At 38.5% G+C, this 135,928-nt stretch overlaps 2 long non-coding RNA genes across 4 annotated transcripts; both read left to right on the top strand.

Moving 5' to 3' along the window:
• Positions 1-279: 279 nt before the first annotated feature.
• On the top strand, positions 280-6,167 carry LOC104909546. Of its 2 annotated transcripts, XR_002111676.1 has the most exons (5): positions 280-361; positions 1,015-1,142; positions 2,489-2,570; positions 3,817-3,896; positions 3,985-6,167. It is a non-coding gene; the product is annotated as an uncharacterized LOC104909546 (long non-coding RNA). The 2 variants fall into 2 exon arrangements; XR_004159036.1 differs by having other exon boundaries at positions 3,817-6,167.
• A 9,651-nt stretch (positions 6,168-15,818) lies between these two features.
• On the top strand, positions 15,819-112,389 carry LOC116216292. 2 transcript variants are annotated; one of them, XR_004158773.1, is made up of 3 exons: positions 15,819-16,842; positions 111,711-111,830; positions 112,289-112,389. It is a non-coding gene; the product is annotated as an uncharacterized LOC116216292 (long non-coding RNA). The 2 variants fall into 2 exon arrangements; XR_004158772.1 differs by lacking the exon at positions 15,819-16,842 and adding an exon at positions 21,069-21,169.
• The last annotated feature ends 23,539 nt before the right edge of the window (positions 112,390-135,928 follow it).

Raw genomic sequence — 135,928 nt, 5'->3', positions numbered from 1 at the left:
AAAAAAGAAGTCAGCAATTACTAGATGCTTGTTGTTTTCAACAAGTTGAAGATTTTTCTCATTTGACTAAATAACGAGGAAAGTGGCAAAGTAGATTTCAAGGTATCTTCCAGCTACAGCTAGCGCAGCTTTATACAGTGTATGGAGCTGCTGAATCACAGCCTGAACCTCTGATTGATCACCTGAGGTGAGCAATGAATCAGCCATGAGAGCACAGGTGAAGGCAATTCACCTGTGCTGCCGGAAGGGGTGGAGCCTGGCTGCACCTCTCCTACACGCATTTAAGAGCTGATCACCAGTGGAGAAGGATCTCTTCTGGTGATCTGCTCCACTGGAGTCTATCATGCAAGCCCAGGATAGGGTGAGTGTCCTTTTTTCATGCTATAGTATAATAATTATATCAGCCAAACTCCTGGATATACTCTATCATCTGTATATTCATTGATTGTACACACTGCAGTCCCCAGCCTGATTCCTGTCAAGAAGATCAGCTATATTGCTGCTGCTGAACCTCATTCTCCCTTTGGTCAGGGACTCTGACAGACCTAGAGTACAGAGTCTTAGGATGTTTAATTTATTGCTCTCTTTGCTCTAAGGCCTTTCCTAAGATGTAATTCCATTGCCCTACAGTGAAAGTGATAATAAGGAAGTTTGTGATTCACAGTAAAGCACTGTGTCTTGTTTAAGTTAACAAGTACCTAAGTGCTCCACTGAATGGGGGCCAAGAGTGGATTACTGAGAGAATTGGGCAGTCTTCCCATCTCCAAACAGTTCACCAAGTAGTCCTAGGTTAATCTTGTTGTTGCTCTGTGCCTTGGTTTCCTGCGCATGTTTACCATAAGGTTTACATTTGGATAGTTAAAGACAGGGCAATAATGAGAGAACGTGAAAAATTATTTTAGAGCCTCATAGAAGGGAAATGTGTTAAAGAAAAAGAACTCTTCTGTTTTGAGTGTACACTGTGATATGAACTTCTTATGATATTTTCTCAGCATATTTTCTAATTTTTTTTAGGAAAATTGTTGGGTAGCTTATCTGCAGTGTCTGGTTGTACTTGAAATGGTTCAAGCGTATCCTGAGTCCTACAGAAACTGATGGAAGATCCAGTGTTGAATGAAGCTAGCAGTCCTAGCTGTCTCAGGGTGGGTTGCCTTTAAGCAATCTTGTCGTTCTCCTAGCACTGGACTGCTATAGGAGACAATTCCAGCAGATTTTGTCCAGGCTGTTGCCTTTGTGCCATACAGCAGCCTGAAAAGTTAATTCAGTCCACTCTGCAGTGGCTTGTTAAAAAGTAACTGGAGCAAAGCCTTTGGCAGTTTCTGCCTGGCCTGCACTGGGAGAATTTCCTTTGATCAGATAGGGAGCTTTTAAGGCTGTTTCACATTTCTCTGACTCTTACCTGGCAGAAAGTGGACAGAAAAAGGGCTGGAGTGTCACTGTGGAGACCTTCTTATCGATATGAGAGAGTCCAGGTTTCCTCATAAAAGTTTGCAAGAACAGCCTTTTTTTATGCTTTTTCTACTTTGAAATTGCTATTATGTTTTGCGAAGTTAGAGCAAAATAGCTTAGTGTATTAAATTGAAAGAGAGATATCCAGAATTCATTTAACTACTGTATCTTTCAATACAGAAAAAACTAGCAGTAAAAAATCTTAATTAAGACTAGATTTTACTGGAATAATAGTTGATAGCATGATAAGGAAGTAAGAAAATAAAAACATGATAATCCATTTTATGCAAGATAAAAGCTGAGGTAAGGTATTCTGATGGATGACTTATTGCCAGCACTGCTGTGGAAATCTTCCTATTACACAGTAATTCACAGGCATTGTTTATGAAGCTAGAAAATGCAAAATAGTACTTTTTCAGGGATTTTGAGTGACAGATCTGCAAGAGAATCAGCTTTATCTGAAGGGCCATATTTTGTTTATCCATAGATAAAGCAGCACTATGCCATACTTCTGTTTCTGTCACCTTCTCAAAAACTTTCTGCAGGCATTTCCTGGTTCCTGAGTTCTGCAGATTTAGAACCAAAAAAGACCAAAGAGCAGCAAATATCAGCAAGATTTCCTTTTTCTGTTGCACACTCACTGGTCAGTCCAGTAAGAATTAGCATCAAATTGAAATAACTGTTTGTGCTCCCCTTTGTGCAAGGAGCGGGATTCTGAGATTCAAGTCTCACCCCTGACACCAGCTCAATTCATGTGTATATAATGTGTGAGGTAGCTGGGGCCAGTGTGCAGGTAAAGGATTAACATTGATGGGGAATGAGCTGCTGCCAACTCCTCTGGCATAACTGTGGGTTCGAAGGCTTATTTCCTTACTACTTTTACAGCAAGTGAAAGTGAAAATCCAACTGACCAGTGGAAGAAATGGAAACAGTCAGTGGAAAGGGGTTTGTGGAAAGGAGCTTGTGAGTAGGCTATTATCTTGCTAATGCACTCCTCTCCTTATGTAGCTTTCAATGCCCATGCTTCCATCTTTGTTAGGAGTGCTTTGGAGAGAGCAAGAGATACCATTCTGTTCTGGTGATTTCCAACTGTGGGAAAGATCGCCTGAGCTGTTTGCCAGGTAGTATAATCTATCATCTCTACTTAACGTATGGCTGGAAGTAAAAAAAAAAAAAAAAAAAAAAAAACACTATCAGGAATTAAAAACTCACCTTTGTAATCTACAAGCATAATGTGTGGGAAGATCACTCTGACATACGACATGTCCAAGGCGGAATTTGCCAATCCTTAGTTGGAAACAAACTATTTAGAGAAGACATCATGCAGGGACAAATCTTATGACAGAAAGCAAATTCAAAAGATAAGCATGTTATTTAAGATGCAACAATGCAGTTGCAGGGAAAAAAAAGAAAAGCTGCAAGTGCTGTCAATGTCCATTCTGTGCATTGTTCAAGCCAGGCTGGAGGTTGGTCTGGAGCTAATGAAAAGGATGTGATTCATTCCTTACTGAAACTACACTAAAATTTCCATGAAACAATAAAAAACATGAATACGTGAGTTACATCAAAGTATATGTACATCAGCAATGTAATGTTGCTAAGAGATAGAGAGGAATACATAGTCTGTAATTACAATACCATAGAAGAATGCAGCTTATGTATTTAGGTATTTCAGCTGTCCAGCAGCACTTAAGAATCTTTCAGCATATCCATTCCATTTGCATATGATATATGTAAATTAATGACTCTAACTCATACCTATTTCTGCATGTGTAGATCTAGTATGCTTGTATATACATGTGCACATATATAGATATGATATAAGCTCATATTCATTCAGACCATTTTAATATAGTTTAAACACTGTGCCAAAAATGTACACCATCTGTTTCCAATCAAAATAGCCTATTTCAGAGGAAGGGAGTGTTGTCTGGTGATCAGAGCAGGGAACTAAAGAGTCAGGACTCATGGATTCCATTCCAAAATCTGCCAGGTCTTGGCCATGTGGTTTTGACAAGGTCTGTAAACTTCTGTATAGCCTGCTTTCCCCATTTAAAAATGAGGCAGTATCTACTCATAGGATGTTGCAATGGAAAACATAATTAACATATACTTGGAAAAATAGAGAAGTTCTTGTTCTATCATCATGGTATGTTTGAAGAGTGGAATTTAGTTTAGAAATACAGTATAGGATTTGTTGTAGAAGACGTACAACAGTGTGTAGCTATTACAGCTATTTTGTGCACATGTGGGTAGCCTAAATTTTGAATAATAAAACCTACAATAAAATTAATGGGAAAAGAAATAGTTCTCAGTACTCTGTGAATCCAGCCAATACTGTAAAAGTTTTCACACTCTGTTGAACAGGGTTTCCATGGTGACAGCTGCACACTACTGGATGAAATATGTGCTGTACCTAATTTTCATCCTGAAGCATAAAAATACCAGTGAGTATTGGAATTTTCTGGCAAGTTCCCTGTAACGAAAGCTTAATTCCACTGAAGATTATGACAATACTCCTGTTAACATAATTAGGACAAGATTTCGTCTTATCCGCTCCTTGTAGCTGCAACACATCTCTTTCAAGAAGATAGCAGGAACTCATCAGACCTTCCTGTCAATGCCTTCTTGGGCACTCTGGACACATTGTCACAATATGAAAGAACAATGTATTTTCCAGTACTCTTCAGACTGAGATGGACTGCCTGAACTGGGCTTTGGTGGAAGCGCTTCAGGAGTCATAGTACGAAAAGCAGGGAAGATGCTCTGTGCTTTGTCCTCCAGTGTGCTCACCTACCACTTCCCAAACACCTTTGGTTCTCCTAGAGAGTGCATACCTTCATGGTATTATACCATGCCTTTCCTCTGGAGATCTGAGGTACATGGGATGAGAAATCCTGTATAGGAAATTGCTTAAATGCAGCAGCTGTGAAGTGTTGGAAAGGAGAAGAGACAGTGTTTGCACTGGATTTGCCTGACTGCCAGTATAAAAAGTGGTAAGGAGAGAAATCGTGTGCTGAATGCTGTTTATGTATTCTGCAAAATGAAGACCTCCAGTACTTGACAAATATTTGATGTAAATATGAATATATTTCAACATCTATGTTTTTATCACCAAGAGATGGGCTGATTTTCTTTCATTTTGGTGTTTTTGACAAATCTTGTTCCCTAGATTTTACCTCCTGTCATGTGTGCTGTAGCTTAAGTTAAGGCTTCAAAGGTACACTTAGGATCTTATTATGTACATGCCTAAAATAAGCCAGTTGCTCATCCAAGAGGACTAGTATAGTTTAATACGTGCTAAAGTGACAAAGTAATCTGAGTCTTATAGTTATTGTTGAATTTTCATGTTTGTTGCTCAATAGAAAAGCTCTTAATCTAAGCGAGGACAACGTGTTTTGAACAGGTTTGTATCGAAGTGTTGAAGATAACAAGCTTACTAATCAGGATAAACTTTTCTTTAGTTCTTTAACTTTTGTAAAATCATGTTCCTCTTTAAAGAAGTTACATTTACCACTAAACACACATTGGCTTCTGATATCAGGTTATCAGTGGCACAAAGCAGCAGACAGCAACTGGACTAGGAGAGTAGGGTTTGTTGGAGGTGACCAAGCACCAGAACCCTGCTTTCTATATCAAATAATCAGGACCTAATAGTGAGAGGTGAAATACCTAAAGATGTATCTCCTGCATGTAGTAAATAAGTGCTGTTTATTCAATTGGTTCATGCAGTGTGGTTATACAAATGCACCAAAGAGCTCTTCTTATGTAGAGGCTTGACATTCTGGGAAGAGAGAAGCTCTTCTGTTATGGCACACTTGTCTTTCTATCTCTCTGTTGTGACTTCTGACAGACAGACATGAGACCAGGGAATATTGCCAAAGGAGTATAGCAGCTAGTCATGTGTCTGGGGTCAAGAGGTAGAGATAAGGAGTTGGTGAAGATTGCAGTGTCTCTACTTGTCCCACATGTCAGGAAATAGATTCCTGGGTCTGACCTTGAATGGTTGGAAAGAGGAAGAGGAGGCAGTGCCAATGAATTCAGCTGCCTATAAAGACAACAGGAATTGTCAGAGGTTGTCCTGAACAGCCACTTGTACTGACCCAGAGCAAAACATCTGGCACAGCCCAGCTTGGAAGGTGTATTGAGCTGTCCTGTTTTTGAGGATACTTGCCTGATCAAAATAGCTGGGGGCTCTGGCTGACAGTAAGTTGAATGTGAGCCAGCAGTGTGCCCTGGCACCAGGAGGGCCAACCACACCATGGGGGCACCAGGCCCAGTGCTGCCATCGGGTGAGGGGAGGGGCTGTACCCTCTGCTCTGCGCAGCCTCACCTCCTGCACTGGGTGCAGTCTGGGTGCCACAGTGTAAGGAGGACATAAAACTCTTAGAGAGTGGTCAGAGGAGAACTGTGGAGATGGTGAAGGTCCTGGTGGACAAGGTGTGTGAGGAGTGCAGAGGCGCTTGGGATTGCTCAGTGCAGAGCAGAGGAGCTGAGGGGAGGCCTCATGGCAACTGCAGCTTCTCACAGGGAGCGGAGGGCAGCGCTGAGCTCTGCTCTCTGGGGATGGCAACAAACGGTAAGGAGCTGTGTTAGGGAAGGACCAGGGGGTTTAGGGAAAGGGTCTGCCCCAGAGGGCAGCAGGCATAACGCCGGTGCATGAGCTTAGGGAGCATTTGGACACTGCTCTCAGACATCGGATTTGGGGTGGTGCTGTGTGTAGCTGGGGGTTGGACTCAGTGATCCTTGTGGGTCCCTTCCAACTCCAAATATTCTGTGATTCTAAAATTGTGTTGCCAAGCACATTGGATACGTCAACAAATGCATGAAAACATTTGCCACCAGTCTTAAAAAATAATCTGGAAGACAAAAACCTGCTGATAATTTTCCCATGGAATTTCCAGCGAGCATGACTTTTGGATTATGTATCACTCCCTAAGCCCAAAAATTGTTCTGCTCTCTCTGGCTGATGGCATTCTCAGTAATTTATAACTGAAATAGAATTTGTTCTGTTTTGTAATACCCTTTCATATATACAGGGATTACTCCTGATAGAGTCAAGGCCTCAAGGCTGGTTCATGAAAACTCCTGAGAAGTGGAGGAATGGAAGGAGACAGGAAAAGGAAGCATGCTTAAGCACTTTATTCAAGTCAGAGAGGTACAGTTTATCAATGACTCTTAACTGATGGAAACTGAGGTGTTTCTAGCTCAAAGGCAACATTACTGACAACAGAGTTAAGATGAATTACTGAAAGTGAGATGCTGTTTAATGTTTTATACATAAATACACTGCACTAGCTCACTAGCTTTGCTGTTCTTAGGCAGATGCTACCCAGAATGATGGTCTGACATAATTAATAGCTGTTGTTCCAGCATTGAAAACATGCTGAAGTTGTCACAATACTCTGTAACATATTTTGCCTGGGAGTTGAGTAGGGCAAGTGTATACTCTTTTTTTTTTTTCCAGCTTCTGCCACTATCTGTGTTGAATCCTTTCTCATACACAAAGTGCAAAAGCAAGGCTTGAGGCAAGCTATGCCTGATAGTAAGGCAAATCTTCAAAAATAGTGTGTGTGTAATTTGGATCTGAATTTGGGGTTGATATCCAGCCTCTACTTCTGCTTGCTTATAGTTCCCTGGTGTATCGATTGTTGTGCGAGAAACATCTCAGGTGTGACAAAGTAGCAGGGATTAGCTATGTCAGACGGCAAAGAAAACAGAACGCACAATGAGAGTGCCTGCACTCTTCAAACCACAGCCTTCCTAGACTACTACTTCCAGGTCTGATGGGGATCCAGATGGAAAGGAGCTCTTCCAAAAAAACAAACCTTGGGTCTCAATGCTTCATGCGGTTTCTGAAACTCTTCTTTGAGAATACTTGTTTTCCCGATGGTGTTACTTCATGGTCTGTATTTACTTTTTCCATTTTGTTCATTCTTACCAGTGTATATATATTCAGAGTCATGCTCTAGGAATAGAAGTTCCTTTCCCCCTTTCCACGCTAATCCTTGTAACCCGTACTCAAGGTAGGGGCAGAAGCCAATGTTTAACACTTAATTTGGATGTAATTCCTGCCCACCTTCTCCTCCTTCCCATGTCACTTGTCCCTTTATTAGATTAACTACAGAGAATGAAGTGCAAATGGGTTCTTTCTAACAGCTTTGAAACACATGGTAATGAAAGGAGCCAAGTGAGAAAACGGTGTTTGGCTCCAGGAGTGGAAAACAAAACTTCCACCTTCATGCACGGATTTGAATCTAACTCATCTCAGTAACAGCCTAGGACGTTATTATGAGCAGATTGTTAGTCTGAAATAGTTCAAGTTCACTACACCGGCTAATAAAACACAGAACCCCAGGGTCTATGTGTAGGACCCAGCTCAGTATTTGCTGTCAGGGCAGTGTGACTGCCTCCATAGGAACACTGCATGCTGTCAGTCACCTTTCTGGCAGCAGTATCTTCCCTAACGAAGAAATGGTCGTGTCATGCTGGCCCATCATGTTGGCCTTTCCTGTGGTGGGGAATACTGAAGAGACCATAGTTTGTAAGGAGACAAATTCCATCTTTTAGAGGCACATTGTGCACAACATGTAGGATCTAAGAGTCAGAGAGAAAACACAAACCTTTGTGGAGAAGAACAACACTTCCAGAAGATCCTGGCATTTGAAAGCTAGCTTCCTTGTTGTTGTAGTTTTTTTTGTCTTTTTTTCATGTGGAAGGTGCAAGAAGAACTTCTCAAAAACCCTTGTCTCCCAAAAGAAGCTAGCTTTCAGATACTGTTAGAAGTTGTTACTCAATAGTCTCTTACCTTCTTAGATGGCTAGACCTCATCTGGCTTGCTTGGAACTGACATCCTGCATAAATGTCAAGATTCAGGCATATGCATAGACACTAAGGAGTCACAGGTCAGGACTGAGAGTCAAGGGTCAAGCTTGATTTTTCACAGCACTTTAGGCTCTTCAAGGGAGGCCACCCAGCCCAAACAACAGAGGTGCTGAAGATACTCAAGACCTACAAAAAAAAAAATCCAAATAATGTTATTCAGAGTGTTATGTTCACTTAATACTGTGTTTCCAGCAAGAACTATCTGCCAATAATAGATATTCCTAGTCTAATGGAGATGTCACTGTGATACATCAGATCCGCACAGTTTAACTATTGCTTATCCATCTTGGTTGCCAACATAGCACAGGATTTTCCCAGAGAGTTTTGTTGGAGAAAGACTGCACACCAACATTTTTGCCTAATTGCAGCTGTTATGTCTTCAGATAGATACAGAATCATGGCATTATGAATGGATGGAAAATTAAAATGGCTTTCAAATATCATTGAACAAATGCATTTTAAACAGCCTTGAATATCTTCTCTTGCATAGAGATGTTCCTAAATGACCTGGAAGAATAGACCTGGTACCTTATTGATTTGGTCTCAGTCTTATGTAGATTCTGTGGTATCTGTTAAACTGTAAAACCACGTTATGTCTATTTCAAAGATGGGAGAGCCATAGTAAAGCCTTTGTTTTAGACTGTTCTGCCAAATCTTTTTCTCTGAATACTTTCAGTTTGATTGGAGGCATCTGCTGTATTAAAGAACAACAATCCAAGTAAAGCACCTACGCCGATCTGACTTTCCCTACTCGATTAACAAGAAAGGTTAAAACCAGGATAAGGCTCTAGTTTTTCTTCAAAAGGACAGAAACTTCTTTCAGCTTCTTGCAGCCTATAATGAATGTAGAGTTACTCAGGAACAACTCCAATTAAACAAACTGTTTCCTCTGCGTAATGATCCATTCACAAGAGTAATTTATCAGTATTAGCATTTAAAATTTATTTCCAGAACTGATGTTCTAAAGTCTGATTAATTTGTTACAAGATTGAAATAATGGCTTAAAACACCTTAACAGACCTTTCCAGGTAACAAGACATTTATGAATGTCAAATTACTATCAGTTTCAAAATGCACGCACTTACTGTTCCTCCAAGTGAAAAGCAATCTTACCTAATAAATGTAAAATGTCACTGCTACCATCTATCAGAATAGAAATCTTTTTAAAAAATGTATTTAGCTCTTTTCTTAAGTTTTTTTTTTTTTCCCCCCTTTTTCAGGAGATGTAGAAATAAAGTTCTTTATCATGCATAGAGTCTACATTTGTAAAAAGATATCTCACTACCGGAACCCTAAAAACAGATGTTTCTCTGGTATATTTGAGGGTTAGACTCTCTCAAAATTCAGTCTTTCCCAGTTCCACAAACTCTTGATTTTTACATTTTACCTTCAGTCTCACCTTGTATACTGAGTCTCTGAGAAAGTAGTTGTTATTCAACTGTCCCAAAGCAGGATGTTCACGTTGGACTGATTTGGGAGCCATATTTAGAAAATACTATCCTAATGCTACATCTATTGGCTTTCATGGCCATGAGATTGAAATACTTCTACATGTTAGTTCTTTGAAAGCATAAATTGCTAGGGGTCAGATCTTTCTAGTCCTGGATTCTTATCATTGGTGCAATTGAAATCTTCAAATCTTGTGCTATCAGTGAAGTGAGATTGTCCTTGGCACTCTTTGTAAGTAAAATCCCAGTCCTTTTCTACATCAAACCCTCACTTTTTCATACTCTGCAGGGGGCTTGCAGATCCTCCTTGCTTATTGTCATGGTTTCATGATTTTTCATTATCGGTATTCCACATCATAACATCATGCAATGTACTGGGGGTTTGACTGCTGATGCTCAAGTTCCGGGTGCCTGTCCAGCGGAGAAGAGCAGCTACGTTTCCCCAGGGGGCTTTGCGGTCAGCGAGGAGATATAACTCCCGGCAAGGTCACCTGATGCTCTCTTCTCTGCCTGCGCTGCTTCGCTTGCGCTTCTCTGCCTGCGCTGCTTCGCTTGCGCTTCTCTGCCTGCGCTTCTCGCCTGCGCTTCTCTGCCTGCGCTTCTCATCTCAGCGTTGTGGTAAGGCCGATCCACCATCAATTTCACATTCTCTCTCCTTATAAAATTCTGTTGATACCATATTTAGTAAATTACTTTGTTTTACCTCAGATTGTTGCCACTGTTTTCAATTATTTCGGGGTCCCTTATTTTCTTTCTTTTCCGGGGGCGCGGATCCGCGGATCCCTCCGCCCTTCTAGTCACGGAACCGGGCCGAACCAGCCCGTAAACCGTTGACACTTATCTATGGCTTCACTGAGTCAGCACAATCTACTGCATCTGCTGCTCCATCTTGGGCAGGACTTTGGTCAGCATTTGCAGAGAGTGCTGAATTTCAGCTTGACATCTTGATGATTTCTGTTGGACTTCCAAAACAGAGTACGAGTCACAAACTATTCCATGTAAAGTAAACCTCACTGGTTTGTAAGCAGTAAAGGAAGCCTGTGTTATTTTTAAAGGAGAGAATTCTTCTTTCATTCTCTCCTCCTTTCCAGACACTGTCCCTGTTTATTTTTCATTCTGCCCCAAATCTTCTTTGTTTATAACCCACATTTTGGAAAGTTCTTCTTCATGTAACTGCTATTTTATTCAACACAGTTTCTCTGAAGAAGCTAGCAAGATCTGGAAAGAATCAGACATTTACATTGATAATGTTCCAGTTGGATTAGCAAATGTTTGGAAAAGACCTCATGGTTTGGGCACCAACTTCTCTCTGATTGGGGTAAAACACTTCATTGATTGAGGTTATTACTCCACAGAGGCTTTTTTCCTTTAGATATCTGGTGCTAGTTATTATCAAAGACAGATTGCTGGAGTATGTGGACTGATGCTAGTCTAGTCCAGTCTGGCAATTCTCATCTCTCTATGAATTTGAATCCAGACACATTTCAGTCTAATCTGGGCACTGGGTAATAACAGGACGAATAATGGGTATACTCAGTAAAATAACTGTTTGCTGCAAGAAGTAACTTGTGACTTTTGTACGTATCAGTCTGTATCCTTGCTGAACTGAATCCGACTTCCATTGGAAGAGACAGAACCACAGAGCTTTCCACATATTTTAAAATATATGTAATCACAAACAACAAAAACTCGGCAGAATGCTTCAGTCATCTGGGTTTAGACATAAGGAAAGGTTAAATTTAAATCCCAGACAGTACACTTGCTGCTAACTTTTTGACCTCATTCTATGTGCAGATTTTCATTTCGGAGTCTGTCATGAGGCTGAGATGCTAATATGATTTTCAGACAGGGGTGGGTGTGGATATGTTTGATCCCTTAGGCACTTATCTAGCTGAACTGGAATAATTGCTTCCTTTTGTCCTGTATTTCTTCAAGGCATTTTTATGTGCTGTAGTCTTAGAGTTTCTGTCGACCAGAGCAGGAAGCCGTACAGCAAATTGTAGTGCTGCAGCCAGATTTCAGGGACAAAGCTGATTAACTCTGGTGATGCTGTAGTGCAAATCCCATCCCATTTAATTCCCTAGCTCACTGCCACACTGCATTGTATTCGCTCCACAGACACAGCCTTACGTTACCAGGTGACGTGACACTACCAGCAGCCTCACATAAATCTTGCAGAGCTCTGGGCTGCCAGCTCACACTGCCAAGTTTTGAGGTGGAATTCCCTTCTTGGTTCAAGCACTAAACAAATACGTGATATGTATGACACATATATGACACATGATATTCAGATCACTCAGAGCTACACAAAGCATAGAGGGCTCATACTTTGCAAAAGGAGACTTACAGCAAGAGATTTGTGTGATGTGTAGAGGTGTGCTTGCTTATCTATTTGATTGCTTGGATAATAAATTGCTATATACTGTGTATTTTTGTTTAAATATATACCCACAACCACAGAAATATGCCCCATCTAAAAAATCTTCTCTGATAACAGATTAGAATGAAATTAAACTGCTGCAAAACTAGAAGTCATAGGGTTGCCTTGTCCTTGGTCAATTTCACTACTATTCTCAGCGATTAAAATATTTTTCCTGCAAAGACATTTTATGATAGCAAACAGGTAGTTATGAATGAAGGAAAATAACATGAAACTAAAAATAATCCCTGCTGACATCTATACATCAAATGAGAATTTAACTTCAAATTGCCAAAAGATTATTAGGCCCATGTTTAATCAGGCAGATATTGCAATCTGATCTTGACTAGGTTCAGGTTAGCACCAGCTAGCTACATTCCCCAGTCACTTCCACACCTCTGCTTAGTCACAGAGAGATACAGTTTGACCTCTTCCAGTTTATACATTTGATCTAATACACTGAAGATCTAAAAATAAAGATCTGGAGAGGCACACAGACCAGCAAAAGCAGTTAGCTTCCCTTCTGTGTCTTTTGCTGTCTGTGCTAGTCTTCAGTCCAAGGTTCCCTGTAGTAAGAAAATGGCTTTTATCACAGATCCCTCAGAATAGATATCTTTGTGCTTAATAAGACCAAAAGATTTGTCAACCCTTCGTGAATAACCAGATGTTGGGAAAAGGACAGTGTGTCTTTCCCTGAAGTTCTTGGCATTTATGCATTTCCTCCCACATCTCCTTAAAAATAATCGTAGGTAGATTTTGAGCTGAAAACCTGAGGACTTGGGAGGAAATGGGTTACTCACTCATTTGGCAGTTACAGTTGGTCAATATACAGATTTCTTGATTTCTGGGGCATATTATTTTTATTCTGATTCGGAATACTCAGAACAGAAACATTCCCATAAAGCAAAAACCCAATATACCATTATTTCAGACCTTTTTTATTTATGTATTTTTTAAATTTTCCTTTCAGAATATTTTTAATTTTCATTACATGATGTGGCAACTTGTTTTTAAATCCTTGGATGCCCTCCCTGCTTACTGGACTAGAAAAGGTGAGAAGTTTCATTTAGTAATAAAGAGCAGCTGGCAGTATTAATTTAAAAATCCGTCAAGTAGCATGTTTTGGTTATCCTCTGCATTATGAATCCTTCAGTTGTATGACAGGATCAGTAAGGATTTATTTGCTCCAGTACTGCTAGTGAAATTAGATACTTTATTTTTTGTTTTTTAAAATAAAATTTTAAAAAACTGCCAAAATCAAACCATATAAATTTCAACATCTCTCTGAAAATACTTTGTAATCACTATTACTTCATATTTAACAGGATAGTGGACCAAAGATGCTATTACAGCTAGAAAAATGTTACTTGAAATATCTGTGTTGATCAGTGTTGGTCAGGCAGTTGCTCATCTCTGTATTTCCAAACTTATGTCCCTGTCCAGTTAGCATGCCAGTTGTTCAGCTGTTTATGTGGATTTACATGTATTTAGCATTCTTGTTCCCACTCTTCCCGCAGTCAGCTCCAAGTACTTCTTTCATTATTGGTATTCTATTGATAATTTCCATGGAGACATCAAATGATTGAGTGGCATAGGTGGTGAAATGCTGTTAAACAAAAGTAAAGGAAAACCCAGTTTTCTCGCTCTATGTCTTTGAAATGGAACAAAGATATTAAAACACTGTCTAGGAAATGAGGGTTTCTGTGATTCACTTACACTGCAAAACATTTAACAGAAGAAATGACTCCCTGTGAAACTAACACACTACTCCTCTCTTTTCAATGGCATTTTTCCTCTATGATTTTAAAAGCGGGCAGCGCAGCAAATCCAGGATGGCTCTGCAGTCTTAGTTACAAGCTGGCAGAATCCATCAACTCTAACATTAATTTCTCTTCACTGAAGTAAGCGTAAAAGTGGCAGAAAGGAAGCAGAGACAAGGTTCCAACTAATAGGTGTACTATTTTTTTTCTGTGAATTTTCTGCCGTGTGATTTTATACAGTGCTTGGCTTTGAAGTTATTTCACCGAGAAAGTATACCTAAAGCAGTTCATTAATCCACAATTGCCTCTGATAACTACTAGCAGAGAAGATAAATACAAGTTAACACACCCAAAGTTCTCCTATTTGAAGATGGTGTACTACAGTTTCCAGTGTTGTAACCAAAGCTACTGTATCTTTGCTAAAGTTTATGAAGTTCTCATATTTGTGTAACCAAATAAACTGAATTCAAGCAATGCACTAGAGCAGGGCATTAATTTTTCATCTGAAGCAGAATCAGCAACGATAGTCAGCCAGGTGCACCTTGGAAATTCATGTGCCATTAAAACAGTGCTCTACACACCTGCAAAGGACACGCTTGATGTGGTCCAATGGTTAGTCTTTGAGCACAGCAATACAGGCCCTTCCTGATGCCATGGCACACTGGGCAGGGTACTTTCTACCCATTCTTCTGTGCCTTTAAAAAAGTTCTCTTATCTTGAAAATGTATAATGATCTTTGAATGATATACAATGTGACTGAATGAGCTGCTGTAAGTCTCTGCCATTATGCTCGTGCTACTTAATGCAGTGCTCTTCATGCCTCTTCAGCAATTGAGCAGAAAAGCACCACTAAAATATTACATTCTGTCTCCTCTCGTTTTTAAAATCTTTTCGTTCTTCTCCTATTATGATATTTCTTCCAGCGAGGTGCCTGCCAGCAAACTCCCTTCGTCAGTATATTGCCCGGTAACCCATAACGAGCTGTTTGTCGGTAGTAGTTTCCCCAAACGCTGAAAATCAGCTCTTAACATATATTTAAGGCCATGCTGCCCTCTCCTGGTAGCTCTTGACCTGACCGATCGGCTCCTAAGCAATGTAGGATCGTCCATGCAACAGTGTTCAGTACCTCACATTAAATCGAAGCCAGGGGAAACGCTCCACGTTTTCCCCTTACTTTCCTCAATCTTTTATGGACAGCATAAATAGTAAACCGTGGAAATCTCCTGGTGGCGGCTACTAATCCTTGCAAATTATTTTCCTTGAATTGTTTTCCTTGCTTTTCTCTACCAACATGCATTCTCTTTCCCCATTCCTTGTATTCCTTGCTTACAACTTTCCTCTTCTCTTATCCATCTGCTTTTTACCAGTCTGTGTTTTTTCATCTGAGAGCTTTCCGAACGCATCCTCCAAAAGACTCAGTTAAAAAAACCAAAACATGAATGCTAAATACAATAAGCTATTCACGATCAGAGGTGACAATCAAAGACTGGTTCCACCATTCAGCCTGTGAGGTAACAGTTTGACATTATATTTATGTTAGTTTCCCAGAGGAATCCATCAGGGTGGCTAACCTTGCTACAGGGGAAAGGACAAACATCACAGTAGAGAGATATAGAAAAGACAAAATAACAGTTTCGTTCTTCTGCTGATCTTGTTACCACTTCTCCTATTCAATAATTTATAGCATTCACACTGCTTTTTTTAGAAACAGTGCTTCTCACCCAGATCCAAGCAGTAATTAAGTGCACCTCTAGTTCACTCATTCTGGAATAGTTTTCCAAACCATGGACTGCAGGGTAAATTCAAACTGGAGGGAAAAGAAATATCCTAACATCGATGTAATTGTTTAAGTTGTAATTGATTTAATATCAAAGGAAGCATTTTGGAAGCCTCAGTATTGTCACATAGTCAACGCAATCCTATCTCAGTTCTCAGATTGTGACAGATTCCTCATGAAGTCTTCACAAAGCCATCACGAGCTTATGAAGGAGTTGTGCTGGAATCAGCACCAAGAATTCATGGATCTGTTGTTATATCATTATGGAGTCATCACCAAGTGATCTCAGAGTTGCCATGGAGCTGTCATCAAGACACTGAGTCATCACTGAGACATGGAATCAAGAGGGGATTATCACAGAGTAGTCACGGTATCACCTCAGTTGTCACAGAATGATTTAAGAATCATGACATTGTCATACACATTTTGTCTGCAGTTCACCAACAAGCCATCACAAGATGATCCTCAAGACATCTTAGAGTCCTAGAGTCATTGGGGAGTCCTTAGGGAGATAGCACATGCTGTTAGCTGATCTTCAGGAAGATCTTGCACTTACTGAGGATCTGTATTAGCAAGGCATCTTGATATCAAGATGTAAGGGATATCAATGCAGATATAGTCTCAAGAGCTGTCACTACTGAGGGAAAGGTCCTGCCATGCAGCTCACTGCAGTACTGGAGATCCTGAAGGGTCTTTTGGGCTGCTCACTATTTATGGGATGACAGATGGTTTTCTTGGCACATACTCAACTGGCCCTCAGCTGTTGAACCAGGTGTCTGCTATCAGTTATTTCAGCCCCCACTTTGAGACAGATTTGTAGTTGTTAATCTGTTTTATTGAAAGTTATCAACCCTGTATAAAGTCTTGTTTGCAAGACCAGGTTGAAGGAGGGAGTTGGGGTAAGGAAAGAGGGCAATGAGAGGGGTGGGGGAGCATGCTGTCACAATGAGCCAATTGTGTGAGTGCATGCTAGAATGCTAGGTGATAATGGAATGATGTGGAAGGGAAGGTGCAGTTCAGGGCCAATCCTGCCTCTTGTACCTGCCACATGCAGTCAGTTCACAACCTGTATGTGTTACACATGCCGTGTGCCTGTGCTGTTTGGTGAGTAAAACAAATGTATTTATAATATTTCCTTAGAAGTATGAAGGCTGATTACAAGGATGCCATTTTCTGAGGTAAGATGGCTAAGTTTGGGCAAAATGTAGCAAGATTTCATGATCTGTGAAATGAAATCCAGTGGTTAATAGAATCAAAAGAAAAAAGTTGTGCCAGAACTTAAAGACTGTAAAAATAATTCACCGATTTAGCACCTTCTGATGAGTTTAACCACTCATTTGAATGAGTTAAACATACATATTCAAGGAAACAAAACAAAACAAAACAAAAAACCAACAACCTCTGTGTTATATTTCAAGTGATACCAGCATTTGAAATGAAACTTCAGTTATAACAAACTCAAGTTACGGCAACTAATCTTATTCATTTTGATATGTTGGCTAAACCCAGTGCTTTGAACAGTGAAAACTATGCAGCTGTGCTTTCCGTTTTTATACGGGAATTTGAGAATAGGCTTCAAGATTTCTGAAAATATCTTTTTTTGCTGTGTTTGCAACTCAATTTTTAGTCAACGTAAATACAATACTTGCAAGTTTTCAAATGTAAGGTATAGAGTTACAGTCACACATTCAACACAAAGAGAAACTTGATCATGTCTCTTTATTAGACTTCCTTAAGCCCTTTCTTACTAGAGAAAAGCCTCCCTTGCTTCACAACCACACCTTATTCATAATTGCTTTTTGGCAGATGTGCACTGGTGAACTGATGAAAAATGGGAAAAAAGGCAAATCAAACTTCACTAAAATAAGAAAACAAATAGCAGGAATACACTGCAGGCAGACTAAACTGTGACAACACTAATGCCAGCTATCCTGCAACAAGATAATCGGTACTCACTTGAAATTCTGGATCTCTACTGGAAAAATCCAGGTAGCTCTGGAGCGTGTAGCATCATGCAATCAATTGAGATCCGCAGTTTGCACCTGCAGATGTGTTGTGTGCATTCAAGTTTAAGGGCAGAGATATATCATTAAGACCAGTATCTGTATTGGTACTTTGATTACAGACATTATTAAGTTTAGAGGGTTTTCTTTAGGAGTCCTCCTCTATTTGCTGCAGGTGCCCATGAGCACAGCATACTTGGTTTGTTTGGCATGAGGTAGGTGGGAGGTCAGTACCTCATGAGAAGGAGCAAAAGTTTTAGAGGAGAGTTCCTTCTACAAAAGTAGAATTGGAATGTGAGCTGGGTCATTACAAGCAAAGAAAGAACATATCCTCCTTATGTTTCAGATAGATGTGGATGATGACCTGTCTTGAGTTAAGGAGTCATTGTTGTAGATTCAAAACAAGAATAGACGTTTCCCTCCTATCCAGAGATACACGCCTCTTTTGTCTGTCTCATTGACCAGTTCAGATTTACTCATTCATCAGGGTTTGTGGATCCTAGATACAACTAGTTCTCCGTGTGCTGAGGAATTAAAATAATAAATAGCAATTCTGAATTACAGGAGACCTTGTAGAAATTAAAGTTTAAAATTGCAATTCCCCACTGGCAACTGAGCTGCAGCAAGTAAAGATTTACTCAAATACAACGGATGAGGGCACAGAAATAAAGGAAAAAGCTGCTTATCTTCAGAAGGCCTCAAGTACACAGGGTTCTCCAGCAAAAGCCCCTTGCCTCCACTGCCAACCCTTAAATGAAGGATCCTGGCTCCAGCTCTTCCAGTCACTCAGGCACACTGCATGCAACTGAGCTCCCCTGGGTTGGCCCTGCCTCCCCACCAGATGCTCAATCACTGCTTCAAGCAGTGACTTAGCATTTCCACTGCAACTATTTAAATACAAAGCTCCAAACATACAGTGGAAATCTAAAGATTTTCTGGCATTCGATTTTCTTCTGAAGAGTGACTTGGAGAGAGACAGTTCTTTCAAGTGCTATAGACTGGACCATAGAGTAATAATATTATTGATAAGCATGGAGCAATCTCAAATCTCAGTTCTGTGCAGCATCTCTCACTTGCTCAAAGTCTACTGGCCCTAAATCCCAATCTGTTCCAAAGCCCCCATATGCATCCTTGCCTGCAAAAATATTCAAGCAGTTGGATGAATCAGATGAAGAGATAACATTTACAGATTTCAAGTGTCAGGTGAGGATAGTTTAGCATGTTCCCCAAAACCATGACAGGTAGGAAATCAACAGGCTTGGTATGTCAAGAGAAAGAATGATTATGAATCAGCAGAGAAGGGCAGTTTGAATAAAAATACGATTTAATAAGTATGCGTATCTTGCATCATGCTTGAATTAAGTTGGGAGCAGAGCAACTTGCTTATCTGGTCAAAGCACACGTAAGATGCAGAGATGCGCACCTTTCCTAAAGCTGGCTGATTGTGTCTAAATGGGCACAGCCCAGCGTTGTTTCAGTGATGTTATCGTTTCAGTAGAGGCAAAGCAACCATGCCTCTGTGACAAGCATTGGCCTCAACTCCCTAAACTGATAACACAACAAGCCTTTTTAAGATGATTGTCAGTGCATTTGACTCAATTCTACCTCATTAAGAGTATAAATCTGTCTCTCCCTGTGTACATTGTTGAGAGAATGCATTTCACTAACTTCGGTAGGTTTATGGGGTTGGCTTATTCTCCTTCTTCTGTTAATAAGACAACTTATATAGTAAGACATTGTGTCTCTAATATTTTGTAGATGACACCTGGAGAAATAGTTAACAAATTACTGACTCAGTATCTCAGTATTTAGTGCTTATGCACCCAGTACATTTATTAATAGCAATCCTGAATCTGTTAACTGTTACCTCAATTAAAAAAAACAAAAAAACAAAAAAAACCTGTTTTTGACAGTACGAACCCATTTCAGTACAAAATGCTGGAGTAGGTGGAGAGCAGGTAAGTGATTGTGAATCTATTTCAGTGGGTTTCTTAAGGGCACTCTGAGAGGCAAATGTTGATTCTGATAAGTTACTATGCATATAAATCTGTTGATGAGGTCTGGGACTAAGACTTGACCTGGACAGACCTGGGCTTCTCTGAGAAAGAGTTTAGAAAGCAAAGGGCTCATTTCTGAATGAGTGACTCAGCAGGAGGGCTTCTCCCAACAAGCTGCTTGTTAGACTTGGGCTCTTACAAAAACACAGGCTGTGAGTAGTACTGCTCTGACTCTGTTCATACAGCATCCTTATGTTTCTTAATTGGTATCAGAGCAGCTGGAACTAAGAATATTTACATAGCAAACAGGTAAAAATGGAACTTTCCAACTACACAACACTTAGCAAAGTTCAGATAGCACTTAAATAGAGTAAGAGTCTACTTAGGTGAACCACGTACTTCTGAGCCTTAAGAACAGAAAGTAATAATGAATGGGAAGGTATGCAATACAGGATGTGCTATGCACAGGGCTGCAGACTTGTGTTCATCTAACTGAACATACTGTGGCAAGTAAAGAGTGGTAATGTACTGCAGACAGTACCTGGGCAGCTGCTGTACAATTAACAAGTGTAGAGTTAGAAGAGCAGCATGGTTAGGATGATATTTTACAGGTTCATAGTTAGAAAGGTTAGTCTGGTAGAAAAGGCAATCAAAAAAGAAATGTTCACCTATGTCCTACACTCACGGTAGAAAGTTCCAGAAGAAGGAATCTCCAGAAAGAGATCCTTCCCCAGTGGCAGCTAGGCCTTAAACGATGTCTAGGAGAGGTGCAGGCAGGCTCCTCCCCTTCCGCACACACAGCTGAATTGCCTCCAACTGTGCTCCCAGGGCTGACCGGGTCCTTTCCCCAGGTGCTCAATCAGTGGTTCAGGCAGGACTCAGCAGTTCTCATACAGCTGCAATACCTAGATTCTGTTTGATGAACATCTTCATGCAAAAAGTATAAGACAAAACAATTACTGTCTGTTAGCAAGTGCAGCTGTGTCCTATATACTATCCAGGGTTATGCTTGCTTTTTCCAGTATTCATACTTTCTTATTTATTAATAGATATTATCCATTTTATTTGATTAGTACAATCTTCATATACTATTGCAAATTTGGTATACTTAACAGACCATTTAAAATTCTCCCTTCTTGTTACAAGTCTCCTAGTTGTAAAACGTGATTTTAGCACTTTTGCAACTATTGCAGATAGGGTTTTTGAGAGAACTGTTGAGTCATGGCCTGAACCACTGATTGATCAGCTGGGGAAAGGACCCGGTCAGCCCTGGGAGCACAGGTGAAGGCAATTCAGCTGTGTGACTGGAAGGGGTGAAGCCTGGCTGCACCTCTCTTAGACCTCTTTTAAGGGCTGACCCCCACTGGGGTTGGTTCTCTGGTTAGAGTTCCCTTCTCTGTGGGATTTCTGTGGTGAGCCTAGGCCTCAGAGGTGGGTGAATACTTCTTTCTTTAGTAATGTATTCTTATTGCACTGGTCCTTTTGCCACTATAATTTTTTTAACATTTTCTCATTATGTTGGTCTGTCTTCTGTTACAGTGTTCTATGGTGCTTAAAGGAATGTAATGCTTTCAGGTGTTTAAATCACACTGAACTCAAATATAGTAATTATAATACAGAAAACAAGTTATGATCAACCTGAAGATTGTTCTGACTGATCGCTTATTCTGGGGTGTGGTTTGCACTACTTCACCTAGTATAGTCTGTTTTTGACTGAAATATATAAGCTATGGGCTTCTTGCTTGTCTTATGGGCTTTCGTCTTGTTGTATTACTAGCTAATCTGGTGATGTGGAAGCGCAATGTGTCCTAACAGAGTCAAAAGCAGGGAGGGACAATATCTGGGGAGCTATTTTGTCCTTAGTTGGAGTGCATCTATCAGCATGACCAGTCCTGCTGAATAGGAAGGAGGACATCAGGGCCTAGAAAATACTGCTGGGGGAACGTGGCTGATGTTCTGGAAAATTTGACTTAGGCTGATGGTTCAACCTGTGTTATCCAAAGAAATTATAGTTAATCTCCAGCACAGTGTATGTGTGCAGCTGAGACATGTTATTGCTTATATAGCGTGTTGGTTGCTCTATCTTCAACTTAGTCATGCTAGAGGTCGTGAGTTCTGTTTCTTTTGATAACTTCTTCTCTAAGCTATATTTTTGTATCCATTGTATGCAAACAGCATTCTATTAGAGAATGTTTATTTTCTAAAGTCAATGTACTTTAAATTTTGACTGATCATTGTCTGTTGGAAACTTCAGAGAGTTCTTGTTACGATAACTGGGCAAGGTAAATAAGGTTATATGTTTGGAAGGAGTACAGCTTCAATAAACTTAATTGCGTCTCTAACTAAATGACATTAGACATAAGGTAATGACATACAGTTCAGAATAATAAAGATGACGTGGCTAAGTTTGTGGCTGTTGCATGTGTATGTAACATCCTGCTGATTAAAACAAAAGTTTTAATTTCATTTTCAAGTGGAATATTATTTAGTGGTAAGAATATTAGCTGTTATCTGTAAAGCATAGCTTCCCTGAAGATGATTGCAGAAAACATGTTTGAGTAGGGTTCAGCTCCACGTAAGTTAAAAAATACTCTATTAAGACACTTCCTTAGGAGGAAGTGGTGTTATTTATGCACAGGTTGCTCTGAAAGGAATGCCTCCTATTTATTTCCATGGAAAGAAGAACAGATATGAAAAGCACATTAACACTATTTGATAGAGCAAGTTCCTAGCTACAAAACACTCTTTTTCAACATAGTCATACCACTAGCTATGCATTTTCACCAGCAATGAACAAGGGCCTGGAGCTGTGCTCATACAAATCAGCATAGGGGATGTGACCCACCACTGCTGCGCACCGTATGACTGTGCTTGCTTCCACTGTTTGGTCTCCATAAACATTCAGCAAGCATCATTAAAAGTCAGTGGGGGCCATTTTTTCCTCCTGAAAGGTTTTAATTATACACTTTGACTTCATATGCACTTCCATGTTAGATGTTGTTATGCCAGACTGCCCTCCCTGCTGCCATCTGTTACATGGGCAACAAAATTCAATGGAATAATGGTGGGAAGATTCAATGATGGGATGGTGTCATCTCACCAACATCCATTTCTAATGTTGTAGGCCAACATAGTAAAATAGGAGGCATTACTTTTGGAGCAGACCTCATAACTACTCTGAAAATAAAGGTATGTAAGTTTACATAGTGTGAGAGAGTTTTATGTTCTCTAATCACTGTCATTTATTTCTGCTGAGCACCAAACAGTTTTAATTAGATTATTAAAATAATATTATACAATAATACTGAAATTCTTGCTTTGTAGCAACCTTTTAATCTACCGTTAATTAAGCTCTGAGTCTGATTGTGTCCCCCTGGGGTCTGACTTCTGCTTTGATCTCGTAATAGTAAAACCATGCAGGGTGCCTTGTTGGTGGTCAGTCTCGCAAAGGAGTGAGTAACCTTGAATTACGAGGGAACGGAGAACTAGGCTTTGAATCGTTCCTGCAGTCTGTCCCCACGCAATTAAAACCACGTTTAGAAACGAGATGGGACGCTGCATACGCTAGGTGGTGCTTTCAGCCCAGCAGTGAGATCCTCGGCAGGCAGCAAAGCGCTGAGGAGCTGCAGAAGCAGCTCCCACCAGTCCCCGTTCTGCGGAGCGGAGGTAGGAGGGTTAACGGCGCTTGCGGGCTTTCTTTCTCCCCGAAAATCCGTGCTTGGTCTTACGGACCTAAGAGGCACAGTTTTTTTTTTTTTCTTCCTGTATTTCCTACCATATCAAGGTGTACCGGGTTGCTGCTCCTGTTGGGAGTAAGAATGGAGACTAAAATACTCTCTGTGAAGGTGATCCTTGCGTTTTCTCTTGGAGTCCTGTGAGCGTTGTTTATCCGCAGCTGCCACCTGCTTTCTACTGCTGATCTGTTCCTCTCCTTAGACCACATTGGCCTTCTAGACAACTGGATGCAAACTGATTTGTTTTAAAATGCTTTTTGCATCTTCAAACTGAAAATTAACGTAACCCAGGCAAATTACAAATTGTGGGCTTGAGTTCCTCCATGAGATCTACTGCCCAGAGAACATAGGATTGGTTTTGCTTGATGCAGTATCTGCTGTATGTAATTAAATACTTGTGGGGGGAGGGAAGTCTGGGAAGCATATATACTTCTACAGAAGGAAGCAAAATTGTTCAGCTGGTAGGTGGGCTTGTAGTCTGAGTACAGCTGTCTCCAGCTGCAAGTCTTAGAGGTGACAGTGCAGTGTTTGCTTTGGAACAGTGTCAGCAAATCAGGAACACAGATACCTGGGCTCTCTTTACTCTTGTTGTAAGGCTGACAGCTTTCACTTTGGTAGTCATATTGCGGTTCATTTTCACCTCTTACTTTAAAAGGACTTGTGATGTGTATTTGAGATCATGGTATAACTTTAAAACAACTAAGCCAAGAATGTAAAACATGGTTTCAAGCTCCAGTATGCAGTGGCAAGCTTATGTGTAGCTTTGGGGGACACAGAGACTGCTGTTCATGCCAAGGTTGTTTAGTACTGACTTTCCAGTGCTGTTTTGAAGTTCTAAGCTAGGAGTACACTCCAGAAAAGACTGATTTTTTTTTTTCTGGAAGCTGATTGGCACTAAGTTGCTGAAACTCAGTCCTCTCAAATTAGTTGAAATTATGTATTAATATTACTTTACATCTCAGATATATTTTTTTCTAATGCATTTCTAAACAATCACAAATTCTATGTCTCCCAGTTTCTAAAGCTTGTTTGTGTCTATCTTGGACTGTTTTGAAAGTGCTCTGGACCTTTTCAGAGCAGATGTCAGCTGTTTGCAAAGCACCTGCTTGTGTCCTAAGTTTGAAATTCAGACCAATGAGCTCTGACTTCTGTTTTTGGAGAATGGAAGAGTTTTGCTCATTGAATGAATTCAGGTGCTGACTGTGTGAGCTGTGAACTTTGCAACCAGCAACAAAATGGTCTTTTGGTAAATACCTGAGCTTGAAAATGAATTGCTAAAGGTATTCAGTCTTAGTGCAACAGTAAACGAAAAAAATCTTAGTTATGTAAGAGAATAGAAACTGTGCTTCTGGACATGGAGAGGTAGTCCATGTGTGCCACTTTGCTTAGCTCTAAGTACATCTGAAAGACTTTGAAACTTATTTTTCTTATTATCTTGACTATAAATACAACAAGTAAAAGAGAGCATGAGGAGATGAGTGCCCTGTTAACTAGCAGTTATGTAGACAAGCTGCTGCAAGAACTGTGTAGGTTTACACCAGTCAGCAACCTTTGCCTGGGAGGATTGCCCAGTTTGTTTGTGAGGCTGGGTCTGTGACAGTGAAGCACAGCTCAGGATGTATCATGAGGGTATTAGGTTGGTCCCATGGCTTCTGCCATGGGAAAACACTTCTCAATCTTTTATTAGCAATTGAAAAAGGAATAACAAATTGAAGTGCTTGGAAGTGGAAGTATTAAGTAATGTTTTCAGGACTGTCTTTTGGCTTTAATCAATTCTTATAAGAAGTAGGTAGAGAAATATCTGTCACTTTTGAAGCCTGGATATTAGGGATGGCTATGGATAACCTTTGTGGAGGAACTGAGGAATGGATTGTTTAAAATCTCATCTCTGTTTGTAGACAAATAAGAAACAGGTGAGAAAAGAGGGAGTGAAAGGATAAACTAAAGGCAGAAGGGATTTTTGTGGTATCCTGGCTGCTGGAGGAAGGCCAGCCCAGCTGGTGCTCTGGCACAGCTTCCTCAAGACCCTGTGGCAGCAGTGCTGTGCTGGGCTCCCTGCTGATCACAGGCTTTCCCAGCCAGAGGAAGAAGGGCAATCTGGTCCAGTTAAGCTGGTCTTCTGTAAAGCTCAACAGAGAAGAGAGGGGGAAAAACCTAAAAATTCAGAAGGATGAAACCAACCACCACCACAAAAACAAAAACACACAAGGAATGAAGTAAGGAAGAAAATTTCCCCTGGAAGGTTGGTATGACAGCATGAATCTGTCTCCTATCCTATGTTTTGTTGTAGTTCTGTACTTCTGTAGTGGAAATAGGATGGTTTTTCTGTCACCGTATCTGGCCTGGTTGCACTAGGATGTCTTTAATGACTGGGATGAGAAGATATTGTAGTAAATCTTTAATTTCACTGAGTAATGGAGAGACAAACAATGATCTGAAAACTGCTCCTCTGATTCTAGTTGATCTCACAAACACCTTAGCCTTCTATTCTTCCAGGCTTATTCCATTTTGAGCCCTTCAAAAGTGGGATGATAGGCACATAAGTTCTTCTCAGTTAGCTATGAGGTCTGATGTCTAATTGGCAAACTAATCTCTGAATTTTCACTCTACTATATTTCATGTTTCCAGGGGCTGTGGTAGTGTAAGGTAGCAGTAAACCTTTTGTGTGCTTACTTAATCATCTAATTGTCTTTATGTAACTTCTACAGTGCTCACTTGTTAAAATTACTTGCAGTACTCTGAAATAACTTTTGCTTTCTGTACTGCAACTGCTACATCTCAGTTTTACAAGGGAAGGAATGTATTTTGTTTGATAACTGCTGGTCATGTCATTTACTCTTCCCTTCCATCAGTTTCTCCCTGTTGCACCTGGAACTCAGTAACTTAATTTAGCTAGAACCTGTCATTCAGAAAGTGCACTGCTTTCAGGTGCAACCTTTAATTTGGAACATTCCTTGATCAATTTTTTCCAGTGGGCCGTTACTTTCACTGTGGAAAAATGCCTTGTTTGTAATCTGAATAATCTGACTTAAATTTTTGCTTGTTGTTCTTTGTTGTAACTTTCTCTTTAATACCTAATATTCTTTGAGAAGTGGACTGCTCTGAAACTTGGGGGCTAAGAATTGGTCTGATAAGTAGGGGTGCAATTGACATGTAGGTCAGAATGGGGGTGGTGAGGTTCTCATTTAATGCTGTGCTCCACCTGTTCCCAGGGAAAGAATGTGCAGTGTTGCCTACAATGAAATGCCAACTCAATTCTGCTATTTATTACTGCTTATTTTAATTAGCTGTGTCACGTATGTTGCTGTATCCCAGCTATCACTGAACTAGTGCTTGTACAAATATTGTCTGCTTTTTAACAGACCAGTCCTCATCTTAAGATTTGTATATTCACTGCATAGAAAATGGAGGGACAGAGTCCTGTCGTTGATGTCTCACCTAGTCACCACTTAAATAATTTTCAGTGGGTCACTTTTTCCATTTGTGTCTGAAAGAAGGTTTCTTGCTAACAGCTGTGCCTCATTAGCTTTCCTTCTGACTTTTCCTAATGATATATGTAAAAATCATGGTTAAGCTTAGATAACCACTGAAAACTAAGGTAAAGACCATTTTTCATTAGGGTACAGATACTGCTGTGCTTGTACTGAACAAGGCAGGGGATGCCAGGGTCCATCTCAGCAGCAGGCAAGGCCAGAAACCGCAGTGGTGTATGGGAAGGGGAAATCAATGTAATACCAGATGTGGATGTATGACTGTGTATGGGCATGGTTAGGTCATGGCCTGAACCAGTGATTGAGCACCTAGAGAAAAGGTGGAGGCAGCCATGGGAGCACAGGTGAAAGCAGTTGAGGCCACCCCTCTCTAACCTCATTTAAGGGTTGGAAGCCACAAGGGAAGCATCTCTACTTACAGATGGCCTCCTTTAGAGTGTTCAGAGAGCCTTGCAAACCCTAATCCTCAGAAGGGGGTAAGAAATATCTTCTTTATTTCTGGATTATGACCATTACCTTTATTTTGTTTAAAGCAACTATACCTGCTGCTGCCTGTCCTTATGAACTACAACGCAGGTCTAAGGAGATGGAGCTAGATGACCTGAACTTAACTAGAGCTTCTGGAGCACCTCTTCTATGAAGATGGTCTGGGGAAGCTGGGGCTGTTCGGCCTGGAGAAGGCTCTGAGGAGACCTGATAATGGCAGTTTTGATATCTGAAATGGGGCTATAAGAAAGAACGGGACTGACTCTTTAGCAGGGTCTGTAATGATAGGATAAAGGGAAATGGTTTTAAACCAAAATGGCAAGGTTTAGATTGGATAATAGAGGAAACTCTTTACTGAGTGGGTGGGGAGGCATGGACATGGGCTGCACAGAGAATTGGTGGTTGCCCTATCCCTGATAGTGCCCAGGCCAGGTTGGATGGGGGCCTGGGCAGCCTGATCTGGCAAGAGGCAGCCCTGCCCATGGCAGGGGGATTTGAACTGGGTTGGAAGGGACACTGTCCCACCCAAGCCACTCTCTGATCCTGTGCCTGTGGACAAAGGTTTGATTGTCAGCCTCACCCAAAGTGAGGCTATTTGGGGTGGTTAAGGGTCTACCATTCCACACGGGGCTCTAGCACTTACTTACACTGTCTATTTACATGTAGATGTGTAGAGAAATATTGTCACTTGATTATTTGTTACTGATTTTGTGATTCCATTTAAGGAAAGATTTATTTTAAAATGAGCTAAATAAATGCTAATTTTTATTTTGTGAACAGAGGATGTGTAGTTTAGCTGCCTGTTTCTCAGGCACTGCCCTAACCACCTCCTCTGGGGCCCAATGCTACTGTCCCTGACTAGAACCATACCAGCAGTATCAGTGCTGGGGCCAGGCAGAATGGTTCAGCATGACTATGGGTGAAAGAACTGAGTCAGTGAAATATGAAGTGTAGGGTGAAAGAAATGAGTGAAATATGAAGTGTAGGGGAACACTGAATCTATGGATGTGGGTAGGACAGGAAATAATACTTGGAAAGAAGAGGGTGTATTCAGTGCAGAAGTGTTAATTTAGCTTGTAATTATAGTGGGTATGTTTTGTACTGATTCTTGCTCTTTGATTTATTATTTGCAGTTAGAATGTGGAGTTAACAATTCTAGGTTATTCTGCATGAATAATTTGAACCAGAGCAATGAGGTCTCCTTTGTGGAGCATGATGAAATAGGTAATTACATAGGTCATCTATACTACAAAGAACAATGTACAAACAAGAAAGGAACAAAGCCATTATTGTTACCACTAGTATAATGTAATCCTTCCAACAAATAATTTTTAGCTTTCACCTACCTCTCTTGGGGCTTAAGCTAATTGCTGTATTAACAGTCTGAAGAGTGAGTTCAAAGGCTAGTTCTTATACAGCTGGTTCTACAGGGAAGGAGTAGCAAGAAAACTCAAAGCCAAGGAAAGGAAGAAATTCAGGGATTACATTGCTGTGAGCTCTTGACAATAAGAGGTTTTGGTCAATTCTCAAATTAGTTACTCTTGTGGATTACTGTTTGCTTCCTTTTTGATTTGTCAACCATTTTCAGCAATCCATAAGTTTGCTGTCCTCTTGCATAGTCACATGCAGCCAGGTTACTGCTTATTTTCAGCCCTCCAATAAGTATCTGCTGAGCTTTAGCACCCTACAATTTAACAGGAGTCATGTCAATTTATGAAGCAAGAAATCCACATAGGGACAATATATGCTGCGTAAATAAGGAAGCAAAGAAAATCTTCAGCAGCAGTAGTAATGACCCAAAGAATACTGTTTGGTAAACTGTATCCTTAAAGTAGCCGATGTTGTGGTGATGTTCTCAGCACCATGGTACTTTTGAGGGTTTCAGGATGCAGGGAATAGATATATGTACGTGTGGCACTGAGATTCAGTGTTCTCATCCACTTGACATACAGAAAAAGCATTCCCCAGAAACCCAGCACCATCTTCCTGGTAATAAAAGATTTTGTTTGGAAATGGTAATACACCACTGACATGGATCAGCAGTTGTATGTGCTTCAATTTAAATTAATTTGGAAAAATGTAAAGGCTGTGGTAACTTGGGAGCTATGTTGGATTCTTGGATAAACATCATTTAGAATTTGTAGGAGTTACTTTGATTAAAAAAAAAAAAAACTATTTACACAGGTTAACATGTGCTTTATTTTGGTGCCTACTCTATCTAAAGACTGTTTACTTGGTAACTCTCTAATGATTTCAAGACATTCTAGGCTACAAAACATAGTATATCTTCACTTGATCTCTGACTCGGATTTAAGACAGATGATGGTGATAATGGATTTAAATAATCTAACTTCTTAGAGTCAGAAGATTTATGCAAAAGATTCCTAAGAGTTGAATCTGTTGCATTTCTGCCTTTCTTTTGAGGGAGATAAGTAAATGTGCATGCAGTAGTAGTTTTCTTCTTTGAAAAAATTACTTTTTTCCACAGGACTGTTGGCATTGTAATTAAAGCTGTAATTCAAAGCGATCTATGTAAGGTAGGTGAGGGGGAAGTCTTGCTCATAACTTCTGCTTTCTCTTTGGTGCCTTATAGAATGAGGATGGAGCAGTTCTAGGGCTGTTGGCATGATGTCTAACAATGAATTTTCTCAGCATGGATCCAGGTATTCAAGAAGATCCAGATGACAGGAATGTATCTTTTGTTGGAATGGCAAGGAAAGGAATTGAGATGTGAGGGTGCAAAGTTTAGGAGTGGAAGGTGAACTATTGAGAGAAATATCTAAGATTAGAAACCTGAAAGAAAGAATTAAACTGTGGAAAAGATGATTTCTAATGATGCTGAAACTAATCTAAACCAAGAATTTTTTCATGTCTTTGAACTGTCCATGCACAGCATATTAGGCTCCTATTTGGATAGGTACTTGTGGTAATGCTCTTTGTACATCATAGAAGCTTGTGCCAATATTTCTGATGGGTGCCAGTCCTTTGCTGTGAACCTCCATTTTTCTGGTGGCACACTTCACAATCGTGGTTCTTAGAGTCCTGTGACACAGCTCAGGAGTAGGCTGTTTATTATCTGATAAGCATCTTTGACAGTACAAACTTAGTGAAGTCATTTGTCCTGAAAGACAATCTTGAAGGCATCTATGAATATGACTTATTAGATAACTAATTAAAGGTCAGACGGAGGGAGGAAGTAATGGAGAAGTACAAGTTTCTTTTTTTGTACACGTTTTTTCTCTTGCGTGCAGGAAGGAAGGTGTACATGTTGGGTTGTTACCGTGTTGAAGGAAATTGTTTATTATGGAAAACCAATTGGCCTTCATTGTCTGTTGGTATATCTTATGTGCCTTAATGCTTTCTTTCGCATTGCCTCTAGTGTGAAATGCAGACTGTGCAAGATAGCTGGAAAGCCAGAATGCATCCTCATTTGAATTTTTAGACTTTGCTTTGCCCATGTGCTTGTGAAAACATTCAGTAATGACCAAGGTAGAGCTGATCAAATGTAAGAGGGCTAGTTAACTCTTCAATGAAAACAGAAACCAAAACTCCTTTCACAGCTAAATCTGATAAATTTCTTCTGACAGAAGTTAGCAAGAGTATTCATACATTGTGGTTTGCCTCTGTAAAGAAGTTGACTTTTTTCTTTTTTGTATGTGTGTGGGCACCAATGATTCAATGGAAGGAGGACACTGCAGTGGTTGGTAGGATAGATTGAAAATCTAGACTACTCCTAATTATGCACTCCATTTATCTGTAGAAAAGAGTAACCTTTTTTCCTTCCAGATAACTTTGGATAGTTTCACTTTTACCCTGGTTATGCAAAAATGCCTAGCAATTTTTGGTATTTCCATTCAGCCCAACCTCCTTCAGAGTTTGACCTCATTCAGGTTTGATTTCATAACTGCCTTGTTCCCCTCAGCCAGTGACATTTGGTTGTTTTTCTGCTTACTGCTCTTCTCATTGACCAAACTCATTTTGGACTAATTGTGATGGCACAAAATGAAGGCCTATTAAGGGACTCCATAGACAATTCTTCCTTTAAATGACTGTGTTATGTAATTGGTGTTGTGTATGTGGAAGATGCAAGGAAAACATTCTTCGTGCTATTTAAATGCTCAGTTAGTGAAGGAAAGAACTCCTTCCAAAAGGGGGGAAAAAAAATAGACAACCTATCACAAAAGCCTCCTTTACTAGCAGGTGATATGTAAGGAATCAACAAATATTTATCTACCATAATTAGCAGGTACTAATTTCTATCATTTTAAGCAGTCATTACTTTGCTTATTCCCTCTATCAAGATGTTCAGACAAATCCCAGCAGCTCTTGCTGTTCCTTCTTAAGGCTGTGTCAACATCCAGTGATGAGACTCCAAAGGTGCAGTCTCTTCCAGGATGCAATTATATTAAAAATAACCCACTCAGTTTCCTCTTAATGAGCGGTGCTGTTGTTGACACAGCGGCTGGAACTCTTTTCAGTGCATAGCACTGAGAGAAGTTTTCTTGCAAGAGGTGTGATACCAGACTTTTGCCAACTGGAACATCCTGAGCTGCCTCGCACCACGCTGAAATCTCAGAATGCACTTATTGATGATTGTCTGATGATCGGTATGGCTTCATGCTTGCTGCTGACACTAGCAGTGGGATTTGCAACCCCCGTAACAGAGAAGATATAAGAGATGCCAAATGAGAAAAGACTGAAGCTTAAGCCAGCATCAGTTAAACAAAAGGACAAATCTCACCCTGACAGCTTTTTTGCTGTGAGAAAACAGAGCCGTTGCTTAACTGTGTGGCTGTCAAGTGATGTACTGTATAGCTACCAAAATAGTTCTGTAGCTTTCTGAGCCTCACCAGAGAGGATGACATGTCATAGCATGTGCTGAAGCAGTAAGGCACTTGTTGCACTGAACTCTGCTCTTAGGCACTGAACTGTGAAACTGGTGAATGCATCTGATGCCTCATGCTGGCTGATGAGAGTAAGAGCACAGAAGGAATGTGGAGGCTGTGATGCCCCTTGCTGTGGGCTGTTAGTCACATGCCATAGTTGTGTTTCTGTGGCATCAATGTGGCTGCAGATGTGCCAGCCCCTTCCGAAGCCCAGCTTTGTCACAGAGGTGGATGGTGGAATTTCTTTTATTTCTCAGTTTGAAACACCACATGGCTTGGTCAAGGCTCCTCATGTTATATGACTCTCATTGCTTGCCATGCTCCTGGATTTGAGGTTTTTATTTAAAAAAAAAATTACCTCCAGCTTTTCAGACTGAAATAAATTTGAAACAAGGCACTATGCATTTCAGCCTGCCTGAAGTTCTTGAAATTGTATCTGAAGTCCTGTTTATTTTAACTCTGACTCAGTGTTGCTTGAGGTGTCTGCATTAACCATAAAATCTATAACCTTTCCAGGAGAGGCATCAGATTGCCTTTACTGGCTTTAGAGCAAGATCAGTGTGGTACTTAATATCGCTTTTCCTTGAATGAAGCCTTTCCTTGTGTAGATTTAATTACTTTAGTCTGCACCTGGGGTTTGCCCTTCGTTATCCTTTTTAAGTTAAGGTTTCTCTACTCTGCTTTCTCCACAATATTTGCCATGTTTCCCATGCATTCAAATCCTCTCCTGCAACTTTTGAAGGTGCAGAATTCGCATCCTCCCTCCTGAGAAATGGTAATAAGGATCATAGCCTGTTTCCTTTGAATGGAAGATTTAGATGTGCTGAGCACAGAGGGGTGAGGCAGGGTAGGAGAGGACTGCTGTAGCTGGACTGAGGCATGATGGTATAGGAAGGGGCTGCCTCATGGTTTGGGAGGGCAAGGGTTGCATCTACCTGGTAGCACTCCTGGTACCTCTTCTGCATCCTCTTCCTCAGCTGAGCCCTTTCTCTGCTCAGAGATGCTCACTGTAGATGAGGAAATGTAGAGAAGCTGAGTGTTACTTTGCCAGGACTATGCTGGATTTAAACCTGTGTGCAGGGAAGAGAACTCTGGCATCATGAATGCAGTTGATGGTGTTTCCTTGAATTGTGTTATGAGTGTGTTTTTCAACCCTAGTGTCAGGTTCTTTTGGAACTTCTTTAATGGGAAAACTTGGTTATCACTGCATTCTCTCTGGAAGCTTAACAGCAATGTATGTACATCTGTGTATCTATATACACTTCAACGTTATCTATTGGTGGGGCAACATTGCTTTTGGTACTATGTAATCTTACTGTTTCATATTGCAGTGTGTACACAGCAGAGCTGTATGGTGACTGTAAGGCCACACAGCATCTTGTAAATCAGATTATGGAGAACAAAACATGGAAGTGGAAACATCCTGAATCTCAGGCTCAAGCTTATAAATCTGTTCTTGTTAATGACATTGATATTGACAGCTCTGTATTTTAATTTAGAATAATTAATCTACGTGCATGGCTGAGACAATCAAACCCTCAAACAGAGCTAAATGTCTGTCTGCCATGTGTGAAATTTGCAACTTATTTAATTACGGGTTTTTTTTTAAGCTTGGGCTCTAACCTCAGTTTTATTCATTCTTATTTGAGCTCTGATTAGTGACTCAGCTTGTCATCAGTATAATACTGCCAATTACAATTTACTCTCAAAAGAATTCAGGTAGTATGTCAGGTTTCTTCAAAAAATAGATTGACTACAGGTTTCTGTAGCATAAAAGCTCTGTTATAACAGTGTACATATAATGCCTTTGGTCTACCTCAGCCTTGCCTTATTGTCCCCAGTAAAAGCTAACTGAAACCATTGTGAATCAGGCTTCCAAAACAAGTGTATTTGTTTAGGGAGAGTGGTGGGAGCAGTGTGCTGAGAAACATTATGGCTGTTATAATGTTTTAATATGCCCTTGAATGCATGTAATAATTGCAGTAATTGAGGTTATTTCCAGGATCAGATAGTCTAATCCCTCAAAAATTTTTTGGGGAAAGGGAGGTGGAGGTAGGTGAGAGGGACAATGCTGATATGAATGACAATTGCTAGAGATCTAAGTGTTGGATTTAAAATTATCTAAGGAGATAAACTGTTATATCTATTCTTATTATTAGGTAAATTGCATTATAGGTGCCAGTCTGTCTTTCTGGTGACAGCATGATAGAAGATGTTGTTTTTCAGCTGTTGTGAAGTGCACAGAACAGCACATCACACTGCTGTGGTTCTTTGTTTTCTTCTTCCTGTGTACTAACATCGTATTTCTTGTCCCACTGCTACCAGGACTCTGCCTGGGAGGCTGGGGGAGACCTTACAGAAAGGGGAATGTGTTCTGAATTGCAGGTGTACAGACTTATTGATGAATTGATGGGGCAAGTGGGAGGTCAGGCTTGTGATTGCTTGTTTGGGAATTGAGTCATGGCCTGAACCACTGGTTGAGACTCTGGAAAAAGGACCTGGTCAGCTATGGGAGCACAGGTGAAGGAAATTCAGCTGTTTGACTGGAAGGGATGGAGCCTGGCTGCACCTCTCTTAGATGCCATTTAAGGGTTGACTGCCACTGAGGAAGGATCTCTGGTTGGGGATCCCTTCTCTGTGGAGTCTTTCTCCAAGCTTAGATCTTCAGAAGTGGGTGAGCATTCTTTTTTGTAACATCTCACTGTGCTGGTTCTGCTGCTGTTGCACAGCTGCTAGTTGGGCTTTGTTCTGGTCAAAAGTTTTGGTGGTGTCAGCTGAGGGCGAATGGTGGGAGATGGCTGTAAGTTCTGAAGCATGATAGGAAGTAGGAGGTAGTAACTATTCTGGGTGTGGGGTCTGAGTCTCACAAGAATGTGGAAGTGAGAGACTGACAGTAGGACAGAATTGATCAGTCAGAAGGAAGAAGACTGCAAAGACAAAGCAGATCAGGTTTGTAAGGTCAACTGTTTAGTAAGGGTACTCTATAAGGAGATACTGGTTCCAAAGATAAGAGCAGACCCATGCATGTGAACAGGCCCTGCCTAGCTCCTTGCTTTTCTAGCCTCTTTCTTTCTGTGACCCCTATTGGTAGCTAGGGATGCAGGTTCATCCTGGGCATCCTCCTGCAGTAGGTCTTTTTAATTCCAGCCCATCTAGCAGAGGCTTGTGATGATGGTGAATAAGATGACACATCTGTCACAGCTGAATCAATATTTGACTTGCTTTTAGCTCTGCCAGTCACAGAAGAGCAGGTAGATAAGTGGCATGAATTTCTAAGGAATATTCACAATAGCAGCTGCCAAGAATGTCACTTCTAACCACAGCATCTGTCTCCAGTGTGATGCCTCCCTTGAAGACTTATGGGAGTGTGGAATGTGTGCCTGGGTTACCAGGATACAAGGTGCATGTGTCAAGTGAATGACTGACACCTTTAGGGCATTGTAGAACAGGTGGAGATGTAGGTATGTGTGTATATATATAAACTTCATTTTTTTTCCTTTCATCTGGGAACCTTGGCTGCATATATTATTATATATATATATATATATATATATATATATATATACACATATACACACACACATATATATATATAATGCATATATATATATATAAAGCCTGCTATGGCCATGTCTAATCTTGTGGATAGTTTGCAAGTTACTAAGGACCTTGGCCTTCTGTGAAAACTCAGTCTTTAAAGTCTCTGACATCTTGTCCCCACTGTGGTCCTGTGTTGAACTAAACCAAGGGCATTTTGGCTTGAGAATGCCCAAAACATGCAACTACGTTTAGTCTCCCTGTTTACCAAATGTGGGCCAATTTCAATATGAAATTGGAGAAGACTCATCTGCATTTACCCTGACAGGTGACATATGCTGTTGCTGGAAAAAGACTTTATGATGAATAAAATGTGTTTATGAAAGAGTGGATCACCATCTGGTTTGAATTTTTGGTCTCTGATGCATATTCCAAGTGGGAAGTGGATGCATCAGGTTGGATGCCTTGGTTATATCTGTATGGTGAGGTGAGCTGTGAATTTCTGGTCTGAACTGGTCTCTCTGACCTTCATCTGCACTAGCAAATAAGTATGGGAGAGAAGAAATGTTCATATACAAGAGTAGAAACTGAAACAGCTGCAGGGGAAGGAATTTTAAATGATGCTACAGCCACTGAATTTGTAGTTGGGCAGTAATGGCTTAGTGCAAACCTATTTAACTCAGAAATGTTCTCCCTTCATATCAAACTCTTCTGCTCTTATGATGTTTGTGGTGGCCTGGCCACCTGTAGGGCACCAAAACAGAATTGTTGAGGAGGGAGCTAAATCCTGCAGAAGCGAGATGTTTTCTGAGGTTAAGCTGGTGTTTAATCATTCTACTCTTTGCAGTGTTCTTTCCTAAAGTAGAAGTGTTAAGCACTTATAAAAAGATATCCAAGTGGGCTTTAATTGTCCTACTGAGTAATCCTTGTGAGATGTAAGTGCCATGTGCCTCTGGATCAAAACTGGTCTGGCATGTACATTAGTTGTGTGTGCAATGAAAGGTGATGGATGTGTAGAGGAGAAGTGAGTCTCTCTGGATGGTTACACATCAGCTTGTTAATTGGTAAAGTGTTCAGCCTTTCTGTTTTCTCTCAGATTAAGCCCTATGACAAAGGACAATTACCTGTTCTATCTGTAGTCAACTTGGTAAGTAATACTGCTCTGACAGTTTGCAGCACAATAATATCAGTTTTTTGCTTCGCCTGGATAAACATTAGGCCTATTATCATTTTAGTAGTGTATTTTGCACTACTAGTGTATCCATCAGGGAAAAAAAAAGCATGATGTAGTGTAGGCATTTCAATACGCCAGCTGTTTACTAGTTTAAAAGACCACTTCAGAATTATGTAGGCATTTGTGGTATTTGCTTTGAAATTAAAAGTGGATTATAATCAGCATCCTTTCACAGAGTGAAGCGTTGAAGATATTTGGTATTGACTATCCTGAAAGAGAATACATCACCCATATCTCCAAGGTAGAGAGGCTACACAAATAGGTTGTGAAGCTCAGGCTGTCAGAAGGTAATTTATTAGAGAACAAGTGAAGAAGTGAAACAACAAAAGTCACAGGAACACTTTTTTTTTTTTACAGAAAATGCACAATGTCTGAAAGATAAATGCAGACCAAAGAGATTATTTTCTGTTGTGTTAATGGAGACTGTAGGATAATCTAGAAATGTCTTGATAAGAATAAAAACATCTTACCTCCTATCTAATTTTTTTAAGTAAAGGTTTATTTTATCCTTCTCTGAGTTACTACTTTACTGCATCAAGATTTACATGGTATTGTATAGAATGCCTGTAAGGAAAAACAAATAAGGGAGGCAAAGAGTGATGTGAGTGCAACTGCTGTCTCCAGCCCAGGATATGCACCTCACACACCTCATCAGGTTGAGGAAGGTACAGGCACATGGGCTGTAACCTGCGGCCTTGCTCCAGCTCTGCCTAATCAGACTTGGTTCCAATCACTGTCTCCCTCTCCTTATCCCTTTTTGCCTTGGAAAAGATCATTGGCTATGTATCCTTATGGGAGCAGGCATTTTCCTACAAACCCTAACAGATTTTTGTTTCCACAGCACTGGATCATAAGGATGCACAAGGAATGATGTTTGGCTAAAGTAAGTCAAACACTTGTTGAAAATTACTGGTAACTTTCTTTGATACCATATATGACAATCATATAATGAGTGTGCCAAGACTATATTTAGGGGTGAAATCTTCTGGAGAGGTCAGAAGACCAACAGAGTAAGTAGAAATTGTAAACTCCAGAACTATGGTTGTCACTGGTGATCCAGGGGCTGGAATTTGTCAGGTAGGAGTTGGAACAAAAGCCAATCCAGAGCTTGAGACTGAGGGCAGCTTTGCATATCCCTTGGTCTGAACTTTAAGTCCATGGTAGGACTGAGCTGGTGTTGAATCAACACCTTTGTGCCTTGCAGATATATTATAAATATGCTATATGCATGTTTTGACAGATTAGACTGGGATTATGTGGGTGCTGTGCCTTTATTCCTTGGAAATGCCCTCCTATTGCCTGGAGCAAGAACCTGCTCCATTTCTGCATCATGGTTAGCTTAATAGCATCTTTATTTCTTATCCCTTGCACTCTTAGCAAGGTAACAGTCAATGGACCATGTATGTATCAAGAAGTATAGAGAATTTCCCAGATAAAATAAAAGACAGGGAGTGATTGTGGTCCTCTGTGCTTTGGTAGCTGCCTGGGCAAGGGGCAAGGAGGAGTACCAGCAGGGCTGGAAGCTCAGTTTGTTTGTGACAATCTTTAATATCCAGGGCTATCAAACAAGACTTTGTCCTTTTGCCCACTCTTCGTTTTCAGCTCAGCTTAGAGTTTTTAGAGCCCCAGTGTTATAAATGGTGCAACTTCTCAGCCATTTTGCAGCTATTGTGTTTTTTTTTTTTCCAAAATGCGGATCCATTGGGAAGTAACATCCCTCTCTGCACCTAGCAGTTTATGTAGCTTGCTCAGGATTCCTGGCAGATCTGTCCTGTGTGAAGTACACTGTTTCTGTTATTTCATTTTCACTAGTACTAACCTCATTTTTGCTGGAGCCTATCTTAAATTGCTCTTGTTAACAAACTGATTTGCTTTTCAGTGTTGCAGACCTAAGATGACAGTTAAAACTAAGCTTTTTTTTATTTCCATTCCTGATGTCTTTCTGTTAGCAAGGGCTGTATCCCATTCCCCATATGCCATCTGATGCAAGAGCATTCAGGTAGGTTCAGAAACACAGGCTTATGCTTTTTCAGTCTGTCATGTCTGAAAAGATTGATGGGATATGGTGATGAATAAGCATATGGTCCTTGCACGTAGCCTCCTTTGAATATAAAGTGAGGAAGGGATTCCTTAAATAGAAAAGAAGTGTGGGAGGGGGAAGACAGGAGAGTCAAATTCTGGCCCAGAGGAGTTCATTGCTTCGGAAGGGAGCCAGTCAGAATATGAAAAAGGCAGAGGCAAGCAATGAAACAGAAATGGATGCTTAAATCCAGCTTCTTTGGTGTTTTTGCAGCCGTCAGTGGGGGTGGCTTTGGTGGCTAGGGATGTTACCCTGCTTCCTGTATGTACCTTGTGGTCCAAGTAGTAAGAACTTAATAACTTATCCAAAGACAGTGAAAATACATACTTTTATTTGCTTTTCACTTAATGGTAGAAGCAGTGGTAGATACTCTCCTGTGTTTCAGCTTGCAGTGGTGGTTTCCATAGAATACACAGATTAATACATAGATATTCTTACAGAAATTACACAAAGGTTAACACAAGAGGCTGCTGAGTGCACAGGTGCACAGATAAGATTCCTAAAATAACATGGGCAAACCTCAGTGTACACATTCTGACCTTTCTATACAGATCTGTTCTTTTTAAAATTTTTCCAGTGTTTGCAGGCAGACTGACATTTTGTGAGTTGAGATCACAGTTGTTTGGGAGGACATCATTGGTGAAGGCAAAATGCTTTCTTTGGTGGGTATGTCATAATCATGGAATCACAGAATGGTTTGGGTTGAAAGGGACACTGGAGACCATCTTGTTCCAAAGACTTCCTTTTTAACTTAAGAACTAGATTCAAACTGAACTTTCTGTTCAGCTCTGAAGTTCTCCGAGACTTAATGATTTTTCACAGTTTAAATATTTAGGGGTTTGGCTTGAGCTATTTTCTGTTGATTTTTTATATAATGAGATCTTCAGAACAGAACTCCAGTGTAGGATTCCAACTGCACAGCCGCACTGTGTTCTACAAATCCTCCCCTATTTACTTTATAGGAACTGCATAGTTTTGGTGATATGTTTGTTTTTAGGGGAGGAGGAGTTTTCTAAATTTATATCTTGAACTCATCACTCACTACTCTCTAGGATCATCGCCTTTTTGGTGTCAAGAATCTTTTTCATAGTTTGTACGAAAATGTTTTTGCTTTTTAGGAATCCACACTTCTTATTTTTAGTATTGCAGCTGATACTTTCCAGAAATTTTCTAATACTCTCATGTTGTGTGTAGGAATTATCCATGCTTTTTAGGATTCGTCTATTATATTTCTGGAGAACTCTACTGCTACTTTACCAGAATTCCTCAGCTGCTTGTGATTAAACATTCCTGCATGGCTATTTAGGAAATGTTCTGTGCAGCCTTGTGTTAATCCCTTCCTTAATGCTCTCTAAGATTTCTCGTGTATAGTAAGAAAAACATTGCAAGGAAAGGGTATTCTTTCTGTATATAGGATGTATGGTACCTTTATATCGAAGCTAATTTACCTGTGTATTTTCTAAACGTGGCGAGAGGCTCTTCTGTCTCTATAGAAAATGTATGCTTTCTTTATCTTGAACATGCATGGAAAAATTCAGACATTGAATTTTTTGTTGTAGGTACATGGAATTTATGAACAATCTGTAAAAGACACAACATGTGGACAACAGTTGTGTTGCATCAGTCTGTTCTTGTTGTCTTGGTGTCTTTTGTTATTTTTGAAATGTGACATTTGTTATTGCTATATAGATATTGCTATAAAGTTATTAGTCTAATGCTAATAAATTAAAACAAAGTTATCTTGATATGTTAGTATGTACCCCTCTCCTACACCCTTCTTTTTTTTTTTTTTTTTACTTCCTCCCCAGGAGCTTGATCCAAGGTCTGCAGGAGCTGGTGAAAATTTCCCAGCTGATGTTATGTTGCACTAACCTAGACACTTAGTTCTCTGTGGTGTACTTGTTGCGAGTTCTGGCCTGGTGGTTGTGGGAATTCAGTTACTATAGCCTCACTGTTGTGAGCTTAGCTTTCATACAGCTTATTTTTGAAGTGGTAGAGCATCTTTAAGTTAGAGAAGCAATATTAAAAGCAATTTTTACTCTAAATATTTAAGTTCTACTGCAATTTGTAATCAAGTTGCTTAAGAAATTGCTAAATGCATTTGTCCTTAAATGTACTGAAACAACGCAAACCCTTGAGACTTCCATATGTTGTTACTTTGCAGTCATTTGCATGAATTCCAATGGCAGCCACAAATGAATGCTGGGGAATGCCACAGGTTGGATGACTAGGCATTCTATGACGTACCATAGATGCTGGCTGTCACTATTGTCAAAGGCAGATAAACTCACCATGATTTAGACTGGAACTTCTGCATGCGTTCATTATTCTTTTTTTGTCAAACACCTCTGTCTTCAGACTGACTTGAACCATACTAAAAAGCATATTTTGATGATAATAGAGTTATGAGTATGGTATTTATTAAGGAAAAACTGGGATTGCTTCTTGGGAGCTGCCTCCCCGACATGTGCATTTTTCTGGTTGGTGATGCCAGCAGAATTGGTTTTGATAAAGAGGCAGCTCTCTATGTGGAGCCAAGCCTCAGCTGCTTAATGCTCACCCATGCTATTTTTAGGCTGCGTTAACTTTAGCAAGGTTTATCAAATTCAAGCAACACTGCTAATAAGACTATTAAAGACAAATGCTTTGAGGCAGCTTTGTAGCAAAGCGCAGTGTCTTTTCCCTTCCTTTTCCGATAAACAATAGTATGTTGTCTCGCTGTGGAGCGGGAGGTGTGTAGAAGTGGCTCAAACCCTGAAATAAGAGTGGAAGAGACTAAGGACTCTGCATTAACTCAAATGCTAAATCTACGGATTTTCAAAACCTGAAATTCTTAGTGCAAAGTCATAACAAATATCAGTGTTTTTTCCTTTTTCTTTCTTGGATTTTCTTAGCTGCAGGCTTTTCACTTGAAGTCACCAAATACCAACAAGAAAGGTCAAGGTAACTTTTGTTTGTTGTTTATTTGATGCAATTTTTGTTGTGTTGACATCATGCATTGTCTGTTGAAGATAAGTTTTGTCCACCATTTTCTGCTAAACATTCTCTTATCATTTTTCTCAGCTATTTGTTTGGTTATTTTTAAATTATCCAGGCTTGAGTTTGTTGAATCTTCCAGGTCATTGCTACCAAAAGAGATAAGGAAGTTTATTAAGTGTGCACATACAATGATGTTGGAGGAGAAAAAATAGATGTTGAGTGTTTGTCTAGCTTATCTTTATTCATGAAGCCCTTCAGGGTGATGGAAAAGGGTACCAGGAATCCATGCAGTCTGTCGACTCATCTAGCCATATTTAACTTTTGTTTGTTCTGGTTACCTTAGCTAATGCACACATGAGGCTGTGCCAAGCCTTGTACTTTGCCTACCTTGCATTATTAATGCTCCCAGAAATGCTTACATTTGAACGTGGTTGGCTGAGGTGAGACTGGCACAGCTGTATCTCCCTTGAACAGAGCATTCATTGCTGTGACATTGTGGCTCTATGAATGATACTAGGACTGAGTAGGCAGAGCTGAAGCAAAGCAGTACCTAGGGTTTTCCTGTGTTGCTGATAGCTGTAATCCATAAATGAAGGTCTCTTTAAATTCTGATATAATTATTTATGAGGATAGCATAATCATATGATAGATAACAATATTAGACATTTGTGCATGTGTCATTATGTGTTTTAATATTTGCCTTGTTTTTCTAGTTTCTCTCTCTTAAAGCTGAGATTAAAAAAAAGCTTGTATGAGCTTCCAGGCTTATCAGAGGATAACTTAAAAACAGAAGCAAGTACTGTGTAGAAATTCAAATGAGCATTCTTCATAATTAAAGCCAATCCATGGATTCCAAACTGGACAGTACAAGCATGGAGTCCATAATATTACAGATGGGAGTAGATTTGCATGTTATTTTGTGCTGCTGCTTTGTGCTTTTGTTGATTGCATCGGAGTACTGTGCCCACTTGAAGCGCAGATGTCTGCCTGTCTGGTGAGACCAGTTCTTTACCTTGTCTTGGCACGATGTGTCATGGCTGAGTGCTGATGGTGGTCATGTGCCTGTGTACACACAGGAGTTCTCCATCCCTTGTTTTCTGTTGCTTTGCTGATTTTCAGTTGTTGCTTTGGAAGCTTAAGTATTGGACATGCTTGAAGAAATATTTCCTTCTGATTGTCCTATGCTGTATATTATTTAAGAATAGATAACATCTGGCATGAGGCTTCCAAAGCCAAGTTATGCAATATAGGTAACATGTATGTAAACGGTTCTTCCTGCAATAAATTTTAAGCAAGTATATTATGCTTGATTTGTTTCTACTAAAGGCAGATGAGGGAAGCAGTAGGGTAAACTAGAACTGTTCCTTTTCTTTTAGAAGGAAAATGAGGCTATCAAAAATGCTACCTGTTCAGTAGGAATATTGTATCTGGACATGTACGCACACGTGAGAGGTTAATGCATGATCAAACTCCCGGTTTCCCTGTCTCCCTCAGAAGTGTACTACAGGAAATCAAATAGATTGCTTCTATGTCGGTACAGTAATTCCAGCATCAGGCATCCCCGAATCACAGGACTAGCTTAAAAATCCATAGACTTTGTCTTCATTCTTTTCCAAAGAACTATCTCATAGTGGGGGATTGGTTTAAATTCTTAATCTCTCCTCTACCAGAAGGCAGAAGGCCCAGAAAAAGTAAAAAAAAAAAAAAAAAAAAAAAGTAAGATTTTTCTGAAATAAGTCTCTAAGGAAGATACAAAATATGAGACTTGTGATATAATTGGGTAGCTAGTAATGCTCCTACTATTAGCTTTCCATATGCATTCCTTTGGGTTTAAAATACACTAAAACTTGTCAGGAATCCAATCACCTGGGCTATTGTGAATTTGAATTTAACCAGCACTCTCCTCCCCCATGGCTGATGCTGTCACTTTCTTGGCTATTGTGCTATGGAAGGCTGCTGGCAAGCACATGCACAGGATTATTTTGAGCTCATTTCTCTAAACTGCTGCAATATTAGATCTTCTAGGTACTAGAAGCAAATCTTTGTATATCCTTATTTCATCCCCATCTGTTACTAATGACTGAAAAAGTCAATTTTTAATTAAAAGTAGAAAAACAAAAGGATCAATATTTGTTAAGATGCACTAGATTTTGTTCACGCTTCATCCAGACATCAGTGCTTCATTCTGCATCCTCAGTGGTTGCTGTTCTTGAGTAGATCAGCATGTGTTAGCCTGTAGTTCCAGCTAATGAGGTGGGTAATTCAGATAATAGGTAAATGGTCAGACCAGGCAAATAACACAACATTTTTAATTGCCTTGAAGTATTTATGAATCACCAATGGGAGCTTTAAAAAGTTTGCTAAATAAACCAGGCCTGTGATCTCCTCAAAACACTTGTTAGTTAAAGTATGTATTTATTATAAAAATTTGAATAAAACTGCCTTTCAAACAGGTGCTAAAGAACATATGGTGGTTGGTCTGTGTTCTAATGCGTGAGAATTCTCATGCTGCAGGCAAATGGCTCTGAAAAAAACAAATGATAAAGATCTTTATGGAGGTGATGCAGCGTGTGTTTGGAAGTGTTAGCTATTACATATTAATGGCATAATTTGTCAATAGATGATTATTGCAGTACAACCCTGTAGTGACAACCTGCTGTTTGTCATATACCTTCTTGCAGATTCTTCCTTTAAGGGGACAGGGAGGAGGGCAGAGCAGTGAAAGTTTGTCATGCAGGGACAACAGCTATTAGGTATTAAGCAGTTGTGAATGTTTTGGTAGAAGAATACGTGCTTGTCTCCTAGTTCAGGCTGAGCATGCTTTAAAACCAACAGTATAATGTATATCCTTCACGTGTCTAATTCTGCATGTGAATTAAAAAGACAAGTAGTGCTACCATAGGCAAACTGATAAGAACTCGCACTAGTCTGTATGAATCTGAATCTTGTTTCCTGTTGAATTAGGCTCCTTGCTGTCCTTTTTCAGGCCAGATCTGAACAACTCTATTGTGGGTCAGTGTAATCATTTGGGATAAACAATTAATATGCTTGAGGCAGTAGGTGATCCCTTAATATCCCTTACTTGCCTCCTTAAGTGATGGCTGTGTCCTTTAATTGTCCTCTCTCCAGTAATTGCAGTCTGGCTCTGTAAGGCTGAGAGTTGAGGCTTTGGGGGTCAGAGAGCTCCTGCTGTTGTTGGTGATGCAAGCGATGGGTGTAGGAATGATGGCTGCTGCAATTGGTATTCAGAATATTTGTCCTCAAGCTGACTGATTCATTAACTACAGGCTATAAAATGCTACTTTTCTTCTCCTGCTCCTTCAGTCTAATGTGCAGACATTTAACTCGGCCTTCTACAGATAACATGTAAATGAAGACAATGAAGTAATGCTCAATAAAAATCACTATTTTAGCTCTGTAAATTGGTTTCATCACTGAAATGAACTCTTATGAGCACAGGTAAATATAAAGCAAAGCTGGAGTGAGTTGCCATGGACATGCAACTAAAACAAATATTTAGATTGGAAGGGACCTCTCAGGATCATCTGGTCAAACTCCCTTCCCAAGAGGAGCCAGCAAGAGCAAATTATTCAGAACCACGTGTGATTGAGTTGCATCTCCAAGAACAGAGATTCTGCAACCTCTGAGGACAGCCTGTGCTGGTGTTTGACTACTCTATTAGTAAAGAAGTGTTTTTGTGTATCTTGACGTCTTTTTAAGTGTTAACTTCTGCCCATTACCTCTTATCTGCCACTTTGATACCACTGAAAAAAGCCTGGGTCTGTCGTCTTTGCATCCTTCAGGTATCTTTTTATGTTGCGTAGATCCCCCAGTACTACTCCAAGCTCAGGATGCTGTTGGCCATCCTTGTCACAAAGGCACATTGCTAGCTCATGGGCAGTATTACTCTTGATAAACCTTCGTTGTCGTCTTACTCCCAGTTTATTTCTGTTGTGGATGGAATCCTGGTTATTAAATTCCACAGCCCTCACCCCACCATCCTTTTTTTTTTCTGTAAACTTTGCGCAGCTGGTGGTTCTGGCTGCCAGTGCTGGAGGCCTGTAAGACTTCAAGTCTATCTTACAAGAGACAAATCTAGATGGTAGAATAGAATAACTGTAGCAGGGAATTTGGGCAGTTAACTGTCACTAGGACAACAGAAGCAGACAGCTTCAGAGTGATTTTATGTAGTATGAAGTATTTTCTTTACTGTTTAATTTAATGGCAGTCTAAATTATATCATGAATGCCTAGAAATAAGTTTTAAAGAGTGGAAGATAGCAAAATTGTTTCAAAATAGTGTTGCTACTCAGAAACTTTGAATACTGAGATCTGTTCTCACAAAAATCTTAAGATGTGTGTGCTGTCTAATGTGAGAAGAGCTCACAGAGGCGTTCCAACGGTGAACTGAGAAAGTCTTGCCAGAGACTAATGCTGAGATAAAATATTGCCTTCAAATATTCTTTATGGAGTCTTAGAGGAACAAAAGGTACTAAAGTCAGCAAGCCTTTATTATCTCTGGTGTACTGTTGCATTAGCTGAGCACAAGAAAGGTTCATGCTGTTAAGCTTACAGATCCAGAGCCTCCATCCCTGCGGGGTTGCAGTGCTGTGCATTCGATAGATGTAATTCCTTAAGGTGAATATATATTTTTTTGAATTTCCATCCTATCAGGTAGATCAAAGTAAAAACAGCTACAGCTTTAGCCACTCTTTCTTTGAACTGAAAGAAACAAACTAGTTTCATTTACAGTATCTACTACTATTTGTCTCAGGTTATCAGTTGTATATATTAAAACAGTGTGTCACAGAGAGATAGTAGAAAATTCAAGATACAAAAGGGATGCAGAAACTTGAGTTCACCCAGCAAACGTTTCCCTTATCCCCTGAAAACCTCAAAATTCTGTGCTTGTTCATTTCAAATTTACAGAAATGTTTGTTAGAAGGGTCAGGTAGAGGTTGCCCAGGATTGTTGTCCAGTTTTGTTGTGAGCATCTCTATATGTGAAGATTTTAATTCTTCTTCAGACAACCTGTTTCCATGTTTGAGTTTAAAAAAAAATATAAAATATGATTCTTAAGGATAGGAAAGGGATCAAAGATTTTTCTCTTCCTAATGTGGTCATGTTTTCTTCTCTCCTAGTACAGGATGTTCAAGTAGATTCATTGATACCTATGAAAGTACGATTAAAGGATAACAATTTTCAAAACTAAGAAGTGTGTAGAAACTGTGTGAAAAGTATTAAAGATTTTTTTTCTGAGTAAGTATTCAGGGCTAGAATTGGGAGAAATGAACTGAGATCAGGCCCAATTGAACAGAGATAAACTGACAACAAATAAGCCATTCATGTCCTTGTAGTGTACCTGCTAATTCCTGAGTTATAGCCTTCCCAGTGCGATAGCAGCAGGTTCTCAGAGAGGCTTTTCCAATCTATTTATTCACTTTTCTGCTAATCTATCATTTAGTAACTGTACTTTAAAAAAAACTTAAAAAAAAAAAAAAAAGAGTACTAGAAACATGAAACTTCCTTCCGGCAAGAAAAGTCAATTGTAACTGAGAAATAGTCAGGTCTTTTAAGGAACAAGCATCTTTATCTTATGTGCGCATATGTCTTAACATAGATCAATCTATAGTTTTCATATCCTGTTTCCACTCAACGCCTACCTAGTCCCTCACACCCTCAAGTGAGACAGACACAAGTGTGGTTACCTTCCACATCTTTTGTTTCAGATCATTTTGTCACTGAATCACTGAGGTTGGAAAAGACCTTCAAGATCATCCAGTCCAACCATCTACCTATTACCAATAGTTCTCTCTAAACAATGTCTCTCAATATAACTTCAAAATGTTCCTTGAGCACCTCCAGGATCGGTGACTCCACCGCCTCTCTAGGCAGCTCATTTCAGTGCCTGACCACTCTTTCAGAAAAGTAGTATTTCCTAATGTCTAGCTTAAATCTCTCCTGGCGCAGCTTGAAACTGAGACTACCAGGTTAGAAAGTGGAGTACCCTGAGGATAACTGGTGTAACCTTTAAAGATAGATGTAAAGAAGGCATTCAAAACCTCTGCCTTTTCCTTATCCTCAGTGGTCACATTCCCAGCCTCATCCACTAAAGAATGAAGATTCTCCTTAGTCCTCTTCTGATGGCTGATGTATTTGTAGAAGGGTTTCTTGTTTCTTTTTACCCCAGTGGCCAGGTTGAGTTCAAGCTGGGCTTTTGCCTTTCTGATTTTCTTTCTACGCATCTTAACAACTTCTCTGTACTCTTTCTGAGTTGCTCGTCCCTTCTTCCATAGGAGGTAGATTCTCTCTTTCTCCCAGAGCCTCAAGAACAGCTCCCTATTCATCCACGGTGGTGGTCTTCCCTGCCACCTCATTTTGCAGCTCAGGGTGACAGCCAGCTCCAGTGCCTTTAAGACTTCCTTCTTGAAGAGCGACCAGCCATCTTGGACCTCTCTAAGAGTGAAACCCAGGGGATTCCCCCTCCTGGTCTTCTGAATAATTCAAAGTCCACCCTCAGGAACTCCAAGGTAGCAGTTTTGCTGTTCTCCCTCCTGGCTCCACCAAGAATCAAAAACTCTACCATTTCATGGTCACTCTGTCCAAGACAGCCCCTGACCTCCACATCTCCCATCAGACTCTGTTTTTGAACAGCAGGTCAAGTGGGACAGTTCCTCTTGTTGGCTCTCTCACCAGCTGCATCAGAAAGTTATCCTCCATACACTCCAGAAACCTCCTGGACTGCTGCTTCTGCTCTGTGTTGTATTTCCAGCATATGCTGGGGAAGTTGAAGTCCCCCATGAGGACAAGGGCTGGTGATCATGCAGCTTCCACCAGCTGCTTGTAGAACTCCTCAACTGTCTCTTCATCCTGGTTCAGTGGTCTATAACAGATGCCCACCAGGAAGCCTTGTCAGTCCTTCCCCTGATCTTTACCCATAGGGATTCAACCTTATCATCTCCAGCCTCAAGCTGAATAACAACAAAGCACTCTCTATATTAGAGAGTCACACTCCCACCCCTCCTTCCTTGCCTATCCTTCCTGAAGAGTTTGTAGCCAGTCGTTGCAGCACTCTAGTCATGGGAATGGTCCCACTGTGTTTCCGTAATGGCAACTAGGTTATAGTTAGCCAGCCACACAATGGCTTCCAACTCTTCTTGTTAGTTGCCCATGCTGTGTGCATTGGTGTACATGCATTTCAGCTGAGCCCCTTGCCTCAACCCTAATCCCATTACTGCTCCCCCAGGCTCATTTCTAGCGGGCCTGGTTTTATCTCCTTCTCCCTTCATATCTGGTTTAAAGCCCTCAACTAAAATGAGCTGCTCTAAGTTTTTTTTGAGGATGGTGGTGTTCTGATCCATTGTAAACTTATCAGGGCTTATGTGAACTGAAATCTGGACTTTGTCAACTTGATTGACATATCTCTTCACAATGATTATCAGAAATCTTATTCTTTGGAAAGCAAAATGTGTTCTCATTGGTATGACAATATTAGCTGCCGGCATTTCCAAACCTTCGGAAGTGTTCAGAACTGTCCCCTTTCAGTATGTGAAAGTCAAGCTGACTACTCCAACACTCCTTGTCTTGCAGAGTGAACTTGAGGTCCTGTACTGTGCTTCCTGTGCTAGAGGCATATCGCGTTCTGGAATGTGCACACATGGAAGGAAATTTTTATCCCAATGTTTTTGACCAGCAAATAAGTAGCATTAGACACATGGGTGGAGGAAGTACTGGGAGAGTTTTGAGTACAAATGTATAGCAAAATATGCTTTACTGGCTTTTATTGCTTTTCTTCCTATAGAAGAACAGGAAGAAGTTCCTCTCTTTACTGAGCAAGCACAAGCATGAGCAGTGCCACCAGGGTTTTTAATAGGATCAGAGATTCAAATGGGAAATACAGAAGTATTGTAAGTTTCACTATAAGGCAGGAGGAGTAGTATGATGTTTTCATAGTAGTTGTTGAAGCTGTGTGAAAGTCTTCCTTCCAGGCAGTAGTGGTAATTGAGTGAGGTAATGAATACTGCTAGATTTTCCTTTTTTGGTTTCATTTCTTCACATCCTGGTATTCAAATGTCATTGTGTTGATTCAGATTGATAGCGTAAGTCTTTGAAGTGTGTGTACGTAGTTATCTGATGGAAGAGATTTTCCAGCTAGGTATTTGTTTTTTGCTTTTTTTTTTTTATATCAAATGTCTTCCATTTTAGCCTTAGTTAAACTTCAGGTGAGAGTGGCTTAAGTAAGGTACGTTAGCTGATTGAGTCTAGTAATCTGTGACATTTTATTGAGATGACAAGACCTTAAATGGACTGCAGAGCTATTTCTGCCCTTCTCTGTGCTGACTGTTTTTCCGATAATCCCTAACATCCAAGTAGACAGCAAGCAGATTCTAGAAGCTGGAGCAGTCTGCAGTGGGGCAGGTGGGCTGGAAGAGCTGCTGCCTGCGGGGCACTATGTGGAGCAGGACCTGCAGGGTAGACCCTGTGGTATGGAGACATCTTGGAGCAGTGCTGGGAGAGCTGTGGTAAGGCAATGTGGGGTCAGTTTGAGAAGGACAGCACCCATGGGAGGGAGCTCATGCTAGGGAAGGGCTATTTTTGCTAGAACAATTTTTCCTGTAACGTATTCTTGTGGTTTTCGTCCTGTTGACTTGTGGTCTGTATGTCATACATATATATCATGAGTAACTAATACAGAAAAGGAGCAGAAGGGAGTGCTGCAATCCTTCAATCCTTTCAGCATCCTGAGAGCTGGAAACTTCCAGCATTTTTCAGAGACAAGTTAGCTCCATTTGGGGTCTGAAAGTTGGTACCTACCTGAGGACTGATGAACTCCCGGCTATGAAATAACAAAGTCATAAGCATACTACACTTGATTATTTTAGTCACTTGCCATTTGCAGCAGTGGTAACTCTGCTGAATACTGATAAAGACTACAGCTGGCTCTTGTGTATAAAGGGAGGCATCTTCTGAAGGGTTAATAGTGTGATGGGCAATTCACCCACTGCTAATAAATCATGTCACAGCTACAGAGAGATGTACATCAGTCTGTGTGTATGCTGTTTAAAGTCTGAAATTAAAAAATGTCACAAAGCCAAGTGTGTGTAGCATTAAGCATGGAGATTAAAGGTGTAGCTGTGGATATGTGAAAGTCATGTCATCTTCTGTCATTAGTTAATGTATAACAGTGCAATTTCACAAGTGCTCTTGGAGAAAAACATTGGAAGGTAAGGGAGCAGTCAGGGCACTTACTGCAGAGCGGACCTTAGAGTAATAACACTATCCAAATGAGCAACTAAAAGGCTTCTTTGTGATCCGCATCATATTTAGCAAACCATTTGTGTGACTTCGTATTGTGAATCTCTAGATTGCTGTGAGCAGTATTAATATTGGTGCAAAAAAAATGAAAGGCAGAGAACAAAGGCAGTGCTGGTAAGAAATGGATGAGAGAGAACAGCAGATAATGAAGAGGAATACAGCAGATAGGAAGCTTTAGATCCTTTAAGGGATAATAGATAAAAAAAGTTGGTTCACTGTAGATGTATGTGGAATGGTGACTTTGAATTCTTTTCACTTCAGACTGTTTCATAAAACAGGGCTTAAAAAAAAGCACCCAGAAAGTATGAGTCAAAAGGCACAGCTCTACGTGCTGTTAAAAAAGAATGAACAGGAGGAAGATGAATCTGCATGCAGCATTGTGATGAGCTTGATCTGGGATACTCAGGAATGTGGTGAAACACAAAAGGTGAAAAAGAAAAATGGAAGAGGAGAGAGAAATGAATGCCAAAGACAAAACAGAATGATTCAAGTTTTTAATAATAATAACAGAAGTAATGAAGAGTTTGGAATAGTGTACTTTGACTTCAGTTGTCAAGGTAATAGACAGGGATTAAGTGAATTGCTTAAACAAAGTTTTTTCATCTTAGTACTAGGAGATGCGTAAGGAAGCTGTGATGTGTTTTTACGGACACTAAGAAGGCAGGCTTTGATTACAGTTCTCTGATTTGTGTGTGAGGTGTGCATGATTCCATGAGACAGGAGGAGGAACGTGTAGAGCTAACACTGGGCCAGTTCTCCTTTTGCCAATAGTGAGAGTGCAGAGACTCCAGCTGTGTCTGGGGAAAGTCCATCTTGCTGATGCAAGCCAGGGTGACATATATAGAGAAATACATCTTGGGATTTTCATAGCTAATGCTGGCTCTAGAGATGAGGAATACAAGGCTGGAAAGATTTGATGCCCAATGTCCTTGAGTTCAGAGTTTAGGAAACTGCACAGAAGTGTTGACATTTGATCATCTTATGATTTCTTTTGGAGACTTAGACATCTATACATTATTTCTGTTGTGTTTTCTACAATAACACTTTAACCTCGGGGACTCCAGTGTGTTTATATATGTCTTGAAACAATAATTCATGATGGAATGATTTAAGATAAGCTGCGTTTGTTTCAGGAACATAGCTAGTTTTATGACGAAAGTTGTGAATCTCTTCCAAGCATGGGTACAACTCATTCTTAGCCAAACATTAATAAAATCTCCATTGTCATATTTTGCAAGTTGTGCTGAGGGTATTTTTAATATTTTTAACCTCCATATGTCTAAATTCATCATTTACTGTAAAACTGAGCTACTGAAGGAAAGCTAAGATTGTGCAAGCAAATAAGTATCAAAACTGCTGTGTGAAGAATCCAAAGGTTTTTCCTGATTTATATTAGCAATGCCTTTTTATTTAGCCCAGAAAAAGGGATCTCTCTGTAATCCTGCTGGAAATTTCCTATCTGTGGTTCATCTTGGCTCAGAAGCTTGTTAGAATGGCCCTCTGGCTGCTGTGCCCTATCAATAGTTGTATCCTGGTCTTATGGCAGCAGGGTGTTACTGAAAATAATTTGAAAGTAGCTGTGAAAGCAGAATGACTGACTCAGACAATCTGCACCAAATGCTTTTTTCAAGTGAAAACTTTGGATAAAATTGTTTAACTAAAAATTGTTTCTTCCACATATTTTACTCTGGTAAATGGATCAGTGTGTTTATTTACCTTAAGTAAACAACCTATTTACAGTCATTTTCCTTGTTTTCCTTTTTGGACCTTCTTTGAGGGTAACCTCCATTTACCTATAGAGACTTCCCTGATGTTGAAAAGGGAAATTATGCTCGTACTCCTCAGGTCAGAGTTTCTATGACACAGCTCAGCACAACTGTAGATGATCTCAATCTGGACCATTGAGTTGTTTCTTTCATTTTTCCAGAAATGATTTGTTTATATGTCTCTAATTGAACCATCTTTCTGTAAAAGTTATTAACAGTGATAATGTGTTGAAAATGATAGAAAAATTTAGTTTCCAGACAGTACTGGCAGAGAGAAAGCTTGATAAGCTGTAAAGATAAAGTACTTTTTTCTTCTCAGCACAGGAGTTGCAAATCATGTGATGATACAGTGTCTGTGTGGTTTGCTGGCTACTCTCCATTTGAACTGGACCCCATGCTGCTGTTACATACTGTGTAACTGTGAATCACTTAGCCTCTCTATTCTTTAGTCTTCCCAAGCATACAGATGCTGAGAGGCACCAGGAGGATTTATAGAATACTTTGGGATTTTAAGAAATAACAGAAAAATATTTGTGATGCTGGCTTATAATGTATGAAGCAAGTTTCTATATTATCAAATGAATTATTTAGACATATGCTTTTTGCTGTACACAAGATGATATTTTAACAAATTGTAGTTCAACCATGGCAGTTTGGTTCATGTATAAATTAAAATGTAAAAATAACAAACCTAAAGATGAAATGCTCCTTCACCTACTGCTGGTCTTGAAGCCACTTTGTTTGTTAATGATAACTACTGTTCACAAGTGTTCCTGGCATCTGAGTATTGGCATTCAAACTAAAAGATTTCAGTATGCATTTGTGCACCTGAACCGTGTGAAGAACTTCAAAAGGGGATTCTGTACAGCTAGTAATACCCATGTGTAAAGACACATTGCTTTGAAATGTTGTAAAGTACTGGAGAGTTCAGCAACAAAATAAGAAACAGTCCTGCATCCTGGAGAAGGCAGAACTTGGCTGTAATTGTACTAAAAATTCTGTTTTTGAAAAGCTTGAATAGTTGAAAGGTTTTGATGGTCAGCCATTGTACTGGAACAAGTAAAAAAGATAGCTATTTATGTTTGTATTTTCTTGCAGGAAGCAAAGACCCTGATGGGTCTACCTTTTAAAACAGGGTACTGTTGACACTAAGATATTGCATCCTCTTGGTAGGTGTAATATAAGTACAACACCTTTATTCTCTGTTTGTGTCAGCAAAAACGGTACAAAAAGCTGTGATCTCTATTGAAGATTTGCTGCTTTTTCAGTTAGGAATTCTGTTCCTTGCACAATGAAGACTATGCCAAAGTGCATATTTCATAGGAGATCTTTCCGTTGGTCTATTAGAATGTGTGCATCTTAGTAGAACTGCTTTATAGTATCTCAAAGGTCAGATTGCTTTCTGACGATTCTTGAGCTATCTCTGTGCTTCACTGAACAGTACATATAAGCTTATTTTTTATTGTTCTATTATATTGTTTTATTATACTATTATTAGCTGAATATCTTCAGGACAAAAAAAAGGGGTTTAGTATCCCAAACACAATCTTTGCAACATTCTATTTTATGTTGCTGAAAATGAAGCCACAATTACAATTGCCTTTAGACAATAATGATGCTCTAGTAGAGGTATCTTTCTAGCACAGGAAACGATCTCCTTTTTTTACAAATATTGCGACATGTTCCAGTGCCTTTCCAAGCCTAACACAAAGGTGCTACCTATCTGGAAAATCATCTGCACTGGAATGCCTTCAGCATTAACAACTGAGCCAACATGTATGGAAAAACAATAGAGATGATACAGAAGTATGACAATTTTGTTATGTAGAAGTATGTTACAATTTTGAACACCCAGTAGGCGTTCCCCTTAATTAATATCACTTGAAGAAATTGCTATTTGTTTTTCGTAACAGACAGAAATGATGGAAGACTGATTCATGTTATGAAATTTGTTTAAACTGTTCTGCTCTACTGTATTTTTCTGGTCTAGTTCTCTTCTGAACTGTAATTCCCTACGGTAATGCCCTCCACTGTTGATGAGGAATTTGATGTGTCAGGAAGTATGCAGAACTCTGCTCTTCACATGCTTCCGTAACCTTGCTTGTCTCATAGGACTAAAGCAATAAGAGGTTTTCAACAGAGATCGTCTCTTGCTATGTTTACATCTAATGAAGAGATATTCAGTCTTTAATCTGTGCTGGGGCTGGAGAGTAGTGGAAATTTCCTTTGGAAGTACTTAATGTTGAGTTGGGATGGGATGATCACTCCTGAATATTTCAATAGCTTCCAAAGAGCAAATAAAGCAACACATCTGGATCTTGCTAAGGGCTGTTCATTCAACTACACTCTGGAAGTGGCAAACAATGTCCATTCTTAAAACTATGAAGCATCTGAATTAGGAGTATGTCTGTTGTATGAATTGTGGAAATAGTATCTTCTCCTGGCTCCTTTCCATTTCTTTTCATTGGGTTATCGTTTCTTCTTCATGTAAATTTCAAGAAATTTAGCATCTACTTCTTTTAAGTTGGTGTTCTATCCTTATTTTCTTCTGCATCCTTTTTTTCCCAGATGTTAATCGTGTGGAATGCAACTGTTTTGCTGCCTATTGCTGATAACTCTGTTCCACACAAAGAATTTTCAACCTGATTAATCAGTTTCCTAGAGATACACCACACAAGCTTGGCTTAAAATCCAAACTGTCACACTTTCAAAGTGTCAACTAATCTCACACCAGTTAGTATCTTAAACTAGGAGTCATAAGGGTGCGAGTACAGAGGCACTTAGGATATTTTCCAGTGTCTTTGGTAAATAAGCACTGCCAATGGTGGCTGAGGTGTAAGACCCTGCTGTATACAGGCCACACTAAACTCTGCTTGGTTATGTTGGTAACTGAGATGATTATAAAGAATTTCTAGGAGGTAATCTTCTGCATTGTAGAGTGGGATTGTAGGGTGGCACTGTGGGCTAATAATTCAGACAATTTATCCACTTGGAATAAGGCTTCAGTGTCTTGTAGACCACAAGTTTTCATTATATGACTGAACTGAGAGCTTTATTCCAGACAGAACCAGGTTCTGTTAGGTTGTTATTTGCTGATGATGCAGCCACATGTTAATATTGAAATGTTTTGCAGTCAAAAGCCAGTTTTAACAGGTGGATACAGCACAGCCTGAAGGATGTACTTTTTAATGATAGAGACATAGGAGATACTTCCTGGCTTATGAATTGGCCACTATCTCTGAGGCTAAATTTCTGTTTCTTTCATGGATGAATGGGGAATAATCTTTGTAAGAGGATAGGTGATGTATGAATCAAATGTTTCTCTTCTTACTGACAGGACAATCTTTATAATTACAGATGGCTATGCTTCAGTTGCCTTACACATTCAGCAAAATGACACTGAATATTAACAATTCTGCTGGATCTGCAAGAAATGGTTTGAAGCTGCAATTTTGCAGAATGATTGCATATTCTGTAGTCTAACACTACTGAACTGAAGTCTTTCTGACTAAAAATTAGATCTCTAGCACAGCAAATGATGGCAGAGTGATTATTTGTACCATAGCAAAATATGAATAAATGCTATGTGGCTTCTTTGTTATATTGTCTGTGTTTGTAGACAGGACAGTTATGTAGTATGAGATATGGGGAAACTATTTTGTGGCTTTTAGAAAATGCTGATATATGAAAGGGAAAGGTTGGGGATTTTGAAAGAAAAACTTCCAAAGGTGGTGGTGTACTTGTGGGTGAGGCAAGCTAAATATCACCTTTTGAAGAGTTTTGAGTTCTCTTTAAGTCAGATTGTCTGAGGGAGGTGATGGGTTAAAAAAAAAAAGTTAATGTAGGCCACCTGTGTCAAAACATGATCTGTGAAGGGTCTCAGAAAAAAGGACAAAATGCAAGGCAGACAATTAAGGCCCCAAGGAATAAAAGAGAAAATGCATGGGGGCAGGCAATGGAAAGAATCTTGTAGTGATAGGACAAAGAGACCACCTCTTTCTCTACAACTACCTGAAGGGAGGTTGTGGCGAGGTGGAAATCAACTTCTCCTATTAACTAGTGATAGGACTAGAGGGAATGGCTTCAAGTTGAGCCAAGAGAGATTCAAGTTGGATGTTAGGAAATACTACTACTCTGAGAGAGTAGTTGGGTCTGGAACAGGAGAGGTGGTAGGGTCACCATCCCTGGACATGTTCAAGAAACATATGTTGTGCTGTGGAACATAGTTTAGTGGGAAATATTGGTGACGGGTGAAGAGCTGGACTGCATGATCAGAGGTCTTTTCCAACCTTGGTGATTCTATGATTTTATGACAAGGGGAAATGGTTTCAAACTAAAAGGTTTTGGTTAGATATAGGGAAAAAGTGAGAATAGTGAGGCACTGGCACAGGTTGCCCAAAGAGGTAGTGAATGCCCCATTCCTGGAGACACTCAAGATTAGGCTAGGTGTGTCTCTGAGCACTGTGATCTAGCAGTAGGCATCCATGTTCATTGCAGGGGTGTTAGATGAGATGGCCTTTAAGGCTTCTTTCCAACTCAAACGATTTTATGATGAGCAGAAGACTAATTGCTGGTGAGAGATGCTATTGAAGGAAGATTAGCATTGGGCTGGAGTCTATAAGGATCTTTAACCAGGATGCCAGATGCAGAGGCTGGGCAAAATCTAGCAATGTGAGTATTGTCTTCAAACTGTAGCTTTAAGATTTCAGTGGAACAAAGAGCAGTTAGCTTTCTGGTTATCTAAAAACCATTGACAACCTTTTATAACCTGTTCTTAAACTTTGAAAAATAACAAGGCTTTTTTTTTTATACTTTAAATTTCACAAATGCCAATCTTAGTCTTTTTCTAGTTGTCTTCATGTCTGAGCACTCTCCTGTGAGTAGACACTTATCAAAACCTCTCTTTTCCACCTGTTTGCTTCACTTCTGCTATTGGCTACACTGGGCTCTTCCCCAAGTTTCTTGCTGAGCCTTTCAGCAACTTGCTTCATGGTGGCTAATATCAGGACAAGAAGAATGAAGAAGCATGTAACAAAGCAACAATGTATGTAAAACAAGCAATAAGATCAGCCTTCCTCTAACCATTTGCCTCTGCTTCTGACACAAACTTTTTTTAACTAATCATTGTGGAATCTGATTTTTTTCCACTGATGGTGTTCTGTCCAGCCTCCTAATGAGCACAAGGTGGGGAAAAAAAAAAATCGCAAATGATGAGAACAACAGCAGCACATTCTGCATGTTAATGCAGTTCATGTGGAAGGACTTCAGGTTGACAGTTGCAGTCTGAGCTGCCCCCTGTTATTTGGGGACTGTGGATGGTGCTGTTCCTTAACCATTAGGGAATATAGAAAATGGTTATGATTTACATGCTCTGCACATTTCAGCAAATTGCTTAGGATGATTATTTGGAGGTGTGGCTGGATGAGGATGAAGACAAAAGAAAGCTGGGATGGGCAAGAAAAAGAGAACAAGTTAACTCAGCTTTGGTTCCTCTCCCCTGCACGTGCACTGATTGTTTGCATGCTGTTCACAAATACTTCCCCTTGGCAATAAAAAGAATATAACCACTTATCCTGGCACTTGCCACCTGTCTGACTTAGAAGTCCTTAGTTTTCACCATCTTTAGAAATGTAATTCTTGTATCTTGCTTTTTCTTCCTTGCTTTTCTAAAGAGTTATGCTGCTTTTGGAAGGATTGACTCTTTTGCTGCCTTCTGTCTCAGGTGACTCTAATTCTTAAAATATTTCTACAGTTATTTGGAACAGTCCTTGCAATTTGAAATTCAATATTTCTCTTGATACATCTTTTATTTGGTTTTTACTTTTGAATGTGCAATCCTACCTGTGAGACTTGGTTGTATTTTTAGCGGCTGTTTGCTTATCACTTTTGCATTCCCATTGAACTGCATCAGCCTCTACTGCCCTTTAACTTGTGAGAAAAGCTCAAAAATCAATAACTTCCAATCAGGCAAAGATCTTCGTGAAGCAGTGAAGTTTATTCATTATTGCAATATTTGGTGCACACCCCCTTGTGGCAAGGGAAAAATCGCACTGAAATCCATACTAAATACTCTTTCACTGATGCATGCGACATCTCTCCTGTTGCTCATTGACAGAGCATCCCAGGCTTGTAGTCTACTCAACATGCTTGCTAAGGTATGCTTCCATATACACTTAATCACCCACCTGTTGTTTTTCATTTTTCAAAAGGTGACAGGTGGCCAATATATACTAGGCCCTCTGGTTCCCCATTCATCAAGGGGACGAGAGGCAATGTACACTAGACCCACCTGCAGGTCCCCATTTTTCAAGGGGACAGGAGGATACGCATACTAGACTTTCTCTAACCTGTACTGAGCATTGCCTTAACAACTCATTGTGAATAGCAAACCCTACAGCCATTTTGTAAGAAAGTTTAGTGAAGGCTTATACCTTAGTGCTAGAAGTTTTCTACTGCACAAACACAATCTAACTCTCAAAAAATTAATTAGGATGGATTTCAATTATATATCACCTTTTTATTTCTCTTCTTTCTGTAGTGGGCTTCTCTATACCCTACTGAAGCAGAGTCGTAATTCCATAGTTGTTTCAAATTCCCTCATAATCAAACCTCCAAATGCCAAAATCCTTTGATCTTTCTTCAGTTCTTAGTTTCTTTGGGCACTGCATATTAGATAACATCTCTCTGCTCAGTATGATCTACCAGCATTGTCCTTCTTGTGCTGCTAGACTAGCAAAGCGTGTAAGAGAAGTCTGGTTACTTTGTTTATTGCAGATGTTGCTTTATTGTGTAAACAAACCAGTGAGTGTTGATAAAAACCTTTACCCAGTGCATATTTCATCTGTTTTAGTACATCAAGTGTCACTTACACAACCAAAGAAACACTTAAGCCTTATGTATTTTTACTGCATTTGATCTTCTATCTCTTATGCATATTTGGCTTCTTTTTGTAGCATACTACAGTAGGGTGCAAATATTCAGAATGTGGGGGTTGGGGAGGTACATGTGAATGAATGTTGTGTTGACTTTGATAGAACAGAATTCTACAGTCAACAGGCTCTAGTGCTTCAATTTAACATTCAGGAAGCCCTTTTAAACTGATAATGATGATTATTTTTGTACTCTGCAGATCTGTTCCTTTACTGTGTGCATCATGATGCATTACTCTGTTTCCAGTTCATTTTTTTTCCCCCAAGTTTAAACCCCTGGAAATATGTGATTACTCAGGCCTTTTTCAATCAACATGAGAACAAGGTATTGTCAGACATTTGTTTCAAATGGTTTACCAAAGGAGCAGAAATACAATGTGAACTTAGTTTCATTAAGATTACCCTGAACTGTGTGTGTGTATGACTATACAAGGGCTTATCAGGAAGTAATGCCTCTTATTTTACTGTGTTGGCCCACAGCATCGCAGACAAATGTTGGTGTTATGGCAGTAGAGCTTGAACCTTCCCATCAATACTCTTCTACGTGTTGTTGCTGTGTGACAGATGGCAGCAGGGGGATAGCCTGACAAAAGGGTGTCTGACCTAGAAGTATATATGGAACAAAGGGATGGTACTGAATTCCTCCATGCACAGAAAGTTGATGAAAGTCAGTGGATCAAACACTTGCTGAATGTTTTTGGAGACAAAATAATGGATGTGAGGACATCAAGGTGGTGGATGATGTGTTTCAGCAGTGGTAACAGTGACAGTGGTTCACCTCCTCTGCTGCAGATTTGTATGAGTGTGGCAGGTTCTTGTGCATCACTAACAAAAATGCTCAGCTAATGGTGGTGACTGTTGAAAAAGTGTTTTGTAGCTGAGAACTTCCCCTATCAAATAGTGTTATTTTGCTCTTTGCATCTGTTGTAATTTCCGTGGAAATTAATAGGTGGCATTACTTTCAGTGACCTACATATATTTCATTTTCTTGACTGCTGATTTTATGCTTCTCTCTAGAAGTGCTGACCATGTTCAGAACAACTGTTGTCCCAGTCTTTCATGAGACACAGCCTGTTATTTTCACTTGAAGTTAATTCGTCCTAGACCCTGCTTCATTAACTTCAAGCAAGCACCCAACTCTTGATTTCTAATCAGATTTTTATTTTGCTCAGACATCTCTAGCTGCTATAAAGCATAATATTACTCTTCAAACAGAAGTGAAATTAATCTCTTCTATTAGAGACCTCTTCTGAAGCTTGCTTGAAGTAGTTTTGGTTTTTGTGCCCCCCACTCTTCATAATCAACCTTCCATTAGCAGTAACTGTTTCCAGCAGTGCTAATCTATGACAGGCAAAGTCCTCTGAATTATTTCAAACAATCTGAGGAGTTTGGGGTGGTATCTTTGTGTTCTGTCTAATGTAAAGGAAGGGGATCTCACATGACTCTTTTCCCAAAGAAAGGTGCATGTGGCACCAGCATACCATTGGAAATAGTTGTGGTCAGGGTGTAGTCACTGGTGACACGTAGGCATCTTATCTTTCCTTTGCGTATAAAGGACTGTGGGATGGCTCAGCAGACATGGCCAAGGCTTGAGCTAACCTCAGGGAAGTGAGCGTGAGCTGAAGCAGTGTAATCCTCTTTGCATTCTCTCCAGCACACAAATTGCCTCAGAAAACCTGCAAGAAGCAAAGATGAGTTCCCTGCACCCATTCTTGATGAGGATTGGTGCAGATTGAGGAGAAGACATGATATTCCATAATATTTATACGCAATTTATGCAGGGCCCAGCACGGCTCCTTCTGCTCTCTCAGGAGCAATGCTGTTCCTCACCACTGCTGATTCATTGCTCCTCTCCCCAGGGACCCGGGCTGTTATGAAGAGCCTGAAGCCAGGTCTGGGCAGTCTATCTCATCTAACTGTCTTAGCCAGCTGCATTCAAGTATAGTGTATTAGTGCAGACTTGCTTTGGCTGTTAACTAAAGCTCAGTCACGTCTTAAATAAAAATACCCACATGGATCAAATTTTGAATAGAAATGCTTTTCTCAGGACTTTCCTTCTCAATCGTGAATTTTTTTTGCAGGTCATGTGATACAAGACTGGAGTTCTTGTGGAAAGAAGGCATTGCTTTCTGAGAAGGTCTTTCTAGCACTGCAGTTAGCCCTCAAACCTTGTTACTGACAAGTCTTAAGGATTTAGCTGCTGCTTCTGGCTTCTTTACCTCACTTATCCTGCCTGGATACACCCTTACACCCCCATGTACTGGACCTGGGGCTTCATTTCAGCTTATGCTTGGACACTTAGTACTTGTGTTATAGTTCTTCATAGAATCATAGAATGGCCTAGGTTGAAAAGGACGTCAAAGATCATCTAGTTTCAACCCCCTTCTACAGGCAGGGTTGTCAACCTCTGTCTGTTTCTGGATTGTTGTTTAAATTTGCTGAATTGAGCATAGATGGTCTCTGACCTTTCCTGCCTGGAATGACTTAATCTCTATGTTCCTGTTTCTTTATTTGTTGCCTTCCTAAATCTAATGTAAGAACAATGCACTGTGGGCTGTGGCACTTATTTCTGGCTCACCATCTCCTTAGAACAGACACCTGACAGTTACACAGTAATTATAAAAAGTATTTCAGGCATTATAATGTAGGATTTTGAAATAATTTGTATGAAGTATCATGGCTGTGTCTACTTCTGAGGCAAGCAGGTTGTCATCATGAAAGTGGGGAGGAGATGACATGCGGAAGTTTGGCACAAGATCTATGATGCTGACCATGTTCATTAGGCTGCGCTATGCAAGTCCTAGGTTCTCATAGGTGTTCACATCCTCATTTCCCCGTTAGTGCTTGTTTCCTTCTGGTGCAGGAGTGATAAGATACTACTAGGCTCTGACATTGCTATTTGCTGATATGCTGAAAGGTTATTCATGGGAGGGAGGCTGTCAGCTCTGTGACATGAGCCAAATCCAGTCACTGAGTTTTGGTGCTATGCTCCTTGCTGTTGTAATTTAGTAGGACTCTGTTGATTTGGCAATGAAGTTTTTTTGGGTTCTGAAAAATGACCATCTCAACCCAGGTGAGATTTCTAGGCTGCTGAGAGTAGGCTAATCACTAATCCCTAGAAATGAAGAAATTGTTGTAACTTTCAGTTCTAATAATGGCTAAAATGAAACATCTGCATGATGCATCTCTTTAATATAAAATGATTTATGAATAGATGAGTGAAAATAGATGCATTCAGTTCTTGATGGGATTCATTTGGGATCTTTCCTTAATTGAACTATATGGTTTTGGCCTAGGTTCTGAAGAAGGATTTGCTGACTCTGTAGGATGTGAAATGTCGAAAAATGTCATTGTGTGAGATGTGTGCCCTCTTTATAAAAAGCAGATGATGCATGAAGGAGGCAAGCCTAAGGAATAAATCTGTTAGTGCTTGCTGCATTGGATAGTGCCTTCCACTGACTCCATTAGTATACGAGGCTTCAGTTTATTCTGGTGGTGAAGACTGATATTTCTAAAAGTATTTTAGGGGTGCATCTTTCCTCATGAGGAGAAAACATCTGTCATAGGCTTGAACCTCAGGTTTTTAGAACCAAGTGGGAACTGGATTGTACTAAAGCAAAAAAAATTTGCACTTGTTCTGATGCTCTTTGTACATTCTCCACTGTCAGGATTTTCCTATTTTGTCCTATACCATTCTGAAGTGACAGCGATTATGCTTGTGTTTAATGTATCTGAAGGAGGTGAATTATGAAAAGCCTATTTATTAAGGTTTGAAATGTGAGGATGTGTAGAAAGAGTCTGTTCCTTTAAGGGTCCCAGATCAAGGAACTTCTCCAAGGCACCATACTATCTAGTAAAAAGGAAGTGTATCTCTCTTAGCTAAAACCAGGACGCTCTGGGACAGATACTCAGCTTAGCCACTGGCTGAACCTACAAAAAGGAAACCTGTCCTGCCCCAGCAGCAGGAGGAAGCTGCTGCACTCTTCAAACTTTCTCTTTTAACATCAAATGCTTCAAAGCTGTGGGCAGATGAGATCAGGAGAGATTGTTGGACTTTCATAACTTACAGAATAGAATTATTTAGGATATTTGGTAAGGAAAATATTTAGATACAGCACTGCCAAGTAAGTTAAAAGGGTTCTGTATCTGAGACTGCCATAAGATACTGAGGAGACAGAAGAGTTGAGCTAATTCTGTGGTGAAGGGTGGGGATCATTTCCTTAGAGTGAAAATTTTTGGTCAGATTTCAGTCTCATAAAAGGGTATTGTTAAATTAACCACATACTTTGCTCTGTGTTGAACGCTAAAATACAATTTTTAAAATTCTCCTTGATGGTGTCTTATGTATTAGTAATGTTGAAAGAAAAAAGTTGCTATTACAGGGCATTATAATTATCTACAGCAGCTGATGGAAAACAGGCTTAAAATCTGTGGTACTCAATGTTTTTGTCTCAGCCTTTACTGGCAATCATTCTTTCTACATCTCTATAAAGCCCCTGAACCTCAAGGCAGGGTCTGGAGACGTGAAATTCCTCACATCTGAGAAATCTGAAAATATGTAAGTCTATGGGGCTTGATAAAATGCATCCCAGGAACCCGACACAGTTTCCAAAGCACTCTTCATATTTGAGAAGTCATGGCAGTCTTGAATGAGGACACAAGCTATGGGGAAAAAGAGAAGCATACACCTGTTTTTAAAAAGGAAAACAAAGGAAGACTCTAGGAACTCTAGACTAGTTGATTTCATTTCTGCCTGGGAAGATCATGGAACAGATCCACACCAAAGCTCTATTAGGGCTATATGGAAGATGGAGTGGATTTGTGACAGTCAACATTGCTTCACCAAGAGCAACTCATAGCCTGACTGATCTGGTTGTCTTTTATGATGGGATGATTGCATCAGTGAACAAGAGAAAAGCAACTTATCTACTCAAACTTATGTAAGGCCTATGACAAATCCTGCGCAGTGTTATTGTCTCTAAGTTGGAGAGATGAATTTGAACAGCAGACTACCTATTGTATAGGGAATTGACTGGATGACTGCATCCAGAATGTTTGGGTCAATGACTCAATACCCAGGTGGAGGTCAATGATGAGCAGTATCCTTCAGAAGTTTGTATTTTAATAAAAGATATTGAATAGTATTTATTCATGACAGTAATGGGATCCAACTGAGCTGTTCTAAATCTGGAGTAACTCAGCAGGTTTTCAAGTAATATCAAGCTGAGTGGTGCAGTTGTTATAATTGAAGGAATGCTATCCAGAGGGACCTTGAGTCCATGTGAATTTCATGAAGTTCAACAAGGCCAAGTGCAACATGTGGTTTTGGGCAATCCTGAACACCCATACAGACTGGGGAATTAATGGATTGAGAGCAGCCATGTGTAGGAGGACTCGGAGGTACTGGTGGATGAAAAATAAGATTGGCTTTCACACATCTAATTCTGGGCTACATCAAAAGAAGTGTACCAAAAGTAAAAGGGAGGTGATTGTCCCCCTCCATTCTTGTGAGGCCCAACCTGCAGTACTGCATTCAGTTTTCGGACACCTAGCACAAGAAAGATGTGGGCCTGCTGAAGTCAACAGAGAAGGTCATTAGAATGATTAGAGGGCTGGAGTAACTCTTCTATCAAGAAAGAGTTGGGATTTAGTCTGTTGAAGAGAAGGCTCTGTGAAGACTTCATTGCAGCCTTTTAATACGTAAAGAGAGCTGCTGCTTTTGGTAAAGAGGAACTTTTTACAAGGAAGGTAGTGATAGGACAAAGGCTTTTAAAACCTTTTAAATGGAAAGAGTGTAGAGTTAGATTAGATATAAGGATGACATTCTTCACTGTGAAAATGATGAGACATTAGAACAGGTTGTCAGAGAAGAGGTGGATGCCTTAGAAATGATCAAGGCCAGGTTCCATAGCATCCTGGGCACTCTAAGCTGGTGGCACATGTCTGGAGAAGGACTGAATGATATTTAAGTTCCCCTCCAAACTAAACTATTCTATGACTAGCCCATTGAGAATGGCTACTGATGACACAGGATGGATAGGTTTGCTCATTAATGCATGGACTGTAATATTTTTGACACTTAACTGTAAAAAAAAAAAACAACAAATTTTCCAGCATTTGAAGTTTTATATCCAATGGATCAGTTTTGATCAGAACACTCACAGTGCTATGAATGTAATTTTGTTCATTCTTAGTAAAAATCCACATTCTCTGTAAAGCCTGGTATGGCAATGCAAGGGTCTCATCTAAGCTTGCCTCAGCTAAGCTGATGATAGCTGTGATTATCTAGAAGTCATTTGGCTTTAGTTTAGCTTTATTTTATTCCAATAGCAAGTAACCATCTCTAAAATACAATATTGTGCAGTGAAGTGAAAATGCAAGGTGATATTGGAGGTCTCTGTCAGTAAGAGGTTTCTACAGGAGACCTGCCTTGTCAGTCAGATAAAGCTAGTTTAGAGATACCAGAGAACAAATAAAGCCAACCAACTGTGAAACAAAAGAATGATTATAAGAGCAAGCTCTGTTAAGCAAACATAAGAGTGATCCTTAGTGAATCTGAGGGAGAAAGGACTGGCACCCTCAGCAATGAATTCCTCCTCATGAAGACCTCTGCTGCTGGTATAAGGCTGCTGCTTTTTAATCTGCCTGAGGAGACCGCTCTACTTTTAAGTGCCTGAACCCTGTGTGTTATGTAGGCTGGTATATCATTGGTGTTGATGTCCTTCCAAAAAAGAAAACTATTCTATAACTAAGATTAATGTCAACTGCAGAGCTGTATGTTACTAAAATATCTGAAAAAAATGAAAAACATGAAATCAACATGAAAGATTTGTGTGGCACAGGTCAGGGAATTCTTGTTGTCCCTACTGTCATTCTGTCTTAGAAGCTGAGTGATCTCACAGAACTGTAGGGGTTGGAAGGGACCTCTAGAGATCATCGAGACCAACCCCCCTGCCAAAGCAGGTTCTCTACACCAGGTCGCACAGGTAGGCGTCCAGGCGAGACTTGAATATCTCCAGAGAAGGAGACTCCACAACCTCCCTGGGCAGCCTGTTCCAGTGCTCCGTCACCTCACCGTGAAGAAGTTCTTATGCACATTTGTGCAAAACTTCCTGTGCTGCAGCTGATGTCCGTTTCCCCTCGTCCTGTCTCCACGTACCACTGAAAAGAGACTGAAAAGATATCTGATGTATGCTTTAATGCTATTTATAAGTTGTTGCTTTTTCCTTTGTTCTTGAGCTGTGGTGTAGTAAAGAGGAAAAGTAAATCAAGATTGTAATTTTATTTCTGTTTTTTTTTTTTTTGAATACACATGAAGAGCAGATCTATTGTCCTTCACAATAATGCTATACTTAGTAAGGATTCTTAAACCTCATGACTTAATTACTAATTGAATCTTAAAAGTGTGCGGTGAATTCAGGGTATAGTGTGTCAGGGAATCCAGAGAACATCTTTAAGTTTCTTGTGGATACTGTGAATCTGGCAATAGCAGCATGAGCTTCTCCTGCCCCTCTGTGGTTTGTTTTGTGGCAGTCATTGCTGACAGTGCAGAGCAGCAGAATAAACCTGAAATAAGTCTCCGTTTTCAGCAGCTCCCATGATTCAGAATCTGACTCCTCTGTTCAAATCTTTTAATTTTTTTGTCTCTGATACAGAGTTGATTATGCTGTGACTTGTGCGATGGCTGCTTGAGCGTGGGTACTGTTGCATGCATCCCTCTCACTAAGGGGAAGAGCAGACTGCAGTGTATTAAATCATTGCAGCAAAGTTCCCCAGGTGGTCATGTGCTAAAGGCCAGACCTGTGCTGGATGCAGAAGCTTCTCAGGAGCTGCTCCACTGTTCAGGAAATCTAAAGGCATCTTCAGTGACTAGCCTTTTTTTATGTTAAGTAAAGAACTATAGTTAGAGTGGACATATCGCATTGGCTGCTTGGGATTTCAGCAAGGGAATCTGCCTTTTCTTTTTCTCATTAATGTGTGGATTACATAAATCAGGCATGTAGTGAAGTGCTCACAGAACTCTGTATTCTTTCCTTCCTTTCTGTGCATCCAGAAAAGATAAGCTGCTATGCATCTGTCATTAAAACGTGCCTCCTGGTAATAGCTCGAATGCTGTGAGCTATTTTAATGTACCTGAGTATTACTATGGAGGATTTGAAATACCTCTTTCAGGCATCTTTGGAGCTTCTTTACTCATTAATGTCAGCAGTATGGGGAAATTGGTTTGAAAAACCACTCCAAACAAATGTAAACCAGGGTAGGAAAAAACAGTAGGAAAGAAACACAGAATAGTAAAGTAGCACTTAACACATACAACATTGTAGGTTATTGTGGGTCTATCACTTAATCTCTGCGGAAAAATACAGAACAAGCTTTTACACAAAGGGCTTTTTGTCTGTTCTGAAATGTGGTTATCTGTGAAGTGGTGAATCCTACATTGTGAAAACTAACATGCTCCTTAGGTATGTCTGTGAGCTGTACTTAAGCTGAGTGAGCTGAGCCCTCTCTGAGGATTGTTTTCTCTGAACCCAGTGTCTCACAGTAGTAACCCTTGGAAACCATACAGCTCACTATTCAACGATAGGTTATCCTGAGGTGACACATGCACCAACACATTTAAAATACATTTGCCTTGTTAATTTGTATAAAGTCTTACTGCAAATAGAAAAACAAAAAACAAAAAAACAGGTCTTGCATTTACCAGTTATGGAGTAACAAAGCCTGCCTTAAGATTTTGTCTGGGATCATTGCTCCTGTTGTTCAGCAATTATAGAAAGATAATGATTATTTTTGTGGGCTCTCTTGGATGAGATTTTTTTTGCAGGTGTTCTCAAAGGTGATTCTATGTCTGGATTTAGAGAGTACATGAGGATGGCAATCAATACTTTTATGTGACAATGACCAGGAGAAGATATGGGACTAACCATGAAGGTCCTTTTGCTCTGGTGTCCATATCTGTCTGACAGTTATAGGCAGTACTACGTGTCTCAGTGAACACGTTAAAGAGTTGTCATGACCTCCTCCTTGAAGCTATCCTAATCCTTAACCTGTAGAGTTTGAATTCTGCTTTCCTTGTGGTTTTTGTTTGTTGTTTTTTCTTAACTGAATTAAATAACATAGTCAAATGTAAGATTGTAGCATATATACTTAAAAATCCTGGACTCCTTTTCTTCTGAAAAGGTACCAGGCGTGTGTGAGTTGTGACTAGTTCTCCTTCTATGAATTGTAATGTTTCTCATGCTCTCTAGAAAATGTAATCTTTCAGTTTGTGCGACCTAGATATGATACAAATGGAAAGCAATCTTTCCCCTATTGGCCTATTATCATGCAATAAAGTGGGAAAGGCTGATTTTAAACGCAGATTTTTTTTTGGAAAGGCTTGCCAAGCTGGAATGTGCTGAGTAGTGCTGCTCTCTTTCTGAATTTTCAGAATATGCTAGGTTTGGTAGAAGACTATAATTTTCTTCTGTAATGATACAGCTGTTGGGAATTATGTGGAAGCCACATGATGAAAATTTTCCAAGAATTAGAAACAGTCCTAATTATTCCCAGAGATAAAGACGAATAATGGGGTTAATGCTGGTTGATTTTTGAAAGGTTACTAGGAGGATATCAAAGATGTGAACACGAACCTGATTCCATAGTCCCAGATCTGGGCTGTCAGGAGAAGGCAGGAGAAGAAACACCTAAAAGCTAATTTAGTGAGAATAGTAGGTGAGTACTGATATGAAACAAGGAATGAAAAGTAGTGGAAAAATGCCAAAAATGCTTTTTGTGGTGGTACTTCTGGCTGTGGTACAGATCCCACTTACAGGAGAAAACAACCGTACCCAACTTTCCTTAGTCCATATGAATAATTTTACCCAGTAATTTCACTTTTCAAAGATGTGGAAAAGGTGGATATTTTATTTGTGTAACTTGGAAATTAAGGAAGTTTCAGCCAAAAACTGAACACTTTTTTTCATTTGTGCACCTGAGATGGGAAATGAAAGCCAACAAAAAAAATAAAACCAGCCAAAGCAAAATAATTTTCAGGAAATTATCTGCCGTATCCAAAATCAAGTTCTTTGAAATCCTGTTCTGAGAAATCCATTGGAGCCAATGGGACTATACCTATGCTAAGATAATGTGTAGTTACTTTAATATCTTGCTGGTTTTGTGGAGAGAAATTACGCAGCTTAAGAAAATAGAAGTAATGGAAGAATAAATAATATGGGATTGTGATGAGCATCAGAGAAAACAGAGCTGCAACCTGACATAATAAAAGATGGGAAAGTAATGCGGTAGGTGAGGTCACTTAGAATTAGGAAAAAAAATCCTTCACAGCATTCTGTACATCAATTAGCACTAAGGAAAAAAACATTTCCTTCAGCTTGAAACTGTGGCTAATTACAATTAAGTGTCCATTACAAGCTAACATAATTAGACCTTTGTTATGTTTTATAAATACATGACTTAAATTACACAAGGCAGGAGGAAGCTTTGTCTGTTGTAGAATATTCCTGTCTGTCTTCATCTCAGTTTCCTTCTACTACCTCAGCTGTTTCTTAGCCTTCTTACTCAGATGATTCTACTGTGTGTGCTAGACTTGACTACTGAAACTATGCATCCAGTGCATTTTAGTGTGTAAACTTGAATATGTGCTTTTTTTCAGGGAAAATTGTCAAAAGCAGTGCTGAAGTTGAGGTAAATGATATAAATTGCTCTCTCCCTGTTCACAAATCCAGTAAATCCATTCATTCTACTCTAGAAGGCATTCTTGTTACTCTTGTGTGATTTATCCTGGGAAATTACAACAAGGCTAGTCAAAACAAGCAAAGAAATAGAAGTTGGCTCTATTTCTTGTGCAAAAAACTAATCTTTTTTTCTCTTTCTGGACAAGAGTAGTTTTCTTTTCTGTTTTGTTTCAAATAAACAGTTGTATTGCTGCTTGCTCCTTTAGATTTTTGGAAATTCCTGTGAACCTAAGCCAGGCCACATGCACAAGAAAAGAAAAAAAAATAAAAGAAACAAAAGCGTGGGGGAGAATTTGAGTTCTGTGTTCTCTGCCCTTGTAAAAAATATGGTGGTTTCCTTTGTTTATTCTATCTCTGTTCTTGTTGGCTTGGCTTCACACGGCTGCCTGTGAACTACAATGCAAAATTCCCATTTGTCTAGCTGGTTCAGTCTCCATCAGTCAATACTCAAGAACACTGTCTTAAGAACAAAGCCATTCCCCCAGCCTGACACCCTTGTGAGGTTTTGTGTGATTTCAACCTGGCGTTCTGCTGAGTGATGAATCCTAGAGCCAGTTTTAATGCGATGTGGTTCAAGTCCCATAACTCCTGTGAATTTAGAGCAGAGCAGTGATTAGTTGTCTTTGGGAGACTGACCTCTGGTGTTTCACCTGGCAAGCTGAGTAGGAGGAGACCAGTAAAGCTTGATGGAATGATACCCCAAATCCCTCTACAGAGAGTGATGCCTTAGAAGCCTGCAAGATAATTAATATATTTAATAATAAAAAGGAAGTGTTGCTATGGTAGTGTGAGGTGTATTTATACTGCTATGGCCACCAAAGGATTGCATGATATTTTTAATCTTTATTTTAATTATGGAGTTCAGTATTTTTCGAAATTGCAGAGGCCTCTTACATTTTTTGATTATGCAGTGCTCTGAGAAATTGAAATATTAATTGAAACAAGAGCTGTCTCACTCCTTTCTGAGAAGAAATCAAATAATCTCTGAAGCACCGGCAATATGCTAGTCTTGATTAAATGTCTCACGGAGGTCACTGGAACAGCAGTGCTGAAACACTGCTGCTGTTCTTTATAGACGAAAATCGTGAGTTTAGCTCTGAGAAGCATGACAGAAATGTCTGTTATTCATCGTGGGTTTGTTTGTGCATCCATGCAAAAATCCAAAACACAGGCAGGTTCTTAATGCTTCAGGTGAGACCCCACAGCAAGCTATATTTTAGCTGTGAGATATTAAGCACTTTTGATTCCTATTGAGTTAGCATCTTCCGGTGTCTAATCCCAGCTGATGCCTGCAATAGTGGAAAAGGTGTTTGATTGTTTTGCTGATGCAAACATATTTCTGAAGCAGATGTTTATAGAGCAAAATGTGCAGTGCTTCATTTCTTGCTATGGTACTCCAGGGGAGGCTGTTTGTTCCCTCATCTGATCAATTTCATGTGCATTTTATAACGTATGAAGCTTATTATAGATTTTTTTTATTGTATAAAAATAAAAAATGTCATTTGTGGACAAGGAACATTGCTTCCTGAAATAGAAATGATAGCCTTTCCAGGACTTATTTAAAAAGCAGCACAAACCCTTTTTCACAATAAAGCAATCTTAACAGTTCTGAAATTTCTGCTGTAAAGACTACTTTTTTTTCCCACAGAAGTTGAATGCTGGTGGAAGGAAGAGTCAAAGCCAAAGCAATCATGTCCTGAGTGCAGCACAACTAAAACAAGACATGTCGATGCGTGAGGAGAGCAGTAGATACAGTTTAGATTTGGGTCATTAATTTTTCTGTTCTTTAATCTGTTGAACAGGTGTCATGATATCTGAATTTAGGCTTTCATTCTGATACCCTCAATTTCCTGCTACTCTGTCCTGAAGATGTTTGTGAGCTGGTTTTGCACACAAGAGCTAACTGTCAACAACTGTACTGTTCTGTCTATGGTATGTTCTTATGTTCTCTACTCTGCAAAACCCCAGTTCATCTAAGGTCTGCAGGCAAACAAGACATATTAATACAAACCAGATGTTGCTGCTATTGCAATGTTCTTATGGAAGGTTTCTGTCTTTTCGAGTGCATTATTCTCACCAGCTCAAATAGACAAAGTGTTCACCTTCTGGCAATAATGCTAAACTTTTATTTTTTAAAGGAAAGATGTTGGAAAAGTGCTTCTTGCCTGAAGGTCTTTGTACTGAGAGCAAATCTTGAAATATCTGCCTTATTTTTTGCTGCAGAGCAGTTTGGTGGCCAGTGTTTCTGAGACGTCATTTTGACTTGTTTGTTCTCTTTTCACTAGGCGTCAGAGTGAGAGCTTAAACATTTACAAACGTAGTTTTCACTTAGAAAATGTGAGGATTCATTTGTACTCTAATACAGATCTCTGTAAGAGGAAAAACTACACATACCTACTTCTCTCTTTTATTTTTCTAGTATGATTCTATGTCTGTACTGTTAAAACTCTCTATGGCATCCTATTGGTGATTGTTTCCAAGGCAGCGGGCACTGAAAAGATGACCAGAAATAATTCTCTTTATGTCAAGATCTTTAATTAAACCATTCAGAAAATAGTAATGTATTGACAAAGATGGCTCCTTTACTTAATCACACCTCTTCTGTTAATCCTGCTATTGCTTCCCTGGTGACTAGGAGACAATGTTAGATATATCTCAGACATGAAGAAGAGTAAAACAATGCAACTAAAATGCAGGTTAAAACAATGCTCAGTTAAGTGTTAGAAGAATTAAGAAACAGCCATTGTCTCTGCCGGTGGTTTAAACCTAGGCCAGTCTACTATGGAAGGTAACAGGTTTGTGGATTCTGAAAAATCAGCTTCACAGATAGAATGAAGTTATGGTAATATTTAATTCTCTTATAGACTAAAAATACTGCCTTATTCTTCATAAGCATTGGAGAAGATGCTGTGTGGGTTCTCTTGTCTTGAATCTTTTCTTTAAAGCATCAAGTTTCTTCATGCTGTGCTGAGGCTACATCACTACAGGACTTCTGCAGAACCTTTGCCAAGTTTTGCAGGTTCTACGTGTTCCTGGCTTCCTTCAGGATGACCTTCTACAATCATATAAAGCTCCAAGCTCTTCTCTGGGCTTTTCTCTTTATGCATGCTACCTTTGGTGAGCACTTTATCTTTGCTCCATAATCCTCCACTTCTGATCTGTATATTTGGATCTGTCTTTTTTCTTTTAATTATAAACTTTTTTTTGGCTATATGGTTCTGCAGTTATCTAGAGGCTGGTTTTAATGATCAGCAAAGTGTTTTTGTCTGTGGAGTTGAATGGAGAAGGTGGGCCCTCATCATCGTTACTTATCAGAAATGAAAAATTATCATCGCAAATTTTTTCAACAGAACAACAAAAAAAAATGGGGCCCTATGTCAGAAAAAATATATGCCCACAAAACCAGAAGGATTTTAATATTTTGCTGGAGATGTCCTTTCTTCTACCAGAAAAAATATCCAGACTTGTTGCAAAATATTTTGCTTTCGAGAAGGAAAAAGTATTTTGTGTGCTGAAAATAAAAGATGAGTTAAATTTGGGTTGTGGTACATCAGTAAAAATTTCCCATATATTGTACTAAATGGCTGTTTACAGACAAAACTGAAAAGATATATATATTTCAACTGTTAAAACGTTTCGCCTTCTCCAAAATTTTTGATGGATGCTTTTCAGCTGGAAATAACTCTGCCAAGTTTGCATGCCTCTAGAACTGTAGGATTATAATGCACTGTGTACTCATAATGAGATGTTGCAGTTAATTTTAAGAGTTGGTGCTTTTTTTTTTTTGACTAAAGATGACTTTCTGGCATTGCTAATGTGGTTTGTAAAGATTATTAGGCTTTTTCATTAGGAAGAACAGAGTGCCATGGGACAAAAAAAAGGTGGCTTTGGAGATGCATGCTGGAGTTGTACATCTCCCTGAATGCATTTTTAGACAGAGGTGCATGTCCATCAGTTCATGGTCATTCTATAGCCAGAAAAAACACAGAGGAATTTTTGAATGCCTAAAGGAAAATTGTCTTTTGAACTCTAGAATCTTAATATTTGTTTTGAATACTAGATCTTTAAAATCCACCACAGTCTCAGTGATTTCAACATGAAAGCTATTTTATGAAAGATAAGAATTTCATTAATTTGGAGCAAAAAAATTTCTTTACAGCATTTTCACTCTTTGGTTATGGTGTGGAGTCCTTAGAAAAAGTGAGTTCATTGCTGAGAGAAAAATCATTAAATGGTTTGGGTTGGAAGGGACCTTTAAGACCTACTTCCAACACCCCTGCTATAGGCAGGGACACCTCCCTCTAGTCCAAGTTGCTCAAAGCCCCATCCAGTCTGGCCATGAATGCCACCAGGGAGGAGGCATCCGCAGCCCCTCTGGGCAACTTGTTCCAGTGTCCCAATGCCCTCACAGCAAAGAATTTCTTCCTAATATCTAGTCTAAATCTACTATCTTTCAGTTAAAAACTATGTCCTGTTGCTACATGTCCTTATTAAAAGTCCCTTCCTATCCATCCTTTAGTACCCTTCAGGTACTGCAAGGCTGCTGTAAGGTCCCCCCAGATCCTTCTCCAGGCTGAAGAGCCCCAGCTCTCTCAGCCTGTTCTCCTAGGGGAGGTGCTCCAGCTTTCTGATCATCTTTATGGCCCTCCTCTGGACCTGCTCCAACAGCTCTACGTCCTCCTTGTGTTGGAGCCTCAGAACTGGAAGCAGTACTTCAAGTGGGAGCAGGGTAGAGGGGGAGAGTCACCTCCCTTGGTCATGCTTTTCTTGTTGCAACTCAAGGTACTGTTGGTCTTCAGGGCTGCTCATGTTGAATCTTCCATCAACAGACAATGATCAAATGATCAAGTGCTGCTGTAAGCACAGAGTTCTGCCATACTGTGGATTAGACGTTGAACCATCTCTTGCTACATAAAGGTGGTACATTTTTAGTCTACAGAGGTTTTGTACCAAATCTAAATCTAGCCTGACTACTTTGTTTTTGTACGGTGGGCGATATATATTCTTTGTTTGCTATCTCAGAGCTCTCTGGGGAAAAAGACAAAACTAATATTTTTGTGCCCTTTATTTCTCTGTCGAGCTGTTTCATCATCTTGCGTTTTATGTTCCAGGCTGTGTGTGAACAGTTGTTGAATGTCTAATAGAACTTCAATTTGCCACGCTAATCTAGTAGTACTTAAAATTCAACTTCTCATGAAATCTTTGGCAGCAAAAGGCCTATGCTTGGTAGAACACATGATAGCTGACGAATACTTTGAATGCTAGACTGTAGTCAGAGAGCTTTAACTGCAGAGAAATTAAATCACAGATTTCATCATCATGGTATTTTAGGAGAGAAATTAATCATAGAATGTTCCTTTTAAAAAAAAATATATATATATATATAGATCACATTGACAAGATCTGAGTGTTCATGCTAACCAGACTACTTAACCAGACTACAGTGAAAACTGTAGAGGTTATGACTTGAATATAAAGTGAGATATAGAAGCAACAGTTTGTCTTAATATTGTTGACTTGCTGAGAGGTTCTGGTTGCTGGCAGTGTAGAGTCTTTGTTAGATTTCAATCTAATAAGTGTTGGTTGAAATCTTTTCCAGAGCCTGGATATTGTGTAAGACTTCTATAGCTTAGAGGCTAGGAGTATGTACCTTACTGCTGCAACATGTTTTCTCTTGGGAGGAAAAAACATCTACTGTGTGGTCAGATTGCATGTAGTATATTGTAAAGAGCCACTTTCAACAGTCCACCCTAATTTGGTGGCATCTCCACTTCATACAGTGAATGGTGCTCTCTTGGCACAGGTGTGATAACTCATGTCACTCTTAATTTAGTCACAAAATACATGTCCAATTAACATCTTCACCCCTGGCCCTACAGGTTTTGTTCCACAAGATATCAGGTAGTGATGATGGCAGTGATGTTTTTTCAAATGTCATTCAAGATTTGAAGGCATTCCTTTTAGGCTCATGCCTTGAAATATTGGTGTTGTTATTTTTCTTGAGTCTGTATTCTGGTTATCTTATTTTGCCAAACTTAACACTTTAGTCCTGGAGCAGTTTCCAGTCATGGCTAGGATAAACACAATGCCATCTGTCACACCTCACCTGTGTATTTATTACAGGGAATTGAGCCAGGAGCAGTACGGCTCTTACTTTTGAAAAGTGTCATATCCAAACCAATGTTAAGGGAGATTTGACAAAGGAAGCTGAAGTAGAGAAGAAGTCAGAGATTGTCTTTAAGATGACTTCCTTGAGGCCATTGTGAAGCTTGTGCCGAAGTCTGGGTCTTCAGCCACTGTTAGACCTGCCCTTCTTCCAAGGAGTCTGGCCTGAGGGATGTGTTTGGGTGGGCTCAACTTATTTGGGATCTGTGAAGTGCTGTGACTGTGCCAGTCTTAGAGCTTGGAGATCTGGTGGAGCTTCCCAGCAGGCAGCACGGTGGGTCTGCAGGGCCAATTAAAAGACTTTGCCATGCACATTAGAGCTAAAACAAGAAAAAATCCAATTTTCCAGAAGATTTTTATTCTGACTATAGTAGCAAGAAATAGCCGAGGGACCTCAGAGCTGTTAGCAGCTTCAAATGTTGGTCAAGTTACACACCAGAAGGAATGGGGCACAAATTCCCTTCAGCTTCTCTGAATTCTGAATGCTTGGATAATTTGGGGAATTCTTCTGAGTGTTTTTAAGGCTTGGGATTTCTCAATCTGATCTGTGAGTTTTTTTCAAATTGAATTTTTATGGCTCCCATTGGAAGTGAATTAGTAAGGTAACAAATTTAGTGCAGAATAATTTCCCTAATTGAAAGTTTGAATCCTACTCTTTTACCAGTGTGGACCAGGTACAGCACTACATTTTATGGCAGATGCCAATGTGAAACCATCCTTGTGTTTAACAAAGTGCAACCAAAATGCAGCACATTAGACTTGGGAGAAGCAGGGTGCCTGCCTTTGCTTTGTGACAGCTTTACCGACGTAACCCAACAGGCAGCACACTGCTGCTCTCAGCAGGGTGGCAGTGCTGCTTGGCTGTTTTGTTCGACAGTGTCTCTGCTTCAGATGCGAACGTAATGCCCAAGATTTAGAGTGTACTCTATTGGTACAGAGGCAAGGAGAGGAGTAGCTCATTAGCTTTGATTTTTATTTACTTCTAGTTTTCTCTAGAAAGTTTTTTTTTATGCAAGGGCTGCCTTACACAAATGGGATTCGAGTTCATTCTAGAATGAGAATTTTGTTAAATTTCAGAATTTGTAGGTGTGCAAGTAGGTCTTTTAATTGTTGTGCAATTGTGTGAGAAGTAAACACATCAGTGCCTGCAATTAAAGACTTAGTAAGCTGTTGAAAATGTTTTTATATCATTTCAGGTGCATTCCCAATTCACAGATCTGCCTATTATAGCATATTCTTATGACTCTGGAGTGTACAGAGGGAACCTGACATTAGCATGCTTGGCTAAGTTGAATATTTTAGTCCCATAGGCAGCAGCAAGCATGCATATTTTATGTTTAGCACAAATTAGCCATGCAGGATATCAGATGAATGCCTGAGGGGAGGTGTGGCATGTTGAAATTAAGAGTGCAAATGAAATCTGTTTAGTGTTAAAACAGTCAAATCTTGAGTTAGCTTCTGCTGCTATCAGCCAGTCCAGCTCCATTAAGTTCAGTGGAGCCATGTCTGTCATCTACTGAGGAAAAGATCTGTTCTGAACATCACAGCCTAGTTCTGTTAATTGAAAAATGCCTTTGTGCAATTTCTGAAACATATTATTTTTCTCTCATAATTTATATATTAGCTAATGAGCTCTGTCTGAAAGCAGCTCTGCTGAGGCACCGTCTTTCACCGTGCTGGGCTTATGGAGAGGGGCCCATGTCTGCATGTAGGATTTGGTGAGATGCTGACCATCTATACTGCCAGTGGGCATGGGAATTGCACATCCTTAGCAAAGGATTGACCTCCCCTTAGAATCTATTAGCTTTCTTGTGTTTGACTGGCTATGAATTGCAACTTTGCTCTCAGGCTGGCGTTTTCAAAAAAATAATGCCAGATTACTTTGAAGTTGGAGACTTATTCCTTGTCAGTAGGACTCAAGGTTCTAAATAAATCTGACTTTTAATAATTGTTTCTTAAAGCCCTGACTCCTGAAGATATGTTGAAAAAATATGAAAGTGATAGGTACTTCAAAATGTCATGGTTTAATTAGCTGACCCTGATAAGAGAATGTCAAACTTGAGCATTCTTTCTGTCTGTCAGTTTTAATTATTGCATTGCAGAAGGAGGGAACATGACTCAAACTCATTTGCCCTGTTCATATCTCTCAAAACAGAGACAGTCAAACTTCCTGGGAGGGGACAGAAGGTGACCCCATGACAATATGAGTCTAACCCTCTCTAATTAGAACAGGAGGGATTTTGATTATTTGTTTGCTTGTGATTTGAGTTAGCATTGGGAAAGAATTGAAGAGCAATTGTGTTAGGAACTAGGACTGAGAGAAGAAGTATTTGTAAAGTAACAATAAATGCCTCCTGTGCGTACAACTACAGACACCGCAGTTGCAGTATTTATACTGTAACTCATTTCAGAGTAAAGTGAGAAGTGCTTATTTTCTTCAGTACTTATATTTAATACTTCTGAATGCTACCCAGACTGTTTTGGTATTCCAATGCATGTATTATCCAGGTAAGCTCAAAGCCTTGTTTGATTTGGCGACTAATAGTCAGTATTACATTTTTACCTCCCATACTGGATGACTGTTTAAAATCAAGGGAGACCTTTGTATGACAGGACAGAAACTTTCATTGGGGTCCACTAATCACTCGTGTCAAACGCTGCATGCTCCAGTAGCCCCTAAGAAATAGCAAACAGCAGTACCTCCTTAATTGTTTACATAACGTTTCTGTAGTTGTATGTCATAAATACTCCCTCTTTTTTAAGGCAGGTAATAAATTATTATCTATAGTGTCTCTTTTCCACCTTGAGTTATGTTTATTCTTAAAGTACACAAAAGAAAAAATGTGAATAGAGTAGAAATATCTTCCAAAGGGACTCAGTACAGGGGTGTCTGCTCATTAGTTATATCTATTATTAATATTGTCAGAAGATAATTCTGACAATACCTGGGACAAGATTTCCAAAAAGTGGAGCATCTGCGTGGTGTTTCACTCTGCGTGCAGCTAGCTGGGCTTTGTGTGAAATGTAGATTCTCTAGATTTGCTGGGCTTAGACTGTGCCAGTGAGGTCTGGGTGCTGCTGCCAGGCGGAACTCCATCATCAGGCACTAGGATAAGGGAAAATAGGATCTGGTAGTTGTTGATGCAGCTGAGACAACAGCTGGTATCGCAGTTCACCGCTCTCATTATTGTCACACTATGAAGGGATCCTTTTTGCTGTAGAGAGAGAGGAGGCGAGGAGCCCCAAACCAGCTCCTAATTACTACAGTACAATAAATGCTGTGATTTATGGCACTGCACACACACTATATGCCATATATGCTTGCACTTTATGAAACTATATGAAGTAAAATCTGCATATAAGATTGTTTATGTTGCATCACAAAGACTGCAAATTCTTCTGTATGGCACACTACATCCTCTTGCTATCAATAACAGATTTAGGCAAATAAATTTTGAATATGATAGTACATGACATAATACAAGAAACTCAATAGAAAATGAAGTTACTTCATGTGCCAGTGAAATTAACTGAGGAATTTTGTCCTTAACAATCTGATCTGAGTTCTTTGCTTTGTATAGGAACACCAGCATGGCCCACTGGCAGATGGGGATGAGAGTGCTATTTGAAATATGAGAAGAATACCCTTTGGCAGATGGGGAAATGGTGTGGTATTTGAAGAATTATAATAATAATGAAATTAAATTAACCTTTTTAGCTTCATATTTGCAGATAATTAATATTGCGCACACAACTAGTTGCCACATCTCTGATAAAGGGTGGGAACTCATAAGAAAGTCTAATTGGGTTTCTTGCAGTTTGCGTTCTATGATAGGATAGGAGAAACATCTGATACACCCTGAAATTTTATCTGTGACTAGCGTATTGAATTTGACTGGAGTCAGAAAAAGTATTCTTCTAGTCTGTAGTGAAATCTTGCTATGCTGAATAGCAGCTTAGGCTTCAGTTTTGGTATCTCTCAGGTCTTCAGGTGAAATACATACAAATATTCTTAGCTATTATATTTCATGCATTATTTATGCAACTAGTTGGGTCTTTTCTAGTATCCATTTGTCATTGCCTTTTCTGGATAAAGGTGTCAGTGTAAATATGTATAATCAGTCTAAAGTGAGAGTGAATAACTGTGGAAGAGTAGTTATTAATTACTGAAACTACCCATTGGAGGGAGGGATATATATATATATTTTTAAAACAATCCCCAAATTCAATGAGCTTTACAGATTTATTGCTGTGATCCTTATGCAAAGTTATGGCAATATGAACTAAGTAGGAAGTATAGCTCTGTAGGGAATCTGAATTCTGTCGTCTTTAGAAAGTAAAGAAGATTTAAAATGTGGGAATTGTTTTGGGCTTTATTGATTTCATTGCCTATATGCAATTTTAATTGCATAAGAAATACTTCTGTTGTTGTAACTAGTATTGCACCTCAGGCAATTTAATCGGATAGCAATCATCTTTAGACCTTTTACAAGTATCCTATAAATAAAACTGATAATTCTCGAGATGAGAACAGACTCCTGTTCAGTAAGAGTGGGCTCTGCTTCCTCCCTGTTGTGGGATAAATGATTCCACAGGTTCCTGAATTTCATTCTGTCACTCTCCATAGGTGTAAACATATGCAAAAGTGTAGATGTCTGTGATTATTTGAGGATGTGCTTTGCTTCTCTATACTAGGATGTTCTTGAGAACACAAGTCTCTTCTTGATCACTCTGTTTTTAATATCAGTTGTTTCAAATGGTGCTGTCTCTTGTTTCTGAGGAAATATTCTTTCTGATGCTTCTAGTAGGAAACCTACTGTCAGTCATTCAACTGGCTAAAAATCCTCTATTTGAGCAGGTACTCATAAGGATTTGTTCGTTCTCTAATGTCCATGATCAGATAAAGCCCTTACTGATAACTAATTCCATATTCGTAGAAGCATTTGATAATATATTTAATTTTAGTAACTAGAAAGCAGTTTTATATCATCACATTTCTCAAATACAAGAGCTATTACTGTTTTTTTGAGTTTGAGATCTCATCTACATCAGCTGTTCTGGGTAATACAGGTGTATCAGTTCATAGTTTTTATGAAAACAGTCAAGCTGCTTGTCTAATTTAATTTTATGTGTAGTCCATCTTTTTTAGATGAATTTTACTTAGCTGTGGTAGGGCTTTCATGATATTCAGGGTATGGCAGGAAAAAATGTTGATTTTTAATAGCTGAGCTAATAATCCTATCCCTGTTTCGTTCATTCCTCCCTACCCAGCCCAACATCAGCCCTCTCCCAAAGCTGTAATTAGAAGAGCCTTTCATAAATCCCTAAACACAAGACAAATTAATAACAAACTGCTCATCCCCTCCCCCCCAAGAAGTTTAAAAGATAAATGTGCATTTTAAGAGGGCTTATTTTTTTAAAAAAATAAGTCTGCTTGTTATCAGTAACAAAAATGAAGTTTGATTCTTAAGAGAAAATAATTTTGATTCATATGACCATTTTTCTTCCTTGACAGAACCCTAGTCAGTACAAAGTAGTATGTGGCAATAACACTTTTAAGTTTAAGCCCTCATTCAGCACCCTTCATCTGATGGAAGCAGGTTCTGATTTTCTTAGATTAGCTGTGAGAATATGGAACCTTAAGTGGATGCCAAAGAGGCAGGAAAGTAAAGCACATCAGCTCTCTGTGGCTGCCTAACAGTGGGAAGACAGAAATATGTGCTGCTGTATAAAATAAACAGCACTTCGACAACAAAGCCCCGGTGATCAGAAAGTCTTGCTGCCTTTGGAGAGCAGGATTCAGGTGATCGGCCCCAGGTTGAAGCATGTGGCACTGGAAGATACTTATGATGCCATAAAGAAAAGCAACAAGCCTGAAAATAATGAGTACAAAAGCTCCTGTACAAAAACCTTGTGATATAAAAGCAAGATTGTGAATGCATCCTTCTGAGGAAAATAAAACTGATTTCAGTGTCGTATTTGAGAACATGATCTAGTCAGGATATACTGATATTATTCCACAGCCTTTTTATTCTTTTTATTTCTCCTCCTGTTATACTATTTTTGTCTTGTTTGACTGCTATCTATAGAGGTTGCTTTTAATTGTCACTTTAATATGAATATTTTTATTGCGAATTAGTGGTCCTTAATTTTCTTCTCACTGGTTTTGAGGTATTAGAAGATGAAGTGCCTTGCTTGATGAGAAATTCTATGCAGAGTGCTTTTGTGTAACAGCTGGGAGTCAGGATGTAGGTTTGTTTCTGAGCAATACAGAAGTGTTGTTTTCCACTCTTTGAGGGCTATTGCAGCAAAAAGGCAACAGGTGCAAAGAAAGGAAAATGAGGGGAGAGGCTGCAACAAAGACAGTATTATAAAATGACACAAATAATCTGAGAACAGCGTAGCTTTAATGTGAGAGTAAGGCTGATAGAAAGAAACTGGTTAAGATCTTGAAACTCAGAATGCCTTAAGAAATGTTACTTTAATTTATTCATGTGTGCGCACAGGTGTACACATATACACAACAGTAACAAAACTGGACTGGCCCTTGGTTAGGTGCATCATTTCATCTAGTTCCTGGATGTCAGGGGAGCCAAGAATGAAACCATTTTTTGGCTTTCAGAACCAAGACAGCACTGTTTTGTGCTATCAACAAGAAAATCCAACCAAAAAAACAACAGCAACTTTATATAAATGACTACTCCCCTAAAGCCATTCTTTGGAGCTAGAAGAAAAGAAAAAATATCTTGTTGATAGCAATTAGTTCTCTTGAACCCTTTTCGGTCTGCTCCACTTGAGGAGGATGGAGGCTCCTTGGCACTTCCTACACTCACTCTTGAAATTCAATTCAATAATAGAAATATTGTGCTAACTTCAATGGTAGGAAAGAAGTGATGCAATTTTGAGACATATTCTAAGACATCTCTTACTGAAAAACTGTATCAAATTAATGAGAAAAGTGAGATGGGGATAAACTTTTTGAAAAAATTGCAAAACGCAACCTGGTTTAGACAATTTTTTTTTGTTAATGTGGAGTTTAGAAATTGGAGAATAGACAGATCAGATACTGTATTGTTGTCCATCTTTGGGAGGTTATCTGTGAAGATGCTGAGCTGTCAAACTAAGGCATCCTTGCATTGTAACCATTGAATTGATATATTGTAAAGTATATGAAGTATATTCTTCAAAACAAAAAATTATGGAAATCTTTGGACAAAACTCTGTTAAGAAGGTCATGAGTGCCCTTTCCTTTTACTTTAAGAACTTTCTCCCATTCAAACGACAGGTATGATGATACAATAGGTCTATGAATATTAAAATCTGTCTATAGTACCTAATCTTTCTGTTCCTATATCCTTAAGTTCATATAAATTATAATAAAACCATTATTATGTTTTGTATCTGGATGTATCTGGAGCACACTTAAGACTATGCTTTTTTTGAGAGCTTCCTACTAATATTTGAAATTGCTTCACTGTTTAGAAACTGGTTGTCTGGTGTTTTCACGTTGAGTATTTATAAATGTGTAATCAGGGTAGAAGTCCTAGTATTCAGAATGAGGCAAAATGATGTTCAGATTGGGGTTAAAACAGGTATAAAGTTGGTATGGCAAGCTTATTAATCATGTAAGACTGTCAAAAATTGAACTTATTTTGGAATATATTGAGTTTAACTTTGTTTTCTAAAGTTTTACTATATTGTAGGTTCACTAAGCCTAAAATACTATCCTGAGTTAACAACCCAGAGACTAATGCATATATGGCTTGCAAAGGATCATAAACTCCTCAGCTAATTTAGTAGGAGGATCTATCCTCCAACTTTATTAATGAAAAAATATTTTCAATAGACTCTATTAAAATGATGGCAGGTTTTCTCCTGTTAATCCTTATGGCTGTTGTCGCGCTGCAACTATTAAAGTAATGTCATTTTAATGGTAATGTATGTACACACATACTAGTCAGATGCTTTATTGTACAAGCACTATTATACATGCCTTCTGGTACAGAGGTCACAGTTACTGAGGCAGCATTTGCCAACTGTTTTACTATAGCATTGTCTGTGAAACTGCATGTTTGCCTAGCAATCAAAGCTGGCTAAAATCCAAAAGTAGAGGTACTTGTACATAAGGTGAAAACATCCATTGTGAGCACCTACAACGGTGTTGTTGCGGTGGCAGTGTTACTAATAGGCAGAAGAAGGATAGATGCCAGCTGTTTTCTATGAGCTACTGGCTGCCAGAGAAGTGGCAGTGCTTCTGTGGTGATTGAATGTGAACTTATTAAATCCAATAAGAATGGCAGGAACTTACAGGTATCTTACTGCCTGTAGATAACAAGCTTAGAATGCAAGCTTGACTTCTATGTAGCTATGTTTAACACCTGTGATAACTATAAGAATCACACAGGGATGTAATCCTGGATCTACTGAGTTTCAGAGTACCTGAAAAATTACTCGTTCCAGTGGAAAGACAGGTATTTTTAAATTTATTTACTCTCTCTGATCAGACTCAGAACTGTATTACTGAACACAGCTGAATTATAGCATAGGTACACCTCAGGTGGGAAAGGGACCTCAAGAGGTTTCTAATCCAATCTCTAGATGAAAGGAACTTCAACTGTAAGATCAAACCAAGTTGCTCAGAGCTTTATGCAGTTAAGTCTTTAAAACACTCAAGGGTGGAGACCATATGACCTCTCTAGGCATATCCTGGCACCACTGAATAAAATGCAGTTGAAATTTAAGCCCATTGACTCTCATCCTCCTGCTCTGCGGGGCTTGCAAAGATCTTGATTCAATGTTTTCTGCAATATCTTCATAGCTAGTGGTAGGCTGCAGGTAGATCTCTTTCCAAAACCATCTATTTTCCATGCTGAACAAGCCCAGCTCCTTTGGCCTATTCTTAAATGGAAAGTGCTCCAACTTCTAGTTGTCTTGCTGACACTCTGCTGAACTTGATCCTATTCAGTCATGTCTGAGGTTTATTGGGAGTCTGAAAATTGGGTGCTGTTTTCTAGCTGGAGTATAACAAGCACTGGAAGTCCATACTGCTGATGAACTGGCTGTGCTGATGCTTGAATGTGCTTCAGAATTTTCATATATACTGTGGTGCTCACTTGCATGTTTATATTATGCATCAGATATACTGTATTTATGTGTAGTACATTCAGCAGCAAACTCATTTTGAACTTCTGAAATTCAAAGTAGAGATCCTAGCCTCCTTCTATGAGTAAGTCAGATGATTTCTGCTCCGTGTTGTGCATTAACTGGAATCGCATTAAAGAAGAACACTATGTCCAGGTTTCTGTTATTTTTTTAGATTTTGCAGACTTTGGGTGTTTTTGGATGTGTTCTGCATTATCAAAGTGTCCTATTGAACAAGATTCTTCCAGCAGACCAATAGTAATAATGCGAGTGTGATTTTGCAAACCTGTTATCCAAACTTGCACACTTACAGATTTTTTTGGAGTCTTCTGATTCCTCTCCCACTCTATACCCTTTTCTTAATTTGGGCTAAAACATGCAATTTATTTCCAAAATGTCTGCCCCATCAACCATTCCTTTAGTTTCCCATCTCTTTGTTGCCAGTAAGATGCTAAAGGCCTTGAACTGTCAGTGGCTGCTCACAGATACTTGAAGAATGTAGAAATTGGATCTTGATAATCTAGCATATTTGTGATTTTTTTTTTATGCATGAAGCTAAAGAGACAGGACTCCTGAGTTGCTTTAGTGCCTGTATAATTGTGCAGCTAGAGAAAATCAAACAAAACAGCGATTTTGGCTTTTACCTGTTAACTGCTTCTGGTCACTCCATTGCTACAGATCCATAAGCACTTGTAACAGATGTTTTGCATGTGTGATCAGGCATTTAATGCTGATTAACTTCTTGACTAATTATTTTGAAGCTTAATTTAGGACATATATGTCCTTAATAACTACTACTTATACAGTAAATGACAACAAGTGCCCGAGGAAGCAGATAGAAAGTAAATCTCTGTTATCACAGCCATTATCATAGGATGGCTGTACTGAATGTTTCCAGTGCAATGCAGAGACTTGTATGAAATCTCAATCATGAATATTTTTTGTGGTGATATGGAAAACAGATTTGTCCCCTTTCTAGTACTTAATCCAGTATCTATGTCAATTTGAGATGCTTGTTGGCAAAAAAGTCACCAAGTGGTGGTTATGTGATTTGCATAAAGTTATGATCTGCTTGTTTAGTCTGCACACTTGGTAAAGAGTTGACATATTTAATATGGATTCTGCTGCATTGCATCCACTTGTGTGCAATCAAAAATTGGAAAAAAAAAAAATGGAGGAAAATAGCCATGTATTTTCATAGAAATCTGGGAAGAACAATGCTTTGATTATTAAGATGGAAAATCCCTGGTCCAACGTTATTTTTTCACTGATTTAAATTTTTTAATACATTTTATTTTTTATTATAAATCTCATATAACTATCTCAGCAAAGTAGGTTATCTTCTTGAGTACAGACTATTCTGTCACAGTAGTGAATGCTTTGTTTAAAAGCTGAAAGGGAAAACAAAAAAAGGAAATTTAGGAGAAATTTACACACACTTGGAATTGTGCAATGTCTTGGGGTTTTTTTCTGGAGTCAGGCAAAGACTTTGGAAAGTACTGAAAATGTAAAGAAATACCATCAGTTGTCATCCTTGATTACTACTTGACTGTTAATATTGATGATTACACATTTTTGATTGACATTTTAGACCCTTTTTCTGTGGAGTGTTTAAAAGCTAAAAGTTAAAGGGCCTCTCTACTGATCTTCCTCAGAAAGTCAGAGGAAGGGGTAGTAGTTCTGTGTTGGAAGGAATTTATTAATAAATATGAGATGTGTGATACCCATAAGGCTAGCTTAACAGGTCTGAAGGCTGAAATTTTTGAGTAGGAGAAACATATGAGCAGAGTGTGCACATTTTAGAGTGATTAAAGCCATAAACTGAAACTAAGTAAATTCAGAGATTTTCTGACTGGTTTGGAGTCATGCTTAAACATGAAAAGGCACAGTTCAGAAAATGGATTCTCATTTGTATGTTCCTCTGTATCTATTAATGAATGAAGTTAAATTTTAATTTCAATTTTGAGAATGAGCTGTAACCTATTAGTGAATTTAACAGTGAAATCAACTTAGTTTGAGCGGGCAGTATATGAGGTAACGTTTTCAACAATGTGAGTTTATTTAAAGACAATTCTTGATTTTGAAACTGTGTTTCTCTTGCAAGCCTACTCATAAAGTCAGTTAAGCAGAAATTCAGGCTTACTTCTTTACCTAGTGTCTTCCATAAAACCTAAAATGATTTTAACTATTGCTTCTGTTCATCTGCTGTGTACTTAGTTGCTGTGTCAGCGTATATGTGTTCTTTTTCAGAATAGGAACTGTTCACACTTGAGTATCTATGACAGTGGTAGACACTTATGAGACTTCATGATGCTTCACTTTCATCATGTGATTGAATTTGCTAAATAGCTAAAACCTCAGTTTTGTCATCGTGATTTCCATGGGCTTTTTACAATTTATTTTGAAAGAGGCAATGATAGAACTCTTCTAACTCTTTCCCTCTTCCTTTTTGGCATGTAAAATACTTTATTTGCCAAAAGCACAGAGATGCCTGAAAAATCATCAGGAGCACTGGAGTCTAGAAGTTTCTATCTGGTGCCTTCTGTCAGTTGTTCTTTAATGATATACAAATTCATTCCAATCTCCTGTACAGGATAGCTCTCCTCATCAGCAGCAGGTGTGTTGTTCCTTGCACACTAAATATAAATAATATGAAGACTGTTGTAGATAAGAAATCTGGTGATTTGAAAGTCCATCTCCACTTACGAGATACTAAAGCAGAAATCTTCACCTCTTATTTTTTTATATGAATTTTCAATAATTTGTAACTCTATTTTGCACAAACAAAAAGTGGGCAAGGAAAGATGTAAGGGTTTTTTAGGGTACATGTGATTAGTTCAATACTTAGGTGCAAAAATATATGCATTACAGAGGTTGTTTAATATTAAAAGAACCAATATCTAGAAATAGTTTGTGTTAAGTATATGTAAAAACTGATTCATTGCAGCATAATTTCAGTTTCTAAAGTCAGTTGATTTCAATGTATTTTGGGATTAGAGTAATGGAGGAGTGATTCAGTTCCATAATTATTTTGGGAAAAAAATATTACTCTGTTAGTTCTGGAAAAATAAGTTTTTCTATGTGAGTCATTGCTGTTAGGGTAAAAAGAGCGTACCTTTCTTCATACTTCTACATGAATTCTATTTTATGTATGCAGAAATGTTTCATTTTAGGTTTCTTTAGGCAGATATTTCTTTCTATGTAAATAGCAGATGTCTCAGAAGTAACAGAGTTCTGACATGCTGCCATGTGACAGAAATCTAAAAAAAATATTTGATTATTGTGATAAATATAGCTGGACTGAAGGTTTTAAAAGCTTGCTTAGGTATTCTGAAATCAGCTCATTAAAAAACAAAATATTTGTTACCACCTCTAACAACTGAACCTATTGATCAGAGAGGATCAAGTTCTTAGAATTTCTCAGTGACAAAGATGACAAGGCAATACTGTGATGGGTGTAAGTCAATCAAACACATGACACAAGATGCTAGAGAGGAAGTTACATTTTCTGGAATAGAATCAGCAGCTTTTAGTACATCGTGTATGGGAGCTGGTCGAGGAATCTGAATATTTTAAGAACTTATTGCCAGACTTCATGAAGGTGCATAAAACTCATAAGTAGGTATGTTATGGGTAGTTCCTTTGTCAGTCCAAGAATACATATAAATAAAAGTGATAGCATGGGTCTCACAAATCTTAAAGGCCTGACATATTTTCTTTGTTTGTCTGTTTACATTGCCTGAGGTAGATAAGCATTAACCAAAATGTAAAAGTAGAGAAGAAAGCGTTGCAAATACAGTCATACAACACAGAAATAATGAAACACCGACGAGGGTGACCTCTATAGCTCTTGCCAGCTAAATATTCTTATTGAGCATCCATGCAGAAAAGTAGAATCTTCCTCTATATTTGTTGAAACTATAACTTAGTGAGAAAAGACATGTTTTGAGAAGAATGAGGAAAAATACATGATTTGACTAATTGCGACAAGAATATATTTGAAGTTAATGTAAATCTCTTAAGTACCAAAGAACTTTGTTCTGTTTCCCACAGAATTTTAAGGGTTTATCTCTGCTTGCAAGAAGTGCTCTGATGTGGTCAAAATTAGCATTTATGCTTGACATATTGCTGTCCAGATTTCAGCAGGTCATGTTATGCCTGTATTATCTGGTTCAGAGGAAGAAAGAACACTTTTCTGGAGTCCCAGGATGGAAAGGAAGATGTAGGAATTGATGCTTCTGGTGTACCCAGAATTCTGGTAGGAGGAGCACTGGAAAGGTGTGAGGTATAATGTTGAGGAGTAAAGAAAAATATCTTGCTCTAATGACAGAGGCACACAACAAAATGGAAAATGGAAGAAAAAGAGCACAGAAGGGCAGATGAGTAAGTTAGAGATCAGTAAGAGTGTCAGGGAAAGATTTCTGAACCTTTATCTGATGTGAAGAGACAGAGAAGGGTTGTTTTATTTTTTTTAAACAGTTATGATAAAAGCTTATTAAGAATTCAACTTAGTCTCTTTTAATATAAAGATTTACTCATTCATCAAACCTGCAGAATCATAGGATTGCTTGACCCAGTAGTTGCCAAAACAGTTATTTTAATATTGGTTAATAACCTAAAAAGAAGAATCAACAAATAAATAGATAATCTACCATTAATTAGATGGTGATAGACCTTTGTTGGATTTTAATCCTTTGCCATGCATGCTGCTTCTGTAAATGTTGTAGGTATGTTCATGACTGAAGCACAAAGAAATCTTACCATATTTGAACTGGGAGAAGTACAGCCTGATTCTTCTTTCTGATAACAATGCCAGACTGCATGCAGAAAGGAGATACTGATAGTTGAACCTTAGCTTCTATCATTAGGTCATCAATAGTCTTTCCTGCAGATTTCAGACAAGCTGCAAAGGGAGAAAAAAAAACTTCTTGTGGCTGTAGGAAAGGGAAAGCCTGCCTTTGGGCATTAAGCCTTTTTTAGTTGAAGGACAAATCAGTAAGGTTGTAGAAGATTCAGAGGGTTCTACTGTGGTTAAATTTCTGCTTTCAGACTTTCAGTAAATGCTGTGACACATCATGATATTTCATTGCACCTTGCCTGGTGACATCTCACATCTAGTGTTGTATTTCCGTATTTTGTACATGGGTAATGTACTCCTTTCATATATTGATAGGTACAGTTGCTGCCTATATTCCTAATAATTAATTTTTGAGTTTTATAACTGTTGATTTTCCATTAATTGCTTTCTCAAGAATTTGGTGTATGCTTTTTATTGTTGATAGATCACAGTCTACTGATGATTGTAGACGGCTCATATATTGACCTCTGGCACTTAAACCGAACAAAATGTTAAGGCATGTATTTATCTCTGCTTATAAGTACATAAAGCACTGAAAATAATATTTGAAAACCAAAGTCAACCACATCCAAAAATTAGTGATCACTGTTGATGATTTTGAAGTTTTTGTCAACTTCTGAAGGAGAATATGTTATGCTCTTGGACTATACTAGGTATATTTCATAGTGTTTTCACAGTTGAGAGAAACAGAGAACAGTCTTTTAGACTAAAATGCTTTCAAATAAATCAGTTCAGATGAGAATATTCAAATATGAGATGCATATGTAATTAACGAACATAGTGGTAATGATGTGGCTAGCATAGCTCATTTTAGCCTTTATTCTAGCTGGTATTTAGGTAATATATATAATACTCTGAATGCACTTGAGCACTCCCTTCTGAGTCTTTGAATTTTTGCTTGGTTTAAACAAAATTAATAATCTGTTCTGCCTCTACAACCTGAATGGGAAATTGCATCAGGGTCTTGCTTGTACAGCTGTCTTGACAGCGCTGCAGATGGACCATAACGGAGCTAGCTAAACAGTCATTTTCAGGGAAAGATCTGATGGTAAATATGGAAATGCTCCTAATCTGGTGAACAAGATTCATGTGCTTGCTGCACAGATTGTCCTTGGCTTAAACATATGATGATTTGCTGTAAGAACTGCCACACAACTTGTGCCTTGGGCAAGGAACAGAAGTGATGAGGCAGAGGTAGGGACATACTATAATTGCATCAAGTTGTCTGGATTCACAGTCAATTTACATGCATAACACTGCAGTATCTAAGGGCTGAGCGGAAGAGGTAGAGAGGACTCCGTGCTCCTGTACAGAGCTGTGCCTTTGGTGCCATCCTGGTGTCCATGTATCAGGAAGGGCAGAGTTGGGAGGCCATGGGGAGAGGCAGGCTATGCTGGGTGTTGGAGCTGTAACCAGTGTCACTGCACAATGCTGGCAGCTTCTGCTGGTGCTAGCAAATACTAGCACCAATGCTAGCAAAAAGTGTGATGTTTTAAACACCTTCATACCACTACTCAGCTGGTAAGAGGGCAAGCAGTGATGATGTGATGGGTTGAATTTTGGGTGGATGGTAAAATTTCACTTAATTCAAAATTTCTTAATGCCAAGGCAACTAGATCATGAAGGCTCTTATGTGAGGACTTATGCACCCGTAGCTTCTGCATAATTCATTTCCACTTTCTAAGTGTACACTTTGTGGATTTTGGCTTTAGAAATATAAATTATGAATGTACCTTTTAAGGAGAAAAAAAAAATTTACAAGATTTGCAAGTAATGGAAAAGCAAATAACTCAAGACCTCCCTTTCTTTCTATGCACCCTTGTGTCCCTGTCCCATCAATCTAGATTCAGGGCTTTATACTTGTTCTCATCTGCCCCTAAAGGCACTTTTATCACCTCAGGCAGTGCAGACTGATTCAAGTCCCCTCTGCAGTCCCTTGGCATTACTTCAGTTCACTCTTGTCTGCCTGTATGAGTGCAAGCTCCCCAGGACCCTGACAGATGTGGACCATACCTTTCTCCTAGCCTTGCAACACTAACATTACACTGAGACTGCCTTTCAGAAAGTTCCTCTAATATGAAACAAACCATCACAAATAGCAGCAGAATTACCAGCTGAAAGTCTTGTTGCTGTAGGAAATGAAATAACAAAAAAAAACTTGTCAATGCATCCACCACATCACAGCAGTAAATTGGTGTAGTAAATTCAGTAAGATAAAAGATTCAGTATTCTATTTTCATTCTAATGTGAAATCACTGCCAGATTTCTCTTTTTGCTTGAATCTCAGGCCTACATAGGACTTGATAGGTCTTGAATTTATCTTAAAGAGATTGTTGCATTCCAAAATAGAAGCAAGCAGGAAAGTATGGGAAGCAGAGTTGTTCCTGGTCACATAGCAGATGAGATATTCTAATGCCAACAGTTTGAATAATGCTGAAAAGAATTAACTTTTAGGGGCCTCTCCTGTTGCTGAATTTCTGTCTCTGTTCTGCTTTGTCATTATTTATTCAGGGTGCTACTCTGCTTCTTTCTTTGACACATTTTGAAAGCAGAGTTCAAGGGGAGTGGACTTTATTTTGCATGTGTTTTTTCTGTATGGTATTTGTTCAGACCGTCTTCGGGAGAAGTCACTCAGTTGAAGTGCATTACATCACACATTTTTCTTGAAAAAAAACATTATTTTCTAACAAGTATAAATTCACATTTAGAAAATCTGTCTTCTACCTGAACTTACCTGTTGGTATATATCAATACAGCAGATTGTTTCAAGGACATCTCGCTCATCAGCTGCACATTAATTCACAAAAATTGACTGTTGTTATAAAATCTATTACATTCATTTATTTTGCAGTAGCTCTTAGTCTTTTCTCTTGCTTTCTCAGTCATACATTGTTTATAGTTACCTGAATTGTGTTTAAGTATTAAACAAGGCCCTTGATTAAATACACTGAAGAAAGCGACTGAAATATCATGGCCTAATCTTTTAAATAATGTGTAGAGTTCAAAATCTGCATATTCATGCCTGTTACCAAGTTTGTTTGCACAGATGAAAAACGTACAGATACTTAATCTAGTAGTTATGTGAACCAAGAACAATTTCTTTTTATACTGTGAATACAAAAAGACTTCGCTCCAAAAAAAAGTCTGCCACTTATAGCCTAGGGTCCATTGTGCAAATTACAGATATTAGAAAATGCATCTCCCTCCGGACACAGCTATTACACTTTTAATGTGATATAGATATTTGTGGGCTCCATTAGGGTAGAGGGCAGCTAGAGCCAGTAAGAATGATAGAACTGCTGAAGCTGATTACAGAGGTTCTCTGTGGAAAAATAAGAGAAATGTGGGGGGGAATAAGGGAGAACTTCATTACACTACTGAAAACTTATCCACTGCATTAAGAGTGAGAGTCTTCAGAAGTTTGATTCAATCATTTGGTCATTTTGGCGAGATCTAAGCACATCTCAAATGCTTTACAGATTTGGGACCTGATACAAAGGATGGTACATGTTACAATGTTTGGTAAATTGTTAAGAATTGCTTTCAAGAGAGATTTCAATTATTTTTGTTTTGAATATATATGATTTTCTAAAGCAAGGCTCTTGTTACCCACTGAATGACCAAACATTTTGAATTGAGAGCTAGTTTGACCCTCAGAACTGTAAGATGATAGTGATGTTACCTAAACATTGATTTATATTGTATGTGCAGCCCAAGAAACTTAAGGGTCTCTGAGAAACTGTTTTTGAGTAAGTTTCCATGTAAAATTAACCATTAAAAAAATCAAGACAATGGAACTTCTAATATAAAATAAAGTAAATCAACTAACACACCGTATAAAAAGAGAATTATGCCTTTACTATGTCAGTTGCTATAAATTTTCTAGTAATTATCATGAAATTGTACTTTAATTGCTGTATAATTGTTTCCATATATGGTTTCAAAATGAATCTCCTTTATGTGTTTGACACATTAATTTTATTCATCAGGTGCTAAAACAGTGATTCAAATTGAAATCTATAAGAAATGATTGTAAGATGATTTATAATTATAGGGATAGTATTTGACATAATCAAATTATGGTATATCACTTTCAGAAAGAGAGTGATACGTATTTCTTTTAAGTTTTATATGCAGATACTCTGTATGTTATTTTCTTGTTAAGGAAAATGACAGAAGAGATTTTTCTAACAGTGGAAAGTGGAGGAGTCCACTGTCTTATAAACAGAGCAAATTCCACTAAAATTTTGATTTTATAAGAAAATCTGTTTGGTCTATATGCCATTGCATTTCTAACTCTCTTATTCTGAGCGTTATTGTTTCTCTGGAATTACTTTGAAGGTCTTGAGATTGACTCTAATTTCAGGAAACTAGGATCTTACCTGACTGTAATAACTCAAAGATATTTTATTGTTTCAGATTTTACATCATATGGAAAAAATTAATGAGGAAGGCAAAGATAGATAAAATTGGTCTTTATGACATAAAGTAGGATATTTGACTAGATGCAGATAGAGCTAAACAAAGTGGGACTTTTGTCCCTTCCTTTCCTGGGTAAATTATCATTAGTTCTCATTCTGTCATGCTTGATGGGGGTTCAAACCTTCGTGAAGTTTGTCATGGCCCTTCCCCCTCTCTTCCCCCCTCTTTCTGCTTCTAGGCTTCACAGGGATGCTCATGTGGTAATTGGTAGTTGTTGGAGCTCGTTAACCCACCTTAGCCTTTAGCCTTGACTGTTTTTGCCAGAACACCGTATGAAAAGCCTTATTCCTCTTAGCAGGTTTGAGAAGGTCTGACGTCACCTAAACCACATAATCTCTTGTGGCCACAAACCTGCAAAGCTTCACGCTTGACTGGGAGCTGCAGGAGTGTGTGACAGAGCTTTGCTTGCAAGAGCTGGCAATCAGACCAAGCAGCATTTCTAAAAAGCTCTGAAAGATGGGGAGTCAATGTGTAGTTCTGTTATTGGACAAGCAGTTTGAATGGTGGGGGGGGGAGGGGGGTCAGTATGCATGGCCAATTGTACTGCACTTGAGCAGGAAAATGATCATATTTAAGTATAAGAATTAAAGAAAAACCTAAACTTTTATTGTTGTGTAGAGTCCACCACTAAAGCTAGTTGATGACTGAGGGTCAGTCTTCATCAGGGAATAGCTAAGGAGAGCAGGAACTATAAGCCTCTATCTTATATAAGTATAGTACTTGATGTCAGGACTCTGACTAATTGATATTGCATTTCCCTTATTCGGTATATGCAGAAACGTACTGAGCGATTTTGTCATCTTCTAATTGGGGTGGCTTCAAGGGCCCATGATCTAGGAAATTATACCTAGAAATTGCAGTGAAGTACTAGTAAGTAAAGATGGTGTCAATCCCTTGAGAGGCTGCTAATACATTCCTGTCTTTTGTGAATTACTTAAATAAAATTCTGTAGGCAACACACCTTAACTTTATGTGAAAGGATAAATATTGCTTAGCATTCTGGAAACAAAGCCAGGAATATTATTTCTGTCTCTATTTACATGTTAAAATTGTCATACTGTCTACTAGCTGTGTTCCAAGTTTAAAAAAAAAAAGCTATCCTTAATGCCCAAGTGTCTGTATGGTTTTAGTGGTTTTTGTCATTTTGTTTTTGCCTTTTAATCGCAGATGGCTGTGGTGCTGCCTGAATTTATAACAGGTGTTTTGTTTTAAATAATAAATGCTGCAAGAGCCATATGTACCCTCCTAACCTTGTCCTTCAAAATTAGAAGTGAATTAGTAATCCAAGAGAGGAGTTGATAGGTTTAATGAAGTGCTTTGGTAGCAAATAATCTACTTAGAGGAAGTTTATAATTTAAAAGCACTGTGTCAGAGGTATTGATATTGCACATCAGCAGGAATAAAAATATTGGGTGTGACAGACCTGTCAAAGAAAGTGTTTGTTTCTTCCAAAAAAAAAAAACCCAACAAAACCAACAACAACAAAAACCCAGAAAAAATACGTTTATTATCTGAAGTGCTCTTACTAAATGTGATAATGCAGATTTCAGTGGATGGTAAGGGTAAAATATGAATACACTACAATACTAACATGTTCATTGAGAAGCTATGTACAAAACAAACAGCTTGCTCTTGTGGATATCTAACAGCAAGTATACTGAGAGGAATGAGAGTGATTAAAAAGCCATGTGGGGCTATTTGTGTGCAACAAAGGCCTTTGTGATCTATGATGCTGTAGTTGAGGAAAAACTTATCTATTAATTGGCTTGTCCATGCTCTGAAATGAGTGCTTCCACAGGTGAGAATCAGCTGAGTGAAGCCCTGTGTCTCCAGAAAGGGAGTTCAGAGGAAACGCTCTGTAAGTGATGTGGGGATTGTGGTATACTTCAAGCTTGGCTATACACTTTCCGTAATTTAACTTTACTTGTCAGGATCTGTTATACTCTTTAGTCTCCACTGGTACCACATGATACAAACATCTCAGTTATGCCCATGAATTTCACAGGAGAGCGGAGAGAGGAGGTTGAAAACCTCCTGAAAGCGTAGCTGAAAATTATTTCTGATTGACTTACGCAAGGTTTGGTCAAATCCTCTGAAAACTGGGATATCTAGTGGTAAATATATAGGAAAGATGTCTGGTTGAGTAACTTGCATATCATACTAAATATCTTTGTTATTGATCTTAAAGAGAAATAAAATGGAGATTCCGAGAAAGAGCTAAATAAAGAAAATCAGAAGAAGGCTGGAGAAGATGGACAAGCGTACATTTACTCAGGCACTTAAAAGCTGAAGATAGGGAGAGAAAATATATTAAGAAACTAAAGTTCAGGGAATTGAACGTAATATGTCTGGAAAATAATTCAGCTTATTCAGTGGGAGGGAAAAATCAGCAAGATATCAAGGAATTGAACAGCAATTTTCATTTTATTATGAAAGTCTGGAAGAACTTCACTGATTCGTAAGAGTAGAAAATTATACCTTTCTGACGCATGAATGTGATTCCTATTGATACAGCTGTATTAAGCTCTTTTCCTAAGAACAGGGACTGTTGTTGCAGAAGTACAGGTGTTCTGAAATCAGGGGATGGCTGTTTTGCAACCTTAACCTCTAGCCAATGCCTTAATTACATGCTTAGCTTTATGCTGGCTGAAGTCCATGACCTTAAATTTAGCTTTTTGGATGAGAGTCTCTGTGTGTGCTGTTCGTTGTGTAGGAAAAGCATGGTGTATTACCCTGATCAAATCTCCTAGCAGTATAACTTTCCTACCCACAGTACTTGGGGAAAAATATGAATTCCCTCTCCAAACCGGATTAATCTCAAGGAAATTGCATAGATTAATTTTCCAGCCAGACTTCATCTCTGACCCTGGGCAAGTCACTTAAACCATCTGCATATCCATCCCCACCACATACTTTTAAACTTATACCTCTTAACTTTTATGTGCTGTTTACTTCTGCTGGAAACTCAGCTATCTCTTATGTGTGCTGACTGCTACTCAGCACTCTGGATGTTGCCATAATTAAAATAACGTAAAACCAGAGGTGAGAAAGAAAAGCAATATTTTGTATTATGGGATATCACTCAAACAGAAGAGCTTCTGTGCCATGGCTTTGGAAGTAAGGAATTTGGCAGCAATCACTGCTGATGCGAAATTTTATTTATTGTAGTGTGTGCCATGAAGTGTCAGCAGATCATAGCACTGTATTCTTCCACCCCTCTGAAATGCCAACAGGCAGTTTGTATGCATCACATAGACTTGAGGGTCACTGGCAATGTGCTGCCTTTAACTGAGCTGCTGGTTAGATACTATCTTCTTTACAGTATGTTTTAAAAAGTATTGTATATATATGTACACAATACAGTGTATATATCACAATGTTACGGCTGCTCACTGTAATCATTTGATTTTTTTTTGTCAGGAGTGAAGAAAACAGTGCAATGCTCCCTGTAAACCCGAGGCTGACAGAAGCAAAATAACTGCCTGAGTTCTCTGTTACTGTCTCTGAATTATGATCTAAAATGCTGGAGTGTCTTTTCATTAACTTCCATCAGTCCTCTTTCCCTGTCTTGGTGATGGGGAAGCTATAAGTGCAGTGCATAATCACTGACTAAAGCCTCAGAAATCCAAGAGTAGCAGTACTTCAGGGAATGGGTGATAGGCTATGTGGTGAGAGATGATTACCTGGACTTGGCCAACTCCAGCTGTTTCCTAGGTGGGGGGAGGAAGAAGCACTTTATGGATGTGTCAATGGCATCTGATTCATAGTTGCCCAAAAAGTCCTTGAGAGGCTTATGTGTTTCATCAGGTGTAAATACAGTCCTGTGGTCTTCATATAGCAAACCAGAATCTTGATAGGATCTGTATGAATGTGCCACCTGTTGTTGGTGCCACTGTCTGTTGATGCCACTATGCATCTGAGGCCTTTGGCAGGCTGTTGGTGTCATAGCTTTATCATTTTTTGCTGATTCAATGGTATTCAACTAGTCTGGGGGTTGTCAGACCTTCTCAGACAGATTTCTCAGCATATACATTTCTGTATTTGACTTGTGGTGTTATGTTTCTTTGTGATGGAGTGAGTTTCTGTGGTTAAATGCACATAGTACAAGATTGCTGTTTTCTTTGTTTTAAAATGTGCTAATCTTTCATTTCTTCCTTGTTCGTACTTTTGTAATCATGGTTCAATAAAAGCATGGTTGCTTTTTGTGTGGTTTGCCAGGCAGATGAGCTCAAAGCAAGCTTAGTTCATTGCCTTCTCATGCAAAACGTCTCCTTTGCCAGGAACTCCCTGCCTGAGTAGGGACATGCATCCTTTACTTTCCTGCTGAATTTGCTCCTTGAACGTGTTCTGCCTAGAACATTTTTTCATTTAGGTATTTACAGACTAAAAGTTCAAGTTAATAGAATTATATTGAAAACAAAACAAAAACCTAGTGTGTTATCTCCAATTCATATTTATTAGTTTCCCAGGTGACCGCATAATCCTATTGTCCTTCTGTCTTATCCTTCTTTCTCCTTTGCTTTTTCTCTTAACTTAGTTTGTAAGTTCTTTTGTACAAGTAGATCCATCTTTATTGGCATTATGAAATCCATGTGCTGTTCTATTCTCTATTACTACTCAAAATTTTCTAGGTATAAGAGAATTTGTGTATTTCCTAAATAGCCTCCCCTGTTGCAACCCTGCATGACAGCTCTTTGTTATTTCATACAGCCCTGACTAAGCAAGGAAATACTGTGTCCTTCATATGTTTGTTGCTGCAGGACTTGATGATAGCTGTCAGTATGGTCTGGGAGAGTCTACTTGAAAATTGGTGAAATCAACAGATAGGTAGAAGATGGCCTCATTTCTGCAACTTTTTATTATCTGGTATCTTTTCTCCATTCAGGTCTAAAATTGTCTGCAGCTGATGTATAATGAACGTATCATTGTGCTAAGCTGACCCTCAAAATCTTTGCTTAGCCAGAAAAATAATTAAGGTATTTAGCCTGCTTTTTTCTATCCTCGAAATTCTGGTCTCACTGCTATGCTAAGCACCCAGCATCCAAGGTGATAAGTAATCAACAGAGAAATCTGTAATTTTGTACTTCTGATGTCAACATTTTGTTTTTCCCAGGCTGCTGCAGGACACCCTTGAAGTTTATTGTTCAAGATTGAAAGACCCTACTCCTCCAGAGTTATGAAAGAAAATAAAGCTACGGAGGTGGAGGGACTTAGCTCAGGATAACCCAGCAGATTAGTCGCTGGGACAGCAGTCAAAATCTACTGTATTCTAGATCAGTCTAATCTATTTGATTGTGCTGTCACGTTCAAAATGTGGGCAAGATGACAACATCTAGCTATCCAGATAACAAACGCTTTAAACCCCACACTGACATAGAAGTACTGGTGGTGCAGAATCTCTTCATTTCCTAAAGTGAAGAGTGTACTCTGCTATACTGCTTGTTTATCCTTGATCATGATTCTGAAAATGTAAAACATACTGATCTCAGGCTGCTGGAGAGGAGTTCTGCATGGTGCTGTTGTAATGATGGTTTTCCACAGTTTCACCTACAAAGCCACAGTCAAAGAGACTATGCTGCTTCTTTCTCCATGAGCCATATAAGCCATTTCCATGTTAACAATGACAAATGTACTTTTTGGTGTATGTCCCTAAAGATCTATTGTTCTAGTTTGTTGAAAGTTTGGTTTCACTTAGGAAGAAACTGCTTCTGGAATTATTTCTAAGGATATAGATACATTATTTCTAAGGATAGTTCATGCTCTGTTGTATTTTCATCATGAACTTTCATGGACTTTTTTTTGTTACCATATGATATAACTCAGCAAGTTTCTGTACTGTCTGCACTGCAAGCATGGAAATCACAGCTTCAGGATAGAAAGTATGCTAATTTTTTTCACCATTATAATGAAAGCAGAACTTTTAAAATAGTGAAGATGGTAACTATTTGAAAAGTTTGGAGATAAGTCCACTGTTAGTCTTAGTGGACAATATTCTGCATCCTGAGGCACAGATGAAAATTAATGAGAGAAACAGCGTATCTTGACTGTATTTATGGGTCAGCGAGTTGATGCATCCATTTGCTACTAGCCCCAGCCTTCTTCCATTACTGCTAGCTCCTTTCTGAAGACTTTAGGACAAAGCTGTTTGTACACATACCATGAAAAATCCCTTAAATACTGAGAACTTTCAGAGTAAGTGAGAAGTTGTAATACTCTCGTTGTAACACGAGAAGGAAGATCTTAAAGGGGAATACTAAACTATATACCAGTGGAGTGTTGAACAACATATTCAGTTTGATCATAGCAAATCAATAGATTAAAGAAGCAAACATCGTCTTAAGAGATTCAGGATTTGCACTCCACAAGTTGCAGTCTCAACAGAAGGCATGGATGGATGGTTCTTAGTTCTGGTGTCTTACTTCACAATACTTTAGTTCCATTGAAATGTCCAAGACAGCAAAACTTTATAGGTCATCTATCTGTGGTCTGTCAGTGTGAAAAGGCACCTCAAGAGCAGTTCAAGTGTGTGGTTTTAAAAATATTTATTTGACAAAGATGTATCATCTCAACTATGCTATACATCTTCTCAACTGCAGTGTAAGGAATACCTCTGAGACAGTAATTACCTTGCAATCCTCTATGGTGAGATCCACTGCAAATTAATAATTCACAGTTGCCAAACATAAGTGAACTCTTCATATTAATTTAGAACTTTTTGTGGATGGGCTTTCTTCTGGAAAGTATCACGAGGGAACAGATCAAGGGTAGCTTGAGCCTCAGAGAATTTCTGACTATGAAGAAAACAATTGAGTTTATTCTTCATCGTCTTCTCTTTTTTGAATGCATTATGAAACCTAATTTTCTGTTACTTGATTTTGAGCTTCTTGCCAGAGAGCTTTTTTTCCCCACTTGGGTTATTGCCAAAATATAGTATAAACAAATTAGCATGTTTTCAAATGCTTTAATCCTGTTGCTTTTGCCATACCAAATAGCATAGAAAAGACAAACCAGAGGCATGAAATCTTCTTAATTTTAAAGCTCCAACTAATTTAGTCTCCTTGATATTTTTAGCCTAGAAGCAAGTAGATTGCTGTTGAAACATTAAATTAGATGTTTAAATCTAACAATGTTATCTTTTTCTTTCACTTTATGTTCTACTGGGGGTGGAAGGTGTTTGGCAAAGTTAGTGTTGATTATATGCTTATTTATGGAAGGTATATGTATACATGTATATAAAATACTTACTCTCCAGAGACTCCTTAATGGGAAAGGTCAGGAATCATTGCTAAATTATATATTTGCTTTGGAAAAGCCTCTTTATTATCAACTATAATGCAGTATCATCTAGCAGAGTGCATTACATTTTCCAAATGATATATATAAGTATTTAAATTCTTATATCAGAAACTTCACAAATTACTGAATGTATGTATATTTTCCCATATCAGTCTGCTACTGGTGATATTTTATTTATCCTGCCCAATTTGTAGATAAACAAGCACAAGAATGAGTGAAAGGGATCATAGGGCGTGATGCACCTAAGGACCTCATTCCTGCAATATATGCTGTTCCTGATCTTTTGGTCAAGGATAATTTTAATAGCACAGGCACATTCCAAATATTATTATTTTATTTTCATTTCTGGAGGAAAAATTAAGTTTGCTGTCTGTGAAGTGACTTTCTCCCTTCCCTATGTTTGCTTGCCTACAAATGTTGGCAGGTTTTAATCACTTCTGTATTCTCTGAATCTGTTGTATCCTCAGTGCAAAAGTAACCAGTTGGGTATGTGTTCTGTTTGGCCTGTCATTTGAATGTTTAACACAACCACATTTGTTAGCTGACATACAAAGCTTCAAAATACCTATAGTCAATGCTGGGGAGAAGTACGGGGTATACTGGAGCTATTGTAGCTGCAGAGTAAGTAGACTAACGTAGCAATATGAGAGAGTACAAGTGGATATGAAGGTGAACTAGCAGCATTAGTGAATGGTGTTTTTGCTATCAGAGAGTGAAGGTTAATGTACAAACCATTGGGAAAGGTGGGACAATTCATTCTGCTCATCTTGGAACAACCTGTTTGTTGCCATTAAAAGCTTAGTACCGTTTTGTTTCACAGTGGAACAGAGCGTTCCTCCTTGTGAGCTGACCTTGCTGATGCAATCTGTACTAGCTTGCCTCAAAAGCTTGTAATCTGGAGGGTTCTTCAACTGTCCTAATTCCTGTTTCAGCTTCCCTGCTGAGATTGTTGCTTTTCTGCCAGGTCTGAAGGTAAGAAAAAGCTCACCACAGGCAAACTTTTGTTTGAAATGGAAACACAGAATTTTATCTCTACCACAAATGTGGAGAATAGGACTTAGCATCTGGAGCAGGTTACAATATACATTCTTCTCCTGCATATCTTATGTCACAAGGAGTGGCGCTAAAAAGACTCTAGTAGTTTCACAGTCTCTCTGTTGTGAATTATAAAGGAACTGCAGCACTTCCAATGTCTCTGTTATCTTCCCCAAATTCTATAGTTAACTGACATGGTACAGAAAAACCATTAGCTAGTGAAATAAGAGATTAATTTCAGGTCTAGCAACTTATGTGTCTTGAGGAATGGAGACTCCATTTAAAATATTTAGAATATTTCTGGAATTCTTGGACATTTCAGGACATTTGTGCTGAAGTAATGTTCCCCGCCATTACATAGGCCTCCTGGCCTCTTGCTTCACTCCGTGCTAACCTGATTGAGAACTGTATTTTCCTTAATCTCAAACATCATCAAGGCTGGTGTGGTGAGTTAGCATTGGCCAGCAGCAAAAGCTGTTCCCAGCAGCTTTCTCATCCCCCACTTAGTGGAATGAGGCAGAAATTAGGATAAGGGAATTCTTGGTTCAAGATAAAGACAGGAGATCATTTGCAAGTTACTGTTGCATGCAAAAGAGGCTTGACTTGTCAAAAGTTAATTTACAGCCAATTAAAATAAATTCGGCAGTGAGAAACCAAAAGTTAAACAGTGGAAGCATAATGTACAATAAAACGACTAATTTCTTCTTCCCTTTCCCAGGCTTAATTTCACTCATTTACTTTAGACTCCTCTACATTTCTAATCTGTAAGTGGCACAGAAAGACTGGACAATACAGGGATGGCATCTGTCCCTAACAGCTCCTCTCTGACGCTCCTTTCTCCTCTTTTTTTCCCCCTTGCTCTAGCATGGGCTTTTCACATGCTGCAGTCCTGTAGAATAAACCTGCTCCTGCATGGGCTTCCCATGGGCCTCAGTTTCCTTCAGGAATCATCCAACTGCTCCAACCTGGGTCTTCCACTGCCTGCAGGGCGTCTCTGCTTTGGTACTCTTTGATCTTTCTCACTTTTCCTTCCACCCGCCTCATTCTGTCTAACATTTACAAAGACACATTAGATACGAAATAATGCTTCTAAGTAGCCAAACTGGCACTGAAGTTCCAAGATCTGGGATTAGGAACTGCACCTACGGTTTGGACAACTCCCCTGAATTTTACTGGAGATAAATTCTACATGTGGGAATCACACCTATTTTGTAAAATAAGTGTTAGACCTCCTTTGTGTAAACAATTCTTGCAGAATTACTGTCAGTTAGCTAAAGTTTTATCTCTATAACTACAAAGTATGCATCTTTGAATAGGTCTCTATAGTCCTTGGTGTTTGTGAGGAGATGAGTGGAAATAGGGTGAGGCTAAGCAGTTGAATGTGGTAACAGGCCAAGGGGTTAAAATGGAATGCTAACCCTGAAAAAGGAAAGGTGTTTTTTTTCTTTCTGTTTAAAAGGAGTTAAAAGCTGTCTGAAGGGAAGAAGTTAGGAAATTAGATCCTTTGAATGAAGGCACTCAAAAAGCATCTTATTAGCATCACAGAAGGGACAGTATGCACACCTGAGAATATAAAAAGAAAATGGAGGAAGGTGAAAGTCCCTGTAATGTGTTCAAGGGATAAGATACAATAGCTTGTTGAAGCTAAAATCTATCCTTTAAAAATAGACTTGAAGTCAAAACCATTCTAATAAAAGGAAAGGAAATTTGGCAGATGAGAAAAGGCAAATAGATGTTTGAAGAAGTAGTACTCAGAGATACAAAGACAAGAAATAAGTGATTTAAGGTGGTCAGAAGTACCCTGCCTATACAGAAAAATGATTGATCTGCTAGACCACTGGAGTAGGAAGGGGGCAGCCAAAAATGTGGCCTCAAGCAGAACTGTATATGAGTTTTTCTTTACAAGCTGAGGGCCTTGCCTCCTCAGAACTCAGAATAGGCTAACTTCGAAGCTTGGCACTTATTGGGAACACTAATGTGTAATGCACTGTTACAGAGTATGAACTGTGGATTCTTTTGGGTAGAAATATTTTATGCCACATAAGCTTTATTTTGGGTATATCAAATATTTTACTTTAGGGAAATATATTCAGGGACAGCGCATAAAGATGAATGGATAACAATTCCATGGTTATCTAAGAGTACATATAGGATGATATGTTGGTGGAAGGTAGGATGAATTATTTTAACAGAGCATGCACCACCTCCTCACCTTCAACCTATAGATCTTTTTTGTTGACTTCCCTCTGTGTTGGAAATCCCTTTTTGAAGTTCTACTTTTTGGTCTGCAACAAGAATTAGCTGCTTTTTTTTTTTTCCTTCCATCTTCTTTTCCCCATTCTAACCACTCTGTAAGTCACTTAAAATCTCAGTGTCACATTTATTCCTACTAAAGAAATCTCAGCATTCTACCATTTTTCTTGAGCCTCCTGTGTGTAATGGTTTTAAAAATACAGTTACCATTTCAGCTGGACAGAATGACAGTATTGGTTCTATTGAAACCTATGGTATTTTCTCACAGATTTTGATGGAAAATTCGCACTCTAAATGCGTGGAGGAAAAAAGTGAATTTTCTGCAGTTTGGTGTTAGATAGTTTTGAAGTTACCTAAATTAAGTATGTGTCTCTTCAAGCTTTGTTCATAGCTCTATTTCATCAGTTTTGTTACTTGTGTTTAGTTACCAGAAATATATTTAGCATTTTTATCTCTTAGCTTTGTTGCAGCCTTTGTAGTTTTCTCAAACAGAATATGAAAGAAATATGAAAAGTTTTCTTGTGGGATAAGAAACAAGTAAGAGTTTTTCTACATTGCGTCCAGAACAAAACTTTTGATATTCTGCTCAAGTGCTCCAGCAGTGATATGAGTAGCCTACCAATTTGTATTTCTTATATTTTACTTAAAATAATTCTGTCACTTCTCTGTTCTTTGTGGTTATGTGTGGTTTTTGATAATTTCAAATTTCTTAGCTGTCAGGAACAATAATAATAATATCTGATAATAGGACTTGGTTCTCTATAACTGTCTAAATTGCTTTATTAATCTATTTCACTTTTACTGATCAAGGAAATTTTGCAGGTTTATCAGAGATGATCTGTCTTACTTCATTACAGGTTCAGAAAAAAATAGGCTGTTAACAAGTTCAAACACATATATTGTGACCCTGTAAGCCTCTTCTGTAAGGAATTAAATCATTTCACTTTTTATCTTATTGCTGTTGACAGAGTATTATTTAAATTTTATCATCTAAATAAAATACTGTTGATGCTGCTCATTAAATTCCAAAAGACATACGTCAAAAACTGTCATATTAAAAGACTTCTTTTTTTTTTTTAAACTTCCTTACTCCTTACTTTTTTAGCCCCCTCCAAGTTCTGACTACCTCGTCAAAAGTGTTCTGAACAGTTCTGGTTAATCAGCATCTGACAACTTTCTAGATATAATTGCACAGTGAGGCTGATTGAACTAAAGCTAATTTCCATTTGGCTTCTACCATCTAATTATTTAGCAGCTGAGCATCAAAAACCTTTTACCACAACATGCCTGCAGGGCCCTTAGTAGACAGTACATAGCTCAATAGAGTTTAGCAACCTCAAAAGAAATGTTACTGCTCAAGTGATTTTGAAATATCTGAAAGCTGAGAGATTTTGCTGCTTATGAGAGTATAATGAAAATTGTCAATTAAAATACAAATATACTAAATAATGTATTGAATAATTAAAACTCCAGTAAGTATATAAAAAAAAGTTAACAGCCAACCTGCTGATGAGCAAAATTAAGTCTATTCTGAATACTGCATTGGTGCAAGCATGAGTAACTGTCACAAATTAGAAAATACATGACGCTGTACTTGATGAAAAACGAGACCTTTGTAGGCTTGTGATTGTCTTTTTCTAAGATGCTGATGGCATATTACCTTCATTGCATGAAGTAGAGCTTTGATTTTAATTTTTTTTTGCAGAAACAAGTCTTTTAATGAGTATACATAATTCTCTTTTCTTGATTTAATGTTTTTCTCCTGACATTCATCCTAAAATGCATAAGCAGAGGATGCGATCATATTAACTGTAGCTATGTTCACTAGATATTGTTTATTGAAGCCAATAAATTTCCTTTTAATTTAACTGGCACACAAAATTCCCAAATCTTCCTACCAGGTTTTCTTTGAAATACTATTTCAATAGCAGTATTCAAAGGGTTCCTCTAATTTTTCATGAAGAAACCTTACTGGCAAGACTGTTCCACCCTTACAAGGGTTCATTTATGTTTGAAACTGTGCTACAGTACATTCTTGTAGATTTCTACCAGACAACTTGGGCATATGGATAAATAAAATGAGGTGTGGAAACCCATATTTGACTCAAAATAAAGGATAAATTAAACTCTCTAATGAATGCTTGGGATATCCAGAAACCTTTCTGATCAGATAGATTTTTTTTTTTTCATTGGTGTCAGTGGTACACACGAGAGAGGATTGTGAGGGGCTGAAGAGAAATCTTGGGGTTATTCGGATTTATCTGAAAAACATAATTATTTTAAAATATGAGTACAGTTCGTGTTTATTAGAGCATCAAAGCATAATAAATTTGGTATTGCTGTAAGAGAAAAATATTGTAGGTGTAACTTGAGATAGATGAAGATTACATTTTCTTGTAATTTGTGGTAGGAGTGTTTCTGTATGGTGTTTCAGTTTCAGACAATTTGTTGGCGTTAAGAAGAGTCGTATTGCTTTATAAATTCAGTGAGACTGTGAGGAAAATCACAAGTGATAGCACCTGTTTTGTAACCAGTGTTCCTTTATTCTGGCATAATTAAAAATACTCCTACCTTTCTTCTCCCTTTGTGCATACATGTGCAGATTGTGCCTCTAGGTGTACACACTGATAGGAATTTCTTTTAAGGTGCTGGAAAAAAAAACAAACAAATGCAAGAGAATATCTTTCAGATGTTATGTGAAGTTCATATTTCTGTGATTTATTATCTTTAAAACTCTTTCCTATTTTCTGAAGGAATTAATCATAATTTTGAGAAAAAATATCTAGTTTGGGTAATTGCATTCTTCCTACATGAAACTCCTCCTGTATCTTCATTTAGTTAAATATTCTGCTCTATTTATCTTGAATTGCTGTATGGCTCATCTATCTGCAAAAATGCAAAAGAAATGGCTTAATTTTAGGGAAAGAGAGAGTTTTAGGGGAATTATGATTGCCCTGACATTTTTTTCTCTACTAAGGAGAAATAGCTGAGTTTTCTAATTGAAGATTAATAAACAAGAGTAACTTCATATTTAAACATATTTTTCTAGGTTTCTATTTCAGTATAATTTGATCTCTTTCCAAATAGTTTTGGACCTGAAAATAAGGAAGGACTGGAGTACCTGAAATTCGAGGGAAGTTTTGTTTTACCGAAGTAGGAGACAAAAAAATACAAAATATTTCATATAATGGAAAAAAAAAATCAAATATATTCTTTAGCAGAAAGATTTTCATATGCTGTTAATATGTAAGATGGAAATGATATACATACTGCCTGTGTCAAAGTATCTTTGAGTTAGAGCCACAAAGAACATTAAATATCTGTGTGCTGCATTTCCTAACAGCTAGATGGCTTCCATGTTTTCTCCTGATTGGCATTCCTGTAAAATTCTTCTGATGACCTAAATTCAAACATAGTATTTTCTCTACATTTTTCTTTATGTGTTAGGAGACTGTTGAAACACACATGGTTGTGCTGCTGAGATTCATACTCAAGATAAATAGTCTACTTATATAAAGACAGGCTGAATACTCAAAAAGAAGTTGAGTAAATACAGAAGCCATGGTAGGTGTCAGAGGGGAAAGCAGTTTGGGAGACTTCTAAAAGGACAACAAGGAACCAAAATAATTTAATCCTTCTGCCCCTCTCATAGCAAGACTTCTGGTAGAGCAATGCTCTGTGAACTGGAAAGAAAACAATTCTGCATCTTTGTGAGAGACACAGAATAACTCTATTTCCCCTTACAGTAAAACCTGCAAAAATCCCTGATTTAACTAGGGAAAATCATCAAGGTTTCTGATCTCCAGAGATAGCTTCGATTGACTTCTGTACAGAAGAGAAGAAATAAGTCTTTCTTACCAATTGAGTTGAGGATAGGGATCATTCTCTTTGGCTGAGCTTACTTTAACAAACAGAGTTCTTCCTTCATGGGAGATCCTTTTTCTCTACATTAACATAACTTTCCATGTTTCGTATTCAAAAAAGAATACAACAGAAACAACAAGATAGCAACAACACTGCAACACTCTCTGGTTGCTTAACACATCTGGAGAAGCCAATGCTGGATGAGAGCAGACCCATGCCATTTTGTTGTTTTTTCTATCTCTGGATTAGGAAATAAAGATGCTCTGAGGCCTTTACTTCCTTTCAAGGGAAAAGGAAAAGTGTAAAAATTGTTTGAACATCAGGATAAGTTGAATTTATGAAAGTAGCTATAATTTTTTTCCTTGTTTAAAAAAGATTTTTTTATAATAACCCATCTCTTGTAACAGTTTTCCAAAAATTTTCTGGTGTCAGGGAATCTATATTTCTGGGTCTTGTTGGCATTTGACAGTATAAGGCATGCTACTTAGGTTGCTCTGAAAGTAACTTCTATTTATTTCCATGGAACCTGTAAGAGATACAAAGAGCACAAAAACATTTCAATAAAGCAAATTCTCAGCAATAAAACACCATTTCTCAGCATAGTCACCACCATTAGCTCTGCATTTTTGCTAACCATGAACAAGTGTCTGCATGCTGTGGCAGTAAAACTCCGCACCAGTTGAGGTGACCCACTGTTTCATAACTGCTATAATGGCATTGTTGCTAGGAAAATGTTGCTCACACAGTCTGTTTTTCATCAACCTTAACACATGGAAGTCAGAAGGTGCTAATTCTTGACTATGCTGTGGGTGTTGTAGGACAGTCCAGCTAAGATTGGCAATGTGCTCTGTAGTCTTCAAATTGGTGTGGGGTCTGGTGTCACTGTATTATAAGAGAGAAGTTCTCTTGTGCTCTGATCTGGAAGTTCATGCCTTCAGTTTAGTCAGCATTGAAATATAATGGTCAGCACTGATAGTTTCTCTGGGCTTCAGGGAGTCCAGAAGGACCACCACTTTCCAAAAAACAATGCAGAATGCTTTAACTGCTGAGGGCTGCATCTTGAACATTTTCTTTGATGGAAAATTCATATGTCACCACTCAATAGACTGTGCCTTTTTTTCTTTTCTTTTTTTTTTAACTCTTGCTCATAGTTGTGACATTCCATTTTGTTACTGCTAATGATATGATCCAAGAAACTGCCACCTTCAGCCTCCAATTTGTTCAATGGATCCACACAAACTTGTGTATCACGGAATTGCAGCATTTGGAAGGGAACTCAAGAGATCAGGTCCAACCTCCCTGCTAAAACAGGTTTCCTACAATAGGTCACACAGGTAGGCATCCAGGCAAGTCTTGAATATCTCCACAGAAGGAGATTCCATAACTTCTCTGGGTGACCTGTTCCAGTACTCCCTCACTCTTAGTGTAAAGTTTTGCATGTTTGCACTGAATTCTGATGTTCAAGTTTTAGGCTGTTTATCCCTGTCCTATCACTATGCATCACCAAGAAGAGCTTGGCCATATATTGTTCTTTCTGTTCTTATGTGAGCATTTGTGGAACTCACATGGCACAAAACCTTCTGATATTCCAGCACTGGCAGTATCATTTCCAATGTATTGAAGCCAGTATTCAGCTCTGTACACAATTCCCTGTTCATAATCTGTTGATTACACAGAAGAACTGATAGAGTCACTCCTCATTTCAGGGGGTGACACCTGTGCATGTCTGTCTGAAATGCAGTTTGTCTTTCACATCACCTTGCTGCTGCTGAAATGCACCACCCAGCACCTTTATGTGTTCACATATTCAACAATCATCGATGAAGGTCAGTAGGTGCCATTTTTTTCTTCCTGGAGAAATTCAGTTTCATACCTTTGCTTTATATGCACTTCCATGTCAGATGCAATTGTGTCAGAATGTATCCCTCCTGCCATCTGTAACATGGCAACAAAATCCAATGGGCAGAAAGGTTTAGCCTCTACTGCCATGCTATCAGCATCTGCCTCTGATGTCATGAGCTAACATCATAAAATAAGAAGCATTACTTTTGGAGTGGTCCTCATAGAATTTGAAGGTTAATTTTCAAATACTTTTTGTTTTCCAAGTAAGAGAAGCGTAAGTCTGAAGAGGTTTATTTTTGACATTTCTGAATTAGCAACTGAGTAGCCAATAGGCATTTCTAATTCTTTGGATAAGTTTTTTAAAATGCAGGAGGAATTGTTAATTGAAATTTAATTGTTTAGGAAAGGACTTCCCCTAAGGAATTCTCATTTCTTTTTATAGGTATTAATATGGAAACTCTCTTGACTGCCAGCTATGATTTGTATTTCTGCAGGTGTTGGCAAAGTCATGCACACCAACCTTGTAGTGGCATTTGTCTTTTAAGGTAAGCAATCCGCTACTGGAGAGCTGTGTCTAAAAATGAGATTTTTTTACAATACTCATTTGAAACCAACGAAAGAGCTGTAAATCCCTGCTTTTCTTCCATCAGAATGCAGTAACTCAGCTTGGATGGAGTCACTCGCATTCAATATTTGCTGCTGTTTGGAGTATTTCAGAGTACTCTCTTTGTTGTAGTTGGGAATACAGTCTTTTTTCCAGCTTCCTAGATTGAAATAGGAAACATGGTGGGACTGTTTGGACTGATTTTTCTTTTTCTATGTGATGGAGAGTTGTGTTTCAAAAGAACTTAGGTCAAACATGTAATGGAGTATGTCATGGTTGTTGTACTGCAGGGACCTTCTGTGGGGATGTGCATAATAAATCTACATATGGGTACCTATGGAGATTCTTCTATGTGATTAGATCTTTAAGATGTAAGAATAACATGAAAGCAAGAAAAAATAGCTGTTTAAAGAAAGTATACTTGAAATGTAATCTTTGCTTCCTAACGCAACTTTAAAACCACAAACATGGCAAAAACTACTGGGGGTTACTTAAAATGAAGTTTTTATTTGAGATGTGCGTTTGACACTGCAGTGAAATGCTTTAAAATCCAGATAGGCATTATTCTTAAAGCTAGAAGGCTGAATACTTTAATAGTGCAAATATGAAAGAACTTTCTTCTTTTGGGAAACATCTATTTGTTTTTTGAAAGTTCATTACATTTTGCAGATTATGCACTCAGATAACTTTTCTTCTCTGGATGCACATTTAATTTTAAGTAATACCAGGAAATCTTTAATCATCATGTCTTCAAGAGTCTTTAGTAACTCAAGAACTAACCAGTTTTCTCTAGGTTCCTTTCAATGCGAGCCTATGTTTTAGCTGTTTGAGGCAGGCTGAAGTACACTGTCACAGCTTGGAGGATTCATATAATACAGAAAGGCTAGGTAGGCCAGACACATCCACAAAACTTGTAGATTTTTACATTAACTGTGTACTCCCTTCTCACATGGTAGTTACTGACGAAAGTCCATCTTGAGAAATTAATAGCAGCCATATGTTGTAGTATGCCTTAACCGGTACCCAATCTTTTAATCTGCTTAGTGACACTACAGTTAAATTCTGTCTGGAAGAGCTCACAACAATAAGAGCAGCTATAACTTAAACATGTATCTTTCCTCTTATGGAAATTAAATTCTTATCATCTCAGTGCCTTATTCAGAAAGCCCTATATCTGTAACACTATTCATCTTCCCAAAAGGGATTGTATGAGACCCTGGAGATGAGTAATGGCTTTTCTTAATCAGCCTTTTGAAATGCTATTGTCTTGTCTGTCTTTGTTAGAACATCAGCACAGTGGTGGATGTTTTGTAGTATAATATGAAACAAGGTGCTTGCTGCTGAGAGCTTGTAATTTAAACAAAGAAGCAGCAATCAGAAAACGGGCTGGCATACACTTGCTCTTGAAATTCAAAGCTTGAATGCATTCTGCACTGAGGGAAAGAATGTGGGGAAGAATGAACAAACACCAAGCAGCTGAGAGTCCACTTGAGCATGCTGGAGTAATCTGCCAGGTCTATAGCAGACTATGTTGGCATTGATTTGCACATTCTAGGTTTATGTAGCTTGTTCTTGCCTGTTTAAATTTTGCTGTTACATTTTTTCTATGAGTATGTCAGTATTATGTAAAAATTAAGCCTACGTAAGTTTCTAGATGCTACATCCCCATTTTTGATTCTGCTCTAAATAAATGAATTTTTCAAAAGTTGAAAAAAATCCCAAAACAAAACGGCAATTTATGCAGTGTATTTTCAGCACGTGATAAGAAAAAGAGTAACATGCACTTTCCAGATTAGGCTTTAGGCAGGGCAGTAGGGCAACTTCAACCAAAGTAGGTCACCAGCTCATGTCTCAGATGTGCACGGACAAGTATACCTACACAGTCGCTAACATACCTTGTCCTTAAAAACTTCTAATTAAGGAGCTGCCTCAACAGCCCTACCCAGTCAATATCTATTTCACCAGTTTGATTATTAAATTCATCATAGTCTTTAAATTTGCTCCAAATAATCCACACCCTTCCTTCCTTCCATACAAGATCTTTATGTTTGCTACCAAGTCCCTCAGTCTTTTCTCACGGCTTTTTTTCTTTCCCTTCTCAATTCTCTCATTTAGATTTTGTCTAATTGGTCTGCTAGTTATTTTGAGCACCCTATGCAAAGCTGGCTACATACTGAGGCTGCACCTGAGTGAGGAAGAAATACATCGTGCAGTGTTTGACATTGCATTAATGTACCTAGAGTTGAGACTTGCCGTTTTGTCTGTACTGCTGTGTGTTGGCCTGTAATCTCTATGTGATAAACAGTTTCTTTTTTTTTCTCCTTTTTGGGTTGCACGGCTGCATCACTACTTACATCCCATTTTGTATTTGATTTTGATTTCTCTTCATCCTGTGTAACACTTGAAGCTTGCCTTTACTGAACTACATCCTGTTGATTTAAAACTTTCTTTCCAGTTTACCAGGCTCAGTTTGGATTTTGATCTTGACCTGCTTGAACCCAATTCTCCTCATGTGCTGATTTTTCAAGTACATCACCAAGTCACTAATGAGATATGGAATACAATGTGGTAGATGTAGGTTGATGAGTGGCCAGAGATGAGTATGTATTCGGGCCCCAGAAATGGGCCATGATTTTCAAATTAACATTGGGAGTCATTATTTTACTATTTCCTTTTCTTTTCTTTTACTTTTTTTTAAATATCAGGGAGTTGTATACACTGCAATTATTAGTAATGATGCAAATTGCAATGCTTTGATTCTATTCAGTGTTTTATATCTCAGATTACTTTAAAAGCCACTAACCATTTTTATTTCCACTGTATGGATACAGAGGGTGAGATAAAGGAGTGGGCCAGTGGCAAAGCTAGTGCTGGCAATGCACCTTTCCCTGAGTAGCACTGGGAGATTTTATGCTGGTCCTGCTTCTCCTGCTGACTGCCTTCCCTATGATTCCATTTACAACACAGAAATGTTGTTATGATAAAATGAACTAGCTACGTCAGAGCACCTCCCCTACAAAGGCTGAGGGAGCTAGGCTTATTCAGCCTGGAGAAAAGAAGGCTGCGGGGTGACCTCATTGCAGCATCTCAGTACCTAAAGGGAGCCTACAAACAGGAAGGGAATCAACTCTTTGAAAGGGTAGATAACAGCAGGACAAGGGGAAATGGTTTTAAGTTGAGGGAGGGAAGATTTAGGTTGCATGTCAGAGGGAAATTCTTTGCTGTGAGAGTGGGTGAGGTGCTGGAACAGGCTGCCCAGAGAGGTTATGGATGTCCCATTCCTGGAGGTGTTCAAAGCCAGATTGGATGGGGCCCTGGGCACCCTGGTCTAGTATTAAATGTGGAGATTGGTGGCCTTACATGTGGCAGGGGGGTTGGAGACTCATGATCCTGGAGGTCCCTTCTAATCTGGGCCATTCTGTGAAATAGGCATGCTGTCCACCTTGATTAATGTTGGTAAAATGACTGTGAGTTGATTAGTGATATTTATATTGCAAACAACACAAAGGGAAAGGTTAAAAAGGAAAATCATGTAGAATTATCAGTTTTACATATAACTCTTTAATTCTGTCTGTCCACTCTCCAGCCGTAAATGGGTGATGTATTGCATCCCTGTGGATGCAAACTGTGTGCCCAGCTCTTCCCTGCTATTTATTACACATAGGTGAGAGCTCTACACTGCTGATTTTGTGATTATTGATTCAGGATAAGTGAATATGTCACAGTATGTGGATTTATCTGTTGTCCTTAAGCTCCTCTACCTATTGTAACAGGAAATATATTACAGAATTGAGTTCTATGGTGAATGTAGGGATTTTAGGCATATGGCAGGGTAAAGTCTACTTTCAAAAAAAGTAAAATTAAAGACATTGCTGTCTCTTCTCTGCCTAAGGCTATTTTTGGAGTTCTGATGGTCTGCTCCTGTATAAGGTAAAAAGAAAAAAAAAAGAGAAAAGAAGCAAGCACAGCCTATCTAATGTTTGTTTTTGAGGAAGGTTATCACACTTTTTACCTGTATAAAAGTACTTTGAACCTCAAAGTAAAATGGTTCTCAGGATTGAGTTAGCTTGGCTGTTTGGTCAGAGTGGATGTTGTTATTGATCTTGTTGCTTTCACAGGCAAACATATATTGCAGTAGATACTAAGATACCTCATAACTCTTAAACTCCACTGAGACAAAAGCAGACTTAGTATGGAAAAGAAAAGAAAGTGGTATGGTATAAGTCTTCCAACATTTCTCATCTTAGGCTATGAAGAGTAAAGATTTAACCCTGACTCTAAAATGAATTCCAAGTATTAAAATCTGTGGCAGTTCACATTCACTGATGCAAGGAAAATCTCCATAATCCCTCCCAGAAAGGTTAGAACAGTGGAGAACTGCTTAGAAATACAGTTAAGAGATAGAAAAATGAGTTCCTATTCATGCAACCTCACTGCGTTAGCCCACAGTTGCTAAATTACAACTCTCATTTTTCAGCCAAATTTTATACGCAGAGCCATCATTCTGGTGTCCTCAGCCAAAAATCCTATGAAAGAACAACATTCAGGCATTTTACTCCATTGTGAAGCCAAGCAGAGTTGCTATGGAGCTCTGATCTGCAGTTTTAAGGTTGCACTTTTATTGTGGAGGGCCCAGAACACTGTGAAAAACTGCAACAGGATAACTAAAACGCTGACCCTCTCTTCTGTTTCATTGTGGTATGTTTATTGGAGGATTACTGTGAGTTTTTCCAGCCCTGTCAGAGGAGATTGCTGGCAGAGTTGACCTTAAAAGAGACATGGACCTATTTTTCAAAGTGTTCTGTATGTGTGCAGCTGTCAGTAAGTTCAACAGGGATTTTCAGACTTTCATTGTATTCTGAACTGCAATATTAAGGTCAGTGACAACCTTTCTTATTGCTATCTCTAATAAAAAGCAAGTGCTTTCTATGGGGAGAGGGATGCAATATCCTTATTCCCATTGAGATGGGATCTTCATAATTATTACAGCCATTTACTATAGGGAATGGGGGGAGCACAAAACAGTTTGTCTTCCTTGCTTGGAAGATATTTTCTCCTTAAAATATATTTCTCTTCTGGGAAATGATTTTGTGACAATGATATTGCAGGGCTGCAAGCAGACAGAAATTGTTTCTGTTACTAGAAAATAGTTGCAGAATTATTTTAGCCTAGAACTTGTTAATTTACTTTAGTTGATTTGAGTCTAAAGACGAACCACCTGATCTTTCCTATCTGCCCTAAGAACAACCTGGGACACAACAGCCAATCTTCTGACTTACACACTCTGGACAGAAGAAAAGACTTGGCAAGTCAAATGTTGTCCCAAAGGGAGGCTTTCATTTCACTTCTTCCATTCTACCTGAAAAACTGCTGGGGGAGATGAGACAACTGGGGACCCTGCTACTGAGCAAGCACATGCCAAAGGGAGGTGGAGTTTTCTGTTTGCTCCCCAGTTTGTAGCACTAAATAAGGTCCAACCAAATTGCTACTTTTTCCTCTCAGCAGAAAACAAAGCTGTTTGTTTCCATACTTCCTACTGCTTCTGTCTATGATTAACAGAGAGGCTGGTGAGCTCAGCACGCCCAAGGGCAGGCAGTGGCCTACCCCATTCTCTTGCTTTGGTCCTTTTTCTTTCTGAGCAGGGAAATGCCTACCCTAAAATTTGAGTGCTTTGGGTATCCATGTTGAATGAAAAGCAGCAGCATTTTCAGGGAAATTATCCATGACATTTTATTTGCCTTGTTATTATTTTTTGTTTTAGTTTTAGTAGAACTTCAGCTTTGAAGTAGCTCTTTTGCGCCTTTAGATACGAAAATTTGTTGGTTAAATATCCCAGAATTCATTCGTACTCTACTAAGATGAATTAGTACTTTGATTTTGAGCACTCTGCATTGAGGTGTACCTGGCTGGAAAGCAAAGGATGCCTGGAGCTTGGGTGAAACTAAATACTCGCTCTGACAATCAGCTCTTTTATTTTGGAAAACCAGCACTATTTTCTAAGCAATGTGCAGCAGTAAAAAAGAAATAACCTCCACTGTATCTGTGCTAACCTTGTCATAGTGCTGAAGTGAGTAGTATGTTATATGAATGACTCCTTTGCAACGTCTGAATATTGCTATCCAGTGGGTAACCATTGTTCTTTGTTCCCGGTTAATGCTGATGTGATGTGTGGAGATCAAATATGTGATCCTGTTCTGCGTTGTAGGAAGTACAGCCCTCGTGAGATCATAGCTCTTGGTAATGTGTTTGCAGTAAATAGAGGGTTAAATAGTAGTTTTTCACCTGAAGACAGATAGAAAATAATAAACCTTATGTAGAGCTTCAATTTACTAAGCCTTAAATAGGTTGCCAGAGTCTAGGTTAATACATTAATGGGACTGAAGGTGGCTGTATTAGGCTGTCCAGATGAATTAGGAGACAGACTGATGCCTTGCCTCAAAATATTCTGAAAAATTGACCACATGTGCAAGATTTAACTGTCCTTCACACAATTGTCTCTTGCCCATTTTGTAGCAATATGTCTTGCTCGCCACAACTGCGTTACAGGGGTCATTCAGGGAGTTCAGAGAGATGAACCACTTTCAGACTTTTTCTCCAGCCCATTAGGCACAGACTTTCTGTCTGCAGTGTCAATGTGACTGTCTTGTGTTGTTTGTTTTTTTTTCTGAAGATACACGTTTACGTGGGTACTACAAAGGGAATTACAGTCCCTACTAATGTTTAAAACCTATCTGATGGCATTACAAAATCATGACTGTTGTTCAGTACCTGCAATATGTCTTTTTCTTTGGAAAGTTCCTCTTCAAGAGACCTCAGGTGATAAAGGGAAGCTGATAGAGTTTTATTACTCTATCAAAAGTTTCCTTTCCTCTGTTCCTCTCTGTAGACATAGATTTCTTTTACTGTTACTGGTGAAGATTCAGGATGGCACAAACAGGCTTTTATTCTAACCATGTATGTCTCCCTCTTTTGGCTCAACAAACCTCTTTTGTAGAGACTGTGCAATGACACTAATGATTCTATCTGGTCTGTGTTTTAACTGCACCCTTTCTAATGTCTGAAACTACTGAGAGAGTATATCAGAACCTTACTGCTATAAAATGACTTACATTCTTTTTCTATGTTTTCTGTTGCTTATTAATACTTGCATTATGTTCAGTTTCTAGGATGAAATTACCTTGCCTCTCTGTGTAGGGAGTCTGGCATCTGAAGTGCTAGAAATATTTACACATGTAAATCCTCCTGATTCAGCAGGAAGATTAAAAGTTGGAATGAGTGTATTTCCATATTATTTGAAATGAGAATGTTTTTTGTACATAGGTTGCTCCGAAAGTAGTGCCTCCTATTTATTTCCATGGAACCTATAACAGCTACAAAGAGCACAGTAACACTGTTTATTAGTAATACTATGAATAACACTACAAAACACTATTTTTCAACATAGTCACTATCATTAGGTGTGCATTTTGGCCAGCAATGAACAATAGGCTGCATGTCATGCTCGTAGAACTCTGTACCAGATGTGACTCACTGGTGCTGTCACTGCTGTTGAAATGCACCACCCACCACCTCACTGTGCTCACATCCACTGTTTGGTCTCCATAAACATTCAGCAGATATTAACGAATGCCAGTGGGTGCCATTTTTTTACTGCATGGAGGTTGCTTCACATGCATTCCCATGTCAGATCCCATTCTGTCCAACTGCCCCTCCGCTGCCATCTGTCACATGGCAACAAAATGTAACCGAACATTGTTCAACCTCATCTGTAATGCCACCACCACCTGATTTTGATGTCATGGGCCAATATAATAAAGTAGGAAGATTTACTTTCAGAGAAGCCCTCACAGAATGAGGAAATGTGGTGATGATCTTGGGCAACATGGCTGCTGAAGGGTAGAAGTTGTTTGAAGAGATGGTCCTCCAGGAAATCCCATGAGCCCCCTCTTTGGCTTTTGATTCAGCCTGTTTTAAAACTTACAGAAGTCATCAATGTGTTGCATCTAAGAAATTTCTAAGCTTGGTAGCAGCTGAACACTGATGATTGAAGCAGGGAATACAGGGAAAATAAATAACAAGAATAATCTTTTAGAATAAGCACATTTTTGGTGCTGCTTTGTCTAACTCAGTTATAATTTTTTTTGTGCATGTGTGGCTCTGTCACAGTTGTAAGAATTAGTGCAGCACTGTGCCCTGTTGGATTTTGGGCAACATGCTATTCTCTGTTAATATATATATATTTTTTCCACTGTAGCTACTGCCTATGCTTTCTTGACATCATGAATGATATTCATGTGGTGTGTCTGGCATGGTCACTAGGTAGCTTTCCCAAGTTACCAATCTGCAATTTGATTTTAATCTGGGTCTCCTTAGTAAAAGAAATTTAAAAATAATAAAATGTAGGAGCTAGTGAAAGTTATTAGAAGCTCAATTCCTTAAATTCCAGTACTGTTCAGTCTCACTTTTGATTATTCCCTAAGTAGGAGATTACTTACATAAGAGGAAATGAGAATAAATCTCTCTTTAAAAAAAAAAAAATTAAAGAAGTTGAAAAAATGGTTGAGTACAGTATGGGAGCTCTTTTTTTCTTTATTACCAGTTTGGAGTTTTGTCTTTGTGCTTTTCTGGGGCAACAGTGTCTTTTATTCAAGCATTTCTCCTTGTTCTGGCTGACACTGATTTGAGGTGCTTAGAAATACAAAGATCTGTAGGCTATGCAGCTCTTCTATTTCTTCCAGGGCTGATAATATCCACTGCCAAATTACAGCATACTCTGTCTCGTTGCTGTTCTCATTCACCAGGACTCATCTATATCTTTGTGCTATTGTGTTTCCCCCAAATCTCCAGGATGTGGGTCTGTCTGCAGCTGAAGGTCTCTGAGGAGAGAGATTCCACTTCAGTCCAGTACTTCAGGCATGCTGCTTTGATAACGTGTTCTCCTCTTGATGTTATTGGTTTTAGTGGGGTGGAATATCTGGTCTCACAGTGGCAGACACTGGGTTTCCCTGGTATGAGGGTGACTCAAGCTGCTATTGTTCTAAATAAGCCCATGTGCCAATAAAAATCTAACGCTGAGTTAAGTTAGTACACTTAATTGAAAGGAAGCCTACATTTGTATAAAAGTGCCCTTCTGACTCAGAATTCTGCTTTTCAGTACATCTGTATATAAACACTAATTGTAACCTTTTCCTTTTCTCCACTTCCAATTTCATTTACAGTAACCCCCTATAGTGGATGACACTTCCGTAGCATTTAAAACAGCTGTTTAATTTTGCTATTTTATAAAAATAACATCAATACAGTACCAAAAAAAGTTTCAAATGAGAAGTAATATTGAAATGAGACATCTGAATGTTTCATTGTAAAAACCAGCCATTAAGGGATTTTTTTGTGGACCAGAGTCACCAGTAGGATACTGATGTTGAGTTTATCCCCATTTTAATCCCCAATTAAAGAAACAAACAACAAAACACAAGTATTCTTTTGAAAAGTCTCTGACTAATGTCTATTCAGCATCCCAAAACAGAAACATATCTTCCTTTTGTTCAGATTTTTGTACTGAAAGTTAGGTTTTAAGAAGGAAGAGAACCAATGGGATATATTTGGGCTTTCAGATTTCAGATAAGTTATCTTAAATCTGACTCTAATTTGTAGATGCTTAGAACTGTGGCTCTGAGCTAAGCTCCTTCAGGTTATAATTCTCCCTTCATCTTCTGTCACTTTACATAACAAAATATGCTCCTTTTTGATAAATTTCCATGTGATTTTCATTCATTTCAGAAGGAAAATTTAATAAGGTTCTCCAGATTTTTGCATATTTAAAATTTATTTTGGTTTTAAAACATTAGGTTATTTCATTTCTGAAGATTTCTATATATTAGATACTTCATATATAACCCAAGACTGAGTGCAGAAACATCATTGCAGTTCCTCATTTAATTGCCCTTGAAAGTTGCTGGATCTTTGTTCCAGAATTGTCACAGGCATCTTGCTCCCTGATAGTTATTTTTGTTCAGATAGGATTTTGTGTTATTGCAGTACATTCTGGAGTCATATGTAGCTAGTTTCAATTTCAAAATGATTTATCTAATGACAGTAGTCAGTAGAAGCTTTTCTGTTCTGCTTAATGGTGTGTGGATCTGGCTTAGTATCTTTATCTTGTGAATGTCCTGGTGGAGACTAGTGATGAGTGGTGTCTCTCAAGGGTCATATTGGGACTGGTATTGTTTAATATCTTTATTGGTGACATGGAACACCAACAAGTTTGTGGATGAACTCAGCTGAGTGCTGCAGTTAACACTTCAGAGGCCACCCAGAGAGACCTGAACAGGCTTGTGAGGTTGGCCTATGCAAACCTCGTGAAGTTCAACAAGGCCAAGTGTAAGATGCTGCACATGGGTCAGGGCAACCTCAAACATCCATGCAGACTGAGTGATGAATGGATTGAGAGCAGCCAAGTGAAGAAGGGCTTGGAGGTACTGATGTATGAAAAACTGTACATGCAGCAAAATTACAGCCCAGCATGCCGCTTGTATCTTTTTGGTTCCAGTCATGAAATCAAGCCTGTATGTGATGCAGAGAGAGAGAAGGGTTTTCTGCCCCAAAACATCCTGAATTGGACAGATGGATTTTCTGGGGATGCAAAAAATTAACCTAATAAGCTTCAGTTTTAAAGATAACAAATATTACAAAAACCTTTGCAAGGTAAAAGTACCAAATAGAAATTAAAATCCAAAAATGGTCACTTAATGTAGACATTTGTTAGTAAATTAAAGTTGATCTAATTTCCATTATAGTGAGCAACAATGATCCTTCTAAACTTGTAGCTGGAAATATGGAAGCATACTTTCAGTCAAGGAGATAGATCTGATGATGAATACCCTCCACTGATTTCGAGGAAGAAAAGCTCTTAGGATTTGAAGACTTGTGCTATGCATATTAAGGAAATAGATATTTTGGTCTTGGTGTGTTAACATTGCAAAGTAAAGTGTTTCCAGACTACAACAGAAAGTATACATGCTGCTTGAAATGTGCAGCTAGAGAACCCTTGTGATCCTTTAGTCTTTCATTTTCTATGAAAGAATCCACATGGAGAATCCTATTATTTGTAGTTAATGCAACATACTAATTGAGAGGAGAAAATAAATTGCCTTTCTTCAGTCCTGCTGTAGCCTAGCCATTTGCTTTCTTTGCTGTCAGGAGAAGCACGTACTCCTTTTTGAGATTTGAGCTGGGATTGATTCCATTTCAGAAGATGCCTTTGCAGGGCTCTCTGCCTGTCTGCTATTTCTATATGATAGTGTGTTTTGATACTTGTCTAAGATGTATGGTTGGTCATAGTTTAGGGGGAACATGGAAAGGATACTTCAATCAGGATGAGATATAGTTTGCTGCAAGGGAATTTTCATAAACATATTGCTCTAGGCTGTATGAGCATTGTGTCTGTCTTCCCATGGCCCTCCTGTCTCTCCCTCAGCTGCTCTTAAAACGGCCAACAGCCTTATGTATCTGGACACGATCAAGGGAACAGATCCTGGGTAAAGACAGAAAAGTTTCCATGGCAATATGTTCAGAGCGCAAGGACAAGGAGACGAGATTGGTCTTATTGTTACTTTCATATCACCTGCTATCAAGTCAGATTCAGTGTTTTGTATAGTACTTGACAAAGTCAATTAAACTGATGGAAACCTTTATTCACATGGCCAAGGCTACTCAGAAAGTTGCTATTTAAAGCATCTCTTAATGAATTCTTGCATCCTAGACCAATTCCTAGTTGATTTTATTGTCTAGGGGCTTTTTCAGGAATTCTTTGAAATTAAAAGTGTTTGATTGCTGCTATCCTATGGAGATGGTGCCCCACCCTGCCTCATCAGAAAGCAGTAAAAGATACTGCATTTCCTATTTGCAGAGGTTCTCGTGGTTTCACAAATAACTTAACAACTTGGAACAAACCATCTTGAATTCATTACTCACAGAACGAAAAGGCGCTGGTACTGCTGTCCAGAGAGCTGTGGGTGCCCCATCCGTGGAGATGTTCAAGGTCAGGTTGGATGGGGCCCTCGGCATCTTGATTCAGTGGAAAGTGTCTCTCACCCATAGCAGGGGATTGAAACTAGATTATCTTAAACGTCCCTTCCAAGCAGCATCCAGCAGTGACCATGTTAGAAACCTTCAGCATGTTTCAGTACCAAAAGTGAGTCAGTTCTTTTCTGCAATTCCAAGTGAAAAAAACTAGTCAGGAAATAAAGTGGAAAACAGCCTTTGATTAATAGAGGTCTTTTTCTTGATTTATATTTACGTGAGAAATATTGTTCAGGGATAATCCAGGAGTTATAGTTCATCTTAGTTCTTTTTCTGTTCTAGTTGCTAGCACTGGATGCTTATGACAATAACATAGGAAGTGACAAATGCAGAGTCATATTCTTTCTCAGTTTACACTTTCAGTCTGAAGTGTGGAAACTTCAGGAAAGTACATGTGTATTTTTAATAGCCCTTGATACACTTTCAATCATTTATTTGATTAGTATTTGAGCTTATGTATTTCTTACATAAATCCCTGCTTTCTAATTTATCCATTTATATTTCTATCATCTTGTGGTAATGAGTTCCACAATGCAGTTATGTCTTTTCAGGAAAAAATTCCACCTGCTTAAGTCAGCATTGGCATAAAAGCAACTGGATATGACGGTACTTAGTTTAGAAATTAGAAGAGCAGTCAGACTGTAAGGGTAAAAAATCAAACTGGTCCAAAGAAGGAACATGAGAAGTTCATCAGAAAATTATAATAGGTGAAGGAACTTAATCACCCAGGTATTCTTTTACTATAAGATATCCCTATTCTTTAATTTTTAAATCACTGATGGTATATCTATCTTTTTGCAAAACATGAAAAAATTAGGAAGCACAGCTCTTGTCAAACATTAATTTCAGTTGTTATGAAATCAGAAGGCTATTAGGAAAAAAGCTCTTAAAAAGAATTTGTAACTTGTAAAACAAGGACTGATCTATTGCTGCCGTTACGAGCCTCATATTTTGGAATGCACCATAAATCTTACAAATTGTGGAGACCTGTTATGTGTGAAACATCATTTTGGCACCCTGGAAAATCACCAATTGACTTTTAGTGCATTCCTTTCAGTCTTCAGTAGTGGACACCAGAACTGAGTCATAAATTATTCTTTTTTCTTGCCTCATCAGATTGACTCCTCTGCCTTGTTTAGTCTTTCGATTGCCTAATTTGTAAACTCTGCAATTAATTGGCAGGTAAGATTGCGTACTGGCTGGAAGTAATTGAAGATTGCTCTCAATTGTAAGAGCACACTTTTGGTGGATTGTTTAAAATACATATGCGGATTAGAGGCAAATGTAAGCAATATGCAAACTGAACAAACTGAACCCAAACAGTGTACAGGTTTGGAAGGTGTGCCATCAAAGTTAATCCAATTTTCCAAACCTCTATGCCTGCCTTCCTGTTACACCTGAGCAAATGTTCAGGGTATCAAGGAGGTGGAGATCAGTTGGACTTCGTGCTTTTTTGCTTAAACAGCAAGGTAACCCCCTGTTCCCCCCTCCCCCCCATGCTAAAGGCATGGCCCATCTGATAGCTATGCAGTCATACTACACAGCTCACAGACACACTCTGTCTCCTCTTGTTGCCTGCTGAAATAAATCAAGTGCTAGAATGAGTCAGCAGGGCTAAGTTAACATTTCCTAGTAGGATTGCATCAACAGTTGAGCCATCGAGGCCTGCAAAGGCACCCAGCCTTCTTGTCAGGAAGATGGATTATTAGGTAGATATAATGAGATTCTAACTTCAGCTAGTATAAATGAAATCAGAGTTGGTCCTTCTGAAGTTGACTGCTTGAAACTGCTGCCTTTAATGTTCTATTACTTTGCATGCTTTCCTGATGTGTTTCCTGTGTTAGGTAATTTTATGATACCAGGATTTTTACATCTTCTTAGACACCCAAGTCTGAAACTATAAATCTGACGTGCTGATGCTAATCAAACAATTGACTGGAAAAGGTAATTTTTCTGTACAAATATGTATACAGGTATCTCTGGAGATAGGTTTGTATGTTTGATTCCTGTTAGAACTCTTATTTTTTTAGCAGGTTGCAGATACTAGTGCTGAAGCAGTGTGATATTTGACATTTTGCCTATTAGTACTGATTATTTATTAGTTTCTGGAGTTGTCTGCACCCTCAACGAATTGCTTTGATTGAAAGTCCTAGATGACTTATTTAAAAATCTTAATAGGGCTAAAAATGATTTATACTATACATTAAATTCAGTATTTCTGCAAGCATGGACACAGTGCTGTAGTCACATATGCTGGTTATTTATTATTACTTTTTTTTTTAAAGTTTTTTCCTTTCTCAAATTGCTTAGAGAAATGACTGAAATCTGATCTAAGTAATCATGCTGTAAATATTTAAATGTTACCTTGCTTGAATTAAGTCATCATTTGTCAAATATATGGAAAGAAAACTCAGCAAAAAATGAATATTTGCTGCGATATTCTTGTTATGGGTGTGATATCTAATAGAGAAATTGGTGGCTCAGTTCTTTTTTTCAAAACTCCTTGTGTTTTCTCCAAAGTGCACACTTGGGCGCTAAGCTCATGTTTGAGTCAAAGCCTGTATTAATTTTGATGGTTTACTCGCCTTGTCTGTTAAGAGCGAGGAAACAAAATCAGATTTCTGGGAAAATTATATTACAAGAGTCTATTATACATTGGGTAAACTTTCACAACCTGCCCAACAAAAATGGAAGCTTTATTTTCAGATTCTTTCTATGAGATAATAGAAGCTATGTGAGAATAATTTATTTTCAAAACTCTACTAATTTTATATTCTGCTATGAGAAGAGTGATGAAGAATATTAATTGCTTCTGCAGCTTATTGAACAAGTATGTGTCTGACTAGAAAGGAATCCAGGACACACAAATGAAAGCAGGGAGCTATGCTTGATGCTCTGTATAAAGTGACTTGATAAATTTGCAATAATAAAATTACTTGAAGAGTTTTTGAAATAATTTTCTCTCCGCTATCAACACTGAAATTAATTATTGTTTCAAACAAGGGGACAGGAACAGAAGCTCTTCACTTCTAGTTCCTTGAAAATTATAGAAGTAAGTGACCAGAATTATTTGAACTCTTGCAGCACAACAGTATGTTTATTAGAGTCATTAAATCTAAAAATACATCTTTTTTTTTTGTTTGTTTATTTTCCTCTTACTCTTGTTCTCTTATGAAAATGTTAATGCCAGACAGAAGCACGTCTATTTTCCAGTGTATATTCTTACAATGGTGGGCTTGTATTAAAAACTGTTACAATTACAAAGAAAGTGTTCAGATTTTACTATATGGGTATAAAATCCTTGAAACAACTTTTATTTATTTTTATCAAAAAGATACATGTAGTGATTTCCACTTTTCTTCTCACTTGCATGATGTCTTGTATCCAAAATGGCTTTGTCTCCAGTCACCTTGTTGCAGTGGAGCCCTAGTGCCAAAGTGTATTTTTAGATGTGTATTCAGTTTTGGGCTGCTGTTATTAGATTATAACCAAAAGTTATGACTCATTCCATTAAACTTGGATTGCTGTCAACAAGGTGCCCAGTAAAAACTGTTTTGTTAAGGAATTTAATAAGAAAATCTTTGAAATGTCTATAATTATGTTTAGATAGAGAATGGGAAGATTGAGAGAGAAATTGCCTGGATTACATGCTCACTAGTCAAAATGTAGTAACTGACTATTTTTTAATTGGCTCTTGCCCTGTCTTTTGCTATGATATAAAGAGTTTGTTCTAATCACATTTATGGGTATTTTGCCAGTTATACTATAATTTTACAGCACCTGTCACATTGGAGAATCTATTAGAATGTATTTTACCCAGACATATTTCCTTTCAGGACTGGCTGTGAAGCACTGGTTGTGTATGTTCTTATGAGTAGGTGTTAAACAGAAAAGCAAAATTCATTTATCTTTAAATATAGTGGCATATAGATATATTTACTTATGATGTTCAATACTCAAAATACACGTGGTACTGAATGGATTTTGCAATGAAGATGTCATCATCTAAGTAAAGTCACATGAGCAAGACAAGGCCAGCACAGACTAGATTTGATTCCAGCTCTGTGACAGTTTTCAAGTAAGATGAACACTCATCAAAACAATACTTTAATTATCATGTCCATTCTCACCCCCTTATTCTGTAGGCTTGGGGGGAAAATCTGCATTGTAACAATCTATGTAAGTCAAATATTGTTCTACTCAAAGTGCTTTATTTGAGATATCCATTTTCTTATGTTTCGTGTGGAAGTGCCGTGACTCAGGTGGCTTTGTGTATTATGCTTATTGGCTGCAAAGTGGAAGAGGGCTGCTTTTCCTGCATAGGATGTGATACGTTGCACCATTTGCTGGATGTTCCTATTTATCGCTTGGTGATTTGCTTTCCAAATGCAGAAATAGCCTGTAGTCGCATGCATGTTTGGGTTAGAATGATATTCAGTAACTAGCAATATTATATGAATACTTCTGCAAGTTTGCTAAGCTGACGGTGTTGGGCATTAGTGTGCAAGTTAGGATGCCTGGGCTCTATTTGCAGTTCTGTCACTCACTGGCTTTGGGGAGTTGAGAATGTTACTTATTGCCAATTTTCTTTTTTTCCCCTCCTTTTCTCATTATATTGCTATCTAGCCAGAGATTGCTGTGTGTCACTTAGGCACTACAATTTTAGCTGTCTTTGGTCTTAAATTTTTTGGCCTATTATCCCCTCAGATGTGATGTAAGATTAATGGACCTTGCTCTTGTTTGCAGATGCTTTAACATACAGGATTAGCCAGAAACCTTTATAAGGAATGCTATTTGAGTTTTGCTTTTAGGATGCAAAATACATCTCTCTGCTTTATCACATTTACATTGAGAATTTTTGTAGAAATAGCTAAGACTCTACAAAACATTGGATTCCAAACCTACTTGTCTCCAGCAAATGAACAACCATCCTTACAGAGACCACTTGTGTCAATCAGAAATTACAGTTGATCAGCAGTGCAGCTGGCAAAAGTACCATCCCAGTTCCAAAAGGGTATCTGTGGTGTTCAAATGTTTTTAATAGAATAAAAAAGGAGTCTGATTCCTACACACACAATACACAGGCATATAATTTATTATATTCACTTCTCAGCAACCAAATACACATATATATATATATATATATATTTTTTCTATTTCATTCAGGGATTTTTTCGTCTTCTATAAAGGATAGTAAAGCAATATTACCTCCCACAGAATTACAAACGAATTCAAAAATTCATGTTTTCATTACTAGGAGAATTTTATCTTGTTATTTAACTTTAAAGGCTCTGTTTTTCTCTTGAGGTGGCACTAGCAGTGATAGTATTGTCAATTTGCACAGTCGTAAGAACAAATTAACATATTTTGACAGCCTTAGGGAGTCAGACTAATTATTTCTTGGACTGCCCAACACACCCTCACCTGCATACCATAGATGTCTTATTCTACTCTCATTTCAAAGTCAGAAGCAAAATTGATGGCATAGACATCATAGACTACGTGAAAATACTTCTGTATAAATTGTTTCACTGGTCATTGTCCATATGAAATAAAGCCAGAAAATACATAAGCCAAATTCAGAGGATTACATAACTTTAATGGAGTAGTTGGTTATTCATTCTCTACTTCACATTTGTTTTGTGTGTTTTTTTTTTTGTTGTTTGTTTTTTTTTCTCCCCTCTGACCAGAAGCTGCAAACAGCTTTTTCTTTGTCTTGCAGTTCAGAACAGTAGTTGCTACATAGTGTATGGATTGATAAACAGATGACATGGTAGTATAAAGAATAGAGACCTATCATTTCTGGAATTTTAGTTATTCCTCACTTCCATTTTCCTTCCCTATTTATTTTAAAAAGAAGAGGCTAAAATAGAATTCAGATCTTTTTACAAAGTCCATAAAATCAATGAGACTTTCTGGTGAGCTCTGGATTATACATCAAAATAGCAGCAAGTGGAAGTTGATTAAGGTCTATGCTACAGAATATATATATATATATATATATAATTAAATATAATAAAATAAAAAATATAAATTCCTGATTGGGCTTAGTAACAAAACTAGCAAGATCAGGAGAGCCAGGCTTTCAACACAGATTCATATCATGTTTAATCTATTCCTCATCCATCCTGTCAAAGAACCTCACTGTGTTAAATTCAAATTTTTGTTAAAATTTTAAGTTGTAATAAACTCCTGTTTATAAAGCTGTAATAAACAAAAAATGTATTTTTTGTTCTTGTTATGAGAAGGGAGAGAATTCAGTTCTTGATCACTAATCATTATTTCTGGGGCAACTCAAGACTTGTTTATTTAATTGCCAAACAGTAAGAGCCATGCCTGATACGAACGTACCACTAAAGAGTTTTTGTTATTCAAGAATTTGTGTTTCTCTTCTGCTGCTGGGAGATCTGTAGCTGATCACATTTTTCAGAAAGAAACTCACTGGTGGATTTCTCTACTCAGTAGTAACTGAAATTGAGCTGAAGATGGTGTTGGCTTGAGGCTGTTTGCTTTGTATCTCAAATATCCTTCTTGTCATGGGTATGTCCTTGTATTGAGCAATAACTTCAATACTGAAGTTTTCCTGGAAACAAGCTCCTCCTAGCAGTTTATAAAATAATTCAAAGACAGAAGATTTAAATTACTGTCAATGACTGTCAATTTACCATTCAGTATTTAGATAGTGTTTATGAGCATAAATGGTGTATCATATAACAGACATATAGGGACGATCACCTGTCTCTATAATAATTTTATTCTTAATATCCTGTTCTTGTGTGTTTGTGCGTCTGTTTCTATAGAATGATTTCCTTCTATTTATATCTTCTTTAAAGTTTGTATTAATTATAACTTCCTATTTTTACATGCTTCCTCATTTTTGTATTAACAGAAAGTAAAAGATTGCAGTTGAGTAGCATTTCTGAAGTTTCCCCCTTTATAATGTTATTAGAGCTGCCCATTTAATTGTCTTCTATTCATTTTCCTTTTCTGTATCTGCACACAACATATGGAGATTTTCATCACAATTCTCTCTTTCAGATTGATGATTTTTGGAAGCTATTTAGTCTTCTCATCTTTCAATATTAATCTATGTAGAAAATCAATTTGGCAGCAATCTTCTCAGTCTTTTTCACTCTTACTAAATATATAGAACAATGTATCATAACTATCTGATCTTTAATATTTGTTTGAAGTATTAGTTTTCCTCATCAAGCAATATGGCTGAAAATAAAGGTGTGAAAGATTGAACAGAGGCTTTTGGGAAGGACTTCAGATGTACATTTTCATTTCATTTGTCATTCATTGCAGATGACTAGTGAAATTAAGTTTTATTTGCTAGTGATATTGCTGACTTGAATTATGAGTGGATGTGATGAACTATGTAACTTGAACTGTAGGCATGGGCATTGGTAAAAGTACAAGGATAAATAGAAGATGTGGCAAAAGAACAGACTTGGCAATGAACAGGCACAGGGAGAGCTGATAGGATTTAAAATCTGTGGCAGAGGATGGCAAAAAGACTTATTTTCTCTGAATTCTCCTTAAATTGGAGGCAAGGCATACTTTTTGTCTGTGATACACACTGGCAGTGGGAAATAAATCATACTGGACCAAGAAGCTCTGCTGATGGACGAGAACATAGAGCTAATTATTTATATCCATGGAAACTGACCTTAGATGCTACAGATCTGACAGTTGCTGAGAATCTTTCCAAATAGAAGGAGAGGATGGGAGAAGAAAGGGTCTTCTGCTGCTACTGCTGCTAAGTATAAAAATTCAACCACCGACACTAGATTTAAAATTAGCTTTGGAATAGGCAAGTTGTGTGAAACAATTGAATTAGCGATGTGAATGAAAAATCCCTTATAATTCAGATTAGGGTAATTTGTGTGGTCTATTTTGTTTTTAACACAGTTGTAGTGCTCAAGATAGGAGAAAGAAGTAAAGTGAGGGGGAAAGGAGACTGTGAAAATTACACTGAGCTAATTTTAATTGATGAACAAAATTAATGACATTTGTCTTTCAGGCATGAAATGAAAAGCTTGTAGCAGCTAATATCTGGATATGTAATTTATCCTGTATCTTTAAAAGTGAGAGAAAGCACAGATGATCAAAACTAGTAGGTTTTGTTCTTATAATTACCTTGTGAAGATTTATTCCTGGTTTCAACTTAGTCATGACTGAGGGAAAAATGAAGGAAAGTGGTTTTTTCTGCGACTTTTGTCGCACTCAGAAATACCATCCTAAGGTGGTAGCAGTACAGTTGTATTGCTAAATGAAGGAAGGAGACACTAGTAGTTTTTGGAATATTCTTCTTGGATAGCAAACTGTAGAGAGCATTTTGTAACACATCTAAAACTGAACTAACAATGAGGCAATTTGAATAGGCAAAGGTCTGGACTTGAATTTGCTCTTCTGCTCTTGTATTTAGCAGTACTGGCATACCTTAAGAGTTCATGACTCCCTATTATATGATGTATGACCAGCACACCCTAAAGGAAATGCTTTGCTTTTACAATAGCATAACCTAAGCATCAGGAACAATTGGAGCTGTCATTTGGCCAAAATTAAACCACTAAGGGGAAGTGTTAATGAGTTGTGCAGGGTTAAATTACACTTGCCAAAATGATTGTTTAATAATATTAGCACTGGAATTGAGTATTTTGAACTGGTTGAAAGCACCAGTTTCCTTAATCTTTGAAAACCACTTATTCAAAATGAATAAATTGAGTGAAACTCAACCTTTTTCTGATGATGATGGTAGCTGTGCAGGAATCTTTATATATCAATCTGCACTGTGACTCAGTGGTGCCCGAGGTGATGGACTGTTGAAATTTGGTTGGAAAACGGATGAAATATTGTCTTTGATCTTCACCGCTGTGTCCTATGTATACAGTCTAACCAAACCACCACAATTAAAACACTCTTATAGCTCAAGCAAGAAGAGGCACACTGAGCAGTTTCATTCTTCACAAGCAGCAGAATTTCAGGGGTTGTTAGATCCCAGTAAGGAAACATTTGGTACAGTGTACAATTTGTATTAACTGCCTTACCATCTAAGTCTTTATGAGTCATTCTATTCGTCCTCAGTGACTAAGCAGCACCTTTTAAAGATATTCTTCTTGAATTTATAGATATAGTTTATAAATATTAATATACTGAAAAGAGGGTTAAGAAGTAATTACTGATGCCTAGAATCTCTTGTATAAGAGAAATCTACCTGACTCTGGAAATTTCTTTAAGAAACAAAGATGTGTGAAGATCAGCTAGAAGAAAAGAACTAAAAGCAGAAATGGATATACTTCCCTGGGCAAAATTTTGAAATGGAACTGGATATTTTTTGGAAGATGAATATGCTAGTTCATCTGTGAATTATTTTAACACGACATGGAAACAGCTGGTGACTTTCTATGGCTGTTGGTGTTCTGCAGCTCAGCTAGATCAGTTTAATTGGTCCCGTCTATCTTCAGAATCTAGACAGAAAAGCTTGTTCTCATTAAACCAATGAGAGAGTTACTGTCAACCTCAGTATGGCTGGAAATATGCTGTATGAATTAGTGATAACATCTATGCGACTAGCGTTAAAAATCTACTGTGTTGATGGGAAACTTTCTTATTGCCTGTTGAAAGTTTAAGATTTTTAACATTCACCGTTCTTTTTCTGTTAAGTCTTGTAACTTTTTCTGCTACATTTACTTCCTAAGAATGCAAAAGTGGCTTGATTGTTTAAAGACAGAAGCAGTGCACAAAGTGGCTGCGGTTTTGGAGTATATTTTGCACGTTGAAACTTTCTTTATGATGCTGGATTCTACACACGAAGAAAGAAACTGGGTGAGAGAAAAACCTGAGTGCCTGTTTGCAAGGGGATGTGAAACATAACACTAGTAAATGCGAGCTGTACTATGCCTGTTAAAACGTTGCAATTTCTTCTGGGAAAAAAGACTGTTGATGTAGAGATTTGAGTGTCAGAAACAGGGTGTTTTGAAAGTACATCTCTTGAAGTGTTGGCATTGTTGCCTTTGATCATTATAAAGCGTTATATGTGTTTGGACTGTAGTATGCTAACACAACTCTTTAGAATCTGTAGATCCTGTTTGAATCAGAAATCACTTCAGGAGACAGATATGATTTGTCCGAGAAGGTGGTTAAGAATTTATTGTTGAGCTTATCCCAGCTAGCATTTTATAAACTGCTTTGTGAATAGCTAATTTTGAATATGTTTTAGAAAGACATAGCTGGATTTATGTTAGTTCATTCTCTAGGCTCCAGAGATGTCTGTGTGTAGTGAGAGGTTAGAAATCTATGGACAAAATGTGTAAAAGCTATAGAGGGGATGAGTGCTGTTTAAGGGGCTGAGAAAAGAAACAACAGCTCAGAGGGAGTCTTTGGAACAGCTCCCAGTATGACTAAGAGATGTCTTGTGCTGCTATATGTACTTTTAGTACATACTAACTGGATTCATCTTTCTGCAGACGTGGCAGCAGATGCCTGTGACTCTACCACTTTCATCCCACCAGGGTGCTTTAAAACCATGCTAAACAGAGTGAGAATTTGCTGGTTGAAGTTTGGCAAAATTGCAACTTATTTGAGGATTATCATTTATTCATAAATTTACCTCAAATCTATCTCTCTGTTTCCCTGGAAGAGATGGAGAAACAGCCTACTGCCATGTAAAATGTAGATTAAAATCAGCAACATTTAAAAAAGAATTGGAACTATCAAATAACCGGCTTCTGCTACTCTCTTCACCCGTGATTTATCAGTTCTTCTGCACTTTGCCAAAGTAATTATGTGGAGAGAGTAGTTTACAAATGAAAGAATGAATTTCTGGTCTAATAGTATCACTGTGGCACAATGTGAACAACCAGGCCTCAAGTTGCTCTGACTGGTTAGTGTCTGGCATTCAATTTGTTATGCCTGTTTTACTGCTAATTGAGCAGCTAGTGAACTGGTTGGTGTTTGAACATTAACCAGTGAAACTCAACCTGATGAGGAACAAAGGTTTCCATTTTATTTGTGGTTTAACAAAAAGAGATATTAATGCATAGATCTGGCTTTGATTTTGCTTTAACTTATCTCTGCAGGTAAGATATGTGTTTGATAATATAGTATTATCACTTTTACACTTGTGTGATTCATCAACTTTTCTATGAGGTATACTTTTCCTAGGTTTGCTGTGTCTTTTTAATGAGGAGGTTTGAAAGGATAAGTGATACATAAAGAAGATTCCAATGGTTGCTTGAATGTAAGACATATCAGTCACAAGTCTGTTAGTGAAGAGAGAAGGTATTTGTTGTGCTTGTTCCACCTAAGGAAGCCATAATATTGTATGATGCACTACCTTGATTTTCTTGACAGAAAAAAATAATAATGTTGTATTCATATGAGAAAAGTTTG

This window comes from Meleagris gallopavo, chromosome 2, assembly GCF_000146605.3.
Source record: "Meleagris gallopavo isolate NT-WF06-2002-E0010 breed Aviagen turkey brand Nicholas breeding stock chromosome 2, Turkey_5.1, whole genome shotgun sequence".
Classification (NCBI taxonomy): domain Eukaryota; kingdom Metazoa; phylum Chordata; class Aves; order Galliformes; family Phasianidae; genus Meleagris; species Meleagris gallopavo.
Note: the sequence above shows the minus strand (reverse complement) of the source record. Positions and strands in the feature narration are given on the sequence as shown.